We start from the raw sequence: 144,179 nt of genomic DNA on the forward strand, positions 1-144,179 counted from the left end.
CTGCCATACATCAATAACTTAGCTTCATCAATTAAATCATCATCCAATCACAGAGCTACAACACACTCTTGAACGTGAATTTGTATTTCTCCACCAATAAACTGAGAAATGTCTCTGAACAGCTGTGTCTGTGTCAGTGACGGTTTGCTCCTGAATCGATCCGCAAGGCAGAATCTCTTACGGAGCAGAGGTCTACATTCTTGGATCATACTTTGTCGATTCAACCTCCTTCAGTACAGACAGTACTCACTATGGAGCCAAACTCTTCTTGAAACAACTGGTTTCCAAGAAGCCTTTGTCACACATACCATACATTCAAGCACACACTGAAATTCGTCCTCTGCATTTAACCCATCTGAAGCAGTGAACACACACATGCACACACAAGTGAGCAATGAGCACATGCACATACCCAGAGCAGTGGGCAACTATGCTACAGCAGCCGGGAAGCAGTTGGGGTTTCGGTGCCTTGCTCAAGGGCACTTCAGCCCAACCTCAGGCCCTGGCTGCCCCATGTTAACCTGACCACATGGGGGAAACCAGAGCACCCAGAAGGAGAACATGCAAACTCCACACAGAAAGGCCCCCACTGGCCATTGGGCTCAAACCCAGAACTGTCTTGCTGTGAGGTGACAGTGCTAACCACTACACCACCCTGCTGCCCAATTGTCCCTTTCATCAAAAGCAAAACACTCAAACTTTATGGTCACATCAAACCAGGCTTGTAATACTCAAGTCCAGGACTCGTGCCCTAATTTTAAGGACTTGTGACTTGACTTGGACTTGAGCACTGATGACTCGGACTCCTGCACTGACTGCATTCAGATTCGTAAACTGGAGACGAGGACTCGGATTTTTTCTTTATTTTTTTGTAACATGCCAAAATAATTAGGCATAAGATATTTATATCTGCATTAATTTTTATACTAATTGTCTGCTTTGCTTTTCAGACTTCTTGTGCAGTGGGAAAAAAAACGCACTGCTACTGTATGTGTTCCATATGTTGAAGAACTATCGAGGAGACGACGGGGACAACCTCGAACTTCGATCGTCATTTAGCAAGACTCCACCCAGAGAAGGAAGTGACACACTGTGTTCATTGCTCTGTTGATAGCGAGGTTTGCTGACTGATGAACTAGCTAGTGTTAACCCTTCCTCATGTTATTTGCCCTGTTGATAGTAGGGCTTGTGTCGGACTCGACTCGGACCAGACTTGAAATTTTGTTTAATGACTTGGGCTTGGCACGGTAGTGTAGTGGTTAGCGCTGTTGCCTCACAGCAAGAAGGTCCAGGTTCGAGCCCCGTGGCCGGCGAGGGCCTTTCTGTGTGGAGTTTGCATGTTCTCCCCGTGTGCGCGTGGGTTTCCTCCGGGTGCTCCGGTTTCCCCCACAGTCCAAAGACATGCAGGTTAGGTTAACCGGTGACTAAATTGACCGTAGGTGTGAATGTGAGTGTGAATGGTTGTCTGTGTCTATGTGTCAGCCCTGTGATGACCTGGCGACTTGTCCAGGGTGTACCCCACCTTTCGCCCGTAGTCAGCTGGGATAGGCTCCAGCTTGCCTGCGACCCTGTAGAACAGGATAAAGCGGCTAGAGATAATGAGATGAGATGTTTAAAAGGAATGATAGCTGGTAAAAGAAGCAGGGTAGGGGCAGTGAAAAAGGTGGCATGATAACATCTACAACTGGTCAGAACTCAACCATGACCCTCTAAACCAAGCCACTCAGAACCAGGAATTTTGGAGAGAACTAAGTCATGTGAGTGCATGTTCTGCCACAGGTAGAGATGGTGTTCTATAATATTGTGCAGACATTAAAACCTTTTTTTTTTTTTAAGGAGAGATGAACTAAAAATATGCTGTCATTTTCCATTAAAATGAAATTGTAGCTGGGTTGATTCCATGGAGAACTTTGAAAGAACTTTTGGTGATAAGCTACCACTTCAGTCTAACTCACCCCTTTTTCCGTGAAGCATCACCAACATCTGGGTGGACTTTAAACATTACCAACCTTGAAAATGTGAGCCTCAAGTGATTTGTCAGTCCACTTGATTTCGAGTAGGGGTCATCTCCATCCTCCACTTCTTCTCCTTCATTGTTGAGCTTGATAAGCTTGACGTTGTTGTTGAGCTCAATGTTGATGAGCTTGAACATGACTTTGAAGACCCAGGCTAGAATGGAAGAGTCTTTTACAGTACAGCTACAGGAGGGACGGTTCTTCCTGGGTGGAACCTAACTTCTTTTTCTGACGTCATCTTCTCTCCTTGGTGTACTTCCGTATTGAGGCCTCGAACGTTGTCGCCACTACAGTCAAGATCCGTCTCCATTGCTGTCGATGTTTGGTCCGGGTCTCTTGCTATTGAGTTGTGACCACATCTTCAGGAACCATAGAAAAGCTTCCATTGAAACTTCTTTACAATGTCTGGGATTCGTTTTGCATGAACAGTGAGTCATATATTAGAATCTCAGTGTATTTATTGTGTCTTGCAACAATTAATAAAAACTATAAAATGCAAAGCAAAGGTTTTTTTTCTTAAACAATTATCTGTTAATTAGGAACAAGAGTAAGATTTCAAGAAAAAAAAAAGTTCAGCCATAGTTCAGCAAAGAAGAATGATCAGTGGTCAAAATAAGACAAAAAATTGAAATGAGTCATAAAAGAGTCGACTCTTATAAATGAGCTGAGCTGAATGATTGGAAACACAAAAAATATGTTCGTCTGTTTCTATAAACACACCAGGATGACCTTGTTTTTGCTTCATGATCATGAAGAAAATAACAAGAAGAAAATCCTGTGTGGTGCTGGACATAAAAAGCGAGTTGTGAAACACACTAGAAACTAAGCTAGCTAGCTAACTTAGCTTCAAATCTATTGCCAGCTCTTTAACTTTTCCAAAATTCATCAATAAAATAGTCCTGAGGGATTTGAACAGGATAAAAACGACTGACCTCTTATGCCAGTATAAACTCAACAATTAGTAAAATGTTTCAAAGTATTGCTGGGTTTCAGTCATGTGACTTTTCTTAGCGGTTTTACCAGAAGTGAAATAGCTGGTGGTCTAAACGGCTGCCGTAGTGCAAACAACTAGCGATAACTTATCAGAGTACGCTCGTAATCTAGAAGTCACTGCTGGCTTTAGATATATTCAGAAGATCGCTATGTACAATGGAATCGACCCCTACAGTCTGGGAAAGAAGGATTTGTCATACGATCTCGAAAACTACCCTTCAGTCGAGTTCCCCGACATCTCGAACTATCTGGTGTTGCAGACGTCCTTCTACACCGCAAAACAGATGAAAGCGTGGAAGAGTATGGAGGCTTACAGCTGTTTTGTATGTGGCTGGGTAAAAGACCTTGCTATCAAGTCACTGCCCAATGAATCCTGTATTGTTGTTGCATGTCTAAGTGTTTTTTTAAGCTTTTCGTTCACGTCTTTACAACGAAGCGCTGCAAGTTGAAGTGTAAACAAACAACAGTTCACTTGATTTTCACTTGCGTTGGCTCTTATCTCTCAGCTAAATCATTCACAAAGATCATCAGAAACCCCTTTAAAGACCTGGAGCTTAGTTAAACAAGACGGAGAAGTGATCACGGTGCATTGTAACTGTACGGCTGGGGAAGAATTTTATCATGGCTTTCATGCATATGGACTTTGTGAAGAGTGAGGAATAAACAAAGAACCAGCTGGGGACTTTAGCGCTTTGAAACTAAAAGAAAAGTACCATAAAATAATGACACATAGCAAGAAAAGGACTTGGAAAACACTAAGGACAGAGCTGTGAGGGAAATACAAACCCTTCACCAAGTGATCACTGCAAACTCGAGCAGGCTTCGACACGAATCCCTTCGATTTCACTGAGAGGTTCGAAAGCCACCTTTCTCCACGTCTTTTTGTGAAATCCTGTGTTCGTTCACCCTTTTTATTAGTTCACGGGGAACCCTGAAGAAACTTTTATCAATTTCACGGTTTGATCGATTCAAACAACCTAAAACAATGCAAGCATGAGGCATTTTTCATGCAAGCAATGCACCTTCTCCGTACAAACGCTTTGTCAACTGAGCTTTGGTGGACCACCAGCTAAAGTTTTGAATAAGTAATGGGGCAGATACTTACATGTCAACCTATACGGAATGTCCGTATTTTATACGGATTTGATTCAATAAACGTAGTATACGGGTGTATAAATAAAGTTATACGGATTCTTTAAAAAAAACTTCAATATTTATTTAGAGCTATAATCAATTCCCACGATGATAAAAGAGCGCATAACATTTACAAACGTACTGTACACCACAGACAGCCAGTAAAGAGTCTTATGAAATCGCGCGTTATCTTGTGGTAGCAAGACTTCGTTCCACTTTTGATCATGCGCACACCGCATTGCGAGAATCCCGCCAACCGTGAAGTCATAGACATATAAACATAGACGCCGCCTTCTGCGTAGAATCATACGTCATCCTCGCCGCCATATTGGATGTGGCAAAGTGGAGATTCTTCAACCGTCTCTGGTATAGCGTCTAGACAGTAGCCGAGAATAAAGATGCCTCATTCATGTGCTGCGTTTAACTGTACCAACAGGTTTACCGTCCAAACGAGATCACATGGGATTACCTTTCACAGCTGAGACTGGAAAAATACTTTTCATTGTATTTGGTCATTATAACGTAATTTTACGAATAGATTTTCCTGACTTTGTGGCTAATATGAAGTCTCGCGCATAATAGCCGCTCGGTGAAACCTGTCTCCAAACAACGAAGTATTTCCTTCGGAACTACGCTGATAACACTTTGTGGTTTTGTCCAACATTGGAGCTTTGTATTCATTCTGAAGGTTTATTGTTATTAATATTGAATAAAAAGTAACTGGGATATATCATTGTTAATTATCATTCAAATTTTAGGTAAATTATTTTAATTTGCATCTTATACGGATTTTATAAGGGAAATACGGATTTTGGAGGTTGGTTATACAGGTTTGATTGACCAAAGGTTGACATGTATGCGGATATGACGTCACGTGAAACCCAGCAATACTGAGCTTCATGCTTTAGTTTGCATGACAAAATAGCTGGATGCTTGCTATGACTAAAATGTTATCAAATTAGCAATTTAGTTCTTCCCACTTTATTTTCTCTAAAGCTGAAGGTACATGTAGGTGTGAGAAAAAGCAGGGTATGAAGCTACACAGATGCACCAATTAGCTTAACAAAACACTTTTTTTTCAGCTTATATTGAGTTGTTTATTTGCCGTAAATGAGCAGTGTTTCTCACTCTGGATATAAATCATAATTTGGAGGTAAACATGATTTTGGAACAAGTCCAAAAGAGTTTCTCTTCAGATCACACACTACAAAAGTGCTTTTGAGATTTGTGGTGGTTTTTTTTTTTTTTTGACCAGATAGGGACTATACGGTATGTATTTTGGTTAACATACAGAACAGGAACCTTTGTACATTTATGGAAATATCAGTGTACCTTTTGGTCCATATACGGAAGTCTTTTCATACCTATATGGGAAATAGTCCATATATGGAAAAAAGATGTGTCCTTTCATCCATCATCATTCATCATTCATCATTCCGTATATCAAAAATACATGGACAAAAATACACACCCATATTTCCATTTAAGGACTAAAAGACACCACCGTGTCCTTATATGGACAAAATTAAATGTCCATATTTCCATACACAGATGAAAAAATGAAAAGAAATGAAAAGCTATTCATTTCTTTGTATATTTTTTTGCCCATACATGGACAGATGGCATGCCCTTTATTCAATATATGGACATGGGGCATGTATTTTAGTTACTGTATATAAAAATGGTTCTTTTCATTTTTTCATCTGTGTATGGAAATATGGACATTTCATTTTGTCCATATAAGGACACGGTGGTGTCTTTTAGTCCTTAAATGGAAATATGGGTGTGTATTTTTGTCCATGTATTGAAACATGAACATGTCATCGTGGATATGGAGCACTTGCATGTGACGTCACAGCCGATCCAGATTGTGACAGACGCCATCTTGTCGGTCAAACGCCATATTTCCGCCTTCTACTTCTACCTTTTCTTCTGGAAAACCCTACTATATACAATTCTACTACAACAGCTGCGGCTACAAGCTCTCCCTACCTGTGCACGTTTTTTATGTTTTTTGTGTGTATTTTTGCGTGTTGTTCGTCTGTACCGGACTTCAATATCCACTACAACCGTATGGACTTACTGGACATTGGTTTCCAGCAGAAAATGACGGTTTGTAGCGATTTCCATCGCATGCACAACATTCCGGATGAGAAAAAAAAAAACATTCCGGACGAGATAGCGAGACCAGCGGGGTCTCCGTGGATTGTTATCGGAAGCAAAGCGAAGGAGGCAGCGCCGGGAGCGGAAGCGAAAGCGAGGCTGCAGAGCCGGCCTGTTGACTAAGCTCAGAAAACAGCCACTCAAACCTCCACTGCTAAGCCTCTCTCTCTCTCGAACGCCGAACCATGTAAACAAAATGGACGATTTGGAATTACAGCTGGAATTACCTTATTCTATTCTATAATCAGCTGGTCAGTGCAGTACTAGTAATACTTAAGTGACTTACCCATCCAGTGAGGATTATTTTCTTGTTTACAAGATGCCTCATCTGAGTCGCTGACAAATCCTGAATTTCTGTAAAGATAACTGTGCAGAGATTTATAAGCACGCAGTGCTTCACCACTGAACAGTGAGGGAAAGTTAATGAGGTAATTATACACGTCCGGGTATTCCGCTGGCAGTTCAACATCCACTGACACGGTCGTGAAAACTCAGTCCGGTAAGCCATAAGCGTCACTAATATGTAGATCGTTTATTTTAGACATATATCTAGTTATCTGTTCATTAGAAAAATGAGCCGTGTAGTCCGTCGGTTGAAATAATGATCCATTCTGTACACGAGTGCAGCAGTATTCAGCGGTGTTGTTGCCCGACAAGATGGCGTCTGTGTACTTTCCGGTCACGTGACTGCAAGATCTTATATGGATATCTTTTATTTTTTATCTAGAATAATGGGTTTGTCTTTTGGTCCATATATGGACCTATCTTTGTATATTTTCCATATAAGGAAAATGGGTGTGTCTTTTATGGGTGTGTCTCTGAGTTACTATATTAAAATATATATATATATATATATATATATATATATATATATATATATATATATATATATATATATATTTGGAATTGTCTTTTAGTTCATATATGAAAATATGTCTATTTACACCAAATATGGATATGGACATTCATTTTAGTCCATATATGGACATGTGGGTGTGGCCTTTAGTCCATATATGCATTGAGAGGATTCATGTTATATGTAAAATACTGCATATGCGTGCTTGCTAGTTAAGATAAGCTAACCTGACAGGAATTCTGAAAGGTTTTTACACACACTATCTCACACACACACACACACACACACACACACACACACACACACACACACACACACACCCCTTGGGAAGTGACACCTGATTCATGTACCTGCTCTCTAGCTGGTGCTGTGAAATGCAGTCACATCAGCACTTATCCAAGAGCAGGAGGGCAGGAGTGCATACTAAATAGTGCGCGTGTGTGTGTGTGTGTGTGTGTGTGTGTGTGTGTGTGTGTGAGATAGTTGGTTCAAAGCCAACATAGCACAATGCAGCAACAACACAACTCTCTCTCTCACACACACTAGTCACCTGAGCTGTGCATGAAGTGATACAGAAGACACTGTATCACGATTGTGTGTGTGTGTGTGTGTGTGTGTTGGCATTGTTGATTGCAAGACATAAACATTACTCAGAGACATGAAGATGGATGACATGACTGTGTGGGTGAAGAAACACTTCCCTCCTTTCCAAAGTCTCGACATGTTTTTTTTTATCCTCTCCACCTCTCTCTCTCATTCTCTCTCTCTTGCTTGTTTTCTCTCTCTCTCTCTGTCGTTCTCTCTCTCTCTTGCTCTCTCTCATTCACTCTTTCTATCTTTCTCTCATTCTCTCTTATTCTCTTGCTCTTGTTCTCTCTCTCTGTCTTTCTCTCATTCTCTCTCTCTCTCTCTCTCTTCTTCTTTCTCTCTCTTGCTCTCGCTCTCGTTCTCTCTCTCTAGTTCTCTCTCTCTCTCTCTCTCTCAGGATCCATCTCAGGATCTGGGGCATTAAAGGCGTAACGCAATCATCCTACTGCACTGGATCAATCATTCTGCCCACAAGTTCCCTTCATACTCCAAAGCCGTCCCTCCAAACACACACACACACACATACACACAGAATTTTCTCATTTTCGTGCCTGTTATTTCATCGACTGCTGCTTTCCTCTTCAGCTCTACACAATCGAGCCCGATGTATCGATCGACACCTCGGGGGCGTACAGTGACACCGCAGCATGACAACCAGTGCACACTTAATGCTTTCACTTACTGCCTTATCGCCCTTCATGTCCAATACACAACTCGCTATTTATCTGCCTGTTCTTTATCCAGCACCATTCAACACACACAAGGTCAGGCTGTGGTCAAAGCTTTTTCAGCCTCCTCCTGCTGAGGTGTTAGACCTGAACCAGCACAGGTTCATAAACACACACTGAGCCACTGAGGCTGTGATTTCTCTGAGTTTTCGTTGGTTCACATGGTCTCATGCTTGAAGATAAAAATTATATTTATCATGGCCTGACTTGAGGGTTTATTATTATCTCATCTCATCTCATTATCTCTAGCCGCTTTATCCTGTTCTACAGGGTCGCAGGCGAGCTGGAGCCTATCCCAGCTGACTACGGGTGAAAGGCGGGGTACACCCTGGACAAGTCGCCAGGTCATCACAGGGCTGACACATAGACACAGACAACCATTCACACTCACATTCACACCTACGCTCAATTTAGAGTCACCAGTTAACCTAACCTGCATGTCTTTGGACTGTGGGGGAAACCGGAGCACCCGGAGGAAACCCACACGGACACGGGGAGAACATGCAAACTCCGCACAGAAAGGCCCTCGCCGGCCACAGGGCTCGAACCCGGACCTTCTTGCTGTGAGGCAATAGCGCTAACCACTACGCCACCGTGCCACCCAATAATAGTAATAATAATAAAATGTAACAAAATCAATAAGTAAGGAATAAAACACTCAGTGGGACGTTGTTACAGGAAAGTAATCAATCATGAGTCACACCAAAGCTGATTATTTTCCTATTATGATATGGCACGAGCTACTTCGGGTAAAATCGTGCACTCTGATTGGTTCATTGGCAGCAGAATTTTCCCATAATGCCTGACGGCAATTATGGACTTTCTTTCCAAGGCACTCACTTTCAGTGTTGCAAAAAACAAGCAAAAACAAAACAACAAAAAAAGATTACCTGGAAATCAAAATGGAATAAAAAAGAATAGCCGAAAAACAAAAGACAAACAAGAGTCAGCGAGTTATTCAAGAAATGAGCAACATAGAGCGTTCAGAAACCGCTAACTGTTCACAGAAATTCAGCTTTGAAACCGCTAGCTGTTTATTCTGCATGTGTGACTCGACTACGTTGCAAATATGACGTGAATGAAAGCAGCATCATGCCTCATGATAATGACAGTCTGTTTTAATCTTAGAAATTAAAAAAGCCAGATAATAAACTCCTTATTAACGTCTTTTGCTCAGTCTTTACAGGAAAATATCACATCGAGGTCTTGACAGTACAGAACGTGCATTTTGTGTCTCGTCTATTATAAATAGACGTCAATGAGCTATTGCTATAGAAACAATAATGTTGATTTTTAGCAATATTATTTGCAAAAGAATTATTTTTAAGAAGTATTACAAGTGATTTAGTCAGAGTTGATATGAATTATATTGGGATAAGACCACATCACCGTGTCTCAACTTAATTGTTCCGGTTTGCAAATGTTTTTCTCATCTACTGAGTATTAACACTTGGTGAAATGGAATGAATTAACTGTTGAAATCATTTTGCTGTTTTTTTTATTGTTGAAATAAACTGACTGAATATTAGTTAACACATTAAGGAAAGAAGGATAGTTGGGAATTACATGATCAAGGTTTTTTGCTCAGGGTAAATATAATTATATATTGAAAATAAAATGAGTTCTCTGGAGGTTTTCAGATGACATTTGATACAGCATTATTTCTTAAAAGAATATATACTTTTTATATTTTCAAATATACTATTAAATATTATTATACATACGGGCCACTTTTTCCATGGAATAAAAATGTGTTCTATTCCCTTCTAGTGGGTTTATTGATAGCATGCAATATTGTTATCATATCGCTTATCCTCTAGGTATTACACCACTATCTCCAATGGAGAATGAGTGTGGGACATTGCTATAATATTGCACATTGTCAAGACAACACAACGTCACATTTCGGAGTTCATGCGAAGATCCAATGATGAAACTTTTCTGCTGCGCATGCGCACAATAATTTCTTTATTGGCTGGGAAAGAGAGAAGATGAGGCTAATCCAATGTTTGGTTTAAGCACTAAATAAATAAACTGAAACTGAAGACGCGTTGAACACCCGAAAGGCTACCAAAACTTCATTATATATTTTCACGCATACTTACAAGAGAAAAACATACCAACAGACATTGAAAAACTGGAAAAGAGACACATTGGTGATGTAAAATTTTCACATTAGCGAGTGACTGTGACAGTTTGTAAAGAAACATGGCCGTGAGGTTTGCTTTGTTAAAAGCGGAATATTTTGAGAGAATTTTGGCTGCCAGGTCGCTCTGTTGTGTGTAGTTGTTGATGTTGAGTTTAAAAGTAACTAAGTAAATTACACAGGGGAAATAATAATAATAATAATAATAATAATAATATTTGACTTGACTGCACTAGCATTGGCCTTCGCTAACAATACACCAGCTAGAAGGTAACTGGACTGCCGCGCTAACAGCACCAAGTCGCGGGTAAGCTAGCATTGGCCTTCTAGAATGCTGATATCAAAAGTGTGTAGTATAATAATAATAATAATAATAAGAGGAAGAATATTGACTGAATTTTTTCATGGTATCTCAGATATATTCCACTCAGCTACTCATTTTTGACTTGTCCAATATTATGCTAGCTGAATGGAATATATCTGATATACCACTCAACGCCAGCCAACATTATTTATAGTGGTGCTTGAAAGTTTGTGAACCCTTTAGAATTTTCTATATTTCTGCATACATATGACCTAAAACATCATTAGATTTTCACACAAGTCCTAAAAGTAGATAAAGAGAACCCAGTTAAACACGAGACAAAAATATTATACTTGGTCATTTATTTATTGAGGAAAATGATCCAATGTTACATATCTGTGAGTGGCAAAAGTATGTGAATCTCTAGGATTAGCAGTTAATTAGAAGGCGAAATTAGAGTCCGGTGTCTTCAGTCAATGGGATGACAATCAGGTGTGAGTGGGCACCCTGTTTTATTTAAAGAACAGGGATCTATCAAAGTCTGATCTTCACAACACGTTTGTGGAAGTGTATCATGGCACAAACAAAGGAGATTTCTGAGGACCTCAGAAAAAGCGTTGTTGATGCTCATCAGGCTGGAAAAGGTTACAAAACATCTCTAAAGAGTTTGGACTCCACCAATCCACAGTCAGACAGATTGTGTACAAATGGGGGAAATTGAAGACCATTGTTACCCTCCCCAGGAGTGGTCGGCCAGCAAAGATCACTCCAAGAGCAAGGCATGTAATAGTTGGCGAGGTCACAAAGGACCCCAGGGTAACTTCTAAGCAACTGAAGGCCTCTCCCATATTGGCTAATGTTAATGTTCATGAGTCCACCATCAGGATAATACTGAACAATGATGGTGTGCATGGCAGGGTTGCAAGGAGAAAGCCACTGCTCTCCAAAAAGAACATTGCTGCTAATCTGCGGTTTGCCAAAGATCATGTGGACAAGCCAGAAGGCTATTGGAAAAATGTTTTGTGGATGGATGAGACCAAAATAGAACTTTTTGGTTTAAATGAGAAGTGTTATGTTTGGAGAAAGGAAAACACTGCATTCCAGCATAAGAACCTTATCCCATCTGTGAAACATGGTGGTGGTAGTATCATGGTTTGGGCCTGTTTTGCTGCATCTGGGCCAGGACGGCTTGCCATCATTGATGGAACAATGAATTCTGAATTGTACCATCGAATTCTAAAGGAAAATGTCAGGACATCTGTCCATGAACTGAATCTCAAGAGAAGGCGGGTCATGCAGCAAGACAACGACCCTAAGCACACAAGTCGTTCTACCAAAGAATGGTTAAAGAAGAATAAAGTTAACGTTTTGGAATGGCCAAGTCAAAGTCCTGACCTTAATCCAATCGAAATGTTGTGGAAGGACCTGAAGCGAGCAGTTCATGTGAGGAAACCCACCAACATCCCAGAGTTGAAGCTGTTCTGTACGGAGGAACGGGCTAAAACTCCTCCAAGCCGGTGTGCAGGACTGATCAACAGTTACCGGAAACATTTAGTTGCAGTTATTGCTGCACAAGGGGGTCACACCAGATACTGAAAGCAAAGGTTCACATACTTTTGCCACTCCCAGATATGTAATATTGGATCATTTTCCTCAATAAATAAATGACCAAGTGTAATATTTTTGTCTCATTTGTTTAACTGGGTTCTCTTTATCTACTTTTAGGACTTGTGTGAAAATCTGATGATGTTTTAGGTCATATTTATGCAGATAGAAAAATTGAAAGGGTTCACAAACTTTCAAGCACCACTGTAATAATCAAATGTGTCTGTTCATTGTTAAATGTCCACTGCTGATGAGTTACCAGAACATGATTAGAAACAGCAGGAAGATCACATGCCGTGTTTGAACATTATACACTCATACTGTACACAATGATCTGTCAATACTTTTATTTAGTCATGTTATAAACTTTACATCATATGCATATGTATATTAAGAATAAAGTAAGATTATAAAAAAATAAACTGCTATCTTAAAATAAATCAATTTCAGCAGATGAAACTGTTTATGTTTTGTCCATTTACTGGATGCAACAGTTTCATGAACCTTGCATCATCTGTTTTTATCAAAGTCCGCTGGAGAATCCGTTCAGTGGTTTAATCCAGATCCCTGTGTTGCATCTCGGAGATATTGATGTCCTGTCCAAGTTTCAGTAAAATATTACAAAAAAAAGTGCTTGGATACAAATCTATGAGTCTGTAAAGTGTAAAATGAATATGTGATATATCACATATTTGCTGTCACTAAATATGTGACAGTGGGGAAAAAAAAAAGATTTAAAAAATACAAAGAAATGCAGCACAAGTGTGTGAGAATACAAACATACAAATAGTATTATTAATAGAAATAATAAGTAAGTAAGTCGAGATCTTCCAAATTCATATATACCTTATAAATAATTTAAAGCAATAGTGTTAAAGTAGTATCATTTCCACAAAAGATTCGAAACAGCAGTGCGTTACTTCATACAGGAGTAACTCGTGCAACGTTCATTTTACACTTTGTTTAGAAAGTTCTGGAGATTTAAATACTTTCAATCCAGCTTTCCATTCACTTCACTCAATAGTTGTGCATTTAAAACAGCATTCATTCACAAAACTTCGCTACAGTCACAGATATAATTCAGCTCGTGTCACTTGAGTCGCTGAGAAGTCCGTGTAGTTGTGTTTGTTCGTTTGGAATGTCAAAAAATACAAATACGATGCACGCAAACATGATGCGCAAATCAGCTTTTCTACTTAAAGTGCCATTCCACCATTGGATGTATTCTTTGGCATAAAATACAGTGTATTTTGACAACATATATAAATGGTATCACTAGACAGAGAAATCTTTTAGCTTCAAAATGATATATCAAACATAATTTTTTGACGACAAGTATATTAATTTTGCGACCAAAGTCACCTACCCTTTTAATTTCCACGCGTGATGTCATCGGCAGGTTCCCCTTCTTGTGTACCACGTGACGTGTGACATATCAGCAATGGCGGATAGAACGCGATAAAAATAATACCAATAAATCTAGCTAATACCAATAAATCTAGCTAACTGAAAGATTAACTCAAAATTTTTCGCAATTTTTTTGGCCCCCATATACGAGGAGAAATGACTCTCTCACTTTGGGGGTTTCCTGGTCTAAAAATAGACCGACACGTGGTACACAAGAAGGGGAACCTGCCGATGACATCACGTTTCACTACCGCGCGGAAATTAAAAGGGTAGGTGACTTTGGTCGCAAAATTAATATACTTGTCGTTGTCAAAAAATTATGTTTGATATATCATTTTGAAGCTAAAAGATTTCTCTGTCTAGTCATGTTGTCATAAAATATATTGTATTTTATGCCAAAGAATACATCCAATGGTGGAATGGCACTTTAAAGTAATATACACTCACTGGCCACTTTATTAGGGACACCTAGACATCCACCTGCTGTTTGATGCAGTTCTCTCATCAGAACACTTGACAGCAGCGCAATGCATCAGTCACGCAGATACAAACCAAGAGCTTCAGTTAACGTTCACAATGTTAACGTTAAACATCAGAACGGGAAAAATTGTGATCTCACAGTGAAGTGTGACTTTCTTTCACTGTGGCATGGGTGTTGGTTTGGGCCAGATGGATTGAGCAGGTTTGAGTATTTCAGAAACTGCTGATCTCCTGGGGTTCTCTCTCACACACACATATGCCCCTTTTCCACCAAAGCAGTTCCAGGGCTGGTTCGGGGTCAGCGCTTAGTTTGGAACCGGGTTTTCTGTTTCCACTGACAAAGAACTGGCTCTGGGGCCAGAAAAACCGGTTCCAGGCTAGCACCAACTCTCTGCTGGGCCAGAGGAAAGAACCGCTTACGTCAGACGTCAGCAGGGGGGGCGGGCGGAGTTGTTAAGACCAACAACAATAACAAGACCGCGAAAGATCGCCATTTTTAAGTGACGAGAAGCAGCAGCTGTACAAACGCGAAGTCATCCATTATTTATTATTGTTGTTGTTGTTGCTGCTGCTTCTTCCGTGTTGTTTTTGCTTCGATATTCGCGCCAAGGTTTATGCAAACGTAGCGACATAACTGACGTATACAGCGACATAACTGACGTATACAACGACATAACTGACGTATACAGCGACATAATGACGTGGCTTCCCTTAGCACCCTGAGCTATGGAAAAGCAAACTGGTTCTCAGCTGGCTCGCAAGTTGAACGTGTTGTGAACCAGCACCAGCACTGGCCCCGAACCAGCCCTGGAACTGATTTGGTGGAAAAGGGGTAACAGAGTCTCCATACACAGAATGGTGCGAAAAACAAACAAACAAAAAACATTTAATGAGTTCTGTGGGTGGGTGGGCGGGCGGGTGGAAATAAATGCCTTGTTCATTAGAGAGGTCAAAGGAAAATGGATAGATTTGAGGTGGTTTGAATTTTTTTTGCCAGGATGGAACTCATAGTAACTCATATAATCACCGTGGTGAGCAGAAAAGCATCTCAGCATGCAACAGCAGAACACACTGGGTTCCACTCCTGCAGCCAAGAACGGGGATCTTAGAATCAAGAACGAGTTCCTATTAAAGTGGCCAGTGAGTGTATAATACACAAGAATGTTCGGATTTGGAAATAATATTTGATTTTTATACGTTATTCTGTGAAACAGGTTATAATAACTGTTTTATTTTTAATTTCAAATAAAACTAAACTCACGAGTTCCTGGGTTAGTGCACATCAACAAAAGGATAACAAATTCAGTTAAAAATGTGCTCTTCTTGTTTATGTGCCTATATGTAACTTGAAATAAACAAACAACAACAAAAAAAGAAGAAGAAGAAAATAAATATATATGGACTCTTGGCTACAAATACTGTTCTGTCTATAAGTTCTGATGACTTCCTGAAATGCACAGCACCCCACATTCCCCATCCTTGAAAAGCACTACAAACTGAAATGCATCAAAATTTCAGTCTGAACTGCAGTAGATCTTATAATGGCCGTGTGAAATTTCTTTATGAGATATAAAACACTTGAATAGCACTGGAGAGGCAGGATAACTGCTGGGAGGTCAAAGATGGATAGTTATGATCCAATCAGACTGCGAGTACAGCTGAAGAGAAGGAAAATGAGACATAGCATCTCTCGTTTCAAATTAGCGTACACATGAATGAAGTTAGTAAACCGCAATTTTTTCCCCCCTTTGGACTAACTATCAATTTATCATTCCCATGTTCGAAAGGAGTACCGTTCAGGACATCTGGTATTGATTATTTTCTCCACAATTAGTGTACAGTATGTCGAGCTGAGCTTGGCTCAGGAGCACCTGAAATTACCTGGGACTGGCTCTAGCTTCCCGAATGACTCTTACAGAGAAGCAGTAGTGTTGTAGTACTTGAGAATGGTCTTGGGTTCAAGACCAATCTCAAGACCACTTTTTGAAGGTCTTGGTCTCATCTCAGAATCGGCTGCATTTTTACTTGGTCTTGTCTCAGTCATGCCATGGCCTAATGGTTAGCAAGCCAGCTTTGGGATCAAAAGGTTGCTGAGTCGATTCCCTGGAGCAGCAAGACTGGTTGAAGTGCCCTTGAGCAAGGAACTTACCGGTAACCCCCCAAATTCTTTGGCACGAGTGGTGGCATACTTTGTGTCTGATTAGCCAAAGGAAAACTGTTGATGTGTTTATTAGTTTGGGTGGGAGTTTGGCCAAAGCTTAAAGAAAAAACAAAACTTGTCTTGGAGATCAAGACTTGGGCTTTTATTTCAAGACCACAACTGTAGGGATTTCACTAAATCACCAGTGCATTGTCTGATTTATTTGTTAACATCGTGACTGTGATTGGATATAAAACTTCCTGCTTCAAATGCAACCAATAATGTGACTCATTGTGAATTCGAAATTGTCCTTCCTGTCAACGGCTGGTCCTGACTACAGTGCTAATAACAGTATATATAATGGACGCATGGATGAATTGGCACTATCTATGAATGGTGTACTGGAGACACTTCACATCTTCTCTATAGAAATGGATTTTTCTCAATTCTGAGATTAACTCTGGGAAAGGTGATCAGAGGCATGTGGATTTTGAAAACCAGCCATGCTCATGGAGATTTTGGTACACTCCTAGAAGATGTAGCACCTCTAAATGTTCTTCTGTTTGTCCCCATTGGAGGAACTATTAATGAGAATACTCTTTTTTTTTTAATAATATGAGGGGAAAGGTCACTCTTGCTCCCTAAAGCATTTTCAGTTTGTCCTTCTAGAGGAGCCCTTAAAAGTTCTTTGTAGAATCGTACAACAGAGGTTTTCCCTTCCATAAAAGGTTCCTGGTTAAAAAAATAAATAAATAAAATAAAATAAATGTAAAATATTTATATAAATAAATAAAATGCTCAACCTGTCTGGGGATTTTGAAAACATTGTTCATATGGTATCCGCCATTCCAGAACAGGTGGGTCTTGAGAAGCATATGATAACTTTTAAGGTTCTTCAGTTAGTCCAGTTGTTCCAAGTTAACTTCTTAAACTGTTTTTAAGAGTGTACCAAGACGGCTTAAGGTACACTCGAGTCAAATAAAAGTTCATTTGATTCTTCAAGAGTTCTTCAAATTGTATTTCTGGGGGAACCCTTAATAGGTCTACTGTACATAGAGCCCAACTCTGTTTCAGTAAAGGTTCTACATAGAAGCTCTTGAGAAAGTCTGAAACATCTAAAGAACCCTTGAGGAACACATTTCTAAGAATGTACCAATCCAGGTCAAGCATACTGCACCTGGTGTCTCGGCGAACAGTTTTAGGGTTATTCTGGGGTGGGAGTGGTGGGGTTGGCTTGGGTTGGGGAGGGTTATGGGTGGTTGAGAGGGGGTTAGTTTATCTTTCAGGGAAGGTTCCAAGTACAAATTTTTGATGACCACTTTCCCCAACGCACCTCAAGATATACTCTGTATATCCAAAGAACCCCTGAGGAACACATTTTGTTTGGAAGAACATACTGATCCAAATTAAATGCACATGCCACACATATTATCTTCAGTCTAGCTCACAGATTCAGGTTAGCAAAATATTTTCCTGAATATTGTGCTTAAAAAATTATATATGAGTGATTCAACGCTTATGGGTACTGAAATGGGGACATGAACTTATTCACGTAAAACCATTTCTTTTTTTACCATCAGGTCACAAAACATGTAATCTTTAATGAATGATATGTTAAAAGATAACTTTAATTTTCTGAGATGTAATAAAAACATATTTATATGCCAAAGTCAAGCCTATGAGTTCCAAAATGATGTCTGTTCCATTACTTCTGTTACGACTGTCCATCTCGCGTCTGTTACAAATTAATTACAATCTAGCTATATACCATGTTAATCTTATTGAAAGGATGTGTATGTTTATTCTACTACACACGTTTATTAATTATATTTGCTAAAACATCACCTTCCTATGTTTCAAAAAGTAATTCTGCATTGTTAAAATTGAGAATATATATGTCCACAACACTTCTGTTACGTTCTGACTTTGGCATATAAATATGTTTTTATTACATCTCAGAAAATTAAAGTTATCTTTTAACATATCATTCATTAAAGATTACATGTTTTGTGACCTGATGGTAAAAAAAAGAAATGGTTTTAGGTGAATTTTTAAAAATAAATTCATGTCCCCATTTCAGTACCCATAAGCGTGGAATCACTCATATATATATATATATATATATATATATATATATATATATATATATATATATATATATATATATTTCTGTGAGTACCTACCGAGAACATCATTGGATGTTTTAAGGAGGAAATTTAACACTGATGCTAGTTTGAAGTTTCAATGTTATCACAGATTTTTGCATAATAGTACTGTATTTTTTTTTTTTTTTGTCTGAGAATGCTCTGTGAGAAACATTATAATAGCAGTGTTTCCTACAACCTGATGAATATTTATTGAACATTCACTTACTGAATGTTTTCTGTTCTGAGATTACTCTACAAAGATCTGATATTTCAAAGAAATAGGCACCGAATAATACAAGGCACGGCTAAAAAGCAAAGCGTATGATATCAGACTGAGTAGTGAAAACTGAGAGAGTGAAAGTTGTTTTTCTTGTATGAGCACTGAAAGGTCTCGCTCGTTCCTCCCTTGTGGAGTAATGGATTGAGAAGCGGTCACTCGGGGGAGGGTTTTCTATAAAACATAAAAGAGGAATGAAAATGAGAGCAGGATGAAGACAGTGTGTTCTATAAGAGAGACGAAATGAAAGACCGAGTGATGCAAGAGTGGTGTCTGGAAAGGTCAGTTCTCGGCAGGGACCACCTCCAAGAGGATTTGTAAGGATTTGTTCATGGATTCTGCAAAAGGACACAGAAACAGAAGATAATATTAGATAGCCTACTAAATATTAAAAGACGTTTTTGTTGTCAAGGCTAGAATACTTTCGTTGCAAGTTAGAAAAAAGAAAAAAAAAATCCCAAACCTGAGAGTTTTTGGAACCACTTGGGCTTTCTGTCAAAAACGATGAAGATGTAGTAGGCCGGTATTCCCGTGAGCGTGATGGCAAAGCCGATCCCTGTGTTGACCGGATCGGAGTAGAACGAGAGGAAGACCATGAAGAAGCAGGTGAAGGAGAAAACTGCTGGGATGAAGATTGGGACCTGAGGGAGAAAAGAGAGAAGCAGGAAAAGATTAGGCACAGCTCAAGACATTAACATTAATGATAATAGCTAGCGTTGGGCTTGAATTTCTTTTCACCAGGATCACTCATTTGCATTTTAATATCATTAAGATCATCACGATGTTCTGGGCATGGGGTATATTTGTGTATTAGATTGTTGATTGAGTTTATAATGACTAGTTCCTCACCATTTTGTACTGCAAAACCCACGACTGATTTACATTTCATCAAGAAAGCAGAGGAAGAAAATAACATTTATGGGTTCAATTGTTAAGTGAGCAGGATTAGCATGCTAATGCAAGTCCACGTTAATCTAACTTCTTTTCATCACAAACCTATACGGTTATGGGGCACTTGGTTTAATGGTCATGTCTCTTCCTCACCACCTCCAGGAATTTTCATTATATGACACTCACTGCATTAAAGTAAGGAAAAAGTGTTGCCAGGCAAAACAAACAAACCTCACCCAGCAGCACTTATTTTATACCTATATGTTGATAATGGTAATATTTCTCAATCATCAGCTGTCAGGCAATAGTCCTATGAAAATCCATGACCTTGAGTTTGACATTTCAAAGTCAGTCAAGGTTAAAAGTCATGGCAGCAACTGAAAGCCCCTATGGGACGTCCTATTGAGGTATTTCACTCACGTGACCAAGTCATGTGATGCTGCCATTTTGGACGGCACGGCTCGAATCAGTTTGAATGCGAGGAAGGCGACAAATGAAAAACATAAAAGAAAAAGGAGCGAGATGCAGAAAACACCTTCACTATCCAGCGACGTAGGGCATTTACAGGGCGAGCAGAGGGAGAGGCATTTGCAAAAATTGAGGTTAGCAGGCTTAGAGAATGACATTTACCTGCTTCCACCAGGATTGTTCACTGACAGCTAAGATTTGTTCACATTTTCATTTACTGTCGGTCCTCAGGATAAACAAAATGTTATTAAATGTCATTGAAATAACTTCTTAGTCTGTTGAGACATGGCCCGTTATAAGTTTTTCCTTTACTGTATTTACTAGTTTACTGAGCGCGCTCCGGGGCTGGCTGGCGCTAGCTAGCTAGCGCTCCGGGGCTCGCTGGCCGGCTGGCTAGCGCTCCGGGGCTCGCTGGCCGGCTGGCTAGCGCTCCGGGGCTCGCTGGCCGGCTGGCTAGCGCTCCGGGGCTCGCTGGCCGGCTGGCTAGCGCTCCGGGGCTCGCTGGCCGGCTGGCTAGCGCTCCGGGGCTCGCTGGCCGGCTGGCTAGCGCTCCGGGGCTCGCTGGCCGGCTGGCTAGCGCTCCGGGGCTGGCTGGCTAGCGCTCCAGGGCTCGCTGGCTCAGTAAACTAGTAAATCCAGTAAAGGAAAAACTTGAGACTGAAAGGTTTTAACAGTCATCCAAATGACTGAACGTAAACATTGCTACAGTAACATACTAGCTACTGTTGTTGACATTAGCTAGCTTGCCGTCCAAAACGGTGGACACCGGGGCGTCACGTGACCCTGTGACGTCAGGTGAAATACCTCAATATGCTGATAATGGTAAACATCTAGCTATCATGAACCATTTTAAAGTTATAGCCCTTTGAAAACCCATGACCTTGAGTTTGACCTTTCCAGGTCACTCAAGGTCAAAGATCATGGTGCCAAATGAAAGCCCATATGGCACTTCCTATAAGTTGATAAAGGTAAATATCTGTCTACCATCAACCGTTTTCAAGCCCTCTGAAAATCCGTGACCTTGAGTTTGACTTTTCAGGGTCACTCAAGGTCAAAGATCATGGGGTCAAATGAAAGGCTATATGGGAGTTCCTATATGCTCATAATAGTCAACATCTGTCTATCGACAACCATTTTTGAGTTATAATGGAAAATGTTATTTTGACCAATGACCTTGACCCCCCTGATTTTTCACCCCCAATCGCGATGGAGACTGTCCAAACTACCTCATCATGCAACATATGACCTTGACCCAATCACCCCCAAAATTTAGTCATGTCATCTATGGACCATTGCCCACCTACCCTGAATTTTTTAAGTCAATCGGTGCAACCGTCTAGACGCTAGATTGTTAAAAGGCAGACAGACAGACAGACAAACAAACAAACAAAATAACAGAATCTAAAAAACAACAACACTGCACTGATTACAATACCTCACTCTGCTTACTCCATCGCAGGGGAGGTGATAAATAATTTCAGGGTGTGCTTTTATAGGAAAGTAATCATTGATGACTGGGTGGTGTGATGTGGGCCGACACAAAACATACTGTAGATACTGTTCCCACCAGAAAGTTGATTACTTTTTAAATATCAGCACATCCAAAAACATATTATTCCTCTTATCCTACAGCAATTTGCAAATGACACATATAATTTTTATCCATTTGTAGTTACATTTAATGTGGAATGCCCAACTATCGGCTATGTTCCCAGACATTGGACTGTTATTTAGTGCCAATACTGGAGACTCCTTCCATAAACATGTCCTCACAGATCAACAATTGTATTTTTTCAATTGTTTATACTATAGAACATCCCACCAAAGAAGTCCTGTGTGATCTCATCTCATCTCATCTCATTATCTGTAGCCGCTTTATCCTGTTCTACAGGGTCGCAGGCAAGCTGGAGCCTATCCCAGCTGACTGCGGGTGAAAGGCGGGGTACACCCTGGACAAGTCGCCAGGTCATCACAGGGCTGACACATAGACACAGACAACCATTCACACTCACATTCACACCTACGCTCAATTTAGAGTCACCAGTTAACCTAACCTGCATGTCTTTGGACTGTGGGGGAAACCGGAGCACCCGGAGGAAACCCACGCGGACACGGGGAGAACATGCAAACTCCACACAGAAAGGCCCTCGCCGGCCACGGGGCTCGAACCCGGACCTTCTTGCTGTGAGGCGACAGCGCTAACCACTACACCACTGTGCCGCCCCCTGTGCAATCTTTTGCTTTAAAAATGTTAACATATTGAAAAGCTTCTGTCATCTGACCAATCAGAATCAAGAATTCAACACAACTGCTGAAGCTGTCGTATATGTTCTTGTAGTGTCTGGCTGTTCTACCTTGAAGGGGCGTGGCATTTCGGGTCGTGTGTGGCGCATGTAGATGAGGCCGACCACAACCAGGCCGATGAAGAGCCAGCGCAGGAAGCTCATAAAGTTCAGCAGGCTGTAGAGGTCTCCGACGAACAGGAAGAGCATGGTGAGGGGGTACTAGATGGGGCAGGAGGAAGAAAAGACCAGTTAGATTTATATCATATTACCGGTACATCTGAGATTGAGTGATGTTCAGGTTTTCCTTTCTGGATCAGTATAGACCAAAAAAGATGAAATGAAATGTTTCAGTATTAAAAAAATACTATAAACAGTAAGCAGTCAAAAAAGTCCAAGTCCCTCTCACACCAGAATCTGGCCTTCCCAGGCAATCTCCTGTTCCAGTATTAACCAACTCTTTAAGGCATATGGGTGCGGCACCGATCTCCGTTTTGATAGCCCTCAACCTCTTGCCTTTACAGCTAGGATTATAGTGGGGCGCGGGTCCTCTGGTAACCATGAGAGTTTGACTTCCCCACTCGCATCTGTATTGCAGTGCGCCTTGCCAGACAGTACTAGGTACCATTTTTATGACGGTCTCTGGTATGAACCGACTGCGAGTAGAACTCATGATCGCCTGGTCGAGAGGCGGACATGCTAACCACTAGGCCAGCTCACGGTCAACAGTAATCAGTAAGCCATAATAAATAAAAACGTCAATATTTTGTGTGAGATGAAATTTCCTTTGCTTTTAAAAAAAAAAAAAGTAGTCTGAGGTCCCATGAGTGCAGTTTTATAAGGAAATGAGCTGGAGGTTTTACTGAGCATCTTACAGAACCAGACACAGTTCTTCTGGACACTTTGACTTTCAAACTTGCTTCTTAATTTTGCACCAAAACCCGGTAGCCTTCATTATGTTTTCTTTTTTTATTCTGAAAAGTGCTCTCTTAAGGCCCAGTCACACAGCCGATCACGCATAAATCACGTATAAAGTTGGCTTGTGCGTGATTGTCAGTGGAGAAATTGACCATTTTTTGGGGGTGTGAGTGGTCGAAAATCACCGATTAATTGTGCATGAACTACGTACAAATCACTTACAATCACTTACAAATCACGCACATCAGCGCATAGGGTCAAAAGAGGGACAATTTCTGGTTTTTATTGACGAACACTCCACGAATAAACTGCGTATGAACCACGTATAAGCACGCATGAACCGCACACTAGCACTGATGAACGACGCATAGAGCGCGCATGGATCAAGTGTTTTATGCGTTAATACTTTTTTGTCAGTGATTGTCAGTGGATATCAGTGAAATGTACGTGTTACTACAGCGAGACATGCGTGATATGTGCGTTATTCGTCAGTGAAAAGTCATCGACGTGCGCGGTAGCGGTAAATTTCTTGCGATCAACCACTAACGGTCCACGCATATGTCGCGAATTGTCCGCGTCAGAACTACGGCAAAGGACGCACGAATTACGTTAAACGGCGCACAATCGCGCATACTTGTGTGTGATCAATATTTTTGAGCAGCTCAAAACCTGGAATTGCGCACAAACCCGATTCGTCGAACATCCACTGACAACTACTGATGCTCCACGTCAAAAAAAACTTATGAATTACGCACAGCACTGATGAATCGCGCACGACTCGAAATTTATGCGCAATTCATGCGTAAATCGTAAGTTTTGGCTGTGTGACTGGGCCTTTATGGAATATGCTGCTCACATACAAACTTTTTTTTTTTCCTGTAACATTTAATTTTGTGCAATGTTTGTAATTTGAAAATGTGACTCGATCATGTACAAGTCATAAAATAGAAATCTATAACAAAGTTCATATGAAAAAAATAGGGTGCCAAGACTTTTGCACAGTACTGCAAATTAAAAGATTCTGAGGTAGACTGGATCGTTGTAAAACTGATATGTAATTTTCAATATTTATTTTAAGATTAAATTCTAATTCGTTGTTTAAAACATCTTTTGTCGACATGCCAGTCTATTTTACTTTGGGTAACAGTTTCTGACATGACACACAATGCAATTTGTTCAAACATAAACTGCCAGAGTGTTAACTTTCATCACATAAATTAGGGGTTCTCAAGCTTTTCTGCTTTGGGGCCCATCTGTTCATACCTGTAACGAGTTGGGGCCCATTAAAAAAGATCCCTGATTATTTTGGCTCATCGATTCTATTAGAATCTAATAATCTATTGTAAAGCGTATTAATGATATGCGACATCACTCCCTGTAACAGATGGGAGCCCAGGAATTAAATAAATGCAATAAAAACAAACTGTTTTTAATTGTAGGTATTGTATTTAAAACTGTATGGAGGTGCCAGAAGCCAAACCATGCATGCAGAGCATTCTCAGTCAAAAGGGATTAATGATCCAAAAGTGGAGTCTGGTCCATTAACGCAAGAACTTATTGCCATGTTTGTGTTCAGCAAACAAGCAAGTTATTAAAACCAAAAAGTACACTCAAAAGAAGTGGATATAGAAACCACTATTTACAAAAGCAAAACAGAAAGCAGAATATTGAAACAGCATGATAAACATGGCTAGAAACAACTGTGACAGTGATAATGATAATGCTTCGCAAAGCCTCTGTGAAAACAGCGTCTATATCTGCGAGTGCTGATTGCGCTCAAATCAGTTTCAGGTGTTTCCCATAATGACTGGGTCCCAAGTGCACGCACAATGCGGTCTGTGAGTGAGCACGGCCGCTCAAGCTGCGCCAGGCTCAAGCACGCAAAGGTGTGACAGTCAAGTGTTCACCTCCTGTGTGAATACAACTTTTACCTCATGTGTATATTGCCACCAAAATGCCTTGTTTTTATCGATAACCCATCGCAAGCTGTAGTGTGACCGTAGTTTAATGAGGCAGATGTGATGTCGGATGCAGCCCAGCAATTGTACCTTACTACGAGTAAAAAATTAACTTCAACTTGAAAGAAAATTCACGGCCCACGAGATGGCGCTTCGTGTCAGCCCTGTGATGTCATGGAGACTTATCCAGGGTGTACCCCGCCTCTTGCCCAGTCAGTTAGGATAGGCTCCAGCTTGCCTGCGAGCCTGTAGAACAGGAGAAGCGGCTACAGATAATGGATGGATGGATGGATGGATGGATGGATGGATGGATGGATGGATGGATGGATGGATGGATGGCGCCTCATGGTCTGGTGGTTAAGAAACACTGTCATAAATCACTCGCAACCTGACGTGAATCTTGGCCGTAACTCAGAGTTGTTGTATCGCTACACTGCATTCTGAGTCCAATGGTTTCTCCAACCTGTTCTACAGTGGTGCTTGAAAGTTTGTGAACCCTTTAGAATTTTCTATATTTCTGCATAAATATGACCTAAAACATCATCAGATTTTCACACAAGTCCTAAAAGTAGATAAAGAGAACCCAGTTAAACAAATGAGACAAAAATATTATACTTGGTCATTTATTTATTGAGGAAAATGATCCAATATTACATATTTGTGAGTGGCAAAAGTATGTGAACCTCTAGGATTAGCAGTTAAATTTAGAAGGTGAAATGAGAGTCAGGTGTTTTCAATCAATGGGATGACAATCAGGTGTGAGTGGGCACCCTGTTTTATTTAAAGAACAGGGATCTATCAAAGTCTGATCTTCACAACACATGTTTGTGGAAGTGTATCATGGCACGAACAAAGGAGATTTCTGAGGACCTCAGAAAAAGCGTTGTTGATGCTCATCAGGCTGGAAAAGGTTACAAATCCATCTCTAAAGAGTTTGGACTCCACCAATCCACAGTCAGACAGATTGTGTACAAATGGAGGGATTTCAAGACCATTGTTACCCTCTCCAGGAGTGGTCGACCAACAAAGATCACTCCAAGAGCAAGGCGTCTAATAGTCGGCAAGGTCACAAAGGACCCCAGGGTAACTTCTAAGCAACTGAAGGCCTCTCTCACATTGGCTAATGTTAATGTTCATGAGTCCACCATCAGGAGAACACTGAACAACAATGGTGTGCATGGCAGGGTTGCAAGGAGAAAGCCACTGCTCTCCAAAAAGAACATTGCTGCTCGTCTGTAGTTTGCTAAAGATCACATGGACAAGCCAGAAGGCTATTGGAAAAATATTTTGTGGATGGATGAGACCAAAATAGAACTTTTTGGTTTAAATGAGAAGCATTATGTTTGTAGAAAGGAAAACACTGCATTCCAGCATAAGAACCTTATCCCATCTGTGAAACATGGTGGTGGTAGTATCGTTGTTTGGGCTTGTTTTGCTGCATCTGGGCCAGGACGGCTTGCCATCATTGATGGAACCATGAATTCTGAATTATACCAGAGAATTCTAAAGGAAAATGTCAGGACATCTGTCCATGAACTGAATCTCAAGAGAAGGTGGGCCATGTAGCAAGATAATGAACCTAAGCACACAAGTCGTTCTACCAAAGAATGGTTAAAGAAGAATAAAGTTAATGTTTTGGAATGGACAAGTCAAAGTCCTGACCTTAATCCAATGGAAATGTTATGGAAGGACCTGAAGTGAGCAGTTCATGTGAGGAAACCCGCCAACATCCCAGAGTTGAAGCTGTTCTGTATGGAGGAACGGGCTAAAATTCCTCCAAGCCGGTGTGCAGGACTGATCAACAGTTACCGGAAACATTTAGTTGCAGTTATTGCTGCACAAGGGGGTCACACCAGATACTGAAAGCAAAGGTTCACATACTTTTGCCACTCACAGATATGTAATATTGGATCATTTTCCTCAATAAATAAATTACCAAGTATAATATTTTTGTCTCATTTGTTTAACTGGGTTCTCTTTATCTACTTTTAGGACTTGTGTGAAAATCTGATGATGTTTTAGGTCATATTTATGCAGAAATATAGAAAATTCTAAAGGGTTCACAAACTTTCAAGCACCACTGTACTCTAGATTTCCCATTAATGTGACTTTGTACCTTGTTGGAAAATGGTGAATGAGAAACAAGCCTTTGTTTTTTAATTGTTAGGTGCTAACAACAAAATTCATAATATTTGATTTTTTTTTTCCAAGTTTGACTTTATACCTGTGAGTCATAACGTAATCTGTGACGTCAAACTGACATGCTACAGCCAATACAAATGCAGACTCGACCAGGAAGTTAGCACCAGAATCACTAAACACACAAAAACTATGAAGAACTTGTTTGGTGAGGTACAGGAAGTGATTCAGAGTGTCTGCGTGACTCACCAGGACAATTACAGCAGCTACTGGAGTGTGACGGTGGACATGAACCATAGACAGAACTTCAGGAAGTTGGCCTTCTCGAGAAGCCACATAAAACATTCTGAGAAAGAAGGAGAAGAAACACAATGAGTCTGATGTAAGAGCAAGTCTACATGTCATAATCCCTGAACGTCATACTGTATTACCAAATAGACTCAGACAGAACCCATGAGATATTAATAATTCCCAAAAGTATAATACATCATCCATGTCTTATGTTTCTCACTCACTATTTCCTACTGTATATGATTAGGGTTTTCCAGTCGAGCTGTTGATTTGACACAGGGATTGAGTTACATCACAGCAATTAAAAGTAGAGATATACAAATTGAAACGTCCAGATAGTTTTTGCTAGCCTTTGCTAATAATCTGTACGTTCATTCATCTTTTCTAACTGCTTTATACTAGCTCAGGAACACCAGGCATAAGACAGGAGTCCACCCTGGACAGGAAGCCAGTCCATCACAGGGCAACTTGTATAATTTAAAACACTAAATTATAGCTTGGCGGCACGGTGGTGTAGTGGTTAGCGCTGTCGCCTCACAGCAAGAAGGTCCTGGGTTCGAGCCCCGGGGCCAGCGAGGGCCTTTCTGTGCGGAGTTTGCATGTTCTCCCCGTGTCCGCGTGGGTTTCCTCCGGGTGCTCCGGTTTCCCCCACAGTCCAAAGACATGCAGGTTAGGTTAACTGGTGACTCTAAATTGAGCGTAGGTGTGAATGTGAGTGTGAATGGTTGTCTGTGTCTATGTGTCAGCCCTGTGATGACCTGGCGACTTGTCCAGGGTGTACCCCGCCTTTCGCCCGTAGTCAGCTGGGATAGGCTCCAGCTTGCCTGCGACCCTGTAGAAGGATAAAGCGGCTACAGATAATGAGATGAGATGAGATGAAATTATAGCTTTCAGATGAAATGTTGTGCTTTTTGTACACCAGATACAGTAATAATGATCACTGTTTCTGTTTCTTAATGATCCCATAAGGCATCATCTGTTTAAAAGCTCTGACACACCAAGCTGCCGTCAAGAACTCGTCCCCTTCTGTCGTGCCATGCCATCTGTGAAAGGTTGCACTTGGAACACACTGCAAATATTGTACAGCAGCTACCGTAACACAAATTCTGAGCCGGTGTGAAAGATAATCAATTTTCACATCAGGACAGGGCAAAAGAACCAATAACGTGCTGAACCATGTAGACTACAGTGTCAGAAATAGGGGGACAGTCGGAGTCCATTTTTGTCCCCCAAGGTACATTCTACACTAAGGTACCGTACCCCCTAGGGCTCATTATTTGATCTCAAGGGAACTACGGTATGTGTATCTTTAAAGGGCCAGAAAAGTACATGTTCCCAAGCAGTATATCAAGGGTACAAATAAGTGCCTTAGAGGGTACTGCATCAGTGACAAGCCATTACACCCCGAAAGGTACAATGATGTAGACTACCGAGGGTTAGTGTAGTAGAACATAGTTTGGGATGGAACATAAAAATGAGACTGAGGATTTTTCCTCCCCTATTTGTTTGGAACTGTTTTGTTTGGGTTGAAATTAGAAATTAATCATTACAGAGTCAGGAAAAAAAAAAAAACTCAAATACGCTTCATCAGGAAAATAGTAATTCAGAGTCAGAGCTTTCAGATTTGGTTTGCTGGATCTTCAAACAAACAAACAAACAGCAACAAAAGTTATATGCTATCTCATAGATGTCCTTTGTCAATGTACTTGAAGTACTAGAAATTAGATATGTCCTATCTCAAGGACTTCCCGACAAATTCCCCTTGCCCAGGGTTCTCGGGATGGACTCGGTATCCAGCACAATCCTGACCAGGATAAAACCCTTCCTGAAGATGAATGAATGATTTACTGCAGAGATTGTGAGTTTGGGTACAACCCAGAACTGAATTCTCTCTTAATATTTATTACTTGCTACTTGAATCCATTAGATTTGTCCTCACAGTTCACTCTTGGAAAATAAACTGCATTGTTGTATCTTTAGGGGTATAATGTCTTGTCAATGGGGCAGTACCTGCTAAGGTACTTATTTGTACCCTGTATATATGGCTTGGGGTGGCATGGTAGTGCAATAGTTAGCACTGTTGGCTCACAGAAAGAAGGTTCTGGGTTCAAGCCTCATAGCTGATGGGGGGGGGGGGGGGGTGTCTTTCTGTGTGGAGTTTGCATGTTCTCTCCGTGTTTGGTTGGGTTTCCTCCGAGTGCTCCAATTTCCCCCCACAGTCCAAAGACATGCAGATTAGGTAAAATACCCAGCCACTGGGGTTGCACAAGTCATTTCATACTTAGTGCTGGTCCCAAGCCTGGATAGACTGGAGAGGGTGACATAAGGAAGGGCATTTGGTGTAAAACCTATGCCAAACTAAATATACGAAACAGATCCACTGTGGGGGCGGCACGGTGGTGTAGTGGTTAGCGCTGTCGCCTCACAGCAAGAAGGTCCGGGTTCGAGCCCCGTGGCCAGTGAGGGCCTTTCTGTGTGGAGTTTGGATGTTCTCCCCATGTCCGCGTGGGTTTCCTCTGGGTGCTCCGGTTTCCCCCACAGTCCAAAGACATGCAGGTTAGGTTAACTGGTGACTCTAAATTGAGCGTAGGTGTGAATGTGAGTGTGAATGGTTGTCTGTGTCTATGTGTCAGCCCTGTGATGACCTGGCGACTTGTCCAGGGTGTACCCTGCCTTTCGCCCGTAGTCAGCTGGGATAGGCTCCAGCTTGCCTGTGACCCTGTAGAACAGGATAAAGCGGCTAGAGATAATGAGATGAGATGAGATCCACTGTGGCAACACCTAACGGGAGCAGATGAAAGAAGAAGATATACAGTTTGGAAACACATACCGTATGTACATTTATGGCCCTGAAAAGGACACCTTGAGGTGCAATAATGAACCCTAGGGGGTACATTAATGTAGATTGTACTTTGGGGGACAGGAATGGACTCCTCCTGAACCCTTGTTTCTGACAGTGTTGAGAAAGAAGCAGCACAAGGGAGCATGTTAGAAAATTCAGCAAGTTGCTTGCAATAGCAATTTTCTACTAGAGAGGGCGACATTCCAAAGCCTTGAATTATATCCTCAGAATAGTTTTCAAGGAATTGAGATTGGTGGAACAGAACACTAAAGCTAAGGTCTCATATAGCCAGAATCACTTTGCAGTAGACGATTTTGGGCCTTCCAGGGGTCAACCGGCACACGTTCTGGGCCGTTCCATCAGAAAAGATGAAATCCAGAGAGCTACCTTGACAACCAGCAGGGCGTGGCTTCCATCCCTGGAAAGTTTCATCGTGTTGAGAATTGCTGTGGGTCAAGCATCAGATGAATTCATCCATCACAACTGTGAAGGCATATCTGAGCATCCTTGAGGTATGCATGAGGCTTACGTGGGCTACCAGAGGTTACCGTAGTATTCCATTGCAACCACTGAGCTCAAAATGCTCACGGAACAACATTCTGCAGAAAGTGAAAAGTTTGCCTCAGGGGCATGGCTTATTTCATTTTGCCATGGCTGTGCTGTGAAAAACGTACATACTGCCACCATTGCTGTAAGGCCATACATGGCTATACATCGCTGCTGCTATTGGTTTTATCGGCAACTTCCGTCGCTACCATCACAGCTACCATGGCTTCATTTATATATTTACTCCGCCCACATTTATGCGACGGATCACCTCCAAAATCTGCCGGAATGGCCACAGTAGTTCCAGCCATGGTTCTCACGGATCAACTGGCTACATGTATGACCTTAGCATTAGTTCTCCAATTCGTAAAGCTGGAGAGCCAATCAGAATATTGTTGCACGTGGCACGGTGGTGTAGTGGTTAGCACTGTAGCCTCACAGCAAGAAGGTCCGGGTTCGAGCCCCGTGGCCGGCGAGGGCCTTTCTGTGTGGAGTTTGCATGTTCTCCCCGTGTCCGTGTGGGTTTCCTCCGGGTGCTCCGGTTTCCCCCACAGTCCAAAGACATGCAGGTTAGGTTAACTGGTGACTCTAAATTGAGCGTAGGTGTGAATGTGAGTGTGAATGGTTGTCTGTGTCTATGTGTCAGCCCTGTGATGACCTGGCGACTTGTCCAGGGTGTACCCCGCCTTTCGCCCGTAGTCAGCTGGGATAGGCTCCAGCTTGCCTGCGATCTTATAGAACAGGATAAAGCGGCTACAGATAATGGATGGATGGATGGAATCTAGGGATATCAATTCCACTCAGAAGTGAACAATCTCATTAAAATGAATTAGAATGAAATTAGTTCAGGTGTATGCATCTATTATGGTACTGTAGATGATAATGATGATGATGGCGGTGATGATGATGACTCTCACCTGGAGATGGCAAAAATGCCTCCATTCATAGAACCAAAGCAGGAAAGAGCCACAAAAATGGGCACTGCGACAGATAAATTCCCGTAAATTTTCTCAGCAAAGGTCTGAGAGAAGCGAGTGTGCGAGAGAGAGAGAGAGAGAGAGAGAGAGAGAGAGGATATGAAAACATACTTAGTTTAAACAAATAAGAACACAACATTGATTTTCCATTTTCTTTCATTTTCAATGCAGTTTGCGTTTAGGAATAACAGGTGTGGTTAAAAAAAAAAAAAAAGGCTTCATATTCGCTGTGTGAGTGAGCGTGTGGAGCAAAAGCAGCCATAAATGAGTGCATTACGTGGGTGTAATGGGATGAAAAAGCTTTTAGAGCATCCCTGAGCTGAGCTGGAGATCTCCAAACACACACTGAGGCGCACACACACACACTGACGCACATGCTCTGCCATTGTCAGTTTCAGCGAGAGCTATATGATTACAGCAGGAAAGCAACACACAGACCTGAGCGTCTCGATGAAATTACATTTATTTTCCAGAGAAGGATGGTGTCGGCTATTACAGTCATTAATGGTGGTGTACAGTGTGATTTTAAAGTGCTGGCGTCCTCTATTATAGATCTCGTCTGTCTCTACACACACACACACACACTGGGAGAAGGATAATGGTGTGTGAGATTCAGGCAGGTAGATCGTAGCGTGATTACAGTGATCACACTTTTTGTTCAGGCGAAATCAACTAAGGTGTTTACTAGCAAAAATGTGCGCTGAAGCCGAAAAGCAAAATGATAAACATCAGAAAGAAAATTGCATTATGAAACTCTGCCGGATGACATTCTCAGAGATGAGCTAGCAACCCAGGGGCAGTGATGATGATTTGGTACTCACCACGGCAACGGCACTTGAGGCGAGCAACTCCTCTGCTGACATTACAGTGTAATATGCAACGTTGGTCAACGTGTAGCATACGGTTACAATCACCATGGAGATGCAAATGGCCAATGGGACAGTTCTGGGGGAAAAAAAAATAATAATAATAAAATAAATAAATATAAACCTTTAACAGTTCCTTCAGATGGACAACCAAGGAGCTACTACAGGTATAAATCCTCATACAAAAAGGTTCTTCAGGGTTCCTTTAAGGATTCTTTGAATCATTAAGTATTCTTTTGTTCCTCAAAGGTGTTTGCTTGGAATGTCTTCTGACCAAGAAACATTGTGCTGTCAGGGTTCCTTGTAGAACCTTAAAGGATTCTTCCAGTGAATAAAATACAGAAATTCTAAGGGTTGTAAATTATACATATACGGTATATGACACGAGTGTTTTACTGGGAAATATACCACTCAAATTTTTCATACAAGCTCCAGCCGGTACATGGAGAACCAAAACCATGACCTAAATCTCGACATGTCACTTGTGAGGAAATCGATGAGTTATTTTGATAAATTTGGGTACTTTTTGTTTGTGAATGTGTCGATATAATAAAAAGAAAATCACACGTTGGTTTGAAGATATGAAGTTTATCTTCTCCTGTTGAAAAACTTGCATTTTTCATATGAAACACATCGCGGACCTGAGTGACATACAACCCCAATTCCAAAAAAGTTGGGACAAGTACAAATTGTAAATAAAAACGGAATGCAATAATTTACAAATCTCAAAAACTGATATTGTATTCACAATAGAACATAGACAACATAGCAAATGTCGGAAGTGAGACATTTTGAAATTTCATGCCAAATATTGGCTCATTTGAAATTTCATGACAGCAACACATCTCAAAAAAGTTGGGACAGGGGCAATAAGAGGCTGGAAAAGTTAAAGGTACAAAAAAGGAACAGCTGGAGGACCAAATTGCAACTCATTAGGTCAATTGGCAATAGGTCATTAACATGACTGGGTATAAAAAGAGCATCTCGGAGTGGCAGCGGCTCTCAGAAGTAAAGATGGGAAGAGGATCACCAATCCCCCTAATTCTGCGCCGACAAATAGTGGAGCAATATCAGAAAGGAGTTCGACAGTGTAAAATTGCAAAGAGTTTGAACATATCATTATCTACAGTGCATAATATCATCAAAAGATTCAGAGAATCTGGAAGAATCTCTGTGCGTAAGGGTCAAGGCCGGAAAACCATACTGGGTGCCCGTGATCTTCGGGCCCTTAGACGGCACTGCATCACATGCAGGCATGCTTCTGTATTGGAAATCACAAAATGGGCTCAGGAATATTTCCAGAGAACATTATCTGTGAACACAATTCACCGTGCCATCCGCCGTTGCCAGCTAAAATTATAGTTCAAAGAAGAAGCCGTATCTAAACACGATCCAGAAGCGCAGACGTCTTCTCTGGGCCAAGGCTCATTTAAAATGGACTGTGGCAAAGTGGAAAACTGTTCTGTGGTCAGACGAATCAAAATTTGAAGTTCTTTATGGAAATCAGGGACGCCGTGTCATTCGGACTAAAGAGGAGAAGGACGACCCGAGTTGTTACCAGCGCTCAGCTCAGAAGCCTGCATCTCTGATGATATGGGGTTGCATTAGTGTGTGTGGCATGGGCAGCTTACACATCTGGAAAGACACCATCAATGCTGAAAGGTATATCCAGGTTCTAGAGCAACATATGCTCCCATCCAGACGACGTCTCTTTCAGGGAAGACCTTGCATTTTCCAACATGACAATGCCAAACCACATACTGCATCAATTACAGCATCATGGCTGCGTAGAAGAAGGGTCCGGGTACTGAACTGGCCAGCCTGCAGTCCAGATCTTTCACCCATAGAAAACATTTGGCGCATCATAAAACGGAAGATACGACAAAAAAGACCTAAGACAGTTGAGCAACTAGAATCCTCCATTAGACAAGAATGGGTTAACATTCCTATCCCTAAACTTGAGCAACTTGTCTCCTCAGTCCCCAGACGTTTACAGACTGTTGTAAAGAGAAAAGGGGATGTCTCACAGTGGGAAACATGGCCTTGTCCCAACTTTTTTGAGATGTGTTGTTGTCATGAAATTTAAAATCGCCTAATTTTTCTCTTTAAATGATACATTTTCTCAGTTTAAACATTTGATATGTCATCTATGTTCTATTCTGAATAAAATATGGAATTTTGAAACTTCCACATCATTGCATTCTGTTTTTATTTACAATTTGTACTTTGTCCCAACTTTTTTGGAATCGGGGTTGTATTTCAACAATATTGGCTGGTGTTGAGTGGTATATTGGATATGTTCCATTCAGCTAGCATGATATTGAATGAACGAATCGAAGATGAGTAGCTGAATGGAATATATCTGATAGACCACAAAAAAAGAAAGCCAGGCATTATTATTATTATTATTATTATTATTCATACACTTTCCTTTTGGGTGTTCAACGCGTCTTTCTCTTTCAAAATTCTCTCAAAATCTTCCGTACCTGGCCGCCATGTTTGTTTACAAATTGTCCCAGTCGCTCGCTAGCGCGGAAGTTTTGCATTTCTGATGTATGACGTCATGTTGTCTTGACAACCATGCAATATCGTAAACCATATTCAACACTCATTCTCCATTGGGTAGAGTGACGTAATACATGTAGGATAAGCGATATGCTAACAATATTGCATGCTATCCAACCAAATGAATGAAACCTGCTAGAAGGGAATAGAACACGTGTTTTTATTCCATCGACAAAGTGTCCTGTATGGATAATATTTCCCGATATTTCACTCCAGTGGCATCTCGTCTTGAAAATATTTTCACTTGTTCACTTCATTCACTCGTGAAATATGTTCACCATGCAAAGATAAACTTCATGTCTTCACGCAACTGTCTAATATCCTCTCTCTATATATATAAACACGCAATATAGTGTGTGTAGCAAGTCGGTCTATTATTGTTCGACAGTTAGGACACGATGTAAGCCAACCCTTTGAGTAAGTACACGAGTATGGACTTTTAATGGAATATTTTCATTAGAAAATATGAATCTATACATTATCTGCTTTACAGCTACTAAGCTAAGCTCTTAAAGCAATGAGCATCGGATTCCTTCTCAAGTTCATCCTGATGGATTGGGTCGGACAGTTCGATACAGGCGTGTCTTATTTCTGAATGCTAGACTGCCCTCACCTTTCTGGCTGAGCCACTTCTTCTGTGACAAAATTCAAGTAAAACCTGTGAAAAAAAAAAAAAAAAGTTAAAATAAACTTTTTTTTTTTTTTTTGTAATCCATAGATTCAGAACAGTCTCATACATCGGAGTTAGTCTCACCAGCCGGCGTAGGCGTACATCCCGGAGTAGAAGGCCAGGGGAAGGCCAGACAGCTTCACCGCATCCACCTCGAATGCGTTCTGGAAGTTTTTGGTCTCACCTATAGAAAAAGAAGAAGAAGAAGAATTTGTAGATAATGAATGCTGGTATGAATCTAGCATTTTACACCACATTATACCACAATGTGCAAAATTACTGTTAGACGTCATGCATTATACAAATACATTATATTATGGTTGATTGTTCCAAAACAATACAAGGCAGTGCCACAGTTCCAATAAGTGTCCAAAAGGTAGGGAAATCTCATCTCATCTCATTATCTCTAGCCGCTTTATCCTGTTCTACAGGGTCGCAGGCGAGCTGGAGCCTATCCCAACTGACTACGGGCGAAAGGCGGGGTACACCCTGGACAAGTCGCCAGGTCATCACAGGGCTGACACATAGGTGGGGTTTACATTAGACCGTATCAGCGGATCATCAGATTAACGTTTTTAAAACGATTAGCGTGCACACAGCAACGCCAATACACGGATACGCTCGGCTCCGCAGGCATCCTGCGCTCCAAATCACTCCGCCCTGAACAGCGAGTGCCCTCTGGAGGGTGTGCACTCCGGCCCTGCGCAGCTCACAGAGCGCGCGAGTGAAGCGCACGAGCAGTAATTCGGGACTGAGCCGCTGTGTGTGTGCTCTCAGTGCATGTCGGGCATGCGCGTCACTTACCACTTGCAAGTGGAAGGATGGCAAGCCTAAAGACAATCATAACTACACAATGGGCAGTATTTGCATCAGTATTTGCAGTATTTTCATACTTTTATACTCTTTAATGAAAGGTGATACAAGGCGGAAGTCCGTGCCGTTTTTCAGCAGTCGCGTCACATGACCAACGCCAGCGAATCAGGAAGGTGGATGTCACAGTGACGTTGTCCAATGACGACACCAGCTAGAGCTCAGCACAGCGTATCCGCGTATTCTCAATGTTTACACAGCACCGGAGCTGACACGATCTGGATTGAATACGTGGACCCTGACGGATTCCCTTTTCCCGGCGTTTCCAGGCGTTTTAATGTAAACGGACAGTGCATCCGCGAAGAAAACGAGACAGATATGGTCTAATTTAAACTTGGCCATAGACACAGACAACCATTCACACTCACATTCACACCTACGGTCAATTTAGAGTCACCAGTTAACCTAACCTGCATGTCTTTGGACTGTGGGGGAAACCGGAGCACCCGGAGGAAACCCACGCGGACACGGGGAGAACATGCAAACTCCGCACAGAAAGGCCCTCGCCGGCCACGGGGCTCGAACCCGGACCTTCTTGCTGTGAGGTGACAGCGCTAACCACTACACCACTGTGCCGCCCCCATTTTTATTTTATTTTTTGCAAATTTGATGAATAAAATCTTTATACAAAACATCTGATTAAATAATTTCCACTTAGAATGTAAACAAACCGGCGAAATGACAGGAGCAATTTGTGAAAAAATGCTATAATAATAATAATAATAATAATAATAATAATAATAAGATATGTTCTTAACATCAACATCAAATACTTTCCATATTTTGTTGCTTCTTTGTAGTTTTTTTTTTTTTTTTGGGGGGGGGGGGGGGGGGTGATGTTTTTATTTAATTCTCGGTTGGTTCAGCAAGACGCTCCGCCATGTTGTTTTTTTCTACTTATAGTATATGAGCTGATATCCTACAAGTAGAGTAGCCAATTAGAGCGTACGATTGCTCATATCCAGTGAATGTGGATAGAATAAATACCAATACACAATAAACGTAAGAGGCTGTACAAATTTGAACTCGTCTTTGCTAAAATGGCTAAGACCCATTGGGAATCCCTCAGTCATCAATCCTGTACCACTTCAACTCCTATTTTTAGTGATGTACTGTCGTCATAGCTTCGCTTATAAATGACTCAAAGCAGTCACATGTAATAAGTTGCCAGCCCTCAAAGTTGTGTCATCAGCTTTGCTGCATCACCGAACCAGAAACCACACTCAAGAACATTCCAGACAAGAATTCTCCAGTAATTTGAGACTATGTGCATGCTAAAAGCATCCATAGTTCATTGAAACTTTTACCCAGGAGCCCATCCTGGTGCAAGTTCGGAGTTCACCAGTCCATTACTCCATTGCAGGGCACCATCCACACAGCGCTGGCTAATTATTGCTGCCAATTGACCAAATGACATGTTTTTGGGAGGTGGGAAGAAACCGGAGAACTCATAAGACACATGGAGAACATGCAAAACTCCACTCATACAGTAACCCGAGCTCTGGATTGAACCAAGAATGCTGGGGTCATAAGCCAACAGCGCTACCTGTAGTTCCACCATCCCATCCCCCAGTAGGAAGAGGACTCCTGGTGTTGGACACATGTTTGGTCCTGAAACATTCTTTGGTTCTTGAGCAATTTTTTTTCCCTTCCATCTTCAACTCTATATTTTGTTTCTGTTTATGGAAAACTTGTAATGGTGTAAACTATTCGAGGTTATGATTCATTCCTGATGGTTGGTTAGTAATGGTTGAAATGGTATTTAGTATTTTCCATATGGTTTGTTATCGCAGCGTACAGACTCTTCATGGTTTACCAGGTGAGCAGTGACTAGGTGATTAATTTTAGGTGTGTTTGATAGTTTTCTAATGGGAGCCAATGATGGCCTTCAGAAGTCTGATGGTTTCTTATGGACTTTGGAGTAATATGCTGTGGTTTTATGGTGATTCAGTAGACCTAATGATCTTCTGTGACCTTTGTAACTGTAATGTTATGGATCTTCTGGCTGTCTGCTCGCATGCTGAATTTCATATCAATGGAAAATCATGACATCCATTCGGCAGATTCTTATTAGGAAGTGAGGAATATTGCTAATGCTTTGTTCTCACGTGTACAGTAGGTGCACAGCAGAGGCGATTTCTCAGAGACAACAAGGGAAGCCGAGCTTCCCCTAAAATTCTCTCCCCAAACTGCGGCATCTACGACGTTGAATTCTCATTAAAACAATAACTTGCATAACATATGCCCAAGAGTGTATTTATGTTCATAACTATCCTGTAACTTATTTGAGTGATGTCTGATGAACTTGCAGTTCGCTACGAGAATCACCTTTGCTGCCAGGCTGTAACCTTTCTTATTTCAATGGGCTCTATGGACTGGCAGCAGTGTTGCCAGATTGGGCTGTTTTAAGTGCATTTTGGCGGGTTTTGAACATATTTTGGGATGGAAAACGTCAGCAGTATCTGGCAACACTGACTGGCAGCCGGGTATCCGTTGCAGTCTACGAGACGGCTCTGAACAGCCAATTTCGGCTAGTTGTTATTGGTTAAAATCAACAAAATCGTCACTTCCAGGGAAGCCGGGCTTCTCTGGGACTAAACGAGACAGTGGGAGGGACAAGAAGCCGGGCTGATAAAGGATTATTGGAGGTAGTGTTTGAAAGACATGAGGAGGGCGGTACTTCGGCGAGGAACACGGAAGTATGATCAGTCAGTCCCTAGCGGATGTCGAGAAAGTGTAGTCATGTGCCAAAGTGCTGTCCGAATTTCTTTTCATATAAACGTTTCTTCTCATTGATGTCTCTGTACATTACTCTGTAAATAAATGTAAATATTACTCGTTGTGCTCTGTTAACTTTCATCCATTCTATCAGTTTGATCATTCGTGAATTCACTCGTTTATTTCATTTGTAGTTCAATCTGGTTGTAGGCTAGCTTGAGCCTTATTGGGATCTGCAGTGCTAGCTGCTAACAGAAATTGGTGAAGTCTCTGGAAAGCACAACCAGCTGGTATGACAGGGTCACAGACCATTTTCTGGAAAAGGAGCGGAGGGCAGAATTTGTGTATAAATAGTGTTCATGTTCATGAATCTGAAGTGTGTATATTGTTCAGTAATGTTAAGAGAATGGTGGGCTCTGTGTTATAGGTTATACCTGGGTATAATATTCAAGGTTCTGTGTGTTGCATAGCCTACCTGGTTATGAATTTCCAGACTGTGTTGCAGAAGATGTTCAAGGATGTGTTGCACAGCTGGGTGTTGTGTTAAAGACTCTGTGTTGCATATCAGGGTATGATGTTCAAGGCTCTTCGTTGAATAGCCAGTGATTTTTGGATGTTTGATATTTTTGATTAAGGATATGAGGCACTAGCCTGGCAAGCCAGACTATAACATGAAATGTACAAGCAAAAATACTTTCTGCCACTAGGTGGGGTTGTCTAGTTCACTATGCTAATGGGGCACACCTTTCTATGCTTTGATATCCGGCCTACAGGTTTTACGATGAATGCGTAAAACGGGCTTCCCCTGTTTTAAAAACCAGCAGCCGCCACTGGTGCACAGCTAAGACTGCAGTTACGTTTGCCTGGGTGTAACTTAAATATCTCTTTCAGGTTTTTTTTTTTTTTAATTCAAGAACTAACCATTTTGTATTTGTGCAAAATGACAGAACAAACTAATTTAAAATTTTAAAAAATGCCACAACAAACCTAAATAGAACTACAATCGAAGAAAAACTGATAGCAAAAGTAAAAACCAGTGCTAAAAAAAAATCCTACCAGAAGCCATTCCCAGCTCGCTAAAAGTCACTAGATTGTGTGACGACATCACACAGTATGAAGCCATGTCTAATTTGCATGCGTCATGTACTGTATTGATTTTTGCTGTTGTTCAATGATGAGAATGAAGGTTCCGAAAGTTGTGAGAAATCTCCGAATTTGTTGCGAGCAGCTAGATCAGATCTGTAATACCAAGAAAGGTCAAGAATTCTCTCTATCTAGTGACAAAATCGCTACATTAGCAACAAAACAGCAAAAGAAAAGCAAAACTAAACGCGCAGGAAAACCAAAAACACAAAAGGAAACTAAAAAGTAGACCTCAAAAACAGAAAGGGTACTTCCTGCATAACACGTGCTTATTGTTGTTTCAGGTGTGTGTGTGTGTGTGTGTGTCTGAGAGAGAGAGAAAGAAAGAGAGAGACAGAGTGTGAGAGACAGAGCAAGAGAGAGAGCAAGCAGGAGAGAGGCAGAAAGAGAGACAAAGAGCAATGGAGAGAGAGAACAAGATAGATAGAGAGAGAGAGAGAGAGAGAGAGAGAGAGAGAGAGAGAGAAAGAGTGTGTGAGAGAGAGACAGAGCAAGAGAGAGAGAGAGAGAGAGATGGAGTGAGATAGAAAGAGATACAGAGCAGGAGAGAGAGACAGAGACAGAAAGAGAGACAGAGAGCAATGGAGAGAGAGAAAGAAAAAGACAGCATGAGAGAGAGACAGAGCAAGAGAGAGAAATGGAGTGAGAGAGAGAAGCAGAAAGAGAGACAGAGCAATGGAGAGAGAGAGCAAGATAGAGAGAGAGAAAGAAAGAGAGAGACAGTGTGAGAGAGAGAGAGACACAGAGAGAGAGAGAGAGATGGAGTGAGGGAGATATATGGAGTGAGAGAGAGAGAAACACACACAGCGCGAGAGAGAGCAGGAGAGGGACAGAGCAATGGAGAGAGAGAACAAGATAGAGAAAGAAAGAGAGAGACAGCGTGAGAGAGACACAGCGAGAGAGAGAGAGATGGAGTGAGGGAGATATATGGAGTGAGAGAGAGAAACACAGAGTGCGAGAGAGAGAGAGCAGGAGAGGGACAGAGCAATGGAGAGAGAGAACAAGCTAGAGAAAGAAAGAGACAGAGCGTGAGAGAGACACAGCGAGAGAGAGAGAGAGATGGAGTGAGGGAGATATATGGAGTGAGAGAGAGAAACACACAGAGCGCGAGAGAGAGAGCAGGAGAGAGAGAGGCAGAAAGAGAGACAGAGAGCAATGGACAGAGAGAACAAGATAGAGAAAGAAAGAGAGAGACAGAGCGTGAGAGAGAGAGAGAGAGAGCAAGAGAGAGAGAGATGGAGTGAGAGAGAGACACAGCAAGAGAGAGAGACGGAGTGAGATAGAAAGAGATACAGAGTGATGGAGAGAGAGAGAAAGAAAGAGAAAGACAGCGTGAGAAAGAGAGACAGAGCAAGAGAGAAATGGAGTGAGATAGATGGAGAGAGAGAAACACAGAGAGAGAGAGAGAGAGAGAGAGAGAGAGAGAGATATGGAGATTTGGCTGATGTATACAGGAAAAGGAAAAAGGAAATGCAGCTCTAAACGGATCCCTGTGTGCTTTAATCCATGTTTACTTCTTATCCGAGGTTCATCTGATGCGGTTTCAGATACGCCTCAAACGTTGCCCTGCATCCCAATCAATGCGTGCAGACGGAAAATTTGCCTAAAGGCAGCCGGGTTAATCACAAGAACGACTTTTTTAGGTTAAGACTAACAGGTTTTTATTTGAATAGTTCAGCCTGATGACAAACTGAGAAAGTGACTTTTTTTCCTCTTTTCCTTGTCGATAATCGTACACTCGGTCCAATCAGTAATGAGGACGGAGTGTTCGATAAAGACTTGCCTTTCTGTTTTGAGTGAAAATTGACGTGTTGTTGTATTTGCAGTTGTGTTTTCTGAGTTAGTGCTGCCACACTCTAAAAGTGATCAAAAATGAGCATTTTATGTACTATAGCTGTTGCATATGTTGATATAATAATCATGTTATTACCAAAAATTAAGCTCGTAAATGTCACTGCAAAAAGTAAAATCTAACCAAGATTAAATATCTTAAATCAAGACAAAATATGCTTGTTATTTGTCTGCCAAGATAATTCTCCTTTCCAGGCAGGTTTTGTGTAAGAGTATTTCACTTACCGTATTTTTCGGACTATAAGTCGCACTTTTTTTCATGGTTCGGCTGGCCATGCGACTTATACTCCGGTGCGACGTATATATGTTTTGTTTTTTTTTTCACCGCGGAATAACTGGAGCTGATGCCGAGTCTGACGACAGCCACGCAGAAGAAGAGGAAACGGCGCTTCGTCTGCCGCTGGAGTTGGCAGAGTTGTTCAGAAGCGACACCGAGGATGAGGAATTCAATGGATTTGCTGATTTGGAGTGAAATCGTCAGCTTGATAAACTTGATTGACCTGTGTTTTATTATTAATGATAGGGCTATAGTTATTTAAATAAGTTATGTAGTGATTTTAGGCAGTGCTTAATTTGTGAAGTGGGAGGTCCCGGAACGCAGGAGGTGGGTGGGTCCGGCGACTCAAAAAAAAAAAAAGGCGGGGGGTGGTTTACTATAACTTTACGCACACGCGCTTATTGTGTGTGTAAAATAATAATAATAATAATAATAATAATAATAATATCAGACATTATGATCTTAGAAAACGCTTTAGTGACAAACAGTTACAGACAGTAATATGTCGTGATATTATATTATAAAATATTATTTTTTATTAGTCTATATATTAAATTATATATTACATTTATCTTCTAAAATAACAGACTGTACTCATCACAACCGGTTTATTTCACCATTGGAGATCAGATCACACAAGACATGAGTTAAATGACTCATTTTAAGGATTTAAGTAGGGGATTTAAAAGCGGTTGTTGTTTTTTTTTTTTCACTAGACGGTTGTTTTTACGACCGTACCTGTCTTTGGAGATGATATACCTATAGCCTACTTGACCTCTGATTTAATGAAATAAAATTCGACAAAAATGAAGAATGACACTCCTCGATGATGACTACAGCTTTAATAACAAAGATGAAAGAGCCATGGGGCGATAATAAGCCCTACCGGTAAAAATATTCTAAAAGCAAACTGATTAATGCATCAGTAATAGGCTAATAATATTAGTTATAATAATAATATAGGCTATTAGTAATAACGATAGTGATAGTATTAAAGATAGTAGTAGATATTTAAAATAATCAGACTAGGCTACTTACAGGGCAAAGGGCGCGTTATCACTGCTCAGCTGTTCGTTTATTAAATAAACAATGCAGTCGCGCAGTAACCACGCGCCGCTTATCAGATAGAATTGCAGATTCTATGGATAGAATAACCCTTCAAAAAAGTGCGACTTATAGTCCGGTGCGACGTATATATGTTTTTTTCGTCTTCATAATGCATTTTTTGGCTGATGTGACTTAAACTCCGGAGCGACGTATAGTCCGGAAAATACGGTACTTTAAGCATTTTTTCCCTCACTTATCTTAATAAGGTATTATAACTTGTTATTGAGATTTTATTACTGGTTATGAGTAAGTTCTGTCTTAAAATGAGAATTACCATAATTTCATCGGCGTTATATTAACCATGACAAGTTTGTCAAAGTCAGAATTTCTTATTTCAAGCATCTTATCCTTTCTTTTAATCTCTTAACACAAAACAGATAACTAAATTAAATGAATTGTTGTATTGTCAATCTGGCAACAAAAATAGGCTACAAAATGGATTGGCTTGTTGTTTTGATTTAGATTTATTTGGCGGTGTTATGTCCCTCTTCTACCTCTAGGTGGCTGTAGGTTCTCCCGTATTTCCTTGTGTTTTGCTTGTTGATTGTCTTCCAGGTGTTCCCTGTTGGTGGGACGTCTCCAATTGGGCTACCTGGCATGTTGTGCATTATAACTGGGAGCTGTGACCAGGAGCAAGAGAGGGGTTGTCTTCACGCCAGCAGCTGATGCTGTTATTTACCCTTATCGTATTTAGTGATTGTCTTTATTTTTGTTTACTATTTTCTTATATTGTAAACCCCTTATTTGTAATAAACCCCCTAGACTTGAGCCTGTTGGGTTTTTTTGGTCATTCGTGTGTTACGCTGGTTAGCTGGTTGTAACAGGCGGTCTCAGTTGGTATAAACACTTACTTAAACAGAGCACACCAATACGCCCAGATGAAATAGTCAAACTGTTGGTTGGGGGACAAAGTATCTAGCATGTTAAAATGAGTAGTACAACTTTACTTGTTATTAGTATAAATACACTGGTTTTAAGACATCTGTGGGGTTTCTAAAGCTAGATATATTTAATTGTTTTTAAAACTCTTGCCAAGTCAAATTTTCTTGTTCTGTTGGCAGATAATTTTGCTTATTTTAACTAAAATATTCCTAATTTTATTACTTTTTCTTGTTTTTGTAAGCCTGGTTTTTGCAGTGCATATTTCTTTTTGTCGAGTTTATATACAAACTACCGTTCAAAAGTTTGGGGTCACTTTGAAATGTCCTTATTTTTGAAAGAAAAGCACTGCTCTTTTCAATGAAGATCACTTTAAACTAATCAGAAATCCACTCTATACATTGCTAATGTGGTAAATGACTATTCTAGCTGCAAATGTCTGGTTTTTGGTGCAATATCTCCATAGGTGTATAGAGGCCCATTTCCAGCAACTCTCACTCCAGTGTTCTAATGGTACAATGTGTTTGCTCATTGCCTCAGAAGGCTAATGGATGATTAGAAAACCCTTGTACAATCATGTTAGCACAGCTGAAAACAGTTGAGCTCTTTAGAGAAGCTATAAAACTGACCTTCCTTTGAGCAGATTGAGGCTACATCCACACGACAACAGCAACGAGATTTTTTTTTTTTAAATATCGCGTCCACATGGGCAAGGGATCAGTAAAATATCAGGTACATATGGCAACGCAACGCTTGCTGAAAACGATGCAATACACATGCCACACCTCTACGTGCGCTGTAAGACGGTCCCATCGGAGACACCAGAACAATAGAAGAAGTAGGACGCATGCGCATAAACCCCTTCTTCTACCCGGCGTGAAGCACTCACAGGAACAAACATACAACAACAACAAGAAGATGGCTGCGACTACGCGAGGAAATCGTGCCTTCTGTGTGTACAAATTAGTTTTATTAGTGTGCATAGTTTAGTTTTATATAACTTAATTTTCTTATTGTGTGAACATTTTGAAAAGCAGTCTTATCCAATAAAAAAAAAAGAAATTCAAGAAATGGTTCAGTTGCTTGTTTATTTAAAAGAAAAGCTGTATACAAAACTGAATGCAATGCAGTGCAATGCATACAAAACAGCGAGAGTGCTGCTTGTTCTAGTCATGTGGTTGTGACGTCATCGTAAACAAATCCGTTCTACTCATCCAGACGACTTCGCAACGGCGCCGTTGCCAGATTTTTCCACTCTGGAACCCGTTCTCAAAAAATATCATTTTGGGGCACCCAAAACGCCGGTGCCGTGTGGACGCCACCAGGCCGAAACGATAAACAATTTTAACAGATTCACCTGAATCCGTTGCCGTGTGGACAGGGCCTAAGTTTCTGGAGCATCACATTTGTGGGGTCGATTAAATGCTCAAAATGGCCAGAAAAATGTCTTGACTATATTTTCTATTCATTTTACAACTTATGGTGGTAAATAAAAGTGTGACTTTTCATGGAAAACACAAAATTGTCTGGGTGACCCCAAACTTTTGAACGGTAGTGCATATATATATATGAATTAAGTGGAAATTCAGCCTTTATACATCATGCAGAATACATTAATCTATGCATTATTTTTCAGCATGGTTTGTTCATGTGTTTTGCACTTCCAGGCCACCGTACCTTTTCATAATTAGGACTGTGTAACGAAACCTTGCAGTAAATGTCAAAGCAATGATTTGAAAGACACATAACGACACAAGATTGTTTAAAATTTGTTCAAAAGTCATTAAAAAAATGTTTCCTGTGATAGTTTAGTTTTGGGGGCTAAACAAACCCGTCACGCTCGGTGTTCAGGTGTTATAACGTTTACCTCTGAACAGCTGATAGAGTCCGGGTAAGATGACGATGGCCATGGCGAGAAGTTTACTGAATGTGAGGAAGATCTGCAGCCTGGCTGTCCAGCTCACACTCATACTGTTAATGTACATGACGGCAGCTGAAAGACACAAAATCAGATTAAACCGCTGATCTCTGACACAGGTTTCACAAGAAATGAATCATTTCTAACTTCCTCTTTTGTCTGATTTTTAGATACTTGAAAACTGCCCTGTGTACAACTACATACCTCAGCACCTTAACAGGTTTTGTTTTATTCCCTAGAAATAAATATGTATGTATGACATGAGTGAAATCTACTATACGATTAGAAGACTTAAACATGATAGCTCGGTAATAATTAAATAATACTGGCTGGCCTTGAGTGGTATATCAGATATATCCCATTCAGCTAGCATGAGATTGAACAAGTCGAAAACAAGTGCTAGATGAATGGAATGTATCTGATATAACGTGGAAAAAAGCCAGCCAATATTATTATTATTATTATTATTATTATTATTATTATTATACAGTGGGGCAAAAAAGTATTTAGTCAGCCACCAATTGTGCAAGTTCTCCCACTTAAAAAGATGAGAGAGGCCTGTAATTTTCATCATAGGTACACTTCAACTATGAGAGACAGAATGGGGGGAAAGAATCCAGGAAATCACATTGTCTGATTTTTAAAGAATTAATTGGTAAATTCCTCGGTAAAATAAGTATTTGGTCACCTACAAACAAGCAAGATTTCTGGCTCTCACAGACCTGTAACAACTTCTTTAAGAGGCTCCTCTGTCCTCCACTCATTACCTGTATTAATGGCACCTGTTTGAACTCGTTATCAGTATAAAAGACACCTGTCCACAACCTCAAACAGTCACACTCCAAACTCCACTATGGCCAAGACCAAAGAGCTGTCAAAGGACACCAGAAACAAAATTGTAGACCTGCACCAGGCTGGGAAGACTGAATCTGCAATAGGTAAGCAGCTTGGTGTGAAGAAATCAACTGTGGGAGCAATTATTAGAAAATGAAAGACATACAAGACCACTGATAATCTCCCTCGAGCTGGGGCTCCACGCAAGATCTCACCCCGTGGGGTCAAAATGATCACAAGAACAGTGAGCAAAAATCCCAGAACCACATGGGGGGACCTAGTGAATGACCTGCAGAGAGCTGGGACCAAAGTAACAAAGGCTACCATCAGTAACACACTACGCCACCAGGGACTCAAATCCTGCAGTGCCAGACGTGTCCCCCTGCTTAAGCCAGTACATGTCCAGGCCCGTCTGAAGTTTGCTAGAGAGCATTTGGATGATCCAGAAGAGGATTGGGAGAATGTCATATGGTCAGATGAAACCAAAATAGAACTTTTTGGTAAAAACTCAACTTGTCGTGTTTGGAGGAGAAAGAATGCTGAGTTGCATCCAAAGAACACCATACCTACTGTGAAGCATGGGGGTGGAAACATCATGCTTTGGGGCTGTTTTTCTGCAAAGGGACCAGGACGACTGATCCGTGTAAAGGAAAGAATGAATGGGGCCATGTATCGTGAGATTTTGAGTGAAAACCTCCTTCCATCAGCAAGGGCATTGAAGATGAAACGTGGCTGGGTCTTTCAGCATGACAATGATCCCAAACACACCACCTGGGCAACGAAGGAGTGGCTTCGTAAGAAGCATTTCAAGGTCCTGGAGTGGCCTAGCCAGTCTCCAGATCTCAACCCCAGAGAAAATCTTTGGAGGGAGTTGAAAGTCCGTGTTGCCCAGCGACAGCCCCAAAACATCACTGCTCTAGAGGAGATCTGCATGGAGGAATGGGCCAAAATACCAGCAACAGTGTGTGAAAACCTTGTGAAGACTTACAGAAAACGTTTGACCTCTGTCATTGCCAACAAAGGGTATATAACAAAGTATTGAGATGAACTTTTGTTATTGACCAAATACTTATTTTCCACCATAATTTGCAAATAAATTCTTTAAAAATCAGACAGACAATGTGATTTCCTGGATTCTTTCCCCCCATTCTGTCTCTCATAGTTGAAGTGTACCTATGATGAAAATTACAGGCCTCTCTCATCTTTTTAAGTGGGAGAACTTGCACAATTGGTGACTGACTAAATACTTTTTTGCCCCACTGTACATACACTTTCCTTTCTGGTGTTCAACACGTCTTTCTCTTTCAAAATTCTCTCAAAATCTTCCATATTTAATGACGCAAACCTGGTGGCCAAGTTTGTTTACAAATTGTCCCAGTCGTTCGCCAGCGCTGAAGTTTTACATCTCCGACGTGTGATGTCATGTTGTCTTGACAACCATGCAACATCGTAAACCACATTCAACGCTAATTCTCCATTGGGTAGAGTGACATAATCATCATCATTGTTTGAGCAAACTCGGATAAACTTGACCCGTTCAACGCTATCCATCAGAGTCCATCATCATTGCTGGGAGATTGATTGGTTCGCACCCAGGGTCTGAACAGAGTTGATCAACATACGTTGTCACAGGACAACCCACATGAAGATAGCCATGTTGGAGGTCCAAAGAAGTAATTCACTAGCAAGTTCTTGTTTAGCTCTGAAGCAATGTCGGGTGAATCACAATCTGTGCTCTCTCAGAGACTCTGACATAGGGGTTGGATTTCCATCTAGCTGCACGTTGATGGGGTGGTTATACCATGATGGCTCACAGCATGCGCACGTATGTCCCATCGAGTCAAGGTTGTGGCACTGTACGTCAATACGGATTCAACGGTTGCTCCAAAGAAGCTAAATTTTCAGTGATTGGGAAGATTAGTTTAGTAGCTTATTTGACAGGGACCATGTACAAGACATCGCTAGTACCAGAATTAGCTAGAAAGCTAATTTGCGTCTGTGGTCCCTGGGCAGGCATACACACATGACTTACTGTTGCCAATATGAAGTACACACTAAATAGCAACAGCATTCTAAAACATGCATCATACTAAAACATATAAAAAAAACATATACTATCACATCATCACATAAAGACAATACACATACAACAATAGACATCGTCATATAAAACAATACACATACCATTTCACAATACTTACTATAAAACAGCACACTGATTAATGATCACATATTTGATTAGCCTTAAGCCATACCTTTAATGATAATTTAAACTGGCTAAAGCTTGCACTGTTTCTAATGTGAACTGGAATTGCATTCCATTTTTCAGCTGCACTAACAGAAAAAGCTGATTGACCAAAGGAGGTTTTCCTATAACCCACATAGCAATCACCTCTCACAGAGGACCTTGAAACTCTTAAATTGTCTCTGCACAGTGATATACACTGCCTAAGAGGTGATGGTGCAAGATCATGGAAAAGTTTATACAATAAACACATATTAGCAAAACAAATAAAACTCTCAAAGGACAGCATGTTGTATTTTGATATAATAGCACAATGATGGTAATATCTTGGCTTTTTGTCCAAAATCTTTAAAGCCATTTTGTAAAGAGAGGCTAATGGTTTTATGGTGGTCACACCTGCCTGTGACCAACTTGTACAACAGTATGACAGATGTGAAAAGATCATTGAGTGTAGGAACAATTTTGCAGCAGACAGTGGCAACTGGTGTCTGATATGCCTAAAATTTACTAAACTAGCTCTAACACATTTGGATATCTTCTTGATATGCGTTTTAAAAGACAAATTAGAATCAATGATAACACCCAGATACTTGAAGTTATCAACAGTTTTTATGGCCTCTCCCTTAACAAAGATGTCAGGTTGCTGGCTTACATCACACCTCTTGATGGAAAAGTACATGGTCACTGTCTTGCCCACATTGAGAGTAAGACAGTTGTGTGTCAGCCAATCTGACACCTTGTTTAAGGCTGAGGTAAGTTTTAGTGCAACTTGTTCTCTGGTTTTGGCATGAACAAAAATAACTGTATCATCTGCATACATTTGCATTTGAACATCTGGGCAAACCAAAGGTAAAGCATTAATATATAAGCTAAATAAAATTGGTCCTAAAATTGATCCCTGTGGCACTCCAGTTGTGCTATTGGACAGGGTGGAGCATGTGCCATTAATTCTTGTGCACTGCTTTCTAGAGTCTAGATATGATTCCATCCATGTCAAAGCGGTAGTAGAAAAATCAAGCTGTGAGAGTTTAGATCACAAAACATTGTGATTAACTGTGTCAAATGCTTTCCTGAAATCCAGGAAGACAGCACCGACTACACCACCTCCATCAAGCTTAGATTTTATTTGTTCTATAAAGTAACAGAGGGCCGTTTCTGTTGAATGGTTTTTCCTAAATCCAAACTGCATAGGATGCAGCAGGAAACGGTCTTCTAAGTAGGCCATCAACTGGTTACACACAACTCTTTCAGTTACTTTAGAGATGGTGGGAAGAATGCAAATAGGCCTATAGTTGGTAACGTTGGTAACATCCCCAGATTTAAAAATGGGGGTTATTACTGTTGTCTTCCAGGCAACAGGAAAATAACTTTCTGTAATGGATAAATTGACCAAGTGGGTGATAGGGGTACAGAGTATATTTGCGTATTTTTTGACAAATGCACAATCACAGTCAAAAATATATTTTATTCTTATTCTTTTAAGTTCGTTTCTTAAGACACGTATTTTTAAGTATGTTACCTCGCTTGTTGACAGTTTCGGCGAACACTTCCGCCTTCTTCAAAACAGTCACCAGATGGCGAGTGGTGACGTGCCTTATCAGCTGATGTTACTCTATGGAGGCGTGAACGTCCCGCCCAATTTGACAGGTAGTCCACGCCTCCTGCTGTCAGGTCGCTGGCCCAGGACTGCGCTCCAGGTGTGTGACAGCGCGCACGCTCCCTCATCCCGGTTCATGGTCCTCTGCGCCCGCTTACGTATCTCCACTGCCTCCAAAATCCAACGCTGATATCTATTCTCTTCAGCGTGAATGACTCTGGCCTCTTCCCAATTCATAATATGATTTTGTCGTTTGCAGTGTTCTGAAATGGCTGATTTTAAGTTTTCTTGGCTTGCTTTTTCTTTTTCGGATCTTGTGAGTCTTTTTGTTTTTTCTTTTTCACATTCTAATTGGTGTTCTTTCCTGCGAGTGTGGAAGCATCTGCCCGTTTCACCAATATAGACTTTATTGCATGAACGGCAAGGGATTTCATAGATGATATTGCATTTATTGTCCAGTTGTATTTTATCTTTGGGGTGAACTAGCAGCTGTGAACTAGCAGGAGGCGTGGACTACCTGTCAAATTGGGCGGGACGTTCACGCCTCCATAGAGTAACATCAGCTGATAAGGCACGTCACCACTCGACATCTGGTGACTGTTTTGAAGAAGGCGGAAGTGTTCGCCGAAACTGTCAACAAGCGAGGTAACATACTTAAAAATACGTGTCTTAAGAAACGAACTTAAAAGAATAGTTATAATTATCAGACGTAATGAATTTTCACTACATAAAAATATATTTTGCCTTAGAATTTTTTAACTGCCTTAGGATTTTAGTTACAGAGGTTTCTGACACTTCTGACATGCGAAAGGATGACATATCATCTTTCACTAGTGTAATGGTTTTCTCTCTTGCACCAAAACCTAATGCAAGATCATAGACTGAGTTAATAAAATAATCATTGAACATAGAGGAAATTTGGACTTTATCCCTTATAAGGGTCCCCTGCACTAGCAATTCATACTCAGTATATTGTTTATTATTGTCTTTCTTAAGTACTCTATTAATATTTTTCCATGTTTTCCTTGTGTTCCCTTTTGATTCATTTATAATATTAATAAAGAAATTAGCTTTAGCCTTCCTCAAGTCATTAACAACTTTGTTACGTAGGGCCCGTTTACACGAGGACGCTGTCGGGTAAAAACGACTAAATATTTTATCAGAAGTGCCTTTCGTTTACACGGGGACGGCGTTTCCGAGGCTGAAAAACGGATAAAATTGAAAACGCCTTCCAAAGTGGATAAGTTAAAAACGGCCCCCGTTGCATATCCATCTAAACTACCCAATATGCGAAACTCTGCTCGGATCTGCTCATGTCGGGTACGCGTTTACGTCATACATATGTCATATACTGCACATGCCAGCCCGGGAAGTAAGAAAGTAAGTAAAAAAGTAAGAGCATGTCTGATTACATCGATCCAACGGACCTTCAAGCTGCTCCGTGTTTTAATGCAGTAGATGTGTTTTAATGCTCACCCGCCCGGCTGGAGCTCCTCAGTTTGGTGTCACCAAGTTACACACACACGCACGCGCGCGCCACCTATTCAAGCCGCTCGTGAAACCATAAACCCGAGACTGAAAACAAAACTTGCAGCCGAACAGGTTTATTTTGCTGAGATGGACACTGCCTTTTCTCTTCTTCACCGAAACAAGAGTGAGTGTTACTTAATAAAGGCAGATTAAAAGAGTTTCGGTTTGCTCCTGCTCCTCCCTCGAGCACTACAGTACCTCAGCCGGACCGGTGTTCTGTAAAGTTATCCTAGCAAGTTCTCATACAGACCGTTTTATTATTTAAAACAAGTCATTACAAATTATTTGACTCGGCCAAAGACTCGACCAATACGCACAAAACATAAAAATCGGCAAATGCGTGAAATTCTCACCGATTTTCTATCAGCCCAGCTGATCGGTGGGACAAAACTACTGTTAAATTTTCCTACCCTCCTGGATTTCGCGCATGTGTAGTAGGCTTGGTAGGATAACTTGACAGAACAGCGGCGCAGATGTGCAGATCAGACAAGACGGAAGATGTTGCACATGCGTGCAGACATAGCGGAGACATTTATGCATCACCGTATAGACGCAGATTTCTTCCTTGAAAACGGTCGTGTAGACGCGGAAAAAAGTGAGAACGAAAACGGACTTTCGCGTTTTTGTTTTATACCGTCCCCGTGTAAAGTGGGCCGTAGCTGTTGAAATGTTCTCCTGTCACATGCTAATCCAGAGTTAAGTGCAATTTTCAATGCATGATCCCTTTGACGCATTAAGGCCCAAACTTGCTCATCAACCCAAGGTAGATTTTGTTTTTTTTCTTGAGAATGTAACATATTTTTACTAAACTCACCTTTAATCCTATTAATAATAGCCATTAGGTTCTCAGAGGCATTTTCAAGGTCCCTGATTGACAGAATCGTGTTCCAATTTTGTTGCTTAAACTGACATTCAAATTCACTAATAAGCCTCTTAGGTATAATGTTAAATATTCTCCTTTCCTGTCGATACATAAACCTTTGTTTCATTAATTTCCTTGATAACAATGTTAAGTTATGGTCTGATATTCCAGTTAGAAAATGAAATGTTTTTGTTATTCTCTCAGGCTTATTACTAAATATCGAGTCAATTTGTGTTTGAGATGATAATGTAATTCTGGTGGGCCCTTGAATTAGTTGAGTGAAGTAAAACTGATTTGTTAAGTCTTTAAGTTTCTTTCGAACTGACTTACTAGCCCAGTTTATGTTAAAATCACCAAGTAAAATTATTTCTTTATTTGTGTTCATTTCCTTCAAAATGTTTCTTAAATGTTCATAAAACATAGTGTTTGATGAAGGTGGTCTATATATGCACATTACGGTGAATGACATGTTGGTGGATAAAGCCATTCTTATTGCCATGCATTCCAGGTCCGTGCACTTAATTTCAATTTCATTACAATTTCTGGAATCTTTAACATACATCAACAGACCACCTCCTCTACCAGATATTCGGTCTTTTCTAAAAATGTTAAAACCAGGCACTCGGTATGCAACGTCAGATGACGAGTCTGCCAGCCATGATTCGGTCAGACAAAGAAAATCAAGATTTGAGTCCATTAATAATTTTTCCAATTGATCAGTTTTTGATGCGACGCTTCGGATGTTTAAATGTCCTCCTAGCAGCCCCTTGGGCTTTGCGCGCAGGTCCCACAGAACTTTTGCATGGTTCATTGTTTGGAAAAACAGGAAATTGCACCGTTTATGAATGGACAGTTTATCACACACTTTGTTGAATGGGGGGACTATTCCATTTCCATTTGCCGGTGTAACGTTCAAAGGAAGAGGTGGCAGAAGTTTATAATTTTGTTGCACGTTCATCAAATTACCAGAGGTGTCAACAGTACCTTGTCTGATGGTTGTAGCAGCAGCAGACTCCGTGTCACCACTACAGCTGATGGGCCCAGGGTTTTGGTGGATATCCCCTGCAAGTAGTAGCGTCATGACGAGGTAACCGAGAGATCTTCTCAGTTGTAGGGATGATCTTTCTTTCTCCCTGGTTCGGATCTGCCTTGTCGGGGGAGCCGCATTTCCATGATTTAAAATCACGGAGTACGAGACGTATTGACTCCGCGGATCAAAGGTAACAAGTTGTTGCTGGTTTGTTGTTATCCAACAACAACGGATAGACAAAACTAGCACTGTAACGATGTAGCTTACAATTATGGCCGACTGTATCAAATCACTTATCAACTTGCGCTGTTTATGTTTAATTATGAAACACAAACCCGTCTGTAGTGGCGTTTTCGGCACCTGCCTTGCGACGTAAGCGTTCCGCCATCTTGTCAGTGAAGCTCGTCTTCACAAGCGTCTGCTTTTAATGCAGTGTCTCCTGAGGGCCTGAAGATCACAGGCATCCAATGTCAGTTTTCAGCCTTGTCTCGCACAGAAAAGTTGTCATTGGATCTTCGCATGAGCTCCGATGTGTGATGTCACGTTGTCTTGACAACATGCAATATTGTAACAATACAATAAGTGATATGATAATATTGCATGCCATCAATAAACCAACGAAACAATCTCTTTCTGAAACAAATCGCAAACGTTGATATTTCCACGACCTTCTCTGATGATGCTATATGATTAGAGTTCCACACAGTATTCATTTTGTTGAGGGCAGTCCAGGCTTCAGCAATACGAATGCTGAGGTCTTTTTTACTGGACGCTATTTCAATACCAAGGAAACAGAAAGATTTAATGTGTTCAGTGGCTTCACCTGCTAGGGTTTACATTGAGCCTTGTTGGTTGAAACACATGTATTTCGTTTTTGAGGCATTGACATGTAGACCAACATCTTGGGCGGCGGTTTCTAGTTGGTGTAAGAGCATCGTAGCATCGGCGATGATATCGACCATGTGTAATACATGTAAGATAAGCGATACACTAACAATATTGCATGCTGTCAAACCAAATGAATGAATGAAACCCATTGGAAGGGAATAGAACACATGTTTTTATTCCATTGAAAAAGTGTCCTGTATATAATAATAATAATAATAATAATAATAATAATAATAATAATCTCATTATCTCTAGCCGCTTTATCCTGTTGTACAGGGTCGCAGGCAAGTTGGAGCCTATCCCAGCTGACTACGGGCGAAAGGCGGGGTACACCCTGGACAAGTCGCCAGGTCATCACAGGGCTGACACATAGACACAGACAACCATTCACACTCACATTCACACCTACGGTCAATTTAGAGTCACCAACATTTCCAAACTAAGAGGACTTCATCTCATCTCATCTCATTATCTCTAGCCGCTTTATCCTTCTACAGGGTCGCAGGCAAGCTGGAGCCTATCCCAGCTGACTATGGGCGAAAGGCGGGGTACACCCTGGACAAGTCGCCAGGTCATCACAGGGCTGACACATAGACACAGACAACCATTCACACTCACATTCACACCTACGCTCAATTTAGAGTCACCAACATTTCCAAACTAAGAGGACTTATGTCAAAAAATGATTTGGAAAAACTAATACATGCCTTCATCTCTAGTAGGGTTGATTACTGCAATGGCCTTTTCACAGGCTTGCCAAAAAAGACCATCAAACGACTTCAGCTGGTTCAAAATGCAGCGGCGAGGGTTCTCACACGAACAAAAAGAACAGAGCACATTACCCCAATTCTAAGGTCCCTTCACTGGCTTCCAGTAAGCTACAGAATTGACTTTAAAGTATTGCTGCTGGTGTACAAATCTCTAAATGGTACAGGGCCCAATTACCTCTCTGATATGTTGCAGCGGCCTAACCCAATCAGATCTACCAGATCAAAACAGAAAAATTTACTATTAAAACCAGTTGTTAAAACAAAGTGTGGTGAAGCAGCTTTTAGCTACTATGCAGTACAGCTATGGAACCAACTCCCAGAGGACATTAAAAATGCTCCTGCTGTTGGCAGCTTCAAATCTAGGTTAAAGACCAAGCTGTTTTCAGATGCTTTCTGTTAAATAATTAATATTTTTTACATTTTTTATAATCTTTACTTTCTCTGTATGTTTTAAATTTACTTTAATTTTATTCTATTTTATTCCGCTGGTTTCTTTTTCTCCTTTTTTCTTTTTGGCATTTTATTATTTTATTTCTACTATTGTTTAATTCTTATTTTCTTTTAATTCTTTTAATTCTTTTAATTAATTGTTTTAGATTAAAAATAAAATTATTTTATGTAATTTTATTTCTCTATTGTTTACTGTTTCTGTTTTTGCTTCTGTAAAGCACATTGAACTGCCATTGTGTATGAAATGTGCTATATAAATAAACTTGCCTTACCAGTTAACCTAACCTGCATGTCTTTGGACTGTGGGGGAAACCAGAGCAAACCCACGCGGACACGGGGAAAACATGCAAACTCCACACAGAAAGGCCCTCGCCGGCCACGGGGCTCGAACCCAGACCTTCTTGCTGTGAGGCAATAGCGCTAACCACTACACCACCGTGCCGCCCAATAATAATAATAAAGTATAAAGTGTCAACTTACTGAGTCCAATTGCTGTAGCGAGCTTGATTGCGAGCTCAGGTACGCCACACGGCATAAAAATCGGCTCCAACACGTACCGGCCGAATGCCAGGGAAATCACAGCCATTCCTGCAGGCCTGGAAGAAGAAACGGAAACAATGTATTAAGCGCAGACGCACAGGCTTATCTGGGTTTTGAAGTTTAATCAGAACGGAACATGTTCTCTTCATCATCTTTATCTTTATTCCCAACAGGAACAATTAGAGGCTGTGTATCATAGATATGGCTTGCTTCCGAAATAAAATACTCGGATACAATCGAATGTGAAGGAAATTAACAACAGCATTTTAAATACTGCTGTCTCTTCAAGACCTACAGACCATCTTTGGAAACGGTTTATGGTTGTGATGTCATTACAGTGACCACATTTGCATATGTAAATCTCTGAAGCAAAAATGCGACAAAAAAATATGGTTGTTACTGTTCCTCGCTACCAGGAAGCAAATGGATCCGAACATTCTTCCAAAGGATCCTGAGTGTTGCATTATCTTAGTGGCTAAACATTTAATCCTGAACTGTTATTATGATTTTTTTTTATTAATTTATTTATTTTTTAGAAGGTTGGATAGAATTACTCCTTAATAACAGCTCATTCTCAGGTATATTGAGTTTCATGGCAAACCCACAACCCTGAAGTGAACAATTTCATCTTAAGCTTTCATCTGTTAATAAATTACACATAAACACTCATTAACAGGAAGCTCTATCAGCGCTTTGGATGATCTCCTAGCCGTGTGTAAGATTAAAAAGTCATGACATTGATAACACCGTTATCTGTTTATTTTTATATATAAATAAATGTGTTTGTTAAAAGACAGTTCTTCATGTCTTAAAGTAATGATGGATGTCGTTTTTTCGTTACTTCATTGTTCGGTTCTTGACATAATTCATTAGATTAGATTAGATAAGATTAGATAGAACTTTATTGATCCCTTTGCGCGGGTTCCCTCAGGGAAATTAAAATTCCAGCAGCATCATTACAGGATAAACAGAGAATAGAAAATAGAGAAAAACTTCGAGATAAATTCAGTTAAATTAAGTATTTACATATACAAATATAAAAAAGAATAAGATACGGGGGAAGAAAGAAAAAAAAAAAGCCAGCAAGAGAGGTATTGCACATTATACTGCACATTTATATTGCACATTGTCCAGTGTTGCTTATTGTCAGGCTAGGCTAGGCTACTGCTCCTTCCCGTCCTCTGTCCTCCTGTTACCCCTCCTCCCCCCCAGAGAGGAGTTGTACAGTCTGATGGCGTGAGGGACAAAGGAGTTTTTGAGTCTGTTCGTCCTGCACTTGGGAAGGAGCATTCTGTCACTGAACAGGCTCCTCTGGTTGCTGATGACGGTGTGCAGAGGGTGACTGGCATCGTCCATGATGCTCAGTATTTTGTCCATAGTCCTCTTCGCCACCATGACCAGAGAGTCCAACTTCATGCCGACCACAGAGCCGGCCAGCCTGATCAGTTTGTCCAGCCTGGATGTGTCCTTCTTGGATGTGCTGCCCCCCAGCACACCATGGTGTAAAACAGGACACGACACTGGAGACCACACACTGATAGAACATCCACAGGAGTTTCCTGCAGATGTTAAAGGACCGCAGCCTCCTAAGGAAGTATAGCCTGCTCTGTCCCTTCCTGTACAAGTGGTTGGTGTTGCAAGTCCAGTCCAGCTTGCTGTCCAGCCACAGCCCGAGGTACTTATAGGAATCCACAGCCTCCACCTCGACTCCCTTGATCAGAACTGGTCGTGACCTTGGTCTGGACCTCCCATACTGTACAGATTACTTCAGCTGTGGTATGGAAAAGGGCTATTTTTTTTCAGAGAGTATTGTTATTATTTACTGTTTGCAAGAATGCAAGAAATTCATCCACTAATTAACTTCTGACGAGGCACAACTGTCAATAGCCCCCAAGCCAAACTACACCATTACTTGTTTACCACAATGCATTATGGGGGATAGCCGGGATCGGGAATTGTGCGATATAGCGGATGTTAGATTAATTTTACATGAGAGAGATGTGAGACATCTATCAGCCACCTACAATGCAGCCATCAGCATTCTGATTCGGATTCTATGATGATCCATGAGAGGATAAATACTTGATACTCCCTATTAGACAGACAGAACTGAGGATGCCTTTCGGACGAGAGGCGAAACGTCTTCAAGACTTTTCAAGCAAGTCCAGTTGCTCTCTTCTACCAACCACAGATTACTATGTACCTGAATGACTGAGTATCTTCACAGATATGTTTCTACGCACTTTGGGATGAGTTCCCTTCGACTGGTGCGGGAGTATGAGAGGACTTCCAGAAAACTGGCGGACATCTTAGCCAGAGAGGATCGTTCATTTTTGTCAACCTGGAACGACCATCACTGAACAGAGGTGGGTGTCTATGACATCTATCAGCCACCTACAATGCAGCCATCAGCATTCTGATTCGGATTCTATGATGATCCATGAGAGGATAAATACTTGATACTCCCTATTAGACAGACAGAACTGAGGATGCCTTTCGAATGAGAGGCGAAACGTCTTCAAGACTTTTCAAGCAAGTCCAGTTGCTCTCTTCAACCAACCACAGATTGTGAGAGGAGCGATTTTGCCATGCTCTGTCATGAAAGACAATGAAATTGGTGATTTAAAGAGGTGGAGAACATGTTGAGGGTTTACAGTAGGAATATCGGAATCCAAATCAAGCTTGATGAGAAGCTCAGAGTCTAGACCAAGTCTACAACACTGTACAACAACAACATCATCAAATCTCAGAATGTCTTATCAAAAACATTTATAAATGAGCGATTAGTGAAATAAAACCTGATGTGAATTCAAGTACCCGGGGTCAACTGTGCAGGAAAATGGGGGCTGCGATAGTGAGGTGAGAAAGAGAGTGCAGGCAGGGTGGAGCAGTTGGAGAAGGATTTCGGGAGTCATTTGTGATCGGAAAGTCCCAGCAAAAGTGAAAGGTAAGATGGATAAGACAGTAGTGAGACCAGCTGTGATGTACGGATTGGAGACCGTACCCTTAACGAAGAGACAGGAGGCAAAGTTGGAGGTGGCGGAGTTGAGGATGTTAAGGTTTGCGATGGGAGGTTGGACAGGATAAGGAACGAGCACATCAGAGGGACAGCACATGTGGAGAGCTTGGGAATTAAGCTAAGAGAGATGAGACTGAGATGGTATGGGCACATCCTGAGAAGAGATGCAGAGCATGTTGGAAGGAGAATGTTGAGGATGGAGCTGCCAGGCACACGAAAACGAGGAAGGCCAAAGAGGAGATACACGGATGTGACGAGAGAGGACATGAAAGTGGCAGGTGTGGTAGAGAAGGATGCAGAAGACAGGGAGCAATGGAGACGAAAGATCCTCTGTGGCGACCCCTAATCGGGAGCAGCCAAAAGAAGAAAAAGAAGAAGAGTTAAATAAAACTTGATATTAGGAAACATTACAAAAAAAAAAAAGAATAAATAAATAAAAAACTTTGGAAGCCCACTGATCTGCTGTCTCATGTTCAGTATAAATGCATTTTCTTCAGTGAGGTACACTGAACATTATCCATACCCGAAAGAGAACCCTTCGTGGTTTGGGAGTTTTATCGGTCCGACAGGCTTGTTCGGCTGCCGAGTGCTTCGGCACGTTGAGAGGCAAAGGCCGAAGAATCTTTCTTTGTTTTACAGGTTTTGGAATATCGCTAGTTTCAGACGATGAACAGTGTTGATTGTTATAATCATCTATAACCGAAGGCCGTTCCTCAGACCATGGAAATATTGCTGGGTCACAGTTTAAGTCTGTTTTTTTCCCACCAGAGAAATGCAAGCTACAAACACTCGTCCATTTCGATTCAGTTTGAAGGTTTTCATTGCAGATTAAACTAATCCATTTCTTTCTTCTTAACTGGCAGCTGATAAAAGCTCAAACTAGGTGTTCTTTTTCTTGTGACGACACAGTAAGGCACACAGCAATTCACTTTTTTACCCGAACCCGTAACTATGTCATCGTGTGTTCATGCGTTATAGGTGATCCCTGGAGTCAGGACAGCATGTACTCTTTACTTTCGCCTTTGTTGAACACTGCATTGTTGTGTCTAACTGGGTTTAACCCTGAACTGTTATCATTATTTTTTTAAGAACAGCTCATTCTCAAGGACAACCCCGATTCCAAAAAAAGTTGGGACAAAGTAAATAAAAAAAGTTTTATTTATAGGTGATCCCTGGAGTCAGGACAGCATGTACCGTTTACTTTCGCCTTTGTTGAACACTGCATTGTTGTGTCTAACTGGGTTTAACCCTGAACTGTTATTATTATTTTTTAAAGAACAGCTCATTCTCAAGTACAACCCCAATTCCAAAAAAAGTTGGGACATTGTAAATAAAAACGGAATGCAATAATTTACAAATCTCAAAAACTGATATTGTATTCACAATAGAACATAGACAACATATCAAATGTCGAAAGTGAGACATTTTGAAATTTCATGCCAAATATTGGCTCATTTCAAATTTCATGACAGCAACACATCTCAAAAAAGTTGGGACAGGGGCAATAAGAGGCTGGAAAAGTTAAAGATACAAAAAAGGAACAGCTGGAGGACCAAATTGCAACTCATTAGGTCAACTGGCAATAGGTCATTAACATGACTGGGTATAAAAAGAGCATCTTGGAGTGGCAGCGGCTCTCAGAAGTAAAGATGGGAAGAGGATCACCAATCCCCCTAATTCTGCGCCGACAAATAGTGGAGCAATATCAGAAAGGAGTTCGACAGTGTAAAATTGCAAAGAGTTTGAACATATCATCATCTACAGTGCATAATATCATCAAAAGATTCAGAGAATCTGGAAGAATCTCTGTGCGTAAGGGTCAAGGCCGGAAAACCATACTGGGTGCCCGTGATCTTCGGGCCCTTAGACGGCACTGCATCACATACAGGCATGCTTCTGTATTGGAAATCACAAAATGGGCTCAGGAATATTTCCAGAGAACATTATCTGTGAACACAATTCACTGTGCCATCCGCCGTTGCCAGCTAAAACTCTATAGTTCAAAGAAGAAGCCGTATCTAAACATGATCCAGAAGTGCAGACGTCTTCTCTGGGCCAAGGCTCATTTAAAATGGACTGTGGCAAAGTGGAAAACTGTTCTGTGGTCAGACGAATCAAAATTTGAAGTTCTTTATGGAAATCAGGGACGCCGTGTCATTCGGACTAAAGAGGAGAAGGACGACCCAAGTTGTTATCAGCGCTCAGTTCAGAAGCCTGCATCTCTGATGGTATGGGGTTGCATTAGTGTGTGTGGCATGGGCAGCTTACACATCTGGAAAGACACCATCAATGCTGAAAGGTATATCCAGGTTCTAGAGCAACATATGCTCCCATCCAGACGACGTCTCTTTCAGGGAAGACCTTGCATTTTCCAACATGACAACGCCAAACCACATACTGCATCAATTACAGCATCATGGCTGCGTAGAAGAAGGGTCCGGGTACTGAACTGGCCAGCCTGCAGTCCAGATCTTTCACCCATAGAAAACATTTGGCGCATCATAAAACGGAAGATACGACAAAAAAGACCTAAGACAGTTGAGCAACTAGAATCCTACATTAGACAAGAATGGGTTAACATTCCTATCCCTAAACTTGAGCAACTTGTCTCCTCAGTCCCCAGACGTTTACAGACTGTTGTAAAGAGAAAAGGGGATGTCTCACAGTGGTAAACATGGCCTTGTCCCAACTTTTTTGAGATGTGTTGTTGTCATGAAATTTAAAATCACCTAATTTTTCTCTTTAAATGATACATTTTCTCAGTTTAAACATTTGATATGTCATCTATGTTCTATTCTGAATAAAATATGGAATTTTGAAACTTCCACATCATTGCATTCCGTTTTTATTTACAATTTGTACTTTGCCCCAACTTTTTTGGAATCGGGGTTGTATACTGAGTTTCATGGCAAACCCACAACCCTGAAGTGAACAATTTCATCTTAATCTTTCATCTGTTAAGAAATTACACATAAACACTCATTAACAGGAAGCTTTATCAGCGCTTTGGATGATCTCCTAGCCGTGTGTAAGATTAAAAAGTCATGACTTTGATAACAGTGTTAACTGTTTGTTATTTTTATATATAAATAAATGTATGTCATGGCCTAATGGTTGAAAAGCAGCCATGGGACCAGAAGGTTGCTGGTTTGAAGCAGAACTCTGTGCTGTTTGTTTAAACTGGTCTATTCCTAAATGAGGAACAGCTGCCTCTGGTGTTTTTGGTGCATTCCGGCTAGACAAGAGCAGGAAGTAGATCTAGACCTCATTATTTCCTTTGTCACTGATACTTTTATGAGTTGCAATGAATAAACCGGACACTCCCTAAAGATAAGGAAATTTTAACATGTGTACTGATATAATTTATAATCTGGAAACAGCATATTTATAAAGTGACTGCATTTCCATGACTTAGCACTTCTAATTCTTTCTTAAGGTGAGGCGTTTATAAAACGCGTCCCTTTTTTGTTATCACGCTACGTATTTTGCAGCGTTGTGGGCTTCTGCTCCGTGGATGCGTTAAGAATATATCTGCAAAAGGAACTTCATTTTATTTTCCGAGCCACGCTTCCAGACCCGGCAGCAAGCACAAATTATTTCATAAAACTGTTTACAAGGTTTTAATACACTCCAGTTCGAATGCAAGACCATTACTGTTCTGCTACAGGCAATTCAAGCAACTTTAGTGCACAGCCACTGTGAAAACACAATACGCACAAATCAAAGCATTTGATATCATGCTGATTGATTTGCAGAGTCTAGAATGTACTGTAAGCTTTCTCAGGATGTGCCATCCAACCACGAATTTGATTAAAAAAAAGCATTTAAGAGATGTTTGAAAAATGTCCCGGATCTGTTTACGGTGTGATCCTGGAATTCTACACTGTGCGTTAACTATGGAGTCGAATAAGACATAATTAAGGAGAATAAAAGGTGATAATTGGCACGGTTCACAATTTCAGCTCCTAAGGATGGAACATAGCAACAAGCAAAGTGGCGTGAAAAGCTCCAATTATCTGTATCTCCAACTTTTACATCGTGCACAATTCTCACACAAACGCACAAAAAAAAGCCTTATAGAAGCTTCAATTGTCGCAATTACAGACGAAATAAAAAAGCATGGACTGGGAATGATGCGGTTTAACAATTGTGAGACGGCAGCAAATCCGCAGAAGCATGTCGGATTTGTGAAAAGACCATAATTGGGCTCAGGTGTTTCAATAAACACAGAGTGATTTTGTTTGTAAAAGCATAAAAACACTCTTTCTGCTGGTTGGTTATTTTTTATGGTTCTGCTCTTTATAATATGGTTTGACCAAACGACACACAAATGATGCTTGGAAGAAAAGCTGGAGAAGCTGATCAAAAGGGACATTCTTAAAAAAAAAAAAAAAAACTGAATGACTTTTTGTGGCTACTGTCTCATAGAGGCTGTCGGCACTATGTCATCATGATGTAAGAATGTACAACCCTGATTCCAAAAAAGTTGGGACAAAGTACAAATTGTAAATAAAAACGGAATGCAATGACGTGGAAGTTTCAAAATTTCATATTTTATTCAGAATAGAACATAGATGACATATCAAATGTTTAAACTGAGAAAATGTATCTTTTAAAGAGAAAAATTAGGCGATTTTAAATTTCATGACAACAACACATCTCAAAAAAGTTGGGACAAGGCCATGTTTCCCACTGTGAGACATCCCCTTTTCTCTTTACAACAGTCTGTAAACGTCTGGGGACTGAGGAGACAAGTTGCTCAAGTTTAGGGATAGGAATGTTAACCCATTCTTGTCTAATGGAGGATTCTAGTTGCTCAACTGTCTTAGGTCTTTTTTGTCGTATCTTCCGTTTTATGATGCGCCAAATGTTTTCTATGGGTGAAAGATCTGGACTGCAGGCTGGCCAGTTCAGTACCCGGACCCTTCTTCTACGCAGCCATGATGCTGTAATTGATGCAGTATGTGGTTTGGCATTGTCATGTTGGAAAATGCAAGGTCTTCCCTGAAAGAGACGTCGTCTGGATGGGAGCATATGTTGCTCTAGAACCTGGATATACCTTTCAGCATTGATGGTGTCTTTCCAGATGTGTAAGCTGCCCATGCCACACGCACTAATGCAACCCCATACCATCAGAGATGCAGGCTTCTGAACCGAGCGCTGATAACAACTTGGGTCGTCCTTCTCCTCTTTAGTCCGAATGACACGGCGTCCCTGATTTCCATAAAGAACTTCAAATTTTGATTCGTCTGACCACAGAACAGTTTTCCACTTTGCCACAGTCCATTTTAAATGAGCCTTGGCCCAGAGAAGACGTCTGCGCTTCTGGATCGTGTTTAGATACGGCTTCTTCTTTGAACTATAGAGTTTTAGCTGGCAACGGCGGATGGCACGGTGAATTGTGTTCACGGATAATGTTTTCTGGAAATATTCCTGAGCCCATTTTGTGATTTCCAATACAGAAGCATGCCTGTATGTGATGCAGTGCCGTCTAAGGGCCCGAAGATCACGGGCACCCAGTATGGTTTTCCGGCCTTGACCCTTACGCACAGAGATTCTTCCAGATTCTCTGAATCTTTTGATGATATTATGCACTGTAGATGATGATATGTTCAAACTCTTTGCAATTTTACACTGTCGAACTCCTTTCTGATATTGCTCCACTATTTGTCAGTGCAGAATTAGGGGGATTGGTGATCCTCTTCCCATCTTTACTTCTGAGAGCCGCTGCCACTCCAAGATGCTCTTTTTATACCCAGTCATGTTAATGACCTATTGCCAATCGACCTAATGAGTTGCAGTTTGGTCCTCCAGCTGTTCCTTTTTTTTGTACCTTTAACTTTTCCAGCCTCTTATTGCCCCTGTCCCAACTTTTTTGAGATGTGTTGCTGTCATGAAATTTCAAATGAGCCAATATTTGGCATGAAATTTCAAAATGTCTCACTTTCGACATTTCATATGTTGTCTATGTTCTATTGTGAATAAAATATCAGTTTTTGAGATTTGTAAATTATTGCATTCCGTTTTTATTTACAATTTGTACTTTGTCCCAACTTTTTTTGGAATCGGGGTTGTAAGAATGAGTGTAACAGTCGTGCACTGCGCATGCACATACAGGTGTCCCTCTTAAAATGGCCGGTGAGTGTATACAATTCGGTTCACCATTCGAAATAAATGGACTAGACTAAAGAAATCGCTATATATATATATATATATATATATATATATATATATATATATATATATATATATATATATATATATATATATATACCCTTAGCAAAAGGAAGTTTATTCAAGTGTACTATGAGTATACTTATTTTTTACTAAAACTGAGGAAGTATACTTGAAGTTGACTTTTTATAAACTATATTTTATATACTTAAGAATAGTATAGTGATGTATACTTGGCTTATACTGAAGAGTATAAACAAAAGTCTAAGACTAAGTACATTAATACTAAGACTTATACTTTAATACTAAAACTTATACTTTAGTATACTTTTCACGTTTTTCTGCCACAAAGTACTAATACTTAGTATATCTTGCTCCAAGTGCATAATAAGGTCAAGTCATTGACTCATGCTTAACATTCAGTTTATATATTAATATAATATAATGCTGGAGTTTAAAACTTTACAGTATATAGTATGTGTGCTCAACTGCATTATCTTTATGTACCTTAAAATCATACACAAAAACAGAAAAACTTTTGACTTGACTTTATTGATCAATTTCTCCAGTAAGGAAGGACTTGATTTCATAGGTCTTTGTTTTTGAAATGTTTGAAAATATATCAAACTTGTTTTCAACATTCTGTCTTGTGATTTTGTAAATGCATCACACTCTTGTGTTCATACAGTATGAGTAAACTTTAAGAATACTTTAAGGAGTATATTTCCAGTATATAAATAGTAAGCTACAAGTAATATGCCAAGCAAACTTAAAGTATAACAAGTAAACTAGTGAAATAACCAACATTTATAACAGTATACTTAAAGTATACAATAATAAACTAAAAATAGGGACTCGAAGTATATAACTAAGGGGTGTCATGGCTCAGTCTACTAAGGCTTAAAGTTAAGTTAAAGTCCTTCCCACGCCCAATACCTGGTATTCCTAGGCAGTCTCCCACTCAAGTACTAACCAGGCCCAACTCTGATGGTGGCGCATCGGGCGGCGCCGATCTCCGTTTCCGTAGCCCTCGGCCTCTCGCCTATTACATAGCTAGGGTTACAGTGGGGGGCTAGTCCTCTGGTAACCACGAGAGTTTAACTCCCCATGCACATCTGTATTGCAGCGTGCCTTGCCAGATGGTAGTGGGTACCATTTTTATGATGGTCTTTGGTATGACCCGACCCTGAATAGAACTCCCGATCTCCCGATCGAGAGGCGGACACGCTACTACTAGGCCACTAGTCGGTAGTCTACTAAGGCGCCATGCCATAAATCCGGGGACCCGGTTCAATTCCGACCTGAAATCATTTCCCAATCTCTCTCCAGCTCATTTCCTGTCTCTACACTGTACTATCCAGTAAAGGTGAAAAAAGCCCAAAAAAATTCTTTAAAGAAGTATATAACTAGTACAATGGCAGTATATCGATAAGTGTACTTGTGGTGTACTTTAAGCATACGAGAGGGATATACCAAGTACATTGATAGTATATAGATGAGTGTACTTGTTGTATACTTTAAAGTGTACTTTTGCAAACTTAAAATGAACTTTAAAGTATACTTTTATAAACTTGAAATGTTCCAATTTAGTCTGAAAAAGTATTAAATTTGTATACTTGCTAGTACACTAGAAGTACATGGTCTGTAGTATACTTGCTATACTTATGTATGTATATATATATATATATATGATTACGTTGCACGTCCTCTGTACTGTCCAGATCCCCTGGAGAGTCAGTAAGACTGGTATCCCATACATATGTACCGGTACAGCTCAGACAGGTTCACACGGCGTTTGTTCATTAAAATGGTATAAGTGGTATCAAAGGAGGCTGGTGTGTGTGTGTGTGTGTGTGTTAGCTGATGGTGGTGATCCTGAATGTGAGAGCTTCATGTAGGAAGATCAGCAGGAAATCCGCTTTACCACTCGGATCCTGAGACGAATTTATTATATTTGCTCCAGAGCTTCTAACATAAGCCTGTTCATTTCAGCAGCTCAGCCACATGGCAAGTGTGTGTGTGTGTGTGTGTGTGTGTGTGTGTGTGTGTGTGTGTGTGTGTGTGTGGCATCAGAATGGACAGTGAAAGACACTTTGCTGACCGTATAGCGATGATGTCCACCCATAAACGTATGAAAGCCACGGCTGGACCGAATGCCTCCAGAACGTAGGTGTAATGACCACCGGACTTCTTAATGCAGGTCCCCAACTCAGCGTAGGACAGAGCACCTGATACACACACACACACACACACACACAAACAGAGGGATAGAGGGTGAGAAAGAGCAATGTAGACTGTGTGTGTGTGAACCATGGTGTTGTTTCTGCAGTGTGTTGGTATTAAATTCGGACAAGAGCTTCCGCCAGACTGGCAGCTTTAAATTCTTCAGCTCCTTAAAGCCTGTAGTAGCGACACACAAAAGAGTGCTGACAAGTGTGTAATGACTCCTGACACACACACACACACACACACACACACACACACGAGTACACACACCGTTAAACAATGCTGCTCTGACACACACGAGTTCAGACCCCATACACGCCGCCATCAAGCTCGAGTGGTTCATTTCTGCTATGAAAATAAGGGCAGAGAAAATATAATTCTCTCTCTCTCTGTCTGTCCATCTCTCTCTCTACTTCTGTCTCTCTGTGTCCATCTCTCTCCCTCTCTCTGTCAATCTCTCTCTCTCTACTTCTGTGTCTCTCTCTGTCCATCTCTCTCTGTCTATCTCTCTCTCCCTTTCTCTGTCCATCTTTCTCTCTCTCTCTCTCTCTCTTACACAGTCCTGCTCCCTCCGTTCCCAGACTGCAGCAGATTTAAAGCTTGCATTGATCTTTTTTCTTTCTTTTGTGTTCTTTCACATAATCGCACACTGCTGTGTATTTGTGCTGCCTTTCACTTCCCCCTGTGTTACAAACCGACTCAAAATAATAACTAATAATTAACATTTGTTCCTATTCTTGGTGTGCTAATGGGTCAAACAGACGATTAAGCTGATTGCGGAAAGAAAATAATGAATTACTGACACAAAACTAAATTACTAGAAAATAAAAAGGCAAGCATTTACGCAGGTCATCGCTGCGAACGCTGACTGGTTCATCTGCGATGATCAGATTTTTGCTTTCACAATACTGTAATGATGACTCATGGCTTTTTTTACACTGCTGAAATCTTTATATTATATATATTTATTCAAAAGCACCACAGGGTGCAGCTGCCACCCCGGACAGGTTTGTGTCTGGACATGTTTGAACTCAGCTGTACTTCATGAAACAAACACCACTGCGAAATGCAATGTGCAGTCATTCTTGGATCTTAAATAATCGTATTTGATCCAAATTGTGGATTTGCTAAAAGTGAAATAACATGAGTCTTCGTCATGAGGAAAAATAAACAGATGTGATGATTTTTTTGGGATGTTTTTTTGTTTGTTTAAATTCTACCAGTCAAAAGTTTGTACACTCCTACACAACTCATTCCCAGTTTTTTATTTTCTATATTTTGTAATTTCTAAAGTGTAGAACAGGACTGAATGAAGATGTCAAAACTATGAAATAACATCTGGAACAGATATGTAATTTTATGGTAAACAAAAAAGTGTAAAAAAAACCCACCAAAAACAAAATATATTTGATATTTTAGATTTTCCAAAGTATCCAGCGTTGACCTTGATGACACTTTGCACATTATTGGCGTTACCAGTTTCATGAGGTTATTACCTGGAATGCTTTTCAGTTAACAGGTGTGGCCTCGTCAAAGTGAATTAGTGGATGAGTTTCTTACCGTCTTAATCCGTTTGAGATCATCCAACGATAAAGAGTAAAGAATGAAAATCCTAAATAAATCTCATCTCATCTCATTATCTCGAGCCGCTTTATCCTTCTACAGGGTCGCAGGCGAGCTGGAGCCTATCCCAGCTGACTACGGGCGAAAGGCGGGGTACACCCTGGACAAGTCGCCAGGTCATCACAGGGCTGACACATAGACACAGACATCCATTCACACTCACATTCACACCTACGCTCAATTTAGAGTCACCAGTTAACCTAACCTGCATGTCTTTGGACTGTGGGGGAAACCGGAGCACCCGGAGGAAACCCACGTGGACACGGGGAGAACATGCAAACTCCGCACAGAAAGGCCCTCGCCGGCCACGGGGCTCGAACCCGGACCTTCTTGCTGTGAGGCGACAGCGCTAACCACTACACCACCGTGCCGCCGTTTATTGATATTTTCATGAAAAATTGCAGTGTATAAAGGTGTGACATGTTTCCTTACTAGAGGTTTTTCTATCTCCATAGCTCTTGAACTCGAGTCGTCGTGCCCAGTTAAGATCTTGGCACCATGATGACATGGTCCGAGCTTACCAAAGAGTAAAAGAAGATGGCATCAGCGTTTATAAAGCTGCCAGAATACCGTTGACAATACCGTTGGGGTTTTTTTTGGCATGTTCTGCATGGGATACGGAATTCCGTGCCCATTTCAGCTGACGTCATATAGCTCGAGAACACGTGACGCGGAATTTCCCACATGTATTTTGAGCAAGGCTTTAGAAGTTTGTTTTTTTGCTAGAAAACGTTTTTTCTGGTGAGTTTTTTTATGCCATTTATTTCAGAAAAATGTATTAGAGCTAAAATTAACCAACAAAGACTTCATTCAAATGCAGATTTGATGCAAGAACTGTCAAAAGCAGCTTAGAACGCATTTATTTTAACATTTCCTTGTCATTGAACACAACAGTATTAGGGCCTACCTAAAATAAAAATATATTTTTCATTTGGGCATAAATAACTGAATAAAATAAATAAAACAAATAAATAACTGAATAAAACATTACCCTGTTAATAATCCAAAACAGATACCCTTCAAGCTGCCCATTTTCTGTGCTTTGGTTAATAAACTCAAGAACTAACTCACATTCTCAATCTTGCTTAAAGGGAGAAATGGCCTTGTGGGTTAAACACAAAGGTCGAGTGCTGGACGGTGGAAGAAAGAACGCAAACCTTTCTGTCCATTCTGGCTGGAATTGGCGGTTCTCGCTGTCCAGTTTTCTTTTTGGTGCAAACTTCGAGCATGCCATTGTGGCTACGGCCGGTAAACTGACTGTCTGGAGTTTTGCGAGGGCTTAGATTAGCCTTGCTATTTGTTTATCGTTGCCATGGAGGCAGTCCTCACATCTCGTCGCAGCGCGAGGGGCGCGCTTTCAAAATAAGAGCGGACAGCGCGATTAAAAAAAAAACGAATAAAAAAAAAACCACACAGAACAGCTCGCGGGCCAGAAATAGACCCCCCGGGGGCCACTATTTGAGTATGGGGGATTTAGAGTCACCAGTTAACCTAACCTGCATGTCTTTGGACTGTGGGGGAAACCGGAGCACCCGGAGGAAACCCACGCGGACACGGGGAGAACATGCAAACTCCGCACAGAAAGGCCCTCGCCGGCCACGGGGCTCGAACCCAGGCCTTCTTGCTGTGAGGCGACAGCGCTAACCACTACACCACCGTGCCGCCCCTCCTAAATAAATCAATAGTCCTATTCGTCAATTGTCATAATCTGTACAGTATTATGTCAAGAACCGAACAACTAAAGGGGTGTTCACACGGCAACGTTTACTCCGGTGTATCACCGGGGCTGCCCCGGTAGAGCGTTCACACGGTACAAAGTTATACCGGTGTGGCCCCTGAAAGCTGCTTAAACCGGTGCAAATCTAACCCTGCTCGGGAGGTGGTTTAAGAAATTTACTCCGGAGTAAATGCTAGTTTGCGGGGCAGCACCGATATAAAATGGGACGTCTGAACGCTACAGGGGTAGACTCGCTACACGTGAGGAGAGTTGATTACATACGGGCATTGCATAATTTGCATCCTGGTATTTTGCGCTTCCAAAATGGTGAATATCAACAACAACAGAACTGCGTGTCTTCATCCACGTTGTTTTCCCGGCGCTTGGTGATGCCATGACAACCGGGAAAAAGAAGTACATTTTCACGCATGCGCATATTTCATTTCCGCATTATTACTATCGGAAATGATAGTAATAATGATAGGAAATGATAGTAATAAAAGGAAATATCAAAACTTTATTACTATCAAAGGAAATGATAGTAATAAAGTTTTTGCTACTATAACACGGTCGCAGAAACTGCCGTGTGACCGCAAGTGGGGCTGCACCGGTGCTAACACGCTTCTCTCTAGTAAGCAGGGTTGTGACGTGTGAACGCTGCACAGAATTTACACCGGTGTAAGATATATCGCAACAAAATACATCGGTGCAGCATCGATGCAAATATGTGCCGTGTGAACACCCTATTAGTAAAGAGAAACGACATCCATCTTTACTTTAAGACATGAAGTGACTTTTCATCTCATCTCATTATCTCTAGCCGCTTTATCCTTCTACAGGGTCGCAGGCAAGCTGGAGCCTATCCCAGCTGACTACGGGCGAAAGGCGGGGTACACCCTGGACAAGTCGCCAGGTCATCACAGGGCTGACACATAGACACAGACAACCATTCACACTCACATTCACACCTACGCTCAATTTAGAGTCACCAGTTAACCTAACCTGCATGTCTTTGGACTGTGGGGGAAACCGGAGCACCCGGAGGAAACCCACGCGGACACGGGGAGAACATGCAAACTCCACACAGAAAGGCCCTCGCCGGCCCCGGGGCTCGAACCCAGGACCTTCTTGCTGTGAGGCGACAGCGCTAACCACTACACCACCGTGCCGCCCTGAAGTGACTTTTAATTAATAAAAATAAAAAACATACATTAAATTAAAAGGTGTGTCCAAACTCTTGACTGGTTCTGTATATATTGTGCATTAAAATAGTTTAGGTCTAGGTGATGATTAGCGTGAGGGGAGGTGTGGAATAGATACTGATCCTGAGTATAATCCATTCATTTGTCATCAGGTTGCACTACTTCCGGAGTGTATCCCAGGAACACTGTGCATGAGGTGGGAATTCATCCTGGATGGGATGCCATTTTGCTCACTCACTCACTCACTCACTCACTCACACAAGGGATGATTTTAGAAAGTTGGAGGAAACCGGAGAACCTGAAGGACCTCGTGTATGAGAACATGTCAAACTCTATACAGGTTGTGTGGCAACTCAATGTATATCTGTGTGTTTATTCCAACCACATTCACTGGAAATGAGCAATCATGTGCTCTGATTGGCTACTCTACTCCTAGGCTATCGGCTCATATTGCTGGGTTTCAGTCACATGACAATTTTTAGCGGTTTTACCAGAAGTGAAATAGTTCTGGGAAACAACTGCTGTAGTGCAAACAACTAGCGACAACTTATCAGAGTACGCTCGTAATCTAGAAGCCACTGCTGGCTTTAGATATATTCAGAAGGGTCGATTCTATGTGCAATAGAATCGACCCCTACAGTCTGGGAAAGAAGGATTTGTCATATGATCTCGAAAACTACCCTTCAGTCGAGTTCCCCGACATCTCGAACTATCTGGTGTTGCAGACGTCCTTCTACACCGCAAAACAGATGAAAGCGTGGAAGAGTATGGAGGCTTACAACTGTTTTGTATGTGGCTGGGTAAAGGACCTCAGGATCAAGTCGCTGCCCAATGAATCCTGTATTGTTTTTGCCCATGCAAGTATGCTTTTTTTAAAGCTTTTTGTTCGCGTCTTTACAACGAAGCGCTGCAAGTTGAAGTGTAAACAAACAACAGTTTGCTGGATTCTCACTTGTGTTGGCTCTTATCTCTCAGCTAAATCATTCACAAAGATCATCAGAAACCCCTTTAAAGACCTGGATCTTAGTTAAACAAGACGGAGAAGTGATCACGGCGCATTGTAACTGTACGGCTGGGGAAGAATTTTGTCGCGACCTTCATGCATATGGACTTCGTGAGGAGTAAACAAAGAAACAGCTGGGGACTTTAGCGCTTCGTGACTGAAAAAAGTACCGTAAAATAACGACACATACTGTAGCAAGAAAAGTACTTGGAAAATACTAAGGACATAGCTGAGAGGGAGATACAAACAGTGTGGGCTTTATAGATAATTGGGCTAATTTTGAGAGCACTGCTGGCCTGTTAGGGCGGGACGGTATCCATCCCACTTGGGAAGGTGCTGCTCTCATTTCTTGCAGCATAGGTCATAGTCTCAGAACAGGTCTAGCTAACTTCTGACAATCCAGAGCCAAGGCCAGGGAGCAGACAAACAGGCTAAACCGACTGTCTGCTCGCTGCACAGAGTTGTCACTCAGGGTCCACTACATCAAGACTGTGTCTGTTCACCGAGCTCAACAAAAAAGTGGAACACTAACTGTACAGCCGCTGCCAGCACCTTTGATCGAATGGTGGGGCTATTAAATATTAGATCTCTTACATCTAAAGCGCTAATGGTTAATGAACTCATAACTGATCAGGAGTTTAATGTACGGTACACTGTGTGCACAATTATTAGGCAAGTTGTATTCCTGATGATTAATTTTATCGTTGAACAAATACAGTGCTCTCAGTCAATCCAAATTGTTAATAAACCTAAAACCAGAATGATTAACAAAGGAAAGGGGAGTTTAGGCCTTCTCAGGGGAATATATAAGTGTGCAGAATTATTAGGCAACATTTAGTGTGCAGAATTATTATGCAACTAAATGAAAAGCTTAAACCATCTCACTTGTTTATTTTAATTTTTAGTGTAACAAATAAACAACTCAGAATTAACAAATAAACACTTCTAGCATTTCAAAAATATTCAGTGACCAATATAGCCACCCTTCTTTTCAATAACTGCCATGAGCCTTCCATCCAGTCTGTTAGTTTTTTGATTTGTTGACGATCAACTTTTTGTGCAGGAGCAACCACGGCCTCCCAAATGCTATTCAGAGTGGTGTATTGTCTTCCCTCGCTGTAAATCTCATGCTTAAGAAGGGGCCACAAGTACTCAATAGGGTTTAAGTCAGGTGAGGAAGGGGGCCATGTCATTACTTTGTCATCTTTAAGGCCTTTGCGGGCTCGCCAAGCAGTGGAGTACTAGGGTGCATGTGATGGTGCATTGTTCTGCATAACAATCATGGCCTTCTTGAATGATGCAGACTTCTTCCCATACCACTGCTTGAAGAATGCATCTTTTAGAAACTGGCAGTAGGTTTGGGAGTTGATGTTAAGTCCATCTTCAACCTGAAATGGTCAAACTAGCTCATCCTTAATAATAGCAGCCCATGCCATTACCCCTCCACCACCTTGCTGGTGTCTGAGTCAAAGTGCCCTGTGTCCATTAGTTATCCAGCTATGGGCCCATCCATCTGGTCTATCCAGAGCCACTCTCATTTCATCCGTCCATAAAACCTTTGGAAAATCTGTCTTCAGATATTTCTTGGCCCAATCTTGACATTTCAACTTGTGAGTCTTGTTTAGTGGTGGTCATGTTTCAGCCTTCCTTACCTTGGCCATGTCTCTGAGCACCGAACACCTTGTCCTTCTGGACACTCCAGGTCGGTTGCAGTTCTAGAATATTGTGGCACTGGAGGATAATGGGTTCCTGGTAGCTTCATGTTTAATCCTTCTCAAGTCTTTTGCGGTTAATTTGTGTCTTTTCTTCTCCACACATTTTTTGCGACCCTGTTGACTATTTGCAACAAAACGTTTGATTGTTCTGTGCTCACATTTCTATAGCTTAGCTATTTCAAGAGTGCTGCATCCCTCTGATAGGCATTTTACAATTTTTGTCTTTTCAGTGTCTGTTAAATCTCTTTTTTGGCCCATTTTGCCTGAGATAAAGAAGCTGCCTAATAATTATGCACACCTTAATATAGGGTATTAATGACTTTAGGTCACACCCTCCCTCATTACACAAATAAATACCACCTGAGAATGCTTAAATCCAATTAGCATTCAAGTGTATCTAGCTTGCGGTTGGAAAACATGCATAGAAATAATGGTAGGGTCAGAGTACTCACTTGCCTAATAATTGTGCACACAGTGTACTTTGTTTAACTGAAACATGGATTAAGCCAAATGAATAGCATTAAATGAAGCTAGTCGTCCTGGATACAGTTATATACACCAGCCTCGTCTCACCGGCAGAGGAGGAGGCGTCGCGGTTATTTATAATGATTATCTAGGTGTAACACAAAAACCTCGTTATAAATGTAATACATTTGAAGTTCTTCATACTAATATCATGTATGTAGCCTCGAAAAATAGGTCTACCCAGTTAATTCCATTACTTATTATTTACAGGCCCCCGGGGCCATATTCTGAGTTTCTTTCTGAATTTGCAGATTTTATCTCAGATCTGGTTATTTCCTTCGACAAAGCTTTAGTTGTCGGAGATTTTAATATTCACTTCGATAACCCAGAAGACCCTTTGAAAACAGTGTTTGTGTCCATTTGAGATTCAGTAGGGATTAATCAGAATGTCATACTGTAGGATCGACCCATAATGGTGGTCACACCCTTGATCTAATACTAACATCCGGGTTAACTGTAGAAAATATAGTCACACTTCCACAGTCTGAAGTTATCTCAGATCATTATCTCATCTTATTCAAAGTATGTCTGAGTAATATGCACCTCACCACGCTACTGTATTAAGGCCGAATCCCATTTCACCCCTTGGACCAACCCCTTGGCCCTTCCCCTCCATTTTGCGTGTTCACGTGAAGGGGTAGGGGTATCCCAATCCCAGTTAACGCGGAGGGGTAGGGGAAGGGGTAGGGCTTCTGTACCCCTCCAAACGGAGATTTTCCTGGAGCTGACTCCGAACGAAGGGGTTTGAGTGATTTCCCACAATGCCATGCGGATTTCAGCGAGATTTCATGCGGATTTCATAAAGATGGCGGTTCCCGCGGCGAAAGATTGTCATAAATGTATTTTCTCCATTATTTACGTGTTTTAAGTTGTTATCCAGAGGAAACACGCCGCTTGATTCGCTTTCGAGCTGAGAATGAGCAGCGATTTCTGAAATCCAAGCTGCTGCTAAAAAGCTTTGGGAGTGAGTATTGTTTTCGGTTGCTTTACTGCGTACGTTTTGTTCTGTTATTCTCGCTTTTATTGTTTACATGAGTGTTCTGACACCTCATTCTGTCGGATGTGGTGCACGAAGCGCCAAAGATATCCCATTCAGTGGCGTTAGTTAACAAATCACACCCTGCCAGCAGAGATTTCTGGCTCTGACTGTAGCAGCTGGTCGCAGCCAATGACGCATTTGGTTGCGTTTTGCTAACGTAAACGCTGACGGAGGTACGCGATGACGTATGCGATCGTTGAAGGGCTATCCCAATACGTAAGGGTTGAATTTCAAGCCCTATCCCTTGTAGCTCAGTTTCAAGGGGAAGGGCCAAGGGGAAGGCGGAGGGGTAGGGGTAGAAATTAGAATTGGGATTGGGCCTATATGTACATTCACGTCAACTCCTGCACAGGGCTTTATAAATGATCTCCCAGAGTTATCAACTTTGATTGGGTCACTGTCAGCCCCTGCAGAACTTGATCAGGCATCTGAATGCTTAGAGTCAACGTTCCGCCATAATTCAGATAATGTAGCTCCTCTTAAAAGGAACATGATCAGAGAGAAAAAAATTAGCACCCTGGTATAATGATGACACTCGCACTTTAAAACAGACTCCTCAAAAATTGGAACATAAATGGCATCAAACAAAATTGGTAACGTTCAAATTAGCATGGAAGGCGAGCTTCCTGAAGTATAGAGAAGCTCTTAGTGCTGCGAGATCAACATATCTCTCCTCCCTAATAGAAGATAACAAAAATAACCCGAGATTCCTATTTAATACTGTAGCAAAATTAACCAGGAATAAGTCCACTATAGACACATGCACACCTGCAGTATGTAGTAGCAACGACTTCATGAATTTTTTAAATGACAAAATTGAGAATATCCGACAAAAAATTCAAACCACTAATTTAAGTCTTTCATTCGAAACTCACATTGATAACATTACCCGGATAGCTTTCTTTCATCTCAGAAATATTGCTAAGATACGAAATTTAATGTCACTACATGACAGAAAAACTAGTTCATGCTTTCGTTCCCTCCAGGTTGGATTATTGTAATGCCTTACTGTCTGGATGTTCCAATAAGAGCATAAACAAGCTCCAGTTAGTTCAAAATGCAGCAGCGAGAGTCCTTACTAGAACTAGAAAATATGACCACATCACGCCTGTCTTATCCACACTGCATTGGCTCCCAATCAAATTTCATATTGATTATAAAATACTACTATTGACCTTTAAAGCACTGAGTGAACTTCTGGTCCTCTATGACCCGCCACGCCTACTTAGATCAAAAGGTGCAGGCTATCTGCTGGTACCTCGTATAGTGAAGGCTACATCAGGGGGCGGAGCCTTTTCTTACAAAGCCCCACAGTTATGGAACAGCCTTCCAAATAGTGTTCGGGACTCAGACACAGTCTCAGCGTTTAAGTCTCGGCTGAAAACATATCTGTTTAGTCAAGCCTTGTGTTAATGGTGTTTATGAGGTAAAGGTGGAGATCTGGAGGGTCCTCAGACAGAGTGTTTTGGTAAACTGGGATGTACGGATGCTGTCAGTCCCCACTTGTTTGCTCACTCGAGCTTGTTGATGGTGTAGTGGATGCTGCTTTATGTCCCGGGGCCCCTCATGCCTGTGTTACCTTCTGGCTCTCCCCTTTTAGTTATGCTGTCATAGTTAGTTTTTTCTGGAGTCCCCGCTTGTACTCAGTGCAATATGTATACTGTTCCCACTTATTCAGGTGACATGGGGCATACCGGTATCTAACAACCTGTGTCCCCCCCCATCTGTCCCTCTGAGTTACATGTCAATCCTGAGATCGAGACTCTGACCTCTTCTGCTCCTCGGACCTGCCTGATCCATCCTGATGCCCTACTTCTGGCTGGAGTCTCATCATGTCATTCCTGTAGAGGAGGGCCCCATATGGACAGTTGAAAGTCACACTTGGAAGACAATCTGGACTCTTACAGTAACGCTTTTATGGCTGAGGACTACAGTTGACTTGCTAACTTTAGGACTGCAGTTGTCATGAACAGTTTTGCACTCCAGTTTCCATCAATGAAGAGTTTATAACATCAACGAGAACAGTTAAAACTGTTAATGTTATAGTCATGTTGTCTGTTGTTGCCCAAATGAGGATGGGTTCCCTTTTGAGTCTGGTTCCTCTCGAGGTTTCTTCCTCATGTCGTCTGAGGGAGTTTTTCCTTGCCACCGTCGCCACAGGTTTGCTCATTGGGGATAGATTAGGGATAAAATTAGCTTGTGTTTTAAGTTGTTTAAATTCTGTAAAGCTGCTTTGCGACAATGTTTATTGTTAAAAGTGCTATACAAATAAACTTGACTTGACTTGACTTGATATACAAACCTTTCACCAAGTGATCACTGCAAACTCGAGCAGGCTTCGACTCGGCTCCCTTCCATTTCACTGAGAGGTTCAAAAGCCACCTTTCTCCACGTCTTTTTGTGAAATCCTGTGTTCGTTCACCTTTTTTTATTAGTTCACGGGGAACCCTGAAGAAACTTTTATCAGTTTCACGGTTTGATCGATTCGAACAACCGAAAACAATGCAAGCATAAGGCATTTTTCATGCAAGCAATGCACCTTCTCCGTACAAACACTTTGTCAACTGAGCTTTGGAGGACCACCAGCTAAAGATTTGAATAACTAATGAGGTGGATGTGACATCACATGAAACCCAGCAATACCGTGAGCAGAGAAAAACAAAATGGCGGAGCGTGTTGCTGAATCAACCGAGGATGAAATAAAAACTCTACTCGAAAACAAAACTGCAAAAAAAAACAACAAAAGAAAAGCAAGAAAATATGGAAAGTATTTGATGGTGAGAACATATGTGACCCCTCACCGAATCCAGGGACACATGTCAGCCGAAACGAATCCGAGATAATCGCAAAAGAAGCATTTTTTTTTCGAAATTTGTGATTTTTGTTTTTTTTCCATCATGTGCAAGTTGAGATCTTGAAGAATGCAATCAGTATTTCAGATAATAGATTGTTTTGTTGGAAAAGCATACATTTTTTGTTGCAAATTGTCTCGTTTTTGTCAGGACTGTAGTCTGCTGGGGGGTGTGGGATATGGGCCATTCACATGATGATTTAAGTCTTTTTTTTTTTTTTTTCGCGAATCAGCTGTATGATACGAGCTGAGCGCATGGCTACTTAACCTGCATACAGGCATGTAATTTCACTATGGAATGAGGAAGTTAAACAGAGCGCAGAGGAGCTGAAACACCGCAAAGCAAACAGATACACGGTATTTACATCGGAGATAAACATTTCTAGCAAAAAAAACTGCAACACGGACCGTTCTAGGACTACATTCCATCGGAGGCATTGGTGTGTGCAAGGTGCCGTTTCTCTTTCTGATGGGGTAAGTTTATTAATCTAAGGCTGTGTGGTTATTTTTGCATGTAACGGAGAGTGTTGTGGTTTGGTTAAGCCTAGGTCACAACCGGACGTACGATTTTTTGGCCGTGCGATTTTTGGCGTTTCCCAAATCGCTGCGTTTTTTTTTTTTGTTCATGGAGAAAGATGCGCGTTGGCCGTAAGTTTGTCTTGCAACCTGAAAAAACGTAAGCGCCTGTAGAGTTTGTTTGACATGACAAAGAACCTCTGTGGCCAGTCTGCGGCTCGAAAATCAGCACATCACACGTGCGCTCTCGTGCGTTTCACGCACGCTCTCATGCATTTCTTGCGTTTTTTGCACGTAGACCGGCTGTAGGAGCGCGTACTGTACGGCCGGTTGTGACCGAGGCTTTATATGAAACTAGCATTGTGTTAGTTGTGTCATCATCGTGCTATCTTTCTTTCTAACGGTGTGAGTAATTTTTCAACCACAAAACGTTAAAGTATACTTTAGGACTTATTTTTATACTTCATAATTGTTTTGGGCATACTTTGCATGGAAGGAAAATTGACGTGGTGATCTTTGTTTACATGAAAGTAGTATCGTGCTAGCTCGTAGGGGGTAGGGCTTTCCTTAATGTCATGCAAATGAGCAGCATTATGTGCCCGCCCTGCACCCAGAGTAGCTGAGATGGAAAACTTTGAGGGCGATTTTCTCCCTTTTCTGTTTTAAGAAGTATACACTTTCAAAAGGCCACACATTCTTCAAATATTGTCAGATCTCCACATGGAAGGCATCATTGGAAAGCTTAGAAACTGTACTTTCTGAATCTGTCAATAACTCAAAACGCCCCCGGGCCGACATGTGTCCCTGGATTCTGTTTTCTGACACGTATCTATTTTTTTTTATTTTTCAAGAATTATTATTATTGTTGCATTTTTCACAAATTGTTCCTGTCATTTCGCCGGTTCGTTTACATCCTAAGCGGAAATGGTTTTGTCGGACATTTTGTTTAAAGATTTTATTTATCGAATTTGCAAAAAAAAAAAAAGAATGCTCTGCTTCTCAAACTCCAGTGAATGTAGACAGAATAAAACAGTTATTCCACTCAATCTTGTCATGCATAGCTTATAGCTGCCATCAGCTCATGTGTGACTTGATTTCATGGAATAACTGTTCATATCACGAGCAAACGTAATGAGATGTGCAGATCTGAACCACAAGACATAAGGATAAGCATATCTGCTCACTGTTTGTTCCAAGCTCAAGGCCTTATTATCAAGAGTGTTTCAAACAAACAAAGAAAGGGTCCAACTACAGAGAAGGAGAAAATGGGGGCCTGTCCCTTTAAGATCACCTGGTTTTCCCCCAGCATGTTGAAAAGCATGTGCCATTGGGCTAATGAATGGCTGGGGCAACCTGACTACTTATGCAATGAACCACACACACACACACACAGGAAGCAACATGTTGCCAAGAGCTTTTCCTGCTTGAGCAATAACGTGCTCTTGAAACAAAGGTTCTCAGTCAAGATGTGTGCAGACTTTTGAATCAGCAACCTTCTCACGCGTGTGTGTGTGATCGCACTCCACTCACCAAATAATGACAGAATCCCACAAGCCACCCATATCACCAGGGACATTCCGACGCTGCCTGCGTTCTCTAGGATGCCCTTGGGTGAGATGAAGATTCCAGCACCAATGATGGTTCCTATAATGATGGAGATCCCACGCAGCAGTGTCACCTTCTTCCTCAACTGAACCTTTCCTTCATTCTGGTCCTTTAGCATTCTGGAACTGCTTTCTTGTGCACCCCTGAGATCCTGCGCCTTCATTTTGGCCATGTTAATATCAGATTAAGATTTTCATAAGATTAATATAAGATCTCTCTCTCTCTCTCTCTCTCTCTCACACACACACACACACACTCACACACCCACACACACACTCAGAGTCAGTGGAAATAAAGCCGGCGAGCTTTTTTATACTCATCACAGCTGGGACAGGAACTAGGTGGTATTGTCATAGTGCAAAGCAAACTCCTGATACGCTGCCGTCAGGTCAAAGTAATTCCCTCCTGAATAGTTAACAAGCCACCCTGACCCCGCCCCCTTTTTTATGGTCATAATACTCCCCCCTTTTTTACTCTTCCTTTCAACTAGCATCAGTGAGGGCTGTGAAAGGGGAAGGGCTGAAGGCCACGTGGAGCAGAAAAATCATCTGAGTCATGATGCAACAGCAAAACCACCTGACGTCAGGCAGCTGAAAAAAAAAACCCGTTCCATCCCTTTCTTTCCCCTTGCTCTGGTTCTGTCTTTATTTCTTTCTACCCTCTCACTCTGTCTCCAACTCACTGCTCACAACAGACATGCCCAGATTACAAAGCTGTTCATTTGAGTTGAGGCCTGAGGGTGAAATCCTTTCCCTTTTTTTTCTTTCCAGAAACAACCTGTTTGTCGCAAATAACTGATTTAGTATGACTTGTCACAGCATTTTTTTTAAACCCACATTTATAAATAATTCATAAATAATTCATAACATTTGGGTATAACTACAAGTTACAAAACACTGACACTGGAGACTCCTTCAATTGTTACATAGTATAGTATAGTATAGTATAGTATAGTATAGTATAGTATAGTATAGTATAGTATAGTATAGTATAGTTTTATTTCGGTCATTTTAAGCACATCATAAGGTACAATACTTTCATTTGATCAATGGAATTCTGACCGAAAAGGTATAGGCTGAAGCCTTGGCTTATTGCGCCTATCCTTTTTTACATTTCATTTACCGTATATATCAAAAGTAAGTAATGAAGACAAAAAAAAGAAAAAAATGAGTAAGCAAAAACAAAACGACAGATACAGTTATAATAATTTACATTTACAGAAAAAGAGAAAGGAAAGCAAAACCAAAAGAACTTAACAAGACCTCAGGAGGTATCATCTTCCACTGTAGGCTATTATTTTTATACTAAAATTTAAATACCAAACATTATAGCCTACTGTGGAAGGCACGGTGGTGTAGTGGTTAGCGCTGTCGCCTCACAGCAAGAAGGTCCGGGTTCGAGCCCCGGGCCCGGCGAGGGCCTTTCTGTGTGGAGTTTGCATGTTCTCCCCGTGTCCGTGTGGGTTTCCTCCGGGTGCTCCGGTTTCCCCCACAGTCCAAAGACATGCAGGTTAGGTTAACTGGTGACTCTAAATTGAGCGTAGGTGTGAATGTGAGTGTGAATGGTTGTCTGTGTCTATGTGTCAGCCCTGTGATGACCTGGCGACTTGTCCAGGGTGTACCCCGCCTTTCACCCGTAGTCAGCTGGGATAGGCTCCAGCTTGCCTGCGACCCTGTAGAAGGATAAAGCGGCTACAGATAATGAGATGAGATGAGATAGCCTACTGTTTCAATTTCATATCACAATTTTTAAAATGTTTAATATATATATATATGTTATTTACCAGCTGGGAGATCCATATCGTGAAATACTGTGACCGAGGCCGAGGTCAGTATTCAAGGCTGAGGTCACGGTATTTCACCATATGGACCGACCTAGTGGTTAAATAACATATTAAAATTGGTAAATAATATATTTATTTTTTCTTTACCAAATTCTAACCGAAAACAAGAGCGCCCAAAAGGGAAAACCGAGCCGAGCCGCCATTTTGAATCCTCATTCACGGCTGTAATGCAAATGGCTTCCTCCTCAGTATACAAGTGCACTTCCATGGCAGGAAAAAACTACATTTTGCCGCCTATGTAGTCCCCTATTTATACACAATTGAGTCATTCAGGATTCAGCCATGCTTTTGCTCGGCGTTAGCAGCAGTTACAGGTTTTTGGCTTTCTCCTGCAATATTTTCTTTTATTTCTTCTTGCTCAGGGTATTAAAACTCACTTTCGCTGTGAAGACTGTTGTTATCGCTATCCATGCTGTAAAATTAATGCTATTCTCCTGATGTGAAAATAAATGTTGACAAAATTTGCTGCTATTTTTGTTGTTGTTGTGAATCAGCGAGTCGCCAGAGGTCTGTATCCGGGTCCGTAACTGGGGTCCGTACCGTAGGATATGGACCCGCTCGCCAGCCAATCAGGGTGCAGGATTTGATGGAAACAGGACCGTGAAAAAAAAAAAATACATATTATCTTATAGTCTGTGTTTCAATTATTAATCATATATTTAAGAGTAATATAATAGTACCTTGGTTATGTATATATTAAATAATACATATTAGCATAGTACTTAGAAATAATACACAGTATAGTACCATAGTGTCACTGTATTATTCATTTATAATTACATTGCTGTTTTACTTATTTGTACCAACTGTAATCTCATTATGTTACTATTATTACTTTTATTATTATTTCATACTAATGCTCTGTATTTATCTATTATGTTGGCTTTGTACATTTTTTTAATTTATTGATTAATTGAGCTACACTTTTTTAGTTCATCATCTAATCTGTTCCATAAGTTTACTCCTTTAATAGATGTACATTTTATTTTTACTGTTAGAGAAAAACAAAATGGCAGATCGTGTTGCTGAACCAAATGAGGATGAAATAAAAACTCTACTTGGAAACAAAATCCCCCCCCCCCCCCCCCCAAAAAAAAAGCAACAACAACAAAATTTGGAATAAAAACATTTGATGGTAAGAAATTTTTTTTTTCAAGAATTATTATAATAGCCAACATTTGGTGGCTACTTTGAAGACTATAAATTATCTTATCTCATCTCATTATCTCTAGCCGCTTTATCCTGTTCTACAGGGTCGCAGGCGAGCTGGATCCTATCCCAGCTGACGACGGGCGAAAGGCGGGGTACACCCTGGACAAGTCGCCAGGTCATCACAGGGCTGACACATAGACACAGACAACCATTCACACTCACATTAACACCTACGCTCAATTTAGAGTCACCAGTTAACCTAACCTGCATGTCTTTGGACTGTGGGGGAAACCGGAGCACCCGGAGGAAACCCACGCGGACACGGGGAGAACATGCAAACTCCGCACAGAAAGGCCCTCGCCGGCCACGGGGCTCGAACCCGGGCCTTCTTGCTGTGAGGCGACAGCGCTAACCACTACACCACCGTGCCGCCCACTATAAATTATTATTATTATTATTATTATTATTAAACACTTATTGTTTGTCACATAATTCCATGTGTGTTCCATGTGTTTTTTTCAGAGTTTTGGTGTCTTCAGTTTTATTCTGTAGTGGAGAAAATGGTGATCCAGAAAAAAAACTATGAATGAGTAGGGGTGTATAAACTTTTGACTGGTATGGCATATATACTACAGATCACTGATACTGTATAAATCACTTAAGGATTTAATTTGCACTTTAAAAATCTATGTCTTCCCTTCATTCATTACACACCTTATATTCACTGTCTATGAACTATTGTCTTTTTATTTTGTTATATTGTACAGCCTTTGTGTTAATTATATATATATATATATATATATATATATATATATATATATATATATATATATATAAAATCACATTTTTCACAAATTCATACTGTCACTTTGCCGGTTTGTTTACAATCCAACCTGAAATGAGTTTGTCGGATGTTTTGTATCAAGTTTTTATTTATTGAATTTGGAAAAAATAACAATAAAAATGTTCTGTTTCTTAAAATCTAGTGAATGTGGATTTCAGCTATCAGTTCATGTACAACTTGATTTTGTGGAATAACTGTTAAATATCGTGAGACTCGTTTTACAACATGGGTAGAAGTTTACAAGGACATAATTTATTACCCCATCTTAATTCTCCCTGAAAAAAAACCACAATTTGACCTTATACTTGAGACAAAATGTCATGGTTTATATGTGAATCTGCAAGTATGTCCTTCCATATAGGTGTGTGTTCAGTCAAAATGTTTGAACATAACATTCTGAAGTCATTAAAAAAGGATTCAAGCAATGAATGGTGCAACATCACATCATTCTTAGCTCCACCCACAACTAATATGTTGCAATGTTCTGAGTAATGTCGCTAAAACCTCTACAGATCAACCTCACACATACCATACTTCCTCCTCTTGGCTGAAAGTGCTACTTGCTTAAATATTGATTCTCTTGAGGCCTTATCAAAGCTTCAACAAGGACATGTTTTGTTAACTGGAGTCTGGAGTCAGCACCAGTCACAGTGACGATGCTGGAACATCAGACGTCTGTCACGTTTTAGGAGTGAGTAAAGAAATTATAAATATTAAGGAGTTATGCAAAACAGTCATGTGGAGGAGTTTGGAGAGAAATTGCCAAACTACAGTACCAGGAAAGGAGAACTGTGTGTGGTGGGTTTTTTTTTTCCCCCTACTCCCAAAAGGGTGTTTTTTGTAGACTTCTCAGAGACGTCAGAAAATCACACAGATTTTTCGGTGACACGAGTTCCTAGAACCATAACATTTAGAAAATGTTGTGCTTAAACTAATGAGCTAAAACCCAAAGAGGCCCCAAATGACCTAGAATCCCACAGACATTATAATAAACGAGGACTCCGTCGATGTTCCAATGAACTGGAATCACAGCCTCACTAATGAACTAGAATCCCATAGAGGCTCTTATGATCTAGAACTCCAGAGAAGCTCCAATGAACTACAACCACAGAGTCACTCCAATGAACTAGAACTCCACACAATTCCAGTGAATTAGAACCACATTGTTGCTCCAGTTAATGAGAATGCCATAGAGGCTCTTATAAACTGGAACTGCAGAAACGCACTAATAAACCAGAACCCCACAGATGGTCTAATAGACTACAATCCCATTGAAGCTCCATTGAACCAAAAACCCTCGAGAAACTCCAATGAACTACAACCACATAGTCATGGGAATGAACTAGAATGCCTTCGTGGCTCTTGTGATTAAGAACCCCAGAGAAGCACCGATGAATTATAACCCCACAGAAGGTTGAATAAACGAACTCCACAGAAGCTCAAATGAACAAGGACTCTATAGAAGCTCTGATAAACTAGAATCACATAGGTGCTCCAATGAACTAGAACTCCACACAAGTGCCAGTGAATTAGAACCACATTGCGGCTCCAGTAAATGATAATTCCTATAGAAGCGCCAATGAACTACGACCACAAAGTAATGGGAATTAATTAGAATGCCTTTGCGACTCTATATGATGCATAATGCCATATGAACTAGAAGCCCTCAGAAGCACTAATGAAATAGAACCCCCCAGAAGCTCAAATGAGCAAGGACTCCATAAAAGCTCCACAGGAACTAGAACTGCGTATTTGCACCAGTTATCAAGAATGCCATATGAACTAGAACCCCACAGAAGCTCTAATAATCTAGAATCCCTCAGAAATTCAAATGAACAAGGACTCCATAGAAGATCCAATGAACTAGAACCACATATTTGCACCAGTTATCTAGAATGCCATATGAACTAGAACCCCACAGAAGCTCAAAAAAACCTAAAATCCTCCACAAGCTCAAATGAACAAAGACTCCCTAGAAGCTCTAATGAACTAGAACCACATTTGTGCCAGTTATCAAGAATGCCATATGAACTAGAACCCCACAGAACCTCTAATAAACTAGAATCCCCCAGAAGCTCAAATGAACAAGGACTCTATAGAAGCTCCTTTGAACTAGAACCACATATTTGCATCAATTATCAAGGATGCCATATGAACTTGAACCTCACAGAAGCTCTAATAAATTTGAATCCCCCAGAAGCTCAAATGAACAAGGTCTCCACAGACACTCCAATAAACAAGAATAACATAGAAACTCCACTGAACTAGAACTACATAGTTGCACCAATTATCAAGAATGCCATATGAACTAGAACCCCACAGAACCTTGAGTGAACTAGAAACCCCCACAAGCTCAAATGAACAAGGACTCCATAGGCGCTCCAATCAAGTAGAATCACTATTTGTGCCAATTATCTTGAATGCCATATGAACTAGAACCCCAGAGAAGCTTTAAGAAACTAGGACTCCAAAGAAGCTCCAATAATCCAGAACCCCACTGAGTTCCCAGTGAATTAGAAGCCTATAAAAGTTCCAGCAATCTAGAACTCCATAGATGTTGTAGTGAGCTAGAAATCTGTATAACCTCCATTGGCTCCCATTTGCACTCAACGCATGACTCTACAGTTAGTAAGTTCAAGTCAACTTTATTGTCAATAATGCCATATGTGCAGGACATACAGAGAATTGAAATTGCGTTTCCCTCTTATCCGCGGTGCAAACAGTAATAAACATGAAATATAAAATATAGGTACAAGATATAAACTAAAAAAAAAAGGTGGGGTGGGGTGCAGTGGGGGAGGGGGTTTATTTACACACACAAGCTAAAGCTATCTAAGAAAAATGTGGCAGTGTGAACAGAATTAACGGTATAAATTTAAGTGTGACAAATGGCAATATAAACAAAATGAACAATGTAAACGGGAACAGCAGTCTGACAGTATAGTAGGGCAATATAGCACGATATAAACAGAATTATCAGTATAAATATAAATAAATAAATATGGCAGTATAAGCAGAATTTTCAGTGTAAGTATAAATATGGCAGATATGACAGTATAGCAGTAAAGTCTATCAAAGATAAAATATGTATAAAGTGTAAACAGTGTTGTAAACAGTTTTTATATAGTGCAATTAATTAAAAAAAACATAAATAAATAAATATGGCAGTATGAGCAGAATTTTCAATGTAAGTATAAATATGGCAGATATGTAAAAAGTGTAAACAGTGTTGTAAACAGTTTTTATATAGTGCAATTAACTAAAAAACCCATGTAGACAGTATTGTAAACAGTTTTTACATAGTGCAATTGAATTTCGTTACAGTTTGTTAAAGTGGCTGGTGACATTTGGTTTGTGTATTAAGGGAAGGCGGTACTGGCCTGGGAGGGAGTTCAGCATCCTGATGGCTTGGTGGATGAAGCTGTCTCTCAGTCTGCTGGTTCTCACCCGGAGGCTTCGCATTCTCCTCCCCGAAGGCAGGAGGCTGAAGAAGTGGTGGTTGGGATGGGTGGAGTTGCCCACAATGCTGAGTGCTCTGCGGGCCAGGCATGTGTTGTAAATATCCTGAAGGAAGGGTAGGGGGACACCGATGATGTTCTCAGCTGCTCTCACTATGCGCTGCAGGGTCTTCTGGCAGGATGCAGTACAGCCGCTGTACCACACAGTGATGCAGCTGGTCAGGATGCTCTCGATGGTCGATGGTAGAAGGTCTGCATGATAGGGACTGGTGCTCTAGCTCTTTTCACTCTGCAGAGGAAGTAGAGGTGCTGCTGAGCTTTCCTGGCCAGCGATGTGGTGTTGCTGCTCCAGGAGAGATCCTTGGTGAGGTACACACCCAGGAACTTGGTGCTGCTCACTCTCTCCACAGCAGTACCGTTGATGGTCAGTGGAGGATGCTGGGTGGAGGCTTTCTGGAAGTCGACAACCATCTCCTTCATCTTCTCCACATTAAGAGAGAGATTGTTGTCTCTGCACCACGCGGCCAGTTGGCTCACCTTGTCCCTGTAGTATGACTCATCATTGTTGTTAATGAGTCCCACCACAGTCATGCCATCCACAAACTTGATGAAGAGGTTGCTGTTGTGCATTGGTGTGCAGTCGTGGGTCAGCAGGGTGAAGAGAAGAGGGCTGAGCACACATCCTTGGGGGGCCCCTGTGTTCAGTATGATGGTGCTGAATGTGTTGCTGCTGACCCGGACTGCCTGTGGTCTTCCGGTCAGGAAGTCCAGCAACCAGTTGCAGAGGGAGGTGTTTAGTCCTAGACAGTCCAGTTTCTGTATCAGCTGCTGGGGGATGATTGTGTTAAATGCTGAACTAAAGTCTAAGAACAGCATCCGCATGTAAGAGTCCTTACTGTCCAGGTGAGTGAGAGCTGAGTGGAGAGCGGTGGAGATTGCATCATCAGTGGGCCGATTGGCCTGATATGCAAATTGGTATGGGTCCATGGAGGGAGGGAGGATGGATTTGATGTGCTGCATGACTAACTGCTCGAAGCACTTCATAATGATGGGGGTCAGTGCCACAGGGTGGTAGTCATTGAAGCAGGATGGAGAGGCCTTCTTTGGAACAGGGATGATGGTGGTGCTCTTGAAGCAGGTGGGGACAACAACAGCTTGGCTCAGGGAGGTGTTGAAGATGTCTGTGAGCACTTCTGTGAGCTCCTCTCCACAGTCCTTTAGCACACGACCTGGAATGTTGTCAGGTCCTACAGCTTTGCGGGTGTTGATCCTGGAGAGGGATCTCCTCACACCAGCTGGAGACAGGGACAGCACCTGGTCATGCAGAAGGGGTGGTGTCTTCTGTGCAGGCATGCTGTTGTCGGCTTCAAACCACCCAAAGAAGTTGTTTAGACTGTTCAGCAGAGTGATGTCCTTGTCACAGGTCTGTGGTTGAGGTTTATAGTCCATGATGGTCTGTATCCCCTGCCACAGGCTCCTTGTGTCTCTGCTGTCAGTGAAATGATGGGCCATTCTGCTGCTGTACTGCTTCTTTGCTAGTCTGATGCCACAGGACAAGTTGGCTCTTGCTGATCTCAGACCAGCCTCATCACCTGCTCTGATAGCAGCATTCCAGGCTTTCAGTAACCGATAGATTTTCCCCATCAGCCATGGTTTCTAGTTGGCCCGTACTGTGATGGTCTTAATGTCCGTGACATCACCAGTGCATTTACTAATGTAGGCTGTAACAGTGTCTGAATACTCCTGGATGTTGATCTGGTGGTTGTAAGTGGCTGTCTGCTTAAACATGTCCCAGTCTGTGATGTTAAAGCAGTCCTGAAGTGCTGAGGAAGCACCCTCTGGCCACACCCGTACCTGCTTCTGAACCGGCCTGGTGACTTTGACCTTTGGCCTGTATGCTGGCATTAGCATAACAGTGATGTGGTCTGAATCACCGTGATGGGGGAGGGGTGAGGCCTTGTATGCTCTTCTCAGTGTTGTGTAAACAAGGTCCAGTGTGTTGTTTCCCCATGTTGCAAAGTCAATGTGTTGACATAACTGAGGAAACACTGTTTTGAGATTTGTGTGGTTGAAATCCCCAGCTACGATGAGAAGTCCCTCTGGATGGGCTGTCTGTTGGTCGCTGATGGCGCAGTACAGTTCACTCAGTGCCTTGTCTCTATCGTTGTTGTTGCAGCTGGGAGGAATGTAAACTGCAACAAGCAGGATGGGCAGGAAACTCCCTCAGTTGATGATCATAAACTCCACAAGGGGTGGACAGTGTCTGCAAACTACCACAGCATCCTGACACCAAGCATCCCTGATGTAAACACAGACCCCACCGCCGCGGGTCTTACCTCCTTCGATGAGGGCTCTGTCTGCTCGATAGCATGTTAGCCAGTCGAGCTGGATGGCGGAGTCCGGTATGCTGTCATTGAGCCATGTTTCCATGAACACAAAAACACAGCACTCTCTCACAGCCTGCTGGGTCGCTCTCAAAAGGTGAATATAGTCCCGTTTGTTATCCAAGGAGCATACATTGGAGAGTACAATGGAAGGTATAGCCGGCTTGTGTGGATTAGCCATTAGCCTGGCCCGGATACCCCCGCGATTTCCCCGCTTCTGCCTCCTCTAGCACCGCCTACGGCACTTCCTCTGCAGGTGTGCAGCAGTAGTGGGGGTTGATGTCAAAGCGGGCTGCCGGAGTAGGCCGAGGCCATGTAGCTCCTTAGCGTGTGCAGGTTTAACTTACAGAAAAAAGTGTTGCCAATGTCAAAAAGAGTCCCACAGCTGTATGTGCGCCTCTGGATGGACAAACGCGACAAAAACGTACAATCACTCGAGCACACCGACGAAGACAAACATGTAAACACCACATTATCAGGACAGAGAGGGGCCGCTGCGTCCGCACGCGCTGCCATCTTGGTTGGTAGTAGCTGTAATTTTGCATGCAGCTTCACACATTAGTATGATGTTCAGGTTCAGGTTTATTATAAAGCCCTTTAAAAACAACAACAGTTGACCAAAGTGCGGAACAGTCCAACTAAGTAAAGAGTCAAACATATGGCCTAAAAGCAGATCAAGGACACAGAAAGGGATATACACTACACAGAACAACACAACACAACAACACTCATACAGAGTCAAAAGCCAGGGGGGAAAAAAAAAGTGTTTTCAGGAGGGATTTGAAAATAGGCACTGAAGGGGCAAGCCTTACATGTAAAGGGAGTTCATTCCACAGTTTAGGACTAACGACTGCAAAGGCACGATCCCCCCTACTCTTTAATCTTGAAGGAGGGATGATTAACAGTAGTTGATCAGAAGACCTCAGTGATCTCATGGATGTGTGCGGATGTAAGAGGTCTGATATGTAGGGTGGAGCCAGTCTTTTCAGAAATTTATAAACAAATCACAGAATTTGGGCGGCACGGTGGTGTAGTGGTTAGCGCTGTCGCCTCACAGCAAGAAGGTCCGGGTTCGAGCCCCGTGGCCAGTGAGGGCCTTTCTGTGCGGAGTTTGCATGTTCTCCCCGTGTCCACGTGGGTTTCCTCCGGGTGCCCCAGTTTCCCCCACAGTCCAAAGACATGCAGGTTAGGTTAACTGGTGACTCTAAATTGACCGTAGGTGTGAATGTGAGTGTGAATGGTTGTCTGTGTCTATGTGTCAGCCCTGTGATGACCTGGCGACTTGTCCAGGGTGTACCCCGCCTTTCGCCCGTAGTCAGCTGGGATAGGCTCCAGCTCGCCTGCGACCCTGTAGAACAGGATAAAGCGGCTACAGATAATGAGATGAGATGAATCACAGAATTTTAAAATTTATCCTAAAGTGCACAGGGAGCCAATGAAGAGACTTAAGAACAGGAGTGATGTGCTCTCGCTCGCGTGTTCTGGTCAGGAACCATGCCGCAGTGTTGTGAACTAGTTGAAGCCTTGACAAAGAGGAGCAGCTAAGACCAGCGTAGAGTGCATTGCAATAATCAAGGTGGGATGTAATAAAAGCATGTACGGCAGTCTCTAGATTACCAGGTGATAAAAAAACATTTGACTCTTGATAAGAGTCTTAAATGAAAAAAAAAATAGATTTGACTACATTATTTATTTGTTTCTCCATTTTGGAATCTGAGTCAAAAATCACATCTAGATTTCTTACAGAGTCTTTAACAAAAGGCCTCCGAGGGCCCAGGTCCAGACTTTTTACAGGCCTTACTAGGTTTGCAGAGTAAAACCTCTGTTTTATTTTCATTTAGATTTAAAAAAAAAATTAAAGACATCCAATCTTTAATGTCCTCAAGACAGTCTGAGAGTTTTATAACTGACTAGGAGTCTGTGAACTTCAGTGGCATGTAGATCTGGGTATCTTCTGCATAACAGTGGAAGGAGATGTTATATTTTCTTAAAATGGAACCCAATGGCAGAAGGTAAAGGGAAAACAGGATAGGGCCAAGAATCGACCCCTGGGGGACCCCATAGTGGAGGGGTGCTGAGAAGGAGGTGCATTCTCCAATGCTGACAGAAAAAAAAAAAACTTCTGTCAGCAAGATAAGACTTGAGACACTCAAGAGCCGTTCCCTTGATACCAACCCACTGTTCTAGGCGATATATAAGGATGTTATGATCTACTGTGTCAAATGCTGCTGTAAGGTCAAGAAGAACCAGGATCACACAGTCACCACTATCAGTGATTTGAAGCATGTCATTAAAAACTTTAAGGAGTGCCGACTCTGTACTATGACGAGCTTTAAAACCAGATTGAAATGGCTCTAGGAGATTATTTGCATCTAAATAAGACTGAAGCTGTTTAAATACAATTTTCTCCAACATTTTAGACAAAAATGGGAGCTTGGATATACGCCTATAATTAGAGTAAACTGAAGTGTCCAGGTTAGGCTTCTTAATGAAAGTCTGGACAATAGCATGCTTAAAATGCCTGGGCACAATGCCTGATGTAAGATTGCTATTTATGATGGCTAAAATACTGGCTCCAATGGCATCAATAGTGTCTTTAATGAGACGGGGAGGGATGGTATCTGTAGGCCCAGCTGAAGGTTTCAGCTGCCCAATGGTTTCCAAGAAGAGAGACAGGGACACAGACTCAAAATTGGTAAAGACTGTGGGGCACATGACAGAGATGGATGGATCATCCAAGGGGGGAGATATAAGAGGTCTAATGCTTGAAATCTTATCCACAAAAAACAGTAAAAGAAAAAAAAAATCACAGGGAGTAGCATCACTCCAGGTAGACCGGGGTGCATTTAGGGTAGTATCAATGGTGTTAAGTAATGTGCGCAGATTGTTGCAGTTCTGTTGGACAATGTTAGAAAATTATTTTCATTTTTAACAGTTTTTTGATATTTGACCCAGCAGTCTTTTAAGATATCAAAATAAATTTGCAGTTTATCTTTCTTCCACTTCTGCATTCACGCCTGCACACCCGAGTGACATTGTTCAACCATGGCTCTGTCTTATTCTTTGGCCGCATTTTTTTGACCAGGGCAATAGTATCGAGAATGTTAAGACAAGTGGAGTAAAATGAGCCGATCAGGTTATCCGGGCTTGGGCCTTCTATTCCAAGATTATCAGCGGCAGTAGAGAAAGCCGCTGAGAACCGAGCAGCAGTGGTGGAATTTAAAACACGGCAGTAGCGCACAGGTGCGCAACACTGAACATCGCAAGGGAAAGAGATATCAAATAAAACAGGCCTATGGTCAGAAAAGACAGTGTTGCAAATATCAACGTTACACACAGATAACCCACAAGATAATACCAAGTCTAATGTGTGGCCATGCACTTGAGTATATTCAGTCACGGACTGTGCAAGACCAAAAGAGTCAATGATGTTCAGAAAGTCTTTAGCCATTGGCTTTGATGGGCAGCAGACATGTATGTTAAAGTCACCAACAATTAGGATCCGGTCATACTTTGGCATGATTCCTGACAGGAAATCAGAAAAGTCACTGATAAAGTCTTTATTGTACATATTTCGGTGGGCGATAGATCACAGCGCATAATACCGGCTGGGAATGCTTGAGTTCAAGTACAGTTAGTTCAAAACTAGAGAAGTTAAAGTCGGAAATTTGCTGACAGTTCAAACAATTTTTAAACACAGAGGCTATGCCTCCACCCCTTCCAGTAGTCCTCGGAGAGTTAAAATACAGTGCTGAGTGTAAATGAGTGCACCCCCTTTGAAAAGTAACATTTTAAACAATATCTCAATGAACACAAATAATTTCCAAAATGTTGAAAAGACAAAGTTTAATATAACATCTGTTCAACTTATAACGTGAAAGTAAGGTTCATAATATAAACTTAGATTACACATTTTTCAGTTTTACTCAAATTAGGGTGGTGCAAAAATGAGTACACCCCACAACAAAAACTACTACATCTAGTACTTTGTATGGCCTCCATGATTTTTAATGACAGCACCAAGTCTTCTAGGCATGGAATGAACAAGTTGGTGACATTTTGCAACATCAATCTTTTTCCATTCTTCAACAATGACATCTTTTAGTGACTGGATGCTGGATGGAGAGTGATGCTCAACTTGTCTCTTCAGAATTCCCCAAAGAAAATAGTTTCTTTACACCACAAAGGTGAAGGCTACAAGAAGATCAGCAAAGCTTTACTTATCAGTCAGAATACTGTAGCAAAAGTGGTACAAAAATTTAAGAAAGATGGAACTGCAACCATCTCACACAGACGTCCAGGTCGTCCACGGAAGTTAACACCTCGACAGGAGCGTCTTCTGATGAGAAGGGTTGAAGAAAATCGGTATGCAAGTTCACTGTAGTTATCTAAAGAAGTAGAAAGCCAAACTGGGGTGACTATTTCCTGTGACACAATACGGCGTACACTGCAGAGGAATGGCATGCATGGATGCCGTCCACAAAAGAAGCTTCTCCTAAAGTCCAGGCACAAAAAAGCCCGCCTAGAGTTTGCCAGGGCCCATGCTGACAAAGATGGAGACTACTGGGACTCTGTACTCTGGAGTGATGAGACCAAGATAAATGTTTTTGGAACTGATGGCTTCAAAACTGTATGGTGTCGCAAAAGTGAGGAATACAAAGAAAAATGCCTGGTGCCTACAGTGAAACATGGTGGTGGCAGTGTCTTTATGTGGGGCTGCATGAGTGCTGGTGGTGTCGGGGAGCTGCATTTCATTGATGGCATCATGAATTCACAGATGTATTGCTTTATACTGAAAGAGAAGTTGCTACCATCACTCTGTGCCCTTGATCGTTATGCAGTTTTCCAACATGACTAAACACACATCTAAGGCCACTGTTGGATTTCTGAAGAAGAACACGGTGAAAGTGATTCAGTGGCCAAGTATGTCTCCTGATCTGAACCCAATCGAACACCTATGGGGAATTCTGAAGAGACAAGTTGAGCATCACTCTCCATCCAGCATCCAGTCACTAAAAGAGGTCATTGTTGTAGAATGGAAAAATATTGATGTTGCAAAATGTCACCAACTTGTTCATTCCATGCCTAGAAGACTTGGTGCTGTCATTAAAAATCATGGAGGCCATACAAAGTACTAGATGTAGTAGTTTTTGTTGTGGGGTGTACTCATTTTTGCACCACCCTAATTTGAGTAAAACTGAAAAATGTGTAATCTAAGTTTATATTATGAACCTTACTTTCACGTTATAAGTTAAACAGATGTTATATTAAACTTTGTCTTTTCAACATTTTGGAAATTGTTTGTGTTCATTGAGATATTGTTTAAAATATTACTTTTCAAAGGGGGTGCACTCATTTATGCTGAGCACTGTATGTGCAATCAGGCGGCAACAATTCAGAGAAAGGGCTAAACTCACCCACATTTAGCCACATCTCTGTTATGCACAGCACATCTAGTCCATGAGTTCTGAAGAAGTCATTCAAAATAAAAGTCTTATTGACAACCAATCTCGCATTAACCAAGGCAATCTTGGCCGAAGTCGAGCCACATGCCTTCCGGGGTGCCCGACCAGGTTACGGAGATTAATCCCTCCTTTCCGGAGTCGAAGTGAGCACAGGCGTTGGGGGTGGTGATCCTCTGGTCCAACAACAGGCCTCAGCCAGGTGCACACAGGTTCCAAGGAACGGCAAGCCAGGAAGCGGAGGTAATTCAGTCCAAAGGTAGACAGAATCTGATGAGGTACTCCTGATGACCGCAACAGGTAGATCTTAAATTTAACCAGGAGACCGCTGTGCTTTCCCTGGCAGCGTTTGCGCCTGCTGCATGGCAGTGCAGGAGCGCGTCGTTTGTATGCAGGTATGTCCAATAGGAATGGAGGAGAACGAGGGATCTTTCTACCCAGTTCATGGAAGGCCAGTCTTTCAGTAGACCATCGGATATCAAGGAGAGATTGGTGATCATATATCCGTAAGGCAATCACATTGTCAGTGATAACTGACAGCAATAAAACAGACACCCAAACAGAGGCCAACGCTGACAGCAGCGGACCGCAAGCCTGAAACACTGATGCCATCACTGGCCATGATTAGGGGGCCAATTCATGTTCTTCAAAGTCCTCATTGTTTGTTTGAATGCCAATCAATCTTACATAAGATCAGGTTAGTGGTTCTACTGTTCTACTTCAAAATGAGTCAGGACCTTAATTTCATCCATCACACATTAATTATGGAGTCACATTCATTTTAATAGCAGGGGCTACTGAAAAATCTGTGGTGCCAAGGCTTCTGGTTAAGCCTCATTGATATGATTTAATAAGTGGGTCAGAAGGAAGAGGTGCAAAAAAAATCCATTTTACTTGCAGTTAAATACTTCACACAGTATTTTTCTTTATGCACACTTAAAATAATAAAGTGATTCTTTTATATACAGTATGCTGAGTAATTGATTTCATATTGGTCTTCCTTTACTTTTCATGCTTTATGACTTTGTATAAGTGGATGTTGTTTGGCATTGATAAATAATACAAAATGCAATAATAACTAAAGAGATCACAGATCCATTCAATCGATCCACATACTGATCACTGAAGCGTGGAACATTCAGAGCTTAAATGACAGAAATCCGAATAAGCAGTGGGAAAATATAACAAGAGGAAAGTTTCTAACTGAACAAGATTTGTGTCTCCTTCATTTAGAAACACACATTAAGAAAAGTAGAGCTTCTTGTCCCTGAGCTACTGCTCTCAAATGCACTTCCTTTGCCAAACTCTTCACCAATTTCTTGTGATCAAAGGCGAGGACGTGTTCACACACAGGACCTCTCCAAAGACCGTCTGCTGCCCTGTCTGACGAAATTCTATGAAATAAAAAGGAAAGGATTTTAGCTTCTTCAGTCTGGACCACAATATTGAAAAGCAGGATGATTCACCTGTCATGATGTCTGACTGGCAAAAATTTAAAGAAAACTTGGACAATTTTTTTTTTTGGTCCAGGTATCACATGGCTCATTAGATAATAAATTGTGTTGGGCACGGTGGTGTAGTGGATAGCACTGTCACCTCACAGCAATAAGGTTTTAGGTTCGAGCCCAGTGATTGACGGGCCTTTCTGTGTAGAGTTTGGACGTTCTCCTGTGTCTGTGTGGGTTTCTTCCAGGTGCTCCGGTTTCCCCCACAGTCCAAAGACATGCAGTTATGTTAACTGGCTACTCAAAATTGTCCATATGTGTGTGTGAGTGGTTGTTTCCCAAGCCCAGAAACGGAAGGGTTGCGACAGGAAGGGCATCTGACATAAAACTATGCTCCAATAAATATGACATGTGGTTCAATAGGGTTTACATTAACCCTGACCTGGCAACAGTGTTGGAGAAGGAGGAAGAAGAAGAAGAAGAAGCTGATGATGATACAAAACTATAAGATGCTAAAGCCCTGTAAGATGTGACTTTATGAATCCTACTACTCAATTTTTGTATGTGCTAATATTCACAAGAGGCAGCGTGGTGGTGTAGTGGTTAGCGCTGTTGCCTCACAGCAAGAAGGTTCTGGGTTTGAGCCCAGTGGTTGACAGGGGTCTTTCTGTGTTAAGTTTGCATGTTCTCCACATGTCCGCGTGGGTTTCCTCCGGGTGCTCCAGTTTCCTCCACAGTCCAAAGACATGCAGGTTAGGTTAACCGGTGGCTCTAAATTGACCGTAGGTGTGAATGGTTGTGTGTCTCGACGTGTCAGCCCTGCAATGACCTGGCAATTTGTCCAGGGTGTACCCCGCCTCTTGCCCATAGTCAGCTGGGATAGGCTCCAGCTTGCCCGTGACCCTGCACAGGATAAGTGGTTATGGACAATGGATGGATATTCACAAGAATGGCTGATTTTTATTATCTATCATACTGTATCTATATAACTACCTCCACTTCCTATTTCCTCTTTCCAGGGGTGAAAAAAGTACTCAGAAGGTATGTATACGTGCATAAAATGTGTCAAATTCTTAAATGGATCCAGTCCAAAATAAACTCAAGATCATTAAAACACTGCTGCTTTTAATTGTACAACTTTTAATTGATGACATTTACGCTTAAGCCAGTGTTTTCTTAATGTGAAAAGTAACTTTTTAATTTTAAAGGTGATGTGGGGGAAGCTATGGCCTAATGGTTAGAGAAGTAGCTTTGGGACCAAACGGTTGCTGGTTTGATTCCCTGGACCAGCAGGAATGGCTGAAGTGCCCTTGAGTAAGGTACCTGTTCCCCATGCTGCTCTGGGTGTGTTGTACATCACTCTGGATAAGCGTGTTTGCTAAATGCCTGCGATATTATGAAAGTCTCACTTTTCAGTGCTTGTGCACAATCATTGGTATCTGGAGCCTATCAACCCACAAACTCTGAAATAACACGACCCAGTTAGTTTCTTTTGGGATCCTATTTCAGAAAACATGTGCTTCAACAAGCCGTTCAGATTCAGCTCCTCTTTCTACATCACAAGGAGATTTATTCGAATTTGTATCTCCACTCGTAGCTTGAGAAGTGCCTTTGGGAACTAAGGGAAGTGCTTCCTGATTGGCTGATGGAAAAGAAGGGTGGGGTAAGAAGTGGCTCATTATCAGGCACTCACATTGGGCATTTTCAACAGACCTGGTTAGACAAGGTTGGGGTGAAAGAGCTTCCACAAATATCCTGCAAAAAGCCCTGAACTTAATCCCACTGAACACATTTATGAGAAACTGGAAAGCCAACAGCACTCCAGGCCTCTTCAACCAACATCAGTGTTTGATGTCATGAATGCTTTTGTAGCTGAATGAACACAAATCCCAACAGCCATATACCAAATTCATGTTGAAAGTCTCCCCAGAAAAGGAGAGCTTATTATAACAGGAAAAAAAAAATCGCTAAATCCGGAAGGAGACCCATCATATGGGTGTGATGGTCAGGTGTGCACAAACGTTTGGCCAAATAGTAAGCAGCATACTGTATGTCAAGCATACTGTTGATTTAACTGTCTCAGGGTACTATGTGTTACAGAAAGTATACTTTAGATCATGAAGTACACAAGATGACAAAGTTTATGACTGTTTTTTTCACAGTCCTTGAAGATTAGATTCTGGACTCTGTGGACTGCAGACATCACTGCTTGCCATATCATGAGGTTTATTCACTCCTTGAATGAATCTGATTCTCATGACAGAATCAGTGCATGATTCTGGCAAGCTTCAAGAATGTGACAGGAATGCATTTTTGTAAATAAATAAATAAATAAATAAATAAACAATTCCAAAACAGTTGGGACGCCGTGTAAAACATAATAAAAACAGAATGTGATAATTTGCAAATCATGGAAACCCTATATTTCATTGACAATAGTATAAAGATAATAGATCAAATGTCGAAACAGAAATTTTGTTGTTTTTTTTGTTTGTTTGTTGTTTTTTTTTTAAATATGCCCTCATTTTGAATTTGATGCCAGCAACATGCTTTAAAAAAATTGGGACAGGGGCATGTTGCATGTACCACTGTGTTGCATCACCTCTACTTTTAATAACACTCTGTAAAATGTTTGTGAACTATACAGACCAATTGCTATAGTTTTGAAAGTTAAATGTTTCTCCTCTTTTTCCCCCTGATATACCATTTTAGTTGCTCAACAGTTCGTGGTCCACTTTGTTGTATTTTGCACTTCACAATGCACCAAATGTTTTCAATGAGAGACAATTCTGGAGTGCAGGCAGGCCAGTTTAGCACCTGAACTCTTTTACTACAGAGCCATGTAGTTTTAATATGTGAAGAAAGTGGTTTGGCATTGTCTTGCTGAAATAATCAAGGCCTTGCCTGAAAAAGATTTTGTCTGGATGGCAGCATATTGCTCTGAAACCTGTATATGTCATTCAGCATTAATGACGCCTTCCCAGATGTACAAGCTACCCATGTCATGTGCACTAATGCCCCCTCATACCATCACAGATTCTGGTTTTTAATCTATGCACTGATAACAAGCCGGATGGTCCCTCTCCTTTTTAGCCTGGAGGACATGGTGTCCATGATTTCGAAAAAGAATTTCAAATTTTAATTCATCACACCACAAAGACAATTTACCACTTTGCTTCGGTCCACTGTAAAAGAGCTCGGGCCCAGAGAAGGTGGCGGTGTTTCTGGATATTGTTTATATCTGGTTTTAACTTGCATTTGTGGATGCAGTAATGAACTGTTTTCACAGACGATGGTTTTCTGAAGTGTTCCTGAGCCCATACAGTGATTTCCACTACAGGCACATGTCTGCTTTTAATGCAGTGTCGCCTGAGGGCCTGAAGAAATCCAGTACTGGTTTGTATCCTTGTCCTTTGTGTACAGAGATTTCTCCAGATTCTCAGAATCTTTTAATTATACTATGTACCGTAGATGATGTGATCCCTAAATTCTTTGCAATTTTACATTGAGGAACGCTATCCCCCCCAAATCTGTCTCTCTGAGTTACATGTTGGTCCTGGGGTCGAGATGCTGAACCTCTTCTGCTCCTCGGACCTGCCTGATCCATCCTGGTGCCCTGTGTCTGGTTGGAGTCTCATCGCATCGCTCCTGTGGAGGACGGCCCCATGTGGACAGTTGGGGGTCGCGCCTGGAGGATGCTCTGGACTCTGGCAGTGGTGCTTTTGTGGCTGGGGACTGCAGCTGACTTGCTGACTTTGGGACTGCAGTTGTTGTGAACGGTTTTGCGTTCGGGTTTCCGTCAGTGGGGGGTTTATAGCATCAACGAAGCTGACTTTATGTTAAAACTGTTAATGTTATAGTCATGTTGTCTGTTGTTGCCCAAATGAGGATGGGTTCCCTTTTGAGTCTGGTTCCTCTCGAGGTTTCTTCCTCGTGTCATCTGAGGGAGTTTTTCCTTGCCACCGTCGCCACAGGCTTGCTCATTGGGGATAGATTAGGGATAAAATTAGCTCATGTTTTAAGTCGTTCAAATTCTTTAAAGCTGCCTTGTGACAATGTTTATTGTTAAAAACACTATACAGATAAACTTGACTTGACTATTCTTAAATTGTTGCACTGTTTGCCCACGTAGTCCTTCACACAGCAGTGAACCCCTCTCCATCTTTACTTCTGAGAGACTCCGCCTCTCTGGGACTCTTTTTACCCAACCGTCTTACTGACCTGTTGCTAATTAACCTAATTAGTTTTGTTTTAACATTACACATCTTTTACAGCCTTTTGTTGCTCCTGCCCTGACTTTTTTTTTTTAAATGTGTTGCTGGCACTCAATCCAAAATGAGTATATATATATATCTCATCTCATCTCATTATCTGTAGCCGCTTTATCCTGTTCTACAGGGTCGCAGGCAAGCTGGAGCCTATCCCAGCTGACTACGGGCGAAAGGCGGGGTACACCCTGGACAAGTCGCCAGGTCATCACAGGGCTGACACATAGACACAGACAACCATTCACACTCACATTCACACCTATGCTCAATTTAGAGTCACCAGTTAACCTAACCTGCATGTCTTTGGACTGTGGGGGAAACTGGAGCACCCGGAGGAAACCCACGCGGACACGGGGAGAACATGCAAACTCCGCACAGAAAGGCCCTCGCCGGCCACGGGGCTCGAACCCGGACCTTCTTGCTGTGAGGCAACAGCGCTAACCACTACACCACTGGGCCGCGCCATATATATGTGTGTGTGTGTGTGTGTGTGTGTGTTTCAAAAAAACAACTCTCTGGATTTGCAGTGATAATAAGTGCTACACTGAAATGGTCAGTGAATTGCTTCCTTTTTTTTTCTTGAGCTCTTATTCTCCCACTGCAGGATCCATAATGGTCCACAGGGTGAGACCTGTTTATTGATCGAGGGCCTCAGGGGTCTCCAGTGACTCCACGGTTAATGTGTTGTTCTCCCCATGTTCAATTCACAGCTGTGTGCTTACCTGACTGTGACTAAGAGCTTTAAGAGCTGCTCCTAGCTCAAATATGACTCAACATGGTGCTATCAATAGCCACAGATGTAGCTACATTAGTGATAAATGGATTCAAGGTTTCCTCAAGGATCTTTGGATGATTCATGATGGTTCTAACTACTTCACCTGTTCCTAAAAAAGGAAATCCTCTGCTATGTTGGTTCATTGAGAGGGCCAAATCGAAGCTTAAACCCTAGACTCTTCTCACTGGTGGTGCTGTGATGGTCGAATAAAACAGCCAGCTTTCCTCACAACCTTCCAAAACCTCTGAAGATATAGAAGACAAACCTCTGAAGGCCCGTTGGGGAACACCAGAACATCAGTGCTAAAACTCTGGGAGCTCGCTTTTTTTGTGTGTACATCTAGCCAGCTGTCTCATCCCTTTCATTTACATGAATCTATCTTGGAGTTACTCATACCATTATATGTCTGGGGAAACTTTTCACACTGTCAAAGTTTTGATATTTTCTAGTATATGGCATACTGAACATGGCAAGTCTTCCTGAACTGAAAACACTGTGGTTCTTTTGGATGTACAGTAATATCACCTTTTAGCAGAGTGGCACTCCATACTTAAGAGAACATGGTCATGCATCGACTTGATTTTTGATGGCTTTTGTGCCTGTACGGCATCCGTACGTATGAACAATGCATGTGTACCACCACAGGGAAGCCGATCAGAAGTGCAAGGCAAGGTAGCTCATCAAAACTTGATCAGACAACGAAATTTTTATCTTTATTTAGATAAGATAGATGGTGTTTTATCCAGCATTTATTTTTAATTTGCTTTTAAAAAAATGACATGGGGTTGTTTCCAAGCACTGTAGCAGCCCTCAGCATTAAGAACAACAGCAGAGAGTCTCTGATGGGTGCGGATGTGTTTTCTTCGTCTTGAACACAAGTATAGCGTTGAACACCAGACACTGAACAATGCCCATCGAGCATCATGAATACCAAAGAAAGCAAAACAAATATAATTAAGTTTTGTTTAAATTTTTAAACATGTAGACTTATTTTATTAAAAATTAACAAAATTACTAAGTAACTAAAAGTAACATGTTATAAGGGTGGGTGCCACTAGGCATGTTGGGAGGGGGGTTTTGAAAGTGGAAACATGCTCTAGAAACCCCCCCCCCCCCCCCCCCCATAAATATCCTGCATGTACACTTTCAAATATTTGGTATGATTTGTTTTTCGGGCAGCACGGTGGTGTAGTGGTTAACGCTGTCGCCTCACAGCAAGAAGGTCCAGGTTCGAGCCCCGTGGCCGGCGAGGGCCTTTCTGTGCGGAGTTTGCATGTTCTCCCCGTGTCCGCGTGGGTTTCCTCCGGGTGCTCCGGTTTCCCCCACAGTCCAAAGACATGCAGGTTAGGTTAACTGGTGACTCTAAATTGACCATTAGTGTGAATGGTTGTCTGTGTCAGCCCTGTGATGACCTGGCGACTTGTCCAGGGTGTACCCCGCCTTTCGCCCGTAGTCAGCTGGGATAGGTACCAGCTTGCCTGCGACCCTGTAGAAGGATAAAGCGGCTAGAGATAATGAGATGAGATGAGATGTTGATAGATCTATTTCTTTAACAGTAAAAACGAGACTATCAGTGACGGCGTAGCTCACTCTGGCCCCGTCTAGTCCAGAAGGAATGACCTAAAGTGGGCCACCTTGTGCAATATGCAAGCTATATACACTATATACAAGCTATATCTCATCTCATTATCTCTAGCCACTTTATCCTTCTACAGGGTCGCAGGCAAGCTGGTACCTATCCCAGCTGACTACGGGCGAAAGGCGGGGTACACCCTGGACAAGTCGCCAGGTCATCACAGGGCTGACACATAGACACAGACAACCATTCACACTCACATTCACACCTACGGTCAATTTAGAGTCACCAGTTAACCTAACCTGCATGTCTTTGGACTGTGGGGGAAACCGGAGCACCCGGAGGAAACCCACGCGGACACGGGGAGAACATGCAAACTCCGCACAGAAAGGCCCTCGCCGGCCACGGGGCTCGAACCCAGGACCTTCTTGCTGTGAGGCAACAGCGCTAACCACTACACCACCGTGCCGCCCCTACAAGCTATATATAGAAGCTATATCGACCCTAGGAATACCGACCTATTTGCCAGAAAGAATCCAAAACGGCAAAGAACTGACTGAGAAGAAGCGATTTTGGTTGAACTGCAAGACATTAAGGCTTAATTAGTCCATCTCATCTCATCTCATTATCTCTAGCCGCTTTATCCTGTTCTACAGGGTCGCAGGCGAGCTGGAGCCTATCCCAGCTGACTACGGCCGAAAGGCGGGGTACACCCTGGACAAGTCGCCAGGTCATCACAGGGCTGACACATAGACACAGACAACCATTCACACTCACATTCACACCTACGGTCAATTTAGAGTCACCAGTTAACCTAACCTGCATGTCTTTGGACTGTGGGGGAAACCGGAGCACCCGGAGGAAACCCACGCGGACACGGGGAGAACATGCAAACTCCACACAGAAAAGCCCTCGCCGGCCACGGGGCTCGAACCCGGACCTTCTTGCTGTGAGGCAAAAGCGCTAACCACTACACCACCGTGCCGCCCTTAATTAGTCCATAATTTCATTAATAATTGTAATTAAGCAAATCTGGGTAGAAGTTACATGCACTCTAGGTACCCCTACCTTCATGCCAGAAAGAATCAAAATCAGTGAAGAACTGAGGAAGAAGAAGTGATTTGTGTGAAAACTGCTCGTTAGGGATTGATTGTTTGATTGATTGATTAATTACTCCCATATCTTCACTATTAATTGTAATTATATAAATTCGGGTAGAAGCCATATGCACCTCAGGAAGACCTACCTTCCTGCCAAAAAGAATTAAAATTGGTGAAGAATTGAGAGAAAAGAAGCGATTTTCATGAAATGTGGACGATATGGACAGACAACGGATAACACATGATGGCATAAACTCATCACCTATCGGCTGGATGAGCTAATAATCAACACAAATAACACAAAATTACCATCAGTGCGCCTTCACAAACATGGTCCTGTTGCAACCGAAAGTGTTTACGCATAGACTCTGCATTCAGAGCACTGAGCGAATTGGAAGGTTAAAGTCGTAACGCTTACAATTCATGCGAGATGTGGATAAGCTGCAATAATAAATACTTCAGTTAAAATACTGACATAACATACTGATTTGCAATAGGGCAAGATATAGCTTCATGGAGTAAACATTGAAAATCAAGTCTCATTTGCAGTAATTTATTAGATAGAGAAAAGATGCATTGCGGGAAACGAGTGTCAAGTGGCAGTGTTGTAGTCGAGTCACTAAACCTCGAGTTCGAGTCTAGTCTCGAGTCTACAGTGTTAAAGTCTGAGTCAAGTCCAAATTATTAAAGAAAATTTTGAGTCGAATCAGAGTCGAGTCCACTGTTGATCCGAGTCCAGTCCGAGAACAACACTCCAACCGCACCAATTGACAGTGGCTGTTTTAGCATCATTAGCATTAGTTTTTCTGAACATGCCGTATGAACAGGTGAATGTGCTTCTCTTTGTCAGGGTGTGTGAAGTATTCTGTCAGACATGGTTGGGAGACGGATGTAAGTGCAGAAGGTGTGTTTATTAATACACTACCGTTCAAAAGTTTGGGGTCACCCAGACAATTTTGTGTTTTCCATGAAAAGTCACACTTTTATTTACCACCATAAGCTGTAAAATGAATCGAAAATATAGTCAAGACATTTTTCTGGCCATTTTGAGCATTTAATCGACCCCACAAATGCACAATCTGCTCAAAGGAAGGTCAGTTTTATAGCTTCTCTAAAGAGCTAAACTGTTTTCAGCTGTGCTAACATGATTGTACAAGGGTTTTCTAATCATCCATTAGCCTTCTGAGGCAATGAGCAAACACATTGTACCATTAGAACACTGGAGTGAGAGTTGCTGGAAATGGGCCTCTATACACCTATGGAGATATTGCACCAAAAACCAGACATTTGCAGCTAGAATAGTCATTTACCACATTAGCAATGTATAGAGCGGATTTCTGATTAGTTTAAAGTCATCTTCATTGAAAAGAACAGTGCTTTTCTTTCAAAAATAAGGACATTTCAAAGTGACCCCAAACTTTTGAACGGTAGTGTACATGTGAAGACGGAAAACAATCCAGAACGGCAGGCAAAATCATAAAACAGTGAAACAGGCAATAGGCCGAGTGACGCACGAACATGGCTATCGTAGACTCGGCCGGATCCAAGACGAGAAACAGGAAATCAGGAAAACAAACAAGGAAATAAGGCTTGGTAATGTGTCAGCAATGCAACTCAATACTTCACAAAGTCAATGTGTTTTCACAGTTTTTATATAGGCATGCTGATTGCACCTTAATCCTGAGCAGGTGCAAGTCATTTACAGAGCACACGCGAGAGTCCGCTTGGCATGAACGAAGTCCGGAGTCCACCCGAGAGTCTATCTGATGCACGGGACAAGGCATGCAGGTTTGACACTCTTGCACAAAATTAGTGCAAAAATCGATATAGATATCAATATAAATATCTTCTGCCAAATTATTTTGGCATGTTACAAACAATAAAGAAAAAAATCAGAGTCCTCATCTCCAGTTTACGAGTCCGAATGCAGTTAATGTACGAGTCCAAGTCAAGTCACGAGTCCTTAAAATTAGGGCACAAGTCAGACTCATGTCCGAGTCCTGGACTAAAGTACTGCAAGCTTGTTGTGTGGTTCCGATTGTGTTCACAAGTAACATTCCATTACTTTACATTAATGACATTTAGCAGACGCTCTTATCCAGAGCGACATACGGCATACCCAAAGCAGCCTGGGGAGCAGTTAGGGGTTAGGTGCCTTGCTCAAGGGCATTTCAGCCATTCCTGCTGATGTAGGGAATTGAAACAGCGACCTCTTGGTCCCAAAAATGCTTCTTTAACCTTCGGGCCATGACTTCCCTGTCTTGTGAATCTGTAAATCCTTCATTTTCTTGATTTTTAGATGGATATATGAAAACTCTTCAGTGCCAGCAGCTTTGTGAAAGGCTGGTCTAGTGAGAAAACGTTGCCAGTTCAATCCAATCACCAGAATTTAATGATGTATTACTCATGCATGGAGTGTAGGATTATCTGCGTTTAATTGTTTTATTGCCAGCACATGATTAGAGGGAGAAAGAGGAAAGCGAGCCATTGAGACGTTGAAGGTTATTTTTAATTCAGAATTCATAAATAAGCATGCCCTTAGCACCCTGGTTCAAAGCTGACTGAATGTCAATGCTAATCTTGTTTAACCACTCTTGACATTCGAGGTGAGCAGAAAAGCATCTCGGAATGCACAATCCAGTGAACCTTGACCTTGACAGGTTGGTATCCTGAGACTCCTGTTGACCCCTGACCGGAATGAAACCCAGTGTAGTCTTCTGTTCTTGTCGTCCATCCATCTCATGGTTTGACGTGTTGTGCATTCTGCGATGCTTTTCTGCTCAACGTGGTTGTAAAGAGTGATTATTTGAGTTACTGTGGCCTTCCTGCCAGTATTTCTCCTTTGACCTGTCTCATCAAGAAAGCTTGCAGAACTGACTCTGTTCCAGATTCACATCAAGTAAATATTGTATCTTTCTCTCTTTTTCAAACAGCAAAGGTGTTTTTGAATATTTTCCACTCTTCACCTCGGTGATGTTGTGCTTCTTGTTCCGGAGAGGTGTCGTCTTCCTGTCCAAAGACTTCATCTTCCCTGTCATAGTGTGTGCTAAAAAAGTGCATGGACCGACAGGAGGAGAGCAACAGACACTAAATGAGTGAATTACACAGGTCTAATGGAATGAAAAAGCTTTTAGAATATCTCTGAGTCGGGCTGAAGAGCTCCACACGTACTCACACTCTGCCGCTGTCGGATACCGTGAGCGCTGTATGATTATTTGTTGAAAGAAAGCGAGTAAATGGCTCTATGAACTGTCATTTACTTTCCTGGGTAGTGGGGTTTCACAGGATGCGCAATAACTCAGAAAATCTCTCATGAAACACAGTAAGTTTGTCAGTGTAAAATATGCAGTGTCAAAGTATTTTAATTATTTCAGAGTTCTTCCAACAATGGACAGAGTAAAATTGAACAAGATAACTTCCAGTGTTGGTAAATTGACTCTCTCAGAGTTAAAGGGTAACGCCGGTTTTCCACAAAACCAGGTGTGTAATAGGAGAAAAACATATACGTTAATTATTTCCATTATATATCGAACATGAAAAAATATTTTTAACTTTGAAATCATGAATTGACACAGAGGAGTCGAAGTTGGAGGAGTCAGCCATTTTGAGATTGTGGGCAACTATAAACCAATCAGAATCTTGGCCTCGCTCTGATCTGTGATGTCACTGAGCCCATGAAAACAGTGTTTACAAACAGATCACTGTGATGACAGTAGGAGTCCCGGCGGGTGGCTTGTATTCGATCTCGAAAATCTAAACTTTTTGCGCGTACTAGAAATATTTTTCGACTTTGGACAATACCATGTGAAAGAGAAGGATGCCACAGTGCTCGGCTTTTGATTGCCACGTTAATTCCGGTCGGAAAGAGGATGGAGTTTCGTTACATAGTTTTCCACTCAAGCGACCGGCATTATTGAAGCAGTGGGTGCACAATTCTACACCGATTAGAGCACAATACCTTCCAGTGTAAAAAAAAAATTACTCTGAAAAGCCTCGCCCAGGCGGCACGGTGGTGTAGTGGTTAGCGCTGTCGCCTCTCAGCAAGAAGGTCCGGGTTCGAGCCCCGTGGCCGGCGAGGGCCTTTCTGTACGGAGTTTGCATGTTGTCCACGTGGGTTTCCTCCGGGTGCTCCGGTTTCCCCCACAGTCCAAAGACATGCAGGTTAGGTTAACTGGTGACTCTAAATTGAGCGTAGGTGTGAATGTGAGTGTGAATGGTTGTCTGTGTCTATGTGTCAGCCCTGTGATGACCTGGCGACTTGTCCAGGGTGTACCCCGCCTTTCACCCGTAGTCAGCTGGGATAGGCTCCAGCTTGCCTGCGACCCTGTAGAAGGATAAAGCGGCTAGAGATAATGAGATGAGATGAGATGTTTCCTGAGGGTGGATTGTTCTATTAAAGCAAAAGTTATTTATTGTTATTCAACCTTAGACACTTTTCTGTCATCTGGCACCATACCGATAGATTCCAACCAAGATCTTTGCCACTAGCAATGAAGGTTTTCATAAAGGAGAGTTTTGCAGACCCCCATTTGTCTGTGTTTGTTGAGAAAAACGCCTGTATGCCTGTCAAACAAAAGCAGACACACTCAGAAGATTTTGGTTTGAACTGGTTAGTTGTTTCCAGGTGATGCCAAAGTTTGTTCAAGGTTGAACATTGCTGAAATTATTCTGTGTGTAGCGTTTTAAATGCACTTTAAACACATTTTAATGGCTGCGAGAAATGTCAATATTATACAGTTTAACATAGACCAAGAGATTTTCTCCATCGTTCAACTGAAAATATATATTTTTATAATGGAGACGGTGATAAGATTGGAGCTTTTACATGTTATTTTATGTTTACTTTTAATGCCAATATTTCATGTTTTCTTTGAATAAATTGGTATTAAGTTATGGATATAATTGTGTTTGTGTTCTTTTGTTTTTGTTTTTTTTCCCTGCAAACATATTAAGTTTTGTGTCATAGCTCTACATAGTGAGCCATAACACTATGTGTAGTCACACTGGCAGCAGTCAGTTCAAAATCAACACTCTTTGGAGTAATTTCTTAATCAACATGTCGTGTTAAGTAGGTTTAACACTGGAAAAGATATTTCTTAACACTTAACTCTTCAGTGTTGAATGTGAATAACACTACGGGTGTTACTTCTCACATCGTGTAAAGCTTGATTGACACTTCTTGGTGTAGTGTCGTGTAAACTATTAACCCTTACCAGAGTAAAATTGACTCTGGGAATGTAACTCCATGTTCAGTGTACATTTTACGCTCTGTAATTAGGGACAATATGTTCACTGAGGTAGTGTTGAAATGAACTCTTTAAGTGTTATATTAACACTGGCGAGTTTACTGTGAAGAAACCAACATGTGCTTATTACATGTTAAAGTTTCCATCAGATGATTTATTACTACTTTTCAGAAGTGAAATGAAGTATTGATTTTTTTTTTTTATTCATTTTGGACACGCTGGTCTGCACCGAATGTACCAATCTACAATTCATACAAAATTCCACAGATCCAAATTCTAATCATTACATACTGCGTATTTAATACTGATTCGGTCCATTCGTTCTTTCTTTCTTTCACACATTGACGCTTTCTTGTTTTTCTCGATATATTTCACATGTTCTTTCTTTATCTCTTTCATTTCACTTTTGTTTGATTGGCTTTTCTTTCTTTGTTCAGCTTACTGTTTTTTATTGTCCTTTACTCTGTCATTCTTATTTTTTCTCTTTTTCCTTATCACTTTTCCCAAGTTATAACTTTATCCATAAATTAATTTATTTATTAATTTACTTACCTGTTTATTTGTTTGTATATCTTACTCTTGTTTTAATTTTGAATTTATATTTTCTTTCTTTCTTTCTTTCTTTCTTTCTTTCTTTCTTTCTTTCTTGTTCTTTCATTTTTTTCTTATTGTATTTACTCTGTCATTCTTACTTTTTCTGTTTTTCTTTGTCATTTTCCAATTTATTTATTTATTTACCCCTTTTTCCCTTCATTTTAAATTTCTTTCTTTCTTTCTTTCTTTCTTTCTTTCTTCTTGTGTTTACTCTGTCATTCTTAGTTTTTCTCTTTTTCTTTGTCATTTTTTCCTATCTATCTATCTATCTATCTATCTATCTATCTATCTATCTATCTATCTATCTATCTATCTATCTGTCTGTCTGTCTGTCTGTCTGCCTGTCTGCCTGTCTGCCTGTCTGTTTTTCCTTCATTTTGCATTTTCTTAATTTATTTTCTCTCTTTACTGTCATCCTTACTCTCTGCCTTTTCAATCTATCTTTCTTTTTTTATTTCACATAGTTTGACATCTATCTATCTATCTATCTATCTATCTATCTATCTATCTATCTATCTTCTTTTATTCTTTTGACTTTTCTTTCTTTGTTCATCTTTTATCTTTTTTATTGTCTTTTACACCATCATTCTTATTTTTTTTCTTATCATGTTCCCAATATATCACTTTATAAATTCACAAATTAGTTTTTTTACTTATCTGTTTGTTTGTATATTTTACTCTTGCTTTCTTCGTTTTACATTTTTTTCGTTTCTTTCTTTCTTGTTTACACCTTGTTGTTCTTCCACTTTCTCTCTTTTTCCTTCTCATTCTTCCCATTTTATTTATTTATTTTATATTTTCATGTTCTTTTATTTATTTATTTATTTATTTATTTATTTAGCACTTTTGCATAACTGCCTCACAACCACCTGGAGCACCTCAGTCACCTCCGTGTATAACTCCCTCACAACCACCTGGAATTCCACAGCAACACCCTCGCATTGACCTCGCATACTCCAGAATGACTCTCACAACCACCTGGAGCACCTCAGTCCCCTCCATACAACACCCTTTCTTTTAAATGTTCTTTTTACCATTCTTTCTTTTCAACTTTACATCTTTCAGCTCTTTCCAGGTCCTGTTTATTTTCCTTCAGTATGTAGTTTCTTTTGGCTGCTCGCATGTGAATGAGTGTGATCTCAGAGCCAGTACGCTGCTCGTGGTGCTGCTGGATTTCAGACAGCACTTCTCTGTGTTTGGAGATCAAGGGCGACATTGTTGGCTCTTTTCAGGTTCCGTCTCTTGTCCTTCAGGTCATTTTTCACACTGCTTGAGTCACGTCTTCTCACAAGTTCCACTGCGTGGGCCGCTGCCTCCAGAGAATTCTGTACAGTAGCCAGCTGGTGTTCATGTCTCAACCTGACTGGGTTGTTTAGAAAATGATTCCTGGAGGAATGTACGTAACTAACAAAAAGTGATTTTAAAAATCTTGACAAATCGCTGTGGGATAAGAGGAATAAAATACATTAGGATGTGCCATTATAGAAACATAATTAGTTTAGAGTTGGTAATAGTCAGTCTGCTTCATCACACCACCTTCTTATTGATTATTTCCCCTTAACATCATGTCGAGGAGTGTTTTGTCCTTTAAATTTGATTGAAAATGGAGTCTGTATGAACCTGATAATGAAGTTTCTGGCTATCACAATGCAAATTAATTTTCCACGATCCACAACACGGCTTTGATAAATAACGCGCAGACATTTCCTGCATGTGATCATCTTCATGGCTCCCCAGTTCCTTTTGAGATCTTTGAGATATCTTTTGTTAAACCAGAGCACTACTAAAGCCTTAGTTCTGTCTCTGAATAATATCTAAACATTTCAAATTCAGATGAAATAAAATAAAAGGTGTCTGTGTGAAGATGTGAAAATCAGTATAGTTCTGGCTTTCTTGATTTTTTTTTTTCCTCCTGAATCCTGATGGCACACGAGTTGTTCAGCGAGTTATTTGTCATTTGTCAGGGGAAATGATGTTCTCTGTGCATGAAATATGAGCGCCGGAGAGCACTGCATGCATGAGAAGGGTCGAGACGGAATGAAGAAAATTCACTTAGAGTTCAAAATCAAGGGAATATCTCTATTTATATAGATGAGGTGCAGAGAGAAAACTTTCACCAGTCATCGATCAGTGTTTTGACATAAATCTTTAAGAGCAAGCCACGTGTGACAAATTGCTCAGAGTCTGTTTTCCCCTTCTTAAGAAGAACACGGTGGGGGAAGCCATGACCTGATGGTTAGAGAAGCAGCTTTGGGACCAAAAGGTTGCTGGTTTGATTCCCTGGACCAGCAGGAATGGCTTGAGTAAGGCACCAAACCCCTAACTGTACGTCGCTCTGGATAAGAGCATCCGCTAAATGAATGTAATGCTATGGGTTGGAGCTGCATATCAATGTCTACTATTTTCATATCAGGTTCAGGAAGTTGTCCATGCTGTACTTTAAAGTGCCATTCCACCATTGGATGCATTCTTTGGCATAAAATACAATATATTTTGACAACATATATAAATGGTATCACTAGATAGAGAAATCTTTTAGCTTCAAAATGATATGTCAAACATAATTTTTTGACAACGACAAGTATATTAATTTTGCGACCAAAGTCACCTACCCTTTTAATTTCCGCGCGTGATGTCATCGGCAGGTTCCCCTTCTTGTGTACCATGTGACGTGTGACGTGGCACATATCAGCAATGGCGGATAGAACGCGATAAAAATAATACCAATAAATCTAGCTAATACCAATAAATCTAGCTAACTGAAAGATTAACTCAAAATTTTTCGCAATTTTTTTGGCCCCCATATACGAGGAGAAATGACTCTCTCACTTTGGGGGTTTCCTGGTCTAAAAATAGACCGACACGTGGTACACAAGAAGGGGAACCTGCCGATGACATCACGTTTCACTACCGCACGGAAATTAAAAGGGTAGGTGACTTTGGTCGCAAAATTAATATACTTGTCGTTGTCAAAAAATTATGTTTGATATATCATTTTGAAGCTAAAAGATTTCTCTGTCTAGTCATGTTGTCATAAAATATATTGTATTTTATGCCAAAGAATACATCCAATGGTGGAATGGCACTTTAAGTTGTGATATCTCATGAGTTCAGAGCCTAATCTAAACCTAAACGTGATGTCAATAAGGCCTTAATGAGCTCTAAAACACTAGATGGCGCGGCTGCGTCCAGACGCCGTCGGGGTCGCTCTGTAGATTTTAACTTTATCTAACCTTATCTTTTTTGTTTTTACCGTTTTTAAGTTTTCACTGACCAGTTTTAAGTATGATTACATACGATCGCGGGACACTTCTAGAAATTAGAAACCAGTGCTTACCTGGCGACATGCCCTTTGACAACAACACGGCGTTTCCACCTGAGATACTCCGGCACAGTGATGGGACTCAAGACGCAAGTAGGCCCAAGCGTCGGACCAAGAAACACAGGGGCAGACGAGCAGGCATCCGAAATCGACTGAGAAGTAAGGCAAACCGTCCACCTCTGCCCAGTATCCTGCTAGCTAATGTCCAGTCGTTAGTGAACAAGCTGGACGACTTGAGAGCAAGGATCGCCTTCCAGCGGGACATCAGGGACTGCAATGTTCTGTGTTTTACTGAATCCTGGCTGTCATCTTCAATACCGGATCACTCAATCATGCCTGCCGACCACTTTTCCATCCTTCGCATGGACAGAACCGAGGAGTCCGGGAAATCCAAGGGCGGGGGAGTTTGTTTTATGACCAATAACAGGTGGTGTGAGCCGAGGAACATCACTGTTCTCTCCAATGCCTGTACTCCTAATCAGGAACACTTGTCTATCTTATGCAGACCACACTTCCTGCCCCGTGATTTCACAGCAGTTATTATGACTGCAGTTTATATCCCCCCAAGTGCAAGCACTGATGTCGCCATATCTGAGCTACAGGAGGTTATAAATAAACAACAGCATCGTCACCCTGGGGCTGCCTTCATCGTCCTCGGTGACTTCAATAAGGCTAAACTTTCCCGCGGTCTGCCAGAATTCAAGCAACACATCCACTTTCCAACGAGGGGTGATAACATCCTTGATCACTGCTATACTCCGTTTTTAGACTGTTATAAAGCCCTTCCAATGCCCGCTTTTGACAAGTCCGACCATGTTGCGGTTTTCCTAGTACCAAAATATAAACACAAGATCTTGCAGGAAGCGCCAATGACGAAAGCAGTACAACGTTGGACTGACCAATCAGAAATCTCATCTCATCTCATTATCTCTAGCCGCTTTATCCTGTTCTACAGGGTTGCAGGCAAGCTGGAGCCTATCCCAGCTGACTACGGGCGAAAGGCGGGGTACACCCTGGACAAGTCGCCAGGTCATCACAGGGCTGACACATAGACACAGACAACCATTCACACTCACATTCACACCTACGCTCAATTTAGAGTCACCAGTTAACCTAACCTGCATGTCTTTGGACTGTGGGGGAAACCGGAGCACCCGGAGGAAACCCACGCGGACACGGGGAGAACATGCAAACTTCACACAGAAAGGCCCTCGCCGGCCCCGGGGCTCGAACCCAGGACCTTCTTGCTGTGAGGCGACAGCGCTAACCACTACACCACTGTGCCGCCCCCAATCAGAAATGTTGCTTCAAGACGCGCTAGAGAACACGGATTGGGAGATTTTCCGGGTATCTTCAAATGACATCAGTGAATATGTGGACGCGGTTGGGAGCTACATTTACTTCCTTATCAATGACATCATACAAACTGTCAAAATAAAAATTTACCCAAATCAGAAACCCTGGGTAGATAAAACTGTGAGGAAAGCACTTTCAGCTCGAACTGCTTCATACAAGGCTGGCATTCTATCAGGGGACATGACAGGCTATAAAGAAGCAGTTTATGGCCTAAGGAGGACTGTGAGGGCTGCAAAGCTCCGCTACAAGGACAGAGTGGAAGCTGACTTCCAGGCTGGTGATCCTGCCAGTGTGTGGAAGGGCCTTCGGGTCATGACAGATTTTAAAAACAAGCCCACCTTCATGCATAGCTCTGACCCCTCACTTGCTGATGAGCTAAATACATTCTATGCTCGCTTTGACCTTGCTAACCCCATGGTAGCTGTGACTGAAAAGTCTAGTGGTAACGGGACGCCTCCTTTCATTATCAGTGAGAGTGATGTGAGGGGAGTGTTCAGAGGCGTAAATGGGAGGAAAGCAACAGGCCCCGATCAGATCCCTGGCAGGATTCTGAGATCCTGCGCTGATCAGCTAGCCCCTGTTTATGCTGAGATCTTCAATATGTCACTGGCTGAAGCCGTGGTTCCATCTTGCTTTAAAAAATCAATCATTGTTCCTGTGCCTAAGAACAGCAAGCCAGCAGGCCTGAATGACTACCGCCCAGTGGCCCTTACATCAGCGGTAATGAAGTGCTTTGAGAAGCTTGTGAAAAAACACATATGCCACACCCTGCCCAGTTCTTTTGATCCTCACCAATTTGCCTACAGAGCAAACAGAAGTAGGGACGATGCCATCTCAAGCCTACTGCACACTACATTGGTCCATCTGGATGAGGGGAGGGGAAATTATGTGAGAATGCTGTTCATAGATTATAGTTCAGCATTTAACACCATAATCCCCCTTCGCCTGGCTGATAAGATGAGGGCGCTGGGATTTAACACCCAGTTGTGCAATTGGGTGCTCAGCTTCCTCACGGATCGCCCCCAAGTGGTCAGAATAGGGGGGGTGTCACTTCAGGGAAGTTGACCCTCAACATTGGCTCGCCCCAGGGTTGTGTTTTAAGTCCATTGCTCTATAACATCTACACACACGACTGCACAACCACCAGCAGTTCCACTTCCATCATCAAATTTGCTGACGACACCGTGGTGCTGGGTCTCATCTCACAAAAAAACGAGCAGGCTTACCTGAAGGAGGTGGCTGACCTAGCACTGTGGTGCCAGTCCAACAACTTGGCCCTGAATGTCAGCAAGACAAAGGAAATGGTAGTGGACTTCAGGAAGGTGCAGAGCAGGACATATACACCACTCACCATTAGTGGGGAGCCTGTGGAGAGGGTCCCCAGCTTCAAGTACCTGGGGGTACATCTGACTGAGAACCTCTCCTGGTCACTACAAACACAACACCTCACAGCGAAATCCAGGCAGCGGCTGTACTTTCTCCGTCGACTGAGGAAGTTTAAGGTCTCCCCTTCCATCTTGACCACATTTTACTCCTCAGCGGTGGAGAGTGTCCTAACAGGCTGTATTACGGCCTGGTTTGGGAACTGTACAGCATGTGTCCAGAAAGCACTGCAGAGAGTGGTGCACTCTGCGGAACGGACAATCAGAGCCCCCCTACCGAGTCTGATGGACATATACACAAAGAGGGTGGGAGCTAGGGCCAGGAAAATCATGCGGGATGCCTCACACCCAAACTCTAACCTCTTCACCCTGCTGAATTCGGGCAGACGACTACGAAGTCTCCATGCACGAACAGAGAGACTGAGGAAGAGTTTTTATCCACAGGCAGTTAGACTGCTAAACTCAGTACATTTTAAATAATCCCTTTTACTACAGTTTTTATATCAGTGTTAGAGGACTCATTTTCCTCTTTCTAACTGTGCACATTTTTTTATCTTGTTGTTATCCCCACGCTATTTTAACTTACTCATTAGTATTTTAGACTTATTTTTTACATGTCATGCTTCAGGAGTCATCTTTTACTTTTCTAGTGCGGTTACTTATTTGCATATGTTGTTTTTATTCTTATTTATTTATTTATTTATTTATTTATATGCGGAGCTGATGACCCCTTATAGTGGTTAGCGCTGTCGCCTCACAGCAAGAAGGTCCTGGGTTCGAGCCCCGTGGCCGGCGAGGGCCTTTCTGTGTGGAGAATGTTCTTGCATGTTCTCCCCGTGTCCGCGTGGGTTTCCTCCGGGTGCTCCGGTTTCCCCCACAGTCCAAAGACATGCAGGTTAGGTTAACTGGTGACTCTAAATTGACCGTAGGTGTGAATGTGAGTGTGAATGGTTGTCTGTGTCTATGTGTCAGCCCTGTGATGACCTGGCGACTTGTCCAGGGTGTACCCCGCCTTTCGCCCATAGTCAGCTGGGATAGGCTCCAGCTTGCCTGCGACCCTGTAGAAGGATAAAGCGGCTAGAGATAATGAGATGAGATGAATGATGACCCCTTTAACATTTCACTACATGTAAAATGTATGTGACAAATAAAAGCACTTGACTTGACTTGACTTGACTAATCTAGGAATCTGAAAACAGGGGACAGATCCCTCACTAGTTGTAGAAACAGGGGACAGAAAATATTAACATGGGTAAAAATATCCCTCATTTGTTCCAGTTAGTGGGGACAGAAAAATAATACATTGGTAGATATTTTCAAGAGTACATCTAGAAACAGAACAGTTTTATTAATAAAACTAAATACATGTAACAAACATTCATATCAGATGTTAATCTATATAATATCATAATTATGGCACTATACCGGTACATACTGTATCCTTTAATACAGTGATATGAAAACCATATCAGTAAACACGTATCCACAGTTTATAGTATTGCACAAACATTATGATCAGATCTGAACTTTAAAAATGTAAAGATTTTAGATCAAAAACTATATGAAGAATTATATACTGCAAAACCTTACAAATATGACTAGTTTTCTGTTATATGACTAGGTTACTGTTTTACTATAAATCATGTGACTAGCCTATTTTTACCAATTTGACCACCAGTAGTATAATGTTGCATATCAAATATGACTAGGTTAATATTACATCATTTGATATAGTTAAGTCTAAAATCCATGTAGTCTTGCCACTATTAATTAATAATAAGATGAAAAATCTGACTTTCTGAATAAAATAAAATCACTATCAAATATTTAAAAATGCTATCATATTTGTTTTGTTCAGACCACCTTTCATGAAAGTGAAAAACATTAAACAATCTACCTATGTTTAAACTAGATTTTGACATAAATGACTGGAGATAATCTCAAAATTCAGACTTCCTAACAAGTATATAATCTCTATCATTTACAATCTTACAGTACCTACAATTACACAAGAACAGATTAAATATATTTCATAATATTTTAAATAAAACTTACATAATACCAAACATTATCAAACTAATTGTATATTGGCATTAGGAAAATAATATCAAATTCAAACTTCAAAAACCATCATCAATCAGAATCAAATGACCTAGTATGTCTTCACACTGTCATATAATTACTCTAAGATCATATTTGTACACAAACTTATATATGTCTTATATATCAACTAAGCACCTTTACTATTTGAATATGATTAATAACATAATACTAAACTGAATTAAACAAATTACTCCCAAACAAAACAAACAAACAAAAAAAAAACAACTAGCATTCATGTAGAACTTATCTTTAAACTAGTTTTTGACATAGATGACTAAAGATCAGGTTTTCGTCTAAACCGGGGAACAGGGGTGCTGCGCCCTCTTAAGGCCAATTTATGCTGACAACCCAGTCCTCGCAGATAGCGTCGCAGATAGCGTCTGCGTAGCCCCCCCACCTTCGCAGACGCTCTGCGCGCACCTCCCAAAAATTGTGACCACCGCAGAAGCCTCGCAGACAGCATCGCAGACAAGAGGGCTCTGATTGGTCCACTCTACATCCTCTGTACACGCACTTCCGCTTCCCTACTTTCCCGGTTTGGTTTGTTTTCACGACCGCCATTTTTAAAAACACGAGCGAAGATGGGGCAGCACGAAGAGCGGTTGATCGAGGAAGTGAGGAAGTACGTACATCTATACGACTCCAGTTCTAGTCATTATAAGTAACCGGAGGATAAACACTCCACTAACCACACCCACCAACTACTCCTAGCGATTTCGTGACTTCGCGCCCCCTTGCGTTGTGGTGGTGAATAACATCGCGCACGCCTATTACTCCCCGCTCAACGATAAATTACAACTGTCTGCGAAAAGCTATCTGCGAAAGCCTTGTCGCAAGAGCATGTAGAGGCCCTTACTCTCGGAGTGCGCCCTGATTGAACCCCAAGTCACACTTAGGCCATGCACTTGTATGCTACTGCACAACATGCAATCTTTCTCAAAACGATCTTTTCTCCGTGAAAACATCCCAGCAACACCGCGTGACAATGTGTCTGATCATCAAATACGTTATAATTACTCCAAAAATATTCCAATCATAGTAGATACACCGCCAGACGGTGCAAAAACAATCCGAATTGGCGTTTTCCAGATCGAGGCGCCATGTTGTTTGTTTACTTGTCGCGGCTGCTCTCGCGAGATTTGACATGGGTTACATACAAGGTCAGCTGACTTGTAGAGCGAGATTTCTCGAGACTGAATGACCTTTCACCCACCGGCGTGGGAGCTTTTGACAGAAGTAGTTCGAGTTGTTTTTGTTGACACTTGGGCATTTAAAGATGTCATCCTGCGGCACGAAGCGGAAGAAAGCCAAAGACTGTCCGGGGCAGAAGAAGATTACTTCTTTCTTTTTCAATGTTGACAAACAATTTGTTACAATTTCCCTCTCAGATAGCCTCAGAATGTCCCATTGTAGCCTCAAATTTTCAAAGGCTTTGCACGGCGGAGGGGGGGACGGACAACCGGCACCCCGTCACTTTGCTCCCTCGCCATGGTGAGCACCCTCATACTAAATTTTTCTAGAAAAATCCCTGCTAGAGATAATCCCAAAATTCAGACTTCCTAAACAGTATATTATCATGATAATCTCTTATTATTTACAGTAATGTTACAGTACCTATCATCAGGGCTTTGAACCGGTTCAAGGAACGAAAACGAAAACCGGGAACTTTTTCTATTTCACATGGAACAGAAACGAAACCAGAAACTTTATTATTTTTTATGTTCCGGAACAGAAACGCTTATTAAAAATAATGGTAACCGGTTAATACTGGTTTTTATTTAATTCCTCAAAGTTTCCGTAGCCTACAAATAAAAAAGTCATTCTCCTCCTGCGCAAGTTTCTATGACCCGCTGGGGTTCACTTCCTGTGTGATGTTCACTGACTGAATGGAGAGAGCGGGAGGGTGGACTACTATCACGTCTCCACGTGATAATAAGTGAGTAAGTGCATTACTGAGTGTCTGAGCAAAGAAGAGCCTGAACGTTGCAACCTCCCTATTGGCTGTTTGTAAAAATGTATCAATTGTTGCCCTTCCCACGGGAATCATCGCGGGCTCGAGAGACGAGACCTGATGAGTTAGTTCGTTGGTAGCAGAACAAAATGTCTGGACACAAATCGGGTTTTCAGAAAAGGAAAGAAAATAAACGGAGGGTTGAAAATACAAAAAAGGAGGCAGAAAAGGCAAAACGAGTTGTAAGGTAGGACAAATGGTTACTTTTCTGAGGCAGCCCGCCGTGGCTGCAGGCTTTCAGTTGTGTCATTGAATGGTTACTTTTCTGAGGCAGCCCACCGTGGCTGCCTGCAGGCTTATTTATTATAGCCCATTTAGTTAAAATAGTTGATATAAATGTTTATAGTTATAGTTATGTGATGGTTGTCCTGATTTAGACTGTTTTTTTTTTTTTTGGGGGGGGGGTTTGCGCGATGTTGCACCCGGGTCCAGATTAGGGCAGAACCGGCCCTGGCTACATTTCAGGTGTAGTTTGTTTTATGTATGTATGTACTTGCATAGATGTGTGCTTGGTCTTCCAATATGGCGCCTAACAAAATCTCGTGGCGCGGTGACGTCATGCGGTAGCCCTCTATAGGGCCTGACTAGCCTTTGGTAACACACTAAACAAATTATCTTTCATTTTTGGCACTTTTTCTGTTTGTGTAGATGGGAAGACATACTGAGAATCCAAATCGCCAACATTTGAAATAATAATAGTTTTGAATTATTTCTTGTCTTATTTAATGAAGGTTGTAATAGAATTAGCCTACATTTGGCTTAAGTTGGATGAGACAGAGACATAATTTTATAGCCATTTGTTAAACAGCTGACAGGGGACGTAATTAACTGTACCGGGAACTAAATTTTTTTGTTCTAACCGGTTCGGGAACGTCTCTTTAATGGTGGAACCCAATACCGGAAATGTTAAAATTCCGTTTCTGTTCGGAACGAACCAATAGGAAAAAAATTCTGGTTCAAAGCCCTGCCTACCATTATACAAGAACAGATTAAATCTATTTCATAATATCTTGTATCGGGTTGTGTAATGAGGCGGCACGGTGGTGTAGTGGTTAGCGCTGTCGCCTCACAGCAAGAAGGTCCGGGTTCGAGCCCCGTGGCCGGCGAGGGCCTTTCTGTGCAGAGTTTGCATGTTCTCCCCGTGTCCGCATGGGTTTCCTCCGGGTGCTCCGGTTTCCCCCACAGTCCAAAGACATGCAGGTTAGGTTAACTGGTGACTCTAAATTGAGCGTAGGTGTGAATGTGAGTGTGAATGGTTGTCTGTGTCTATGTGTCAGCCCTGTGATGACCTGGCGACTTGTCCAGGGTGTACCCCGCCTTTCGCCCGTAGTCAGCTGGGATAGGCTCCAGCTTGCCTGCGACCCTGTAGAAGGATAAAGCGGCTAGAGATAATGAGATGAGATGAGATGAGATGAGACAACGCTACATTTACCGCAGTGCTTGCTAGCTGGTGCTGACAAATTGATACGCACAAGATTCAGTAAAACGCGACTACACGCTCTCTACTTATAAATGCGCGACAAAATGAATAGATACGCGATATCACTCTCGCGCCCAAAAAGTGGATGTGCGACAGACAGATAAAAAACGCATATTATTGCGTATTACACACCCTAGATTAGGCTCTGTGAGTTTATCAGTGTACACAGTTTTGGATGCATCTTTGAAGCATTAACTAGAAGGGCATGCGGTACAGTGAATACCTCCACCAAGCCACATATCTGGATTTGCATCAAAATCTAATCACTTCTTCTGTGGCCCATGGATCATCTTTCCTCCAAATTTCATCCAAATCCATTCACTACTTTTTGGGTTACATTGGGAACAAACAAATGAACAAAGACAAAAATACTGTACAACCTCTTCCAATAAAGTTCTGGCCTTGAGGTTAAAAAAAATCATGATAGTTTTGTCTGACACTTTCATATTTTTCTCAATGTTTTTAACATTTCCTTTCTTTATTTATTTCTCTCTTTCATTTCACTTTTGTTTCATTGGCTTTTATTTCTTTGTTCATTTTAAGCCTCACTCACAACCCGCCGTACCGTACGTGCTGCGGCGGGCGGTCTACGGTAAAAAATTTGGCAAAACCATGCTTGAGACTTGCGCGATACTTGCATGTGTTCAGCACTGTAGAAGGTTGCAGACTGCCCGTGGAGACTTTTGGTCCTGCGCATGCAAATTCTACGGGTCTTGCGACAAATCAAGAAAGCATACAGTATGTACAGGACCCGTACTCCTTTTGTACGCCTGAACCAAGTCAGCAGTGCGGCTTTTTGCGATGACAGTAAGACGCATGAGTGATGCACGGTCATTGTACGAGTGACGTGCCTCAGAAATACTACACAAGTATCCACATTTGCTATTTGTGTGTCCCGCAAGACAGAAGTGCATCTCACTTTCTACCCCTATGTGTGGCGTTTATGCAGTGTACGCGACCTGCACGCGACACAAGGGGCAAGACTCTGGGTATATACGGTATATTGGGGGAGGAACCAAGGAACCGAGCGTGTAGCATTGTAGAAAGGAAGAAGACCATCTCATTTGCTGTTTTTATTTGAGTATATGTTAATTTACGATGCAAACATCAAATAATAAAATGAGTATAAGGGAATAACGCATTTTATTACATTGTAAAAAATCCCAACTAAATAGCCCAACAGTTTGAGCGCTGAAACACATTTTGACTCTGAGCTGCTGTCCTGCTCCTGCTGAGTGGTGGGATGGGGTGTCGGGATGTCCTCATCAATGAGCATGGCACAATGGCCTGACAGCGATGATGGGATTGCAATGTCCTCACTTCTGGGCGTCGTTAGCTGAAACATATGACGATCAGCATATATAATATTAATTACATAAGCATATAGATACTGAAATGAATGTTTAAAGGTCCCATGGCATGGTGGTTTGTTGATGCTTTAAACGGGCTCGTGGAGGCTTCCGGATGTTATATCCGCAGCCTTTCTCGAAATGAACCCTCGGCACGTAGATATAGCCTCCTGGGAGAAAGCCCCATTTCAGCGCTTTTCCCAGTGTGTCGTTTTGCTAATGAGAAGCAGGAGGCAGGGAAGGGTAGAGGGTGGGGGCGGGTCTTATTAATATTCAAGACATGTAAACGTGTTACCTCTGATTGGCTAACAGCACTGTGACGCTACCTCCAGTGGGTCAGAACAAGCGGATGTGGGTGTCTTACTATGGCGAGAGAGAAGGAACAAACCGCGAAGGGAAAAATACCACGCTGACGTCATTAAGGTGCGACGTGAGGAAATAAAATAAATTCAACAAATGTTTCGGTTTTAACTGAACAAACAAACAAATAAAATGAACGAGTGACTTAAAAAAAAGAATGTGGGTGTCTTTGTAAAAACTGTTTTGATTGGCTATTATAACAGAGCATGCTGCATGCTTTTTGGTTTTGTAGCGCAGAGTACCTGGTTAACTGCAGGAAGCGGTTAGCTGCACAGCTAATGTAGCCATTGCAAGGCTAACGTGGCACCGATTTTAAAATACGGCAAAACGACTTAACAGTTATACACTTACTTGTTCGGTGTTTGTTGCTGATGCGGCAGGGATGCTTGGTACGGACCCAGGCTTCAGTGACAGTTGATGTGCAAAACCTGCCCTGTACTGTCCCAAGTTGTGGAAACATTCCTCAGGAAAATGCTTCCGACAAACATACACCGTCTTAGGTAGACTCGACGGCATATTATTGAAGTAAATAAAATTAAGCCACTGCGTCTTCAGGGGCTCTCCCGTCGGCAGTAAAAACAGACTCCTTTCTGTGTTGTCACATCCATGTACAGCGCAACTTCCATGTTTCGCTCGCTTAGGTGATGCCATGTTGTTGTGTCCTCCCTCTATGGTCTCCTCACTACAACTGGGCGGGACAATCCATACAGTGGGTGGGAATCCAGAGGGGGGGCATGGGGATCATCTCCCTTGCTGACGTAGTAAAGGGAAGAGTTTATCAACGTGCCGTTTTGACGCGCCATTCTCAAATGTTGGGCATAGTTTGGTTTACACATTATGAAATTTCTAGCCACTGGGGTGACTTAAGAAGGTCAGTGGAACTCATTTTAACGTTAAAAAACCTCAGAAAGTGAAAATTTCATGCCATGGGACATTTAAAGCATGCGTATTTACCTGTGGAAATCCCTCTGGCGGGCGGTTGCGCCTTCTGCCGGCTTGAAGGCAAACTTCGCTCTGTCTGTGCAAATTCTTCCTCCTCGTCCCGCTCTGCTGTTTCAGGCTGGGTTACTTCACTTTTGCTCGCTTCTTCTTGGGTCCCATTTTCTAAAATTTAAACTGATTTTTTTTTTCCCACAAAATATCCCATGTTTTTCAGTCGAAAGACAGATGCAGAATGCTGCAGACACACTGGTTTTATTCCCACTCCTGGCTTGCATAACACGCAAGTTATGAGTGATTGTAACGTGCTAATCACATGCGTCACACACACTTCACACTCACTGAACACACACTGATCACGTGCGTCAGACACACGCTTTCCACGGGCTAACGGCGCAATTTTTCCCACACCTAGACGAAGTCAGGTGTGCAGCCTGTACTTGGCAAGTACTTTGCCCGGACTCCTCTCCCAAACTTTCCCCCGGGTTCACCGCAACCCTGCGGCACGGCTGCGAGCTCCCAAACCCTGCGACCCGTGCGTGTCCAAAACACTTACGCCGGGTTGTGAGTGAGGCTTTACTTTTTTTTTTTGTCTTTTACTGTCATTGTCATTTTTTTCTCTCTTTTTCCATATCACTTTTCCTAAGTTATACCTTTATCAATTAATTAATTAATTTCTTAATTTACTTATCTGTTTATTTGTTTGTATTTCTTGCATTAATTTTAAATGTATATTTTCTTTCTTTCTTTTTCGTTCTTTCATTCTTTCTTATTGCATTTACTCTGTCATTCTTACTTTTTCTATTTTTATTTTTTATTTTCCGATTTATTTATTTAGTTACCTATTTTTTTCCTTCATGATACATTTTCTTTCTTTCTTTGTCTTCCTGTCTTTCTTTCTTCTTGTATTTACGTACTGTCATGCTTACTTTTTCTCTTTTTCTTTATCATCTTTCCTATCTATCTATCTATCTATCTATCTATCTATCTATCTATCTATCTATCTATCTATCTATCTATCTATCTATCTATCTGTTTGTTTTTCATTCATTTTGCATTTCCTTTATTTATTTTCTCTCTTTACTGTCATTCTTACTCTGCCTTTTCTTTCTTTCTTTCTTTCTTTCTTTCTTTCTTTCTTTCTTTCTTTCTTTCATTTCACATATTTTGACAATTTCTTATTTATTTATTTATTTCCTTTTACTGTTTTGGCTTTTCTTTCTTTGTTCATCTTACTATTTTTATTGTCTTTTACGCCATCGTTCTTACTTTTTTTCCTTCTCATTTTCCCAATATATCACTTTATAAATGAACAAATTATTTTTTTTAAATTATCTGTTTATTTCTTTGGATATTTTACTCTTGCTTTCTTCATTTTACATTTTCTTTCTTTCTTTCTTTCTTTCTTTCTTTCTTTCTTTCTTTCTTTCTTTCTTTCTTGTGTTTACATCTTGTCGTTCTTACAGTTTCTCTCTTTTTCCTTCTCATTCTTTTCATTTTATTTATTTATTTAATATTTTCATGTTCTTTCTTTCTTTCTTTCTTTCTTTCTTTCTTTCTTTCTTTCTTTCTTTCTTTCTTTCGCATTTTTGCATAACTGCCTCACAACCACCTGGAGCACCTCAGTCACCTCCGTGTATAACTCCCTCACAAATACCTGGAATTCCACAGCAACACCCTCGCATTGACCTCGCATACACCTCGCATACTCCAACCAACAAACAAAACGAACAAAGTGATTCTTTGAACAAAAACAAATGAATGGAGACAATAATATAACCTCCTCCACTAAAATTGGCAGAGATAAAAACAAACCGTCCTCTCTGTATCGATAGCTTAAATATTCATCCTGACATTAACGGAGGTTAACAAACAGATGATAGCACTGCCTCAGTCTTTTAGTTGTTGTGAAATGACAAACACACTCTGATTAAGCACAAGTTCCAACTAGATTAAAAACTGATCTGAACTTACTGTAAGTGTTACCTGACAGGTTTCTCCAGAAAATCTGAAGTAACAGGCTAAAAAAAAAAAAAAAAAAGAGGCGGCTCTGGAATTTGTGGCACACTAATGCTGGTGTGTGTGTGTGTGTGTGTGTGTGTGTATGTGTGTGTGTATATTCATGCCCTGGCCAAGAAAAATTTGAAATTTACATGCCTTCTGGTGGTTTCTGGTTCATTCTCAGCTAATAAATTACAGACGATTTCCCTGTAAAATACTCACAAAATATGTATTTTATTTATATATAAAATAAATAAAAATAAAAAATATATGAAATTTCCCTCCAGATGTGTGTGGGCTTGGCTTTCTCAGTTCCCCTCTGTAGTATGCTGCCTGGCTTTGTAACATAACTACAGCATGGTCACATTGTCCGGCTCAGCCAATCAGAGCACGAGAATCAATCAACAAATATGGCATCACTTCCTGTCATGCTAGACCCCAATCAAAGACAATTTCGTGGTGGAATAATTGGATTTGCAGCAAATTACGGGCAGCGGAGATGATATAAATCACTTGAACATTGAAATGCAAGTTTTTTTTTTTTTTTTCCTGGGATCGAGTAGCCAATGCGGACCGTCTGTGTAGGCGGAGAAAACCACCAGTCGCTGGTGCATGTGGACATCTCTGCGTGATCAGGAAAATGTTAATACTGTAGCTAGCTGGTGTACATGCATCCTGCTGAATACAGATGAGATGAACTGAAATGCTTTCAATGAGACTTCACGTGGTTTCTAATTAATCACGCAAGTTTTTTTTTCCAGTAAATTTATTTCAAAACAACATTTTGTCCATATTATTTTCTGTTTGTTATTCCTACAGAGGAACATGGAGCTCTCGTTGGTTTTTCGCTCTTCTTCAATTTTGTGAACTGAGTAGATTCACTCTCCTAGGGGAGACGCCCACCGGACGTGCACGTATGGTACCGGTACATACATGTCAACCTATACAGAATGTCCGTATTTTATACGGATTTGATTCAATAAATGTAGTATACGGGCGTATAAATAAAGTTATACGGATTCTTTAAAAAAACTTCAATATTTATTTAGAGCTATAATCAATTCCCATGATGATGAAAGAGCGCATAACATTTACAAACGTACTGTACACCACAGACAGCCAGTAAAGAGTCTTATGAAATCGCGCGTTATCTTGTGGTAGTGAGACTTCGTTCCACTTCTGATCATGCGCACACCGCATTGCGAGAATCCCGCCAACCAGGAAGTAACATTTTGTTTGAAAAGCGTATTTCCGTATTTCCGAGCGACTTTCAGTAGCGACTGAAAAGATTCTGAATGGGCGCTCCAGCAAAGAAATTCAAAACACAATACAGCGGTAGGTTTCTCCCTGAATGCAGACACACTGACCTGGCCTACTGCAGTGTAAGATCAACACAGACACTTGCTGTGACATGCAGCCTAGTGAGTTATTGGTGCAGTGTGCTAAAAAAAGCTGTCATGGAGTACAATTCAGAACATTAGAGTGACACTGTGTTTTTGTCGAACATTGGAGCTTTGTATTCATTCTGAAGGTTTATTGTTATTAATATTGAATAAAAAGTAACTTGGATATATCATTGTTAATTATCATCCAAATTTTAGGTAAATTATTTTAATTTGCATCTTATACGGATTTTATGAGGGAAATACGGATTTTGGAGGTTGGTTATACAGGTTTGATTGACCAAAGGTTGACATGTATGATGGTATAAATACGTAACCAGGTTCAGGAGTGTAAATCGGCCTTTAATATGGTGTCTATGGACCTATTGTTAGTGACTGTAACTGTAACATTAGCTCGATGCAAACTAACTTCAGTATGCAAACTTGTGCTTCCTTGTTTCGGTATACACAATCGCATCGTTTAATTCTGGTGTAAATGTTTATTACACACAGAAACATCAATATTTTACACTGTTCACTTCCGATTTAATAAGTGCAAATGATGCAGCTAGCACTGGTTTGCATTAATAATAATACAATTAGCAATATACACTCACTGGCCACTTTATTAGGAACACCCATCCACCCACCTGCAGTTGTTTTCTGCAGTTCTGTAATCAGCCGATCCCTCGACAGCAGCACAATCACACAGATACAAATCAAGAGCTTCAGTTAATGTTCACAGAAACATCAGAATGGGAAACATTGTGATTTCACAGTGAAGTGTGACTTTCTTTCACTGTGGCATGGGTATCGGTTTGAGCCAGACGGACGGGTTCTGTGGGTGGAAACAAACGCCTTGTTGATAAGAGAGTTCAGAGGAAAATGGACAGATTCGAGGTGGTTCGAGCTTTTTTGCCAGGAAGGATATAGTAACTCTTATAATCACTCTTTACAACTGTGGTGAGCAGAAAAGCATCTCAGAATGCAACAAAAAGAGAAGAACACATTGGGTTCCGCTCCTGCAGCCAAGAACAGGGATCTTAGAACCAAGAACAAGTTCCTATTAAAGTGGACGGAGAGTGTACACTGCTAGCCAAATACACAGACTGTAAAATACGCAATTATCATTTTATCTGATTCGGAGCTGGTTTAAAAGAGATTTATAATCCGTTTTATTTTCAGATTAGCTTGTGACTGAGAAAAACTCTTGTATTGTGGCACGTACAGGAACAAATTCAAAAGGTTTCCATCTCATCTCATTATCTGTAGCCGCTTTATCCTGTTCTACAGGGTCGCAGGCAAGCTGGAGCCTATCCCAGCTGACTACGGGTGAAAGGCGGGGTTCACCCTGGACAAGTCGCCAGGTCATCACAGGGCTGACACATAGACACAGACAACCATTCACACTCACATTCACACCTACGGTCAATTTAGAGTCACCAGTTAACCTAACCTGCATGTCTTTGGACTGTGGGGGAAACCGGAGCACCCGGAGGAAACCCACGCGGACACGGGGAGAACATGCAAACTCCGCACAGAAAGGCCCTCGCCGGCCACGGGGCTCGAACCCAGACCTTCTTGCTGTGAGGCGACAGCGCTAACCACTACACCACCGTGACACCCTATATATATATATATATATATATATATATATATATTGCAATTAATTTAAACCTGAATTAACATGTTGGTGTCATTAATTAGTAAAATTCCAAACTAATGTTGAAGCAAGTTCAAATATTTTTACCTGGAGACAGTAAATCATCAATACTTAAGTACAACCCCAATTCCAAAAAAGTTGGGACAAAGTACAAATTGTAAATAAATATGGAATGCAATGATGTGGAAGTTTCAAAATTCCATATTTTATTCAGAATAGAACATAGATGACATATCAAATGTTTAAACTGAGAAAATGTATCATTTAAAGAGAAAAATTAGGTGATTTTAAATTTCATGACAACAACACATCTCAAAAAAGTTGGGACAAGGCCATGTTTCCCACTGTGAGACATCCCCTTTTCTCTTTACAACAGTCTGTAAACGTCTGGGGACTGAGGAGACAAGTTGCTCAAGTTTAGGGATAGGAATGTTAACCCATTCTTGTCTAATGGAGGATTCTAGTTGCTCAACTGTCTTAGGTCTTTTTTGTCGTATCTTCCGTTTTATGATGCGCCAAATGTTTTCTATGGGTGAAAGATCTGGACTGCAGGCTGGCCAGTTCAGTACCCGGACCCTTCTTCTACGCAGCCATGATGCTGTGATTGATGCAGTATGTGGTTTGGCATTGTCCTGTTGGAAAATGCAAGGTCTTCCCTGAAAGAGACGTCGTCTGGATGGGAGCATATGTTGCTCTAGAACCTGGATATACCTTTCAGCATTGATGGTGTCTTTCCAGATGTGTAAGCTGCCCATGCCACACGCACTAATGCAACCCCATACCATCAGAGATGCAGGCTTCTGAACTGAGCGCTGATAACAACTTGGGTCGTCCTTCTCCTCTTTAGTCCGAATGACACGGCGTCCCTGATTTCCATAAAGAAGTTCAAATTTTGATTCGTCTGACCACAGAACAGTTTTCTACTTTGCCACAGTCCATTTTAAATGAGCCTTGGCCCAGAGAAGACGTCTGCGCTGGCAATGGCAGATGGCACAGTGAATTGTGTTCACAGATAATGTTCTCTGGAAATATTCCTGAGCCCATTTTGTGATTTCCAATACAGAAGCATGCCTGTATGTGATGCAGTGCCATCTAAGGGCCCAAAGATCACGGGCACCCAGTATGGTTTTCCGGCCTTGACCCTTACGCACAGAGATTCTTCCAGATTCTCTGAACCTTTTGATGATATTATGCACTGTAGATGATGATATGTTCAAACTCTTTGCAATTTTACACTGTCGAACTCCTTTCTGATATTGCTCCACTATTTGTCGGTGCAGAATTAGGGGGATTGGTGATCCTCTTCCCATCTTTACTTCTGAGAGCCGCTGCCACTCCAAGATGCTCTTTTTATACCCAGTCATGTTAATGACCTATTGCCAATTGACCTAATGAGTTGCAATTTGGTCCTCCAGCTGTTCCTTTTTTGTACCTTTAACTTTTCCAGCCTCTTATTGCCCCTGTCCCAACTTTTTTGAGATGTGTTGCTGTCATGAAATTTCAAATGAGCCAATATTTGGCATGAAATTTCAAAATGTCTCACTTTTGACATTTGATATGTTGTCTATGTTCTATTGTGAATGCAATATCAGTTTTTGAGATTTGTAAATTATTGCATTCCGTTTTTATTTACAATTTGTACTTTGTCCCAACTTTTTTGGAATCGGGATTGTACATGGTGCCATTAAATTTTTGCAAATTTATATGGATTTTTATTTACGGATTAAATAACCACACTTAGCGTTGTCGCCTCACAGCAAGAAGGTCCAGGTTCGAGCCCCGTGGCCGGCGAGGGCCTTTCTGTGCGGAGTTTGCATGTTCTCCCCGTGTCCGCGTGGGTTTCCTCCGGGTGCTCCGGTTTCCCCCACAGTCCAAAGACATGCAGGTTAGGTTAACTGGTGACTCTAAATTGAGCGTAGGTGTGAATGTGAGTGTGAATGGTTGTCTGTGTCTATGTGTCAGCCCTGTGATGACCTGGCGACTTGTCCAGGGTGTACCCCGCCTTTCGCCCGTAGTCAGCTGGGATAGGCTCCAGCTTGCCTGCGACCCTGTAGAACAGGATAAAGCGGCTAGAGATAATGAGATGAGATGAAATATCCACACAAGGGCCATTTTGTTAAATTTAAAAGCAATAAACGGAGGGTATGCGTTAACTAACAATGTATTCTGTTAATATTCTTGATTAATGTTTAATATAGTGTTGTAGTCGAGTCACTAAACCTCAAGTCCAAGTCCAGTCTCGAGTCCCTGGTGTTCAAATCCAAGTCATTAAAGAAAATTTTGAGTCGAGTCCGAGTAGAGAACAAGACTCCATCCGCACCATTTGCCGGCGGCTGTTGCTGCCTTTATGTGAAAGCGTCTCTGCTACTATGTTGGACTAACGTTCCTGCTCGACTGCCCCAATTTAGCTAACAGGCTACAGATAAAAAGCTTGGTCATCACTCAGCAAGCCCTGCCCACGATCAACAGAGCAATGAACATAGCGTGTCACTTCCTTCTCTGGGTGGAGTCTTACCAAATGACGATTGAAGTTCGAGGTTGTCCCCGTCATTTCCTCGATAGTTCTATTATGCAAGGAACACACAGCAGTGCATTTTTTTCCCACTGCACAAGAAGGCTGTATAAGCAAAGCGGACAATCCTAGCGGCGTCTCTCCAGGCATTTTAACGCCATTAATGTTAGTTTGTTCCTGAACATGACGTATGAACAGGTGAATGAGCATTCTCTTGCACGAAATTAGTATAAAAATTAATGTAGATGTAAATATAAAGAACTTATACCAAATTATTATGGCATGTTACAAAAAATAAAGAAAAAAATCCAAGTCCTCGTCTCCAATTTACGAGTCCGAATGCAGTTAATGCACGAATCCGAGTCATCAGTGCTCAAGTCCAAGTCAAGTCCTGAGTCCTTAAAATTAGGGCACGAGCTGCACCTGAGTACTACAAGTAAGGGTTAATAATCCACGACATAATGCTATTTATATTCTACGACAAACCGTTTAATACTTGCTCTTTTTGAAATACCATAGTTCACTCCGAGTTGCATATACATGCTGCACATGAAAATGTTCTTCTACCCCCATTCCCTGTATCAGCCTATGAAACAAAATAGATGGAAAACGAGCGAATCAGAAAAAGCCCTACGAACTTACGTCACTTCAAAAATTAGTAGTCATGGCCTCGCCCATAACCCACTGGAGGGAGTGTCACAGTGCTGTTCGCCAATCAGAAGTGATATGTTTACGTGTCATGAATATTCATGAGTACGAGCTGAAATCCTGTTGTTCTCTCCCCACCCACTCCTCCACCAAACTAGAACAGCCTGAAACAGGAACACCACAGCATTTTTTTCACCAAAACCGGCTCACAGGGCATTCATTCATACTAGAGACCACCGCACAATTAATGAAAAAACGATGCAATGACACCTTTAAGGAACGTGAGTAAATGTTGTAGAAAGAAAGGCCTCATTTTCTGTATCAGTGCATCATTATGGATTCTTCTTCTTCTGGCTGCTCCCGATTAGGGGTCGCCACAGCGGATCTTTCGTCTCCATCACTCCTTGTCTTCCGCATCCTTCTCTACCACACCTGCCACTTTCATGTCCTCTCTCACCACATCCATGTATCTCCTCTTTAGCCTTCCTCGTTTTCGTTTCCCTGGCAGCTCCATCCTCAACATTCTCCTTCCCACATGCTCTGCATCTCTTCTCAGGATGTGCCCGTACCATCTCAGTCTCATCTCTCTTAGCTTCATTCCCAAGCTCTCCACATGTGCTGTCCCTCTGATGTGCTCGTTCCTTATCCTGTCCAACCTCCCATCGCAAACCTTAACATCCTCAACTCCGCCACCTCCAACTTTGCCTCCTGTCTCTTCGTTAAGTGTACGGTCTCCAATCCATACATCACAGCTGGTCTCACTACTGTCTTATACATCTTACCTTTCACTTTTGCTGGGATTTTCCGATCACAAATGACTCCTGAAATCCTTCTCCAACTGCTCCACCCTGCCTGCACTCGCTTTCTCACCTTACTATCGCAGCCCCCATTTTCCTGCACAATTGACCCCGTGTACTTGAATTCACCAACTTTCTTTATGTCTACTCCTTGCATCTTCACTACACTCTCATCCCCATTCTCATTGATGCACATGTATTCTGTTTTGCTACTGCTCACCTTCATTCCTCTTCGTTCCAATGCATCCCTCCATCTCTCCAAACCCAGCTCAACCTCCTTTCTACTTTCACCACATATCACAATATCATCCGCAAACATCATGTCCCATGGTGACTCTTGCCTCACTTCGTCTGTCAAGCTATCCATCACTATGGCAAACAAGAAAGGACTCAAAGCAGATCCTTGATGGAGTCCCATCTTCACCTTGAACCATTCAGTCGTTCCAGCTGCACACCTCACTGCTGTTTCACTGTTCTCATACATGTCTTGCACCACTCTGATATACTTCTCATTCACTCCACTCTTTCTCATACAATACCGTCACTCATCTCTCGGCACTATGCCTTCTCTGCATCACTATGGATACATGATAAAAATGTCTTTACCATCATAAGCAATGAGAGCAAATTAAGGTTTCTGCTGTATTGCCAATTAAAATGCTTTTGAACACAGATCCTTGAGTTGAGCATAATGTGGTGAATGGACTTTTAGAAATTTTAATCTGAGCTGCTGGGAGGCGAATTAATGATAGTGTGCAAGCTACAGAAATAGGTTCGGAGGTGCGCTGATATTATTAATATCCTCTGGTCTTCTGGTGTATGCGCTTCGCTTCACATCAAGTTAGGGCTCTGTTTTAAAAGAGAAGAAGAGAAGAAGTGAGAGTAATTGACCAGAGCTGGGACTGAAGGAGACATTTGTTGACTTTAGGGGAAAGTGCCGGGGCAGCCGGGGTGGTCTGCTGCATACACCGATTAATGAGGTAGAGTGTGTGAGGGCATGCTTAATTTAACAGCACTTTTCCCCAAAGCTCAAAACCATTAACCAGAAGACCTGGACATGCTACACACCCCGATACCCACAGAGCACCTGAGTGTGTGTGAGATCATTTTTAGGGCGGTGCAGGATCACATCGATTTAAAGACGGCACGCAGAGGGGTATTGGAGAGAAATGAGGGTTCTTGCCTTACAACACAACACGATTAAGTGGGTTAATTCATCTCACATCCTCTCTCTCTCTCTCTCTCACACACACACACAGGGCTGATGATTAAATCAAACCCACAGCATGTTTTCTCTCCTAGCAGCTGAAGATGCTAATCTTTGTCACCTAGCATGTGAAGTGGAAAGATAAGAAGCAACAAAATATACCCTGATCATGACATTAGATCACATCCCGAACCTCACACAGCCTCGAAGGTCTGGATATAGGTAAACATGAGGCGTGGATTAGATCCACAATCATCGATGAATCACAGCCCTACCCATAAACATAAACAGTGCTGTATCTACAGGTTATGACAGGTTACAGGAATTAGGACGTCTGTTCTAGAAAGGTCATTGAAATGTGATTCAGGAATCATCTGGGACTGAATCAGCATGAGTCATGAGACTTCTCATCTCATCTCATTATCTCTAGCCGCTTTATCCTGTTCTACAGGGTCGCAGGCGAGCTGGAGCCTATCCCAGCTGACTACGGGCAAAAGGCGGGGTACACCCTGGACAAGTCGCCAGGTCATCACAGGGCTGACACATAGACACAGACAACCATTCACACTCACATTCACACCTACGGTCAATTTAGAGTCACCAGTTAACCTAACCTGCATGTCTTTGGACTGTGGGGGAAACCGGAGCACCCGGAGGAAACCCACGCGGACACGGGGAGAACATGCAAACTCCACACAGAAAGGCCCTCGCCGGCCACGGGGCTCGAACCCGGACCTTCTTGCTGTGAGGCGACAGCGCTAACCACTACACCACTGTGCCGCCCGAGTCATGAGACTTAAGACATTAAATGAGGAATAAAATAATGAATTATATGCTGTTAAAGGAAAACAACCAAGAAATGGGTGGGGATATTACCATACCGAAGTTGAATTTCCTGTAACCAGCACATTCCTCTTTTACCAGAGCAGTTGGCCTTTCACTATGTTGACATGCATAAAACATTCTGGTTTTTGCTCTATTTTAGAAAAAGACAATATCCTTACGAAGCTGTTTACATGTCTAATGAAAATGAATATTCCACTAACTTTCCTGTTGGTTTGTGTATAAGACACAGAGCTGATTGTAAACAGGTAAGAGGCCGCATGTCGCAAACTGCCGCTAAAAACCCAAATGAAATGAATATTCCAAATGCTCTGGGTAATAAAACTGGAATAATGTCAGCATGTCTTAAAGGTAGACTGCATTTCAGATTTTTCAAGTGTAGGTCATAAAAAGAATTTTCCCCGACACCCAATTCTTGTTGTTTAGTGACTGAAAGCTACTGAATTCAAATCACAGACTTCCAATTGTATTATTATTATTATTTTACTCGAACAATTAATGAATTTATCTCCACGTGGCCCTAAATTCTCCGCTATTTTTTCCTGCTTCACCATGACCCAATTCAAGATACTACGTCATGCATCACGTGGTGGGCTTTCCCTGTTCACGCAAGGCATCGTGGGATACAAATTTGAAACAGGAGAGAAAAATGGAGGACGTGAGTGTGCGAATGAAACATCAAAGACCGACTACAGTAACGGAAAGAAAGTGAGAAGAAAAGACGTTATGTTATATACGGTATGAAGGAAAGCAAACGCAGGACCAAACTAATAAATATAGGCGCTCAGCGAGCACCTCGGTGTGATCAGCTGTTCGTTTAGCAACAGAATGATGGAACTGTCAGTGCACGCTCAAAGGGAAACCTGTAGATGGCAGTAATGCAACACTGTGGATGCCAGCTGCCGTAAAACCCAAAAGAAGAAGAAGGTAAACCTGCGCATGCACACACGGACTTCCTCTGTCTGCTTGACTGCATGAAGCGAGCGATTTCATGCACATTATTTGCTTTAATCTCCTAGAATTAAATAACCTCCCAGCCACAGAATGGCCTTTTATATATATATATATATATATATATATATATATATATATATATATATATATATTTGAGATATTATAATGACCAAATTTCAGAGGGATCTAAATTTCTCAAATTTTATGAAATCAGAAGGCCGTCTAGCTTTAATCAGAGAATGCTAAATTAGGAATAAGGCAAAATTCCAAATATCCAAAAGGAATGTGCTGTTTATTATATGACCTGTATCAAATTGGAATTTTGTTGTATTCGGAATAATAGTGGATTATTACTGTGCATGTAAATGTATTGAATTATTCCAGTTACTGATTTATGAAAGAAAGAGAAAGAAAGAAAGAAAGAAAGAAAGAAAGACACAGTACTTTATAGATATTGTGGAACAGACATGAAGCATGTTGATTCCTTTTTATCACTTACATTAGGTTATGGTCACACTACAGCTGGCTAAGGGTTTGAATACTTGGCGATAAAAAATTGCTAGCATTTCTACCAGTGGTGCGATACACGGAGAAGGTTCTCCAAGCTTCGCAAGTTGTTTTTTGGTGTGTCTCTGCCTTGTGAGTGGTCAAAAACATTGTGAAATTTTCAGTGCATGCATTGAAATTTGTTGGCTACGTTTTGGCCGACAAATTAATCGTATGGTATTAATCAGATGGTATTCCCAAACCCACCTGCGGCGAATACTTGCAGATGGGTTTGGGAATACTTCTCAGGAAAGCATCACCACCAAATGCCTCATTTTCATTGTTAACCCATTGCAAAGCATTGCGAGCTGTAGTGTGACCGTAGCCTTATGGAACACAAAGAAATGCTTGAATATACAGTAGTTGGCAAGACTTCACGAAGAACAATGACACAGAATGGATATAAGAAGGCAAACTAATCATGAAGCAGAAACAGAACAGGTCAATCAGTAATTGATCAATAACACAGGACTAGAACAGAAACCAGAGCATCAGCGACGCAGTAGCTCACATGGCCGTACCATGAGAAACCAGACTCGTTCATTGATAATTAGCTAAGTTGTTCTTGATAAGAACAATTAGAATAATTTGATCTTCAAAACAAAACAAGCAGAATCAAAATAAACTGAAAACTCAGGGAAGACTAGCGATTTTTGTGAATTGTGGACGGATGATGGACGGACGAACTGAAGATGAATGCCACGTGATGGCAATAGCTTATTGGCTATGGCCGGTGAGCTAATAAGAACAGGAACTACCTTCTTTAATGCTAAACCTAACTATTAAAGTTAAAGTCCCTCCCATGCCAGGACCTGGTAGTCCCAGGTAGTCTCTTGTCCCAGTACTAACCAGGCCCTTAAGGTGCAGTGGGAAGCGCCGATCTCCATTTCTATAGCCTTCAGTCTCTCGTCTATTACATAGCGAGGGTTACAGTGGGGGGGTGGTCTTCTGGCAACCGTCAGAGTTTGACTCCCTAATCAAATCTGTATTGAGGCGTGCCTCACCAGATGGCAGTAGGTCCCATTTTTATGATGGTCTTTGGTATGACCCAACTGTGAGTAAAATGATCAACAAATTTATGCATCTAATAAAACAAACAAACAAACAAAAAAAAACAGCTTGTCATGTTAACAAGAAACCACAAAACTTAGGGCCCGTTTACACGAGGACGCTGTTGGGTAAAAACGACTAAATATTTTATCGGAAGTGCCTTTCGTCTACATGGGGACGGCGTTTCCGAGGCTGAAAAATGGAAAAAATTGAAAACGCCTTCCAGAGTGGATAAGTTAAAAACAGCCCCCGTTGCATATCCGTCTAAACTACCCAATACGCGAAACTCTGCTCGGATCTGCTCACGTCGGGTACGCGTTTACCTCATACATATGTCATATACTGTACATGCCAGCCCGGGAAGTAAGAAAGTAAGTAAAAAAGTAAGAGCATGTCTGATTACATCGATCCAACGGACCTTCAAGCTGCTCTGGCAGCTTTAATAAACGTCCAGGAGTCCTTCGAACATCTATACCGAATCTGCACATATACCGTTAATTAACAGAGGCGGGTATACTGTAGTATGCGCTTACTTTTTTACTTACTTTCTTACTTACCATAGCCAGAGTAGTCAAAGTTTTCGCGGCGCAGATGTGCAGATCAGACAAGACGGAAGACGTTGCGCATGCGTGCAGACATAGCGGAGGTCTTTCACAGCACCACCTAGCCGCCTGGCATGCACATCCAATTGAATTCCACACATTTATGCGTCATCGTATAGACGCAGATTTCCTCCTTGAAAACGGTCGTGTAGACGCGGAAAAAAGTGAGAACGAAAACGGACTTTTGCGTTTTTGTTTCAAACCGTCCCCGTGTAAAGTGGGCCTTAAACTCATTTGTTCTAAAGATGTCAGAAAAGGTGCAGCATTATCTCTGATTGTTTCAAAGTGCTGACCCAAGAGACAGCTTCCTTTCTAAGTGGAAGAACCATATACGGGTGTGTGGGTCGGGTGTCCACATACTTTTGGCCATATAGTGTAACATAAAGGCAGTTAAGACACATGGAGCTTTGTAGATACTCTGGAAAACAAGACGGATGAGTCTCTTACAATGTACGATTGATAGAAAGGTTGTGAAATGATATTTATTGTCATTAATGAGTTGCCATAGTTCACACTTTGGCCAAGCGAAAACGCTAAAACGTCCAAAATGAAGAACACGAGATGATTCATGCAAATTCAGTGAAAACAGCTCCTTTGTTCATGGGATCAATAATTTATTCACGAGTAAAATTCATTAAGCGCAAAGTCTTGCCTAAAGTTTTCGCTTCCATATTGCTTTAAAAATAGTTCTCAGATCATGGTTCATTTTATATCTGTTTGGTTGAGTTTGATGTGTTTAGTTTATTTAACGCTTTTCTCCAAGATGTCTTCACAGGAACAGTAGAGAAGCTTCCAGAATGAGATACCATAAAAACAAGCTAAAGTTTAGCTCCATGGAGTGTGTATTACAAGTTATTTTAGGCCAATTTCTCCTCAGTTGAAAATGTTCCTCTAAAAGAAACCCCGCATGAGAGAAAGAAGAAGGGATGAAAAAAACCAAACATGGCAAGGTGGCTCATAACTGACGGCCCTGTACCTACTGCCCGTGTGCTAACGTAAGAACGTGCGACTCCAACCTAATCCTCACCAAACCTCACTGACAACATCACTCTGATTCCACTTTAATTGAAGACTTATTTGATTTGATTTTTTTTCCATATTATTTTTGTTTCATACTGTTGGATATTATCGCAGCGGCTTAGAGTAATCGCTTGCTCATTTTCTGTTCCCTGTGATGCATCATCCTCTGCAGATTAGGAGGAATGTCAGGAGAAAATGAGAACAGGGGAATAAAACATGACTGACACTGAGAGAAAGAAAAATCAAATCGAAGAAGGCTTGTCTGGTGAAATGTGAGGTAGGATCAGATACTGATTAGCCCCGAGGCCACTTTCTGCTTTGAAACGAGAACATGAGGTGAGTTTAGATCTAATAGAATCACCAATTATTTATTTTGGCAGTAAAATGGATTACGAGTGATCTGGACTAACATGGCTGGCTCAGAGGGGCTTCTGAGATGCACAGGAAGCATAAAATTTCCCAGGTGAAAAAATCTGTCTCTTAATAGAATGTGCTAGCTTGCATTGCTACCGTACGAGCAGAGAATGTGTTAGTTTAGCGAGAGTTCCTCTTAGATACACATTAGCTTCACGGTCTTATACCGTAAATGAGTTCATTATCAGAAGGTATGTTAAAGTTAAGAACATTATCATGGTGCTGTGAAAGCAACAGATGGACGCTAGTCAAGAATAAGCTAGCAAATTACTGTGACGACTGAATTAGCGAGCTAACTCTAAGGTGTGAGATCTTTCATGCTAACAGTGTAAAGGCACAGTGAGGTTCAAACTCACTGGAAATATCATCAGTTTCCAAAGATGTGTTGATAGATTGTTAATAAAGTCTCTTTTTTTGTAATTGCTAAATTTACTCTTCAGCTGTACACTACCGTTCAAAAGTTTGGGGTCACCCAAACAATGTTGTGTTTTCCATGAAAAGTCACACTTTTATTTACCACCATAAGTTGTAAAATGAATAGAAAATATAGTCGAGACATTTTTCTGGCCATTTTGAGCATTTAATCGACCCCACAAATGTGATGCTCCAGAAACTCAATCTGCTCAAAGGAAGGTCAGTTTTATAGCTTCTCTAAAGAGCTCAACTGTTTTCAGCTGTGCTAGCATGATTGTACAAGGGTTTTCTAATCATCCATTAGCCTTCTGAGGCAATGAGCAAACACATTGTACCATTATAGACTGGTACCAAAATTCAAAAAAGTGCTTATTTAAGGAGTTCAAGGCATTTTTGAGACAAAGTCGGCAAACAGTCTTATTTTGTCAATTCGGGTGTGCCGAATTCAAATCTGCAATATGCCGAGCTCTATCTGACCTCTGTTGACCTCTAGAGGTCATTGAACTTTGGGCCTGTAAACGTCTCAGCTGAACCCAGTTTCTCAGCTTTCTAAGGAA

The 144,179-nt window shown here is 41.4% G+C and overlaps 1 protein-coding gene across 1 annotated transcript; it reads right to left on the reverse strand.

Annotated features, from left to right (window-relative positions):
* Positions 1-18,718: 18,718 nt before the first annotated feature.
* Positions 18,719-83,480, reverse strand: slc7a11 (solute carrier family 7 member 11). The gene is made up of 12 exons (XM_060927232.1): positions 83,046-83,480; positions 69,200-69,326; positions 57,846-57,961; positions 47,109-47,234; positions 36,481-36,580; positions 36,340-36,384; positions 33,117-33,240; positions 32,236-32,339; positions 27,889-27,985; positions 22,697-22,846; positions 19,447-19,624; positions 18,719-19,321 (listed from the first exon to the last, which is right to left on the reverse strand). The coding sequence occupies exons 1-12, from the start codon at positions 83,290-83,292 to the stop codon at positions 19,266-19,268; spliced, it is 1,470 nt and encodes a 489-aa protein (XP_060783215.1). The 5' UTR covers positions 83,293-83,480; the 3' UTR covers positions 18,719-19,265.
* Between the last annotated feature and the right edge of the window lie 60,699 nt (positions 83,481-144,179).

Source organism: Neoarius graeffei, chromosome 8, assembly GCF_027579695.1.
Source record: "Neoarius graeffei isolate fNeoGra1 chromosome 8, fNeoGra1.pri, whole genome shotgun sequence".
Taxonomy (NCBI): domain Eukaryota; kingdom Metazoa; phylum Chordata; class Actinopteri; order Siluriformes; family Ariidae; genus Neoarius; species Neoarius graeffei.

Bases quoted from the DNA above. Each gene is read 5' to 3' on its own strand.
- slc7a11 (XM_060927232.1), bottom strand. From the start codon at position 83,292: ATGGCCAAAATGAAGGCGCAGGATCTCAGGGGTGCACAAGAAAGCAGT. The intron at 57,962-69,199 runs GTCAGCAAAGTG...TTCTTCTTCCAG, and splicing joins GTGGACATCATCGCTATACG to GCCTGCAGGAATGGCTGTGA. The intron at 36,385-36,480 runs GTGAGACTAACT...TTTTTTTCACAG, and splicing joins ATGTACGCCTACGCCGGCTG to GTTTTACTTGAATTTTGTCA.